The sequence below is a fragment of the Marmota monax genome, unplaced genomic scaffold, assembly GCF_021218885.2.
Source record: "Marmota monax isolate L192 unplaced genomic scaffold, Marmota_monax_Labrador192_F-V1.1 WCK01_AAM20220418_F8-fsc00198, whole genome shotgun sequence".
NCBI classification, from domain to species: domain Eukaryota; kingdom Metazoa; phylum Chordata; class Mammalia; order Rodentia; family Sciuridae; genus Marmota; species Marmota monax.
The window spans coordinates 1,580,389-1,702,284 of NW_026693558.1; the positions used below are offsets into that span (position 1 = coordinate 1,580,389).

General features: G+C 38.5%; 2 protein-coding genes across 6 annotated transcripts in view; one reads left to right on the forward strand and one right to left on the reverse strand.

Moving 5' to 3' along the window:
• Positions 1-19,075, forward strand: part of Hddc2 (HD domain containing 2) — a 22,783-nt gene extending 3,708 nt beyond the window's left edge. The window contains exons 4-6 of the mRNA XM_046458675.2: positions 4,961-5,029; positions 13,458-13,596; positions 18,705-19,075. Coding sequence (XP_046314631.1) covers positions 4,961-5,029; positions 13,458-13,596; positions 18,705-18,802 — 306 coding nt within the window. The 3' untranslated portion in view covers positions 18,803-19,075. The remainder of the gene's footprint in view (positions 1-4,960; positions 5,030-13,457; positions 13,597-18,704) is intronic.
• Positions 19,076-24,211: 5,136 nt separating this feature from the next.
• On the reverse strand, positions 24,212-120,458 carry Tpd52l1 (TPD52 like 1). Of its 5 annotated transcripts, XM_058583721.1 has the most exons (8): positions 120,262-120,458; positions 69,201-69,316; positions 59,709-59,857; positions 39,008-39,109; positions 33,861-33,875; positions 32,304-32,342; positions 29,334-29,394; positions 24,212-24,870 (listed from the first exon to the last, which is right to left on the reverse strand). In XM_058583721.1, the coding sequence occupies exons 1-8, from the start codon at positions 120,278-120,280 to the stop codon at positions 24,742-24,744; spliced, it is 630 nt and encodes a 209-aa protein (XP_058439704.1). In that variant the 5' UTR covers positions 120,281-120,458; the 3' UTR covers positions 24,212-24,741. The 5 variants fall into 5 exon arrangements, with proteins under 5 accessions (XP_058439704.1, XP_046314625.1, XP_058439706.1 ...); XM_046458669.2 differs by lacking the exon at positions 33,861-33,875 and having other exon boundaries at positions 120,262-120,456; XM_058583723.1 differs by lacking the exon at positions 29,334-29,394 and having other exon boundaries at positions 24,728-24,870; positions 120,262-120,453.
• Between the last annotated feature and the right edge of the window lie 1,438 nt (positions 120,459-121,896).

Consider the following 121,896-nt stretch of genomic DNA (forward strand, 5'->3'; position numbering starts at 1 on the left):
TCAGTGTTGATTATTGATTCTTCAAAAAAACCACTGGAAAAACCCATTGCCAGAGCATAGCTAAGTTCAATAGAGCTATTGCAGTAAAGGAGAACACCACCTAGATGGTCTCATTGGTATCTCAGGAAGGAGAGTTTAGGTGTAGATATGTTTAATTTTAGGGCCTGGGCTGGAGAATGTTAAAATGGGTCTTACAAGATAATAGGCCATTAGCTGGGATTGCAAAGGGTGTAGGACTTAATTTTTGGATCAGTGGGAGGCAGGGCCTTGGGAGAGTCAAGGACTAAGCTATTGGAGCTTACTTTCTTAGGTGGTTTACACAAGAATAGGAATCTATGCTTGTTCTACAGCTTGTTTAACACAAGGATAGGCAGTCATTAAAATGTAGACATAGATAATATGACTTTCATTAGAGCAATGGAAATAGTTGGAATTTAAGTTAATTTGTGGAAATTTTTCATGCTAGTTAAGCTCTTTGGAGAGAAAATCTAGATCACAAGTATAATTATTATTTAGCAAATTTGAATTTTGTCCTCTAATTCAGTGATTGGAAGTTTAAAAAAAAAAGTAAAGGAAAACTTATAATATAAAAAAACAGTAACATCAATAAAATATAAAATCAATGTTGGTGTGAGCCCTAAATTCAGAGCCCAGGGCGAAAGAGGAAGATATTTTGGGCCCAGGGCGAAAAAGGAAGATATTTTGGAACCAGGGCTGGAAAATTAAGGATGACTTTTAAAATGCTGAATGGATAGTTTCTAAGTCACAGATTGTTGCAAACTACTTTATGGTAGACCTTTAAATTGTCCTAAATTACTGAGCAAGGGAGCTTTTATTGAGATCTGAGATGGTTTAAGAAGACTGGTGGCTCCTTTTTTTTTTCTCCTTTGCCATACTGGAGATTGAACCTAGGGCCTTAAGCATGCTAGGCACGAGCTTAACCACTGACCTACATCACTAGCTCTCCAGTAGGCATAAATAGCTTTTTCCAGAGGTGTGGGAGACTAGTGTTCAGTAGCCATTAGGGTTTTTACCCTTCTAGAGGCAAGAAAATCCACAAAGTAGACTCCTAATTTCAGAGTTGCAACCCACCCTAAATTTTGAAAACAAAGAGAATAGTATAAGAAATGCCTTCCTGTTCCTGCCAAAATATAGGTCTACAAGATAGCCTAAACCATCATGACAGAAAGGGAAGAATCTAAGGAAATGTTTCTCTATAGGAGTCTACTGTCATGAATTGAGAATTCTAGTTGTGTTGGCAGAATTGATACAAAAAGAAAGCCATTTGCTCAAGAGTCTTGAGTTGCAGAAAGGAACTGGCACTTGAAACAGAGGGTGGTGAGTGTAATAATATCCAAGAAAAAGATGGGGGAAACTCAATTATGCAGCTTGTTTGGGTAAATCTGGATATGTAGAGGGAAATCATACTGAAGTACTAGAAGGTTCTCAAAGACCTTTGAAGTGAGGAGAAGGCATGGAGAAATATGACAAAGAAGAGGAAAAGACAAATTGTCTCTTTAAAGGTACACAAGGAATTGCTCCACCGAGGAGTAAGTCAGAACCTTCTGGAGAAGAACCCCAGCCAGTGTGAAAGATCTCTACCTACCACTGACCTAACAGAGGTCGAGTCCTGGCCTGTCTTACCCCATGGAGTACCTGAATAATCAGGGTGCTGCTGTCTTTCCAGATGCTGTCTCTTGGCCTCATAAAACCTCTTAGCCATTGCCTGCTCTTGCTGATTCATGGTGGAATAATGTCCCAGGTGGAAGGGACAGAGAAACAGCTTAAGAACAGCAAGTTCTTGGGCCAGAAACCAAGGGCTTGGAAAGCACTCATATTTCTTCATCTCTTCCTGCTTTTGGTCAAGATTTGGGAACAGAAAGGAAGATGAGAGCGGCAAACAGTTTTTTATGGAGATGGTATTTATGAATAGGATTCAGATGTCTAAGTCATGCATTAAGATAATTAAATGATGATTTCTTGGCTTGAGGTGGAACATGCATAAAGAGAACCAGGAAGCCTCATTTGCCCAGAGGCTAGCTTACCATATCCACAAGGCTTCAAACTGAAGTAGGAGGGAGGAAAAATACTAAATAAACTGGAACGCTGATTGTTATAGAGGACGTGGTATTAAGATGAAAGGGAAAGATGAGGGCATTGAAGAGAAAATCCAGGAATGGGGCCAAAAGCAATACTTATAGTCTGGCCCCTTTCCTAAATACAATAACAGAAACTTTACATTATAACCTGAACTAGTGTGTGTTGCCTGACAGGATCATTGAGATTAGGGAGATGACCTTTAAAGTGGAATTTAGCAATGGCAGGTTATATTCCTTTACAAAGTGAAAAGCTTATTAAAATGGAAGGCAGAGTCATGGTACATATATGTCTGCAAGTGTTAAAATGGCTAGAAACTTGGGAGGAAAAGGAGAAGGGTAGAACATTATTATAGGATTGAACATGCAGGATGGAAGAAATGAAAAATATAGTGAACTTTGACAGAGGGCTTGTATGTACCAGGTTCAGAGCACTTTACATATGATAATTCAGTTCTTACAACAATTCTCTTAGGAAAGGACCATTATTATACATGAGAAACCTGAAGGACAAAGAGGTTAGGGACTTGCTCAGGGTTCCATAGCTAATAAACAAGAAGCCAGATTTCACATGCAGTTTGCACCTAGCTACCACATTATTTGACCTCCCCAGTATGTGACTGACAGATGATGCTTCCCGGATACTCGTCACAAACCAGTCACAAGACATTTGCTGACAGTTCCACTCAGCTCAGAACTTCAGGCAAATTCTTGACATGTTCTGCTATTGGAGGAAGCTAGGGAAATTGTCACTAGACTGATGTCTGAACAACACAGTGAGAGTACAGAAATGAGGGTATAGGGCCCCAGACCAGGAAGCAGAAGGTGGTCATATTCACCCATGATTGCTGGACTCAAGTGAAGTTGATTTCCAAGGGTTTATTTTAGAAAGCAGTGATGATTCTGTTGCATCTGCCATTAAACCCTAGGACTATTTTGCAGTTCTAATTGTTTAATAATAAGTGATATCAATGAGCTTAGATTCAGAAAATCTACTCAGTTTCAGGAAGAGCATCAACATGCTTGTTATCTGTTTTAAAGAATGTAGTGATTTTAGATAACAGAAAGCTGATTAATCAGTCAGTATTGGAATGTGATCACTGAAAAGCCAATTCAGTCTTAGGTTACATTTATAGGAATATAGTATCTAGCATGAGGAAGGTGATAGTTTCATCTCTTCCACCTTGGTCAGTTAAGACATAAATCATGTTCACTACTGGGTGTATCACCTTAAAGGGAATAAAGTAGTCCCTTGTTAAAGCAAGATTGTAATGTTTGGATTCTAAAAGTTTAGAATAAAAGTTTAAACAAAAGGAATGGGCAAACTTTTATTCTGGAAAGTGTGGAAAAAAGCAATCTATTTATAAAGACATTTGTTTTGTGAAAATGTAAAGTACTTTCTTAAGCATTTTCCTGAGATTATAAGAAAGAAGCCAGGAAGAATGTAAGTATAAAATACACTAAATTTTATGCCACTAAGGGTAGTCTGGAGTACAGCTCTGTGATCGAACAGCATGCTGCTGTTACTTTAAGAGCTGATTGTTGACATTGGTAAACGTGATTTACTCTGTAAGCGAATGTATTTGATAAACTTTTCCCTCCCAGTAAGTAATACACACATAAATATCCATTTTTGTTTTCATTTATGACCTTTATGTTTTGCAAAAATGGTTCTTATAACCATACTATTTTCAAGGAGACTAGCTTCCTGGTTAGAAGAACTGAAGTGAGAGTAAAAGGTATGTATTGAGATAATGAAGGAATTTAAAGCCATTTGAGAGTAAGTTTACCCCCAAATGTGATATTTTAGAAGGATACTGGAAAAACTTGAGGGAAGAGACTGGAATAAGGTTAACTCTTGGGACTTTGTAAAGATTATAAATGAGTGTAGGGCCTCATGCTGCACAGGCCAGGCCAAATCCTTTTCCCAGCCCCTATTTCATTATCTTTGGGCTTTGTGTATGCACACACGTGCACACATGCATACACATACATACACACACACACACACAGTGAAAAATCATTGTTTTGTTTTTGTTTGTTTCTCTTTCAACCTCACCCAGATCCTTATAACTCTCAGGGATGGAAGGGTTTTACTATGGACCTCTGGTGGTGACAGGTACTGGAGGGACCACTACTGGGGACATAATACCCTCCACCCTTATTCTCTTACCTCAGCTTTCTTTGGGTTTTGACTAACTCTCAGACTTCTAGTGAGGGAAGTGGCTTCCCTCTATCAGCTTCTGTTAGATAAAATGTGGAGAAGGACCCAGAGTGGCCTGGTTTGAGTTATGAGGCCATCCCTTTGCTTAGTTACTTTGGCCACAGAAAGCCTGACCTAGCTCATCACTCCCCCACCCCCCATTTGACACTATGCTTGTGGATGAGTGAGGATAGCAGGAAGGATGGGGTTAAGCCTGGTGGAAGGACTACAAAGACTGTTGTTAGCTTGACATAGGAAAGTGCTTTTGACAGTGCTGCCTAAAACCCATGTGGGAGTCTCTTGAGAGGCTGAGTTCTGACTACTGAGCATGTTTGTGGAGAGAGGACAGAAGTGTTCCACTTGCAACTTGTGAGTCAGTGAACCTATGAAGGTCTATACTATGACTTCCTTCATGTTAATAACAATAATTGCCCTATGTAGTATTTTAAATTTCCAATAAAATCATATTAATAATAGAAAATAATATAATGCTACACAAAAATGTTGATACCAATATAGGTCAATTTATTCTACTGCCCGTATGGGAGTTATCTGTAATAATCTGAGCCTGTAACTCATGTATAGTTGTTAAGCAGTCACATAAATAGTTGTTAACTTAGACAAATGTGAGCATAATGAAAATAATAGTTTGATATTTCAGGAAGCTATGCAACAGATAACCCAGCTCCTACCAGAGGATCTCAGAAAGGAGCTCTATGAACTTTGGGAAGTAAGTATACAATAGGTAACTTTTTATTTATTGCAACTGAATTTATATGATTCATCGATGTTTTAGTTGGTTTAGATTGCCTTAACAAGCTGTCTCAAATGTTGGTCTGTTTTTCACCTCCAAGTGGCTACAGGAATCTCTTGGGGCTGATAGTCCGCAGTCCTCATTTCTCTCACCACCACAGTGCTTGGGATGGATTTTGACTCATAGATACTGGATTTCTTGCTGATTTGCTTATATCCACCTATCCATTTCTGGTCTCTGAAAAAAGCATGGCTTTGGGGGATAGTTCAGAAATGGGATTGAATTCACCTTACCACTTAGTTGTATGTCCTTGGGCACGTTCCTCTTATTGAGTCTGTGGCGGTCATAAAGCCTTGAAGGGTCATTAGGGCTGAGTGAAGTAAAGGTGAAAGTCCACTATGCTGCCTGGCAGTGAACGGGGACTCATTCAGCATGGGGGTTCTCTCCCTATGCTTGGTCCCTTCCCAGTGCTGCCAATAGACAAGGGAGGTGAGACTGGAAGGAAAGGACAGGGAGGATAGAAAGGGGAAGTAAGTTGTTTTATCTCATTGCTTCCTTTCCTAATGTTGCAAATCCTTTGTGAGGGAAAACAGACTCCTCTATGGTACCATTTCTCACCTCATTCTGCCTGCACTGGCATAGCTTTGCTGGAGCTCTTAGACTCACTTTTTTTTTTAATCCCCCCCCCTTTTTTTTGGTACTAGGAATTGAACACAGGGGCACTTCACTGAGCCATATTCCCAGCCCTTTTTATGTGTTTGAAACAGAGACTTATAAAGTTTCTTAGGGGCTTGCTAAGCTGCTGAGGCTGGCCTTGAATTTGTGATCCTCCTGCCTCAGCCTCCAGAGCCACAGCTAGACTCACTCTTATTCCTGTGCGCAGGTAGTCCTGCCTTCCACTCTCACTTCTCACATTTCCTTCAAAGTGCTCACCTTCAGAGCCTGGTCTTCCACCTTCTGTTTCCACATACCCAGACCCCCACCCTGCCTTGCCTTTCTCCTGAACATCAAAGCTGGGAGAGGTCCCTTTCTTACTCCCTCACATGCCGGGTTGGTTCTTCCCTTGGGAGTGAGATGGGACATGAATGGGGTTGAAACCCTCAACAGACTTTTCCTCCTAGAATGTCACGTTTTACAACATCAGATTCTGTAGTGCACTGTTATTTCTGTGGTTTGTTTCATTATGGGATGAAATGGACCTTTTAAGACAGTGGGTAGGGTGCAGAAATCAGTGCCTTCTAGTCAAAGAGTTACTTGACTTTTGTTTACATATTTCTTTTCTAGGAAGTGAGAGTCAGATAGGCCTACCTACCTGCCCATATCCACAATTATGAAATTCAAAAAGTTCAGAGAACCAGTTTTTAAAAACTTGACCTCATTTGAACTCATTTATCAGCAAAATCATCTCTGAATCAACATTAGGCTATTTGGAGTTCTAATTCATCTTCCTCCTTGTGATAGTTATATTTAGATGGAGAAATATTCATCTGTTTGGTAACCAAGTACTACTCTAGAGCCCACTAAAGGTATTCAGTAATATACATTATATGTGCCATATTATTTTTCTAAAATAAGAAAATTTGAAATCTGAAACCAATCAGGGTTTAAAATGAGAGATATGGGCTTTTAACATCTGCTTTGTTGAACAGTAATAAGAATTAAATCTGGTGAAGTATGCATGGTATCTAGCCTGGAGCCTGGTATAGGTGGTATCTGTTATAGTATAATAGGATTTATTTAGGAAAAAGTGTCTCTTGTTTCCAAGTATGTACTTTCAAGTAGTTTTTGGAACACTCTTTCTAAGATGCGGAGTAAAGAAGTAGAGTAGGTTGCATCTCATATATAAAGAGAAAATAATGGCACCTGAGTTTATGGAACTAATCAATGTATGGTCTTTTAAGGAAGAAACATTCAGAATTTGAAAACCTTTTATAATAATTTGTCCCTTTGTGACTCCTAATTATTGTGAATATAGAGGTAATGTCTATAAAATTATTTTCTTAACTGTGAGCAACTAGCTAAAATTTTTACTGCAAAATTTACTTGAATTTAAACAGTATTCTAAGTAATATACTACAACAGTTACTAAGAAAGACTCTGGAGATTAAATATAAACCATAGAATTAAAATCCTTGATAACCCCCCAATAGGTAACACTTTTGCTATCTTGTGCCATTCTTGGTTGATAAGCAAAGCTTGTTGAAGAACTTTTCTCCAGATCCACTAGGGAAGGATGCTTCCTTTCCTCTTTCCAGCTTCTTGTGGTTGCAGTCCTTGGCAGGCCTTGGCTTATAGAAGCATTGTTCCAACCCCTTCCCTTTAGTCATGTGGTGTTCGATGTTAGTGTCTGTGCCCAGAGTTGTCTCTATTGTATTAACACCCATCCTAATCCAGTATGAATACCTTATACTTCAATTACTTCTGCAGAGACTATTTCCAAATAAGTCATAGTTACAGGTCACATGTAAGGTTCAGGTGGATATGAACTTTTTAGTATAGTACAGGGACCTATAATAATTTATGTATGTTATAATTCATATCCAGTATTAGTTTATGGGCTTCAATATGAGACTTCTGGGGTTCATATACCGGCTTCATATATTAGCTTTGTGGCCCTAAGCAACTTATTTAATTTCTTCATTTATAAAATGGCAATGATAATATACCTATATTATATATTTGGGGGAATTAAAGTAATTAAATATGTGTAAAGCAATTGGAATACTGCCTGGCATATAGTAAGCTCTATTTTTCCTTGTCCATATATTCTATTTTTCTCTGCCTCTAGTACTTATATTATGATTTTGGTTTAAGAAAATATGGTCAGTCTATACCCATGAGAATTAGAATAATACTGGCTACATATTAAATACCAGTTGATTAATATTTGAAGTGTTGATCACCATAGCTATTCACTACTCTAAATACCTATCAGCCCGAGGGGCATGTCTGTTTAAAGCAATTAGACAGCCTTGATTATAATTTATCTTTCATCTCGGAAGTGTAAAGGATTTCAGTAAACCAAGAGGAAAGAGTTCTTTTTTTTTTTTTCCTGAATGTATTTCAGAAAGGTGACTACCTTACCTCCTGCATTTCACTTTAAAGAAATACCTTGTGGGCTGGATTTGTGGCTCAGTGGCAGAGCGCTTGCCTCACACATATGAGGCACTGGGATGGATCCTCAGCACCACATAAAAACAAATAAATAAAATAAAGGTATTAAAAAAAAAAAAAGAAATACCTTGTGAGCCCCTAAACATGAAGGCAGCTATTCCCCCATGCCAAGTGCCTAGCATACCCAAATGCCTTTGGATTCTTTGTTTATTTTTGAATAGAAAATGGTATTTTAAGAGCCCAGTATGAACACAATCCTGGTTGTGTAGTACACAGAGGATGCTGGAATTGGACTTTCATCCACACTTATTTGCTTTGTTCTTCTTTACACATGTGTCATCTCAGAATAGTAGTTATATACCATCATCATCATTTCTGATACTGAAAAAAAAAACAGTTTGCCTCTGCTATCTCCATTTTTCCCTTTTATAATCATTGTATTGTGTCTGTGTTTTCAGAACATCTAACCATTGCATGCTATAGCTTCTCCTTTTCATTCTTAGTTCTGTAAGTAACTATATCATTGAAGTTCAACACCAGTTTTTATTTCAGTTTCTTAACAGTTCTGATTGAGACTTATTCTCTAGTAGATTCTTCAGGAAGGGTTTACAGGAAGTATGTTCTCTAAATTCTTGCATTTTGTACTCTTTGTACATAAACTCCTTTCTAATTTCAGTTCTCATGTTTTTCTTGACATAAAACATTGCTATTAAAGTCTATTCATAATTTTATTTTCCTTATATGCCAGATGCTCTTTTTTGGGTATCTGAAGAATTTTTTTTTTTCTTTTAGGTCTTGGTAATTTTATTACAGTGTTTTTTGTTTTGTTTTGGTTTTGGTTTGGGGGATTGTTTTGGGGTGCTGGGGATTGAACTCAGGGGCACTTGACCACTGAGCCACATACTCAGCTGTATTTTATATATATATGTATATATATATATATATATATATATATATTTTTTTTTTTTTTTAAAGAGAGAGAGAATTTTATATATATATAAAAATTTATTTATATATATTTATATATATATATAATATATATATTTATATTTATTTATAAATATATTTATATTTATTTATAAATATATTTATATTTATTTATAAATATATTTATATTTATATATATATATTATATATATATATATAAATTTATTTATTTTCTAGTTTTCGGCAGACACAACATCTTTGTTTGTATGTGGTGCTGAGGATCGAACCCGGGCCGCACGCATGCCAGGCGAGCGTGCTACCACTTGAGCCACATCCCCAGCCCTGTATTTTATATTTTTTATTTAGAGACAGGGTCTCACTGAGTTGCTTAGCACCTCGCTTTTGCTGAGGCTGGTTTTGAACTCATGTTCCTCCTGCCTTAGCCTCCTGAGCCACTGGGCTTACAGGCATGTACTACTGCGCCCAGCTATTACAGTGTGTTTTTGTGTTGGTTTTTCTGGGTACATTTTTAACATATACTTTGAAATCTTTAAAAAAAATTTTTGATTGTAAGAAAACTTTTTTGAAATGTAATTTTTTTTCTTTGATTTGCTTCTGAGATTACTCTATGTCTACTCATTTGTTAGTTTTTCTTTGCCTAGCTTTAATACTTGTCAGTTTCTCTGAAATCATTTGTTTATTTTCTTCTCCTCCTCTGCCTCCTTCTTCTCCTTCTTCCTTTTGATTTTTTGTTTGAGACCAGATCTTGCTAAGTTACTCAGTCTGGCCTCAAACTTGGGATTTTTCTGCCTCAATTTTCCAAGTAGCTGAGATGATAGGTTTATGCCACCATGCTCAGCTTTTTTCCTTTTCTTTTAATTTTGTATTTTTTACTTTTCAACTTTAACTCCTTTCTAATTTCTGTTTCTCTTAAGGAACTATTTGTCATGTTAATTAGTGTTGTACTTTTTATTGATTAACTTTCATTTATAAGATTACCTTTTATCTGATTCTTTTGTTCTTTTTTATGTTTTGCATCATTTCCTCCTTTTCTTTTAGCTCCTTTTGAAATTTTTGTGGTAGAATTGATCTCTCTCTTATTTTGAATATCTGTCTGATGTAAATTGTCTGTGGAGATGTTGTTTTGTTCCTTACTTTCTTTATCTTATGATAAACAAGTAGAGGATCTAACCATTGTGCTTTCTGTTGCTTGTTTTGATGGAAAACTAGTTTTCCTGAACTTTTGGAAGGAAACTTGATTCAGAATGACTTTTTTTTTTTCAGTTTGTTAATTTTTGCTTCTTTTTAATTGATAAAAATTTTATATATTTGTGTACATATGATGTTTTGAAATATGTATGCATTGTGAATTGTAGGATGGCTAAATTTATCTAATAAATAGATACAGTACCTGTTTGAGTTTTTATGGTTAAAATAGGGAGAACCATCAAAATTATAATGGAATTGTTTGCTCCTAGTAAGGAGCTACTGTAGAAGAACATGAAGGATGGAGGAATATTATTAATCAGCTGTTTCCTAGAATTACTTACCTGTCTAATCTTCATCACCATTTTTTTGTGGTAGGAACAGATTGCCTTCTTAAATTCACAAAACTTCCTCTTCAGCTTTTTTTTTTTTAATGAAGTGTTAGAAAAAACATGTTAACTTGTTTTTAGAAATTTCTTGATCCTTTTTGTTTGTTTGTTTGTTTATTTGTTTGCTTTTTGGTACTAGGGATAGAAACCACTGAAATCCCCAGCCCTTTTTAAATTTTATTTTGAGACAAGGTCTTGCTAAGTTGCCCAGGCTGGCCTTGATCCTCTTGCCTCAGCCTCCCAAGTAGTTGAGTTACCAACACGTACCACCACACTTGGCTTAATTTTGTTTCCCTTCTTCATTTTAATCTGATTCTTTCCTTCATCTCTAGAATCCTTATCCCACTCTGTCTTGATTCTGTTCCAGAAGTTTCTTCTCACAGGGCATCTGTCCTGAAAGGGCACCCAGGAGGTCAGACTGGAGTGTGCAGTAGGTTGCACTGTGCCTGTGTTCATCCAATAGTAGAGTGGACAAGGTCTCCTCCAGTGTGACTGATCTTCTGAAAACTTGAGAATTCTAGCAAACACCTGTTGGCTATTTTGAGATTCTGTTCTCTGTCCATCAGGCATCCTCTTTTTCCTTGGTGCTTCTTCTTGACAGGTGGGAAGGGCTTCTGCAGGGCTTATAGCTGGAGATGTTTTGTCTCATTTGTGTAGAATTTGAAATGCATGGGAATGTCACCTCCTTTATTATTTATTTATTTGTTTGTTCATTTGTTTATTTTTGTAAAAAATATCCATGATATTTTGAATTTGCCGTTATTTTGCTCTGTCAATTTTTGTCTGTTTCTTCTCCTTTGCTCCCTGTTTTACCATCTACGTAGTTACTCAGGCCCCAAACTAGGAAATCATTTTCAATTTTTCTTCCCATTTCCCTTCTTATTTTATTTTATTTCATCGTTATGATTTCTTAAATTCCCCCCACTGTCCTTGTCTTCACTGCCATGGTCTTAGAACAGACAGCATCTAGGCTAGTGCTACAAAGTCTCAGAACCTGATTTTTCTGCTTCTGGTCTAGCTTTTACCCAGACCTCATTCAGAGTGAGCTTTCTAAAATCAGATAGAAGGGGACCCTTCCTGCTTGAAACCTTCTGGTGATGCCCAGGAGTTACAGGGCAAACTGTGGTGTCCACACCAGGCTTTTCAAGTGTGGGCTCTAGCCTCCATCTTCAGACTTTTCCTTCCTGTAACACTCAGTCCTGTCATTGGGAGCTACTTGCAGTCATTTCTCCAAATCCTTCACCCTTAGAGCTTTGTCTATACTCTTTTCTCTGTGCCCTGCCTCCTTTTGGGAAAATAAAATTGGAGAAGGCCCTTTACCATTGATTTTTTTTGGGGGAAATTCAACAATTTACCTTTAAAAGAAATCTGTAAGTTCACCAGAATTTGCTACAAAATATTGTATTTCCTAGTGATCTTGAGATATTTTCTAATTTTGATTTTCAATAGAAAATAAATGCTAGATTGCTTTGCTTGTAGTATTCAATTTCCTTTTGTTAAATCATAAACTTTATTTAATGTTGCTATATAACTATGAATGTGAATGAACACATAAATAAGATGTAATTATTTTTAAGAGCCTTTGAGATCAAGCAAAATGTATTGAGTTGCATATTTAAATGATTCCCCTGTATAATATTCAGCTTTATCAAATCCAAAGAGCTGCCTTTATAAAAAATAAGGTATCTAATAAAAACCAAGAAGCCTTTCCGTGATTTGTATTATGTCACTCTGCCAAGAAAGTATGACAGGCTTATTATCTGAACACATCTGGGTGGAATTACAAATGAGAAGTTTTCAGGGAAACCAGGTGGGAACACTTTGGTCTTAATAGAAGGATGATCCTGTATGGCATTCACGGGGACTTTTGTCTGTGTGGCATGTGTCCTGCTCAGAGACCTGCTAGAGCTCCTAGTTTCAGATCTGCCCTGGGGAGGGAGGGAGTAGTGGTAAGAGGAAAGGTGGGAAAGCTGCCCTCCTCCCACCACCTTCACCCCTTGCCACCAACATAGGACCCACACTGGTGTGTGCAAAAATTCATAGATCTGACTATCTCCTCAAGAGTCAGAACCCAGAGGGACTTAAGTAATCTTACACTTAGTGGGAAAAGTAAGGACAGAGATTCCCAGGTAAAGTGGTAACCAAAAGCAAAGGGTGAAGCTAGCAATTTGATTAAGAGAAAAAGGTAATCCTTATGAGGAGGGAAGTAAAAGGTTGAAAAGCACAAGATGAAGTGTCATCTTGAAGTTACAAACCTCTAAACTGCTCAGGTGTTCTTGCCAGACATGGTAGTGTATGCCTATAATCCCATCTACTTGGGAGGCAGGAAAATCACAAGTTCAAGAACAGCCTGAGCAATGTAGCAAGACCCTGTCACAAAATAAAAAGGGCTGGAGATGTAGCTCCTTGGTAGAGCACTTGCCTACCATGTGTGTGGCCCTAGGTTCAATCCCCAGTATTGGGAGGATGAGGGTAAAATAATGACCTTGAAATGAAGGCAGGATAATGAACCGGAAGAAAAGTGAGTGGATGAACAAGTGAGACTTCCAAGGCATCTGGTGGAATATGTGGAAGGAAGTGTGTGCATCCTTCTTGCATGGACTCTGGTGCTAAGCTGTGAATTAAGTGAAGTATCTCTGAAGGGTTTGCAAACAGGGGTGAAATGTAGCCAAAGTGATTTGAGCTATGACTCTCACTACTGGTTCTATAACCAGAAGTTTCCTGAAATACCTACCTAACCTTGCTGCTTTGATTTTCCATTTCCTTAGGAGTATGAGACCCAAGCTAGTGCAGAAGCCAAATTTGTGAAGCAGCTGGACCAGTGTGAAATGGTTCTTCAGGCTTTTGAATACGAGGACCTTGAAAACAAGCCTGGGAGGCTGCAAGACTTCTATGATTCCACAGCAGGTACTTAATGCTATTTTTAAATTTTTTGTACTGAGGATTGAACTCAGGGGCACTTAACCACTGAGGCACATCCCTAGCCTTTGTTGTATTTTATTTAGAGACAGTGTCTCATTGAATTTCTTAGGGCCTCACCAAGTTACTGAGGCTGGCTTAGAACTTGAGATCCTCCTGCCTCAGCCTCGCAAGTTCCTGGGATTACAGGCATGCACCACCGCACCTGGTCATAATGCTATTTTCAATAAGAATCTGTTTTAGTTTGGCTTATTCTAAGTGAAGTGACTAGCAGGGTGTTACTAAAACCCACTGTTGGGAGCATCTAAGAAGAATATAATGGAATTGATGGTAAGATGACATTGGTACTGAAAAGCATCGTTGCCTTGGAGTCTGAGCATCACATTCACATTCCACCTCTGCCCCATGCCCACTGTGTGCCTCTGGGTAGCCTCCTGACCTCTCAGAGCCTGTGGCCTCATTTGAAACAAAAGGGGATCATAATATCCTTTGTAAGTCCAAGGTTGATTTTTGAGATTCAAAGAAGATGATGTGTTTGAAAGGGCTCTTTGATCTGTATGTGCCATGTGAGATGGAGGTAGAAATCGAGATTTAAAACAGGAAAACCTCTGTAGCTGCAGTCACCTCTATCATTATAGTACTTCATAGCACAGCCCTGGAGTCAAACTGCTTGGGTTTGAATCCTAGATATGCCATTTACAAGCTGTGTGACCACCAATAAATTATTTAACCTCCCTGGGCCTTAGTTTCCTTATCTTTAAAATGGGGATAAGATATACTTTGTAGGATAAAGTAAGATTGTTTTAGGATATAGTAGGCTAGAGTAGTGCCTGGCAGTAAGTGTTAGCAATCTTCATTTTGATTCTTTACAGAGTCAGGAGCTGAGAACACTGTATTAGTGATAGCTATTTTTCTTATTGTTCCCTGGAAGAAAACTCTCTTCCCTGGGTACTCTTCAGGCTCCGCTCAACCTGCCTTTCTCCTGAGTGTCCTGCAAGGGATGACCTTTCTCTGACCTCTCAGGACCCCACATGGTCTCACCAAATAGAGAAAAGTACAAGCTCACAGTCTCTGCTCCAAATATATTTGCATTAGAATGAAGTTGATTCAGTTTTCCTTTTCTCTTTTTCCAGCTCCGCTTCCTCTGCTCTAGACAAGGCCCTCATTATTTCTTATTGGACTGTTGCTGTAGCCTCCTGACTTAACCTGCCAGCAGGCTTGCAAGTACACCCTGCATGTCTCCTGTCTTCTTTTGTAGATAGTTATTATCATGACTGTCTTTATTTATTTATTTAATGCAGTGCTGGAGCTTGAACCCAGGGCCTCATGCAGACCGGACAAATGCTCTATCACTGAGCTGCTTGACTTCTTTATTTTAAAAACTCTGTGGCTTTTCTTTTTCTAAAACATAAAATCCTGATACTTTTTGAGTGACCTAAAAAGACCTGCAGTCTAAGGCCACCCATCTCTCTGGTCTCCTTTCCTAATCCACCCTGTCACAATTAAACATTTTTTTTTTGCTCAGTCTGCACTTGATCTAGAGCTTGCCAAGGTCTCATAGTCTACACACTGAGGTCCCTCTCTGGATCTCTCTCTTTATTAGTCAGCTCTCATACTGCAGCAGAATCCCTGAGACAATCAACTTATGAAAAGGAAAGATACATTCTGGCTTACAGTTTTGAAGGTTTTAGTCAATGACCAATTATTTTGGGCTTGTGGTGACACATCATGACAGCAGCATATGGTGGACCAAAGCTGTTCACCTTGTGACTAGGACATGGTGGGGGTGGGGTGCAGAAGGAAAGGGTTTTGTTTATCAGTTCCCTTTGAGGACATGCTCTCTATTACCTGAAACCAAGCTGAGGAGCAAGCCTTTCCGTGGGCCTTTGGGGGACATTACAGATCTTAACTGTAGTGCTCCCCAACACCCTGCTTGATCACCAACTGATAGAAAGCAAGCTGTTTGATGACCAAGACCAGTTTTGGTTTAACCTGTCTTTGATATGCGAGGTGCTCGAAAATATTACCATAAATAGAGTTAATTTAAACTTAATAATTTAAGTTTATTCTATTTAACTTAGTAAGTTATTAAGTTAATAACAAACCAAATAGAATAATTTTATAAACCAAGGATCAGCAAATTGTGCTCTAAGAGCAAAATTAGGTCACTACCTATTTGTGTAAATAATGTTATATCAAAACGCAGTCATACCTCTTCTTTACATATTGTCTGTGCTGCTTTTTGTGTTATAACAGCAGAACTCAGTACTTATAACAGACTATACAGTCCACAAAGCCCAAAATATTTGCTATCTGGCTTTTTATAGGTAAGGTTTTCTGATTCATGTTGAAGGCAAGGATTGGGTTTCAAGATAGCATATCTCACCAATAATGTAACTAGAATATAGGTTATATTTATGTGATTCTTTACATTTTATATAATTATCTTCTATCATAGTATATTCACAGTGAAAAATAGAAAATGAAATATGAAGTACCAGTAGAACTAAAAATGTGTGAGTGGAAGAGTTGTCTAAATTTCATATTTTACTAAGAAAGAAACTTGAGTCCAGAAAGATGGTGAATGGCCTGTAGCTGAATTGAGATTAAGACTCACTGCACTTTTATTCTGGTTCTACTAAATAATTAGTAAATAAAAATAATATAACTGATTCAAGCAATAGTTTCTTACTTATCTTAAGTAACTCCTAAAGAAAAGTTTACAATCAAAGATGTATGTAGAATTGACTACTATTGAAGAGGAGGTCAAGGCTTTAGTGTTTGTTTTTTTTTAAATTCACTTCACAACTTTGTATTTTCTTTTTCTGTCTTTGCTTTCTGAATCCTTGCTCACTGAGGAGTAGTACAAAGGCTGTGGCTGATAGATGAATAAGAGAGGAGAGTGGGAGATGAGCCTCCAGAAGTGGCTCATGGAGGATTTATGGGCACTAGAGGACCTTGACTGTCCTGTCAGTGAGATGAGGAGCCCTGAGAGGATGTGGAGCCCAAGAATATTTTGATCTCATTTATGTGCATGTATGTTTGTGTGTTTTCTCAGAGCTGAGGATTAAACCCGGTGATAGTCTGCTCCCCTTAGCTACATCCCTAGCTTTTTTCTTTTGCTTTCTTTTTTTAAAGACACAAACTTTCAATCCTCCTGCTTCAGCCTCAAGAGTAGTTGAAATTTCAGATGTGAGCCATCATGTCAAGGCTATTTAAATTTTAAAAAGGCCACTTGGCTTGAGAGATGGAGGCAGGAGGATCTCCAAGCTTAAAGCCAGCCTTAGTAACTTAGAGAGATCCTGTCTCAAAATAAAAAATAAAAAGGATTGAAGATGTAGCTCAGTGCTTAAGCACCCCAGGGTTCAATCCCTGGTACCAAAAAAAAAAAAAAAAAAAAAAGTCACTTGTGCTGAAAGCAGGGAGAGTGTATCTGGGGACTACAGCCATATCCAAGTGAGAAGTGATGGTGGTTTGGACCCGAATGATCGGGACAGAGTAAGAAATGGTCAGACCCTGGATATGTTTTGAATATAGAGTTGACAGGATCTGTTGGATAATTGCATGTGGGGTGTTTGTGAGAGGAGTCCAAGGATTTTGACATGATCAGCTGAAAGAATGAAGTTGCCAATAGATAGAGAAAATGGAGGAAGAAAATAGGGATTCCAGAAGCTAAGGGAAGAAGGTGTTTTAAGAAGTAAAGAGTTGCTATCAGATTTGGTGACATGGAGATAATTGGTGGCCTCAATAAGAACAGGTTTGAGCCCAACTGGAGTGAGTTCAAACACCACTATGAGGATTGGAATGCAGGACTGACTGTAATCCATCCCTGACTGGGTAGAACTGATGAAAAATGGGGTTGTGAATTGGAGAGATGCATCATCCTTAGAGTTCATTCATTTATAAAACAGGATGTAAAAAGAGCACATTTATGTGCTGATGGCAGTAATCAAGGAAGGGGGTGAGGATGGCTTGGGTGGGATCTCCTGCACAGTGGGGAGGCTGGTCTTGAGAGCTGGGACAGTTCATCCTCACTAAATTATTGCTAGTGATGATTTCAAGATGTACGTGTTGGAAGAGGAGACTGAGGGAGAGACAGAGAGGACTTCCAGAGGAGAGAAAGTCATGAAAAGGAGAGAGAGGCTATTAGAAGGATAGTCTGCATGAGCACTGACATCACGAATTCTGATGGGTGACAATGAACCTCAAGTGGTAATTTTCTAGGCGTGAATAGAAGTGGCTTACAGTGATTTCTGTAGATGACTGAGGCCATGAGGGGCAGTAGGGGGAGTAGCCAGGTAGTGTGACCTTGGCACAGTGGAGCTAAGTACACTGTGGAAGCAGTAACCAGGTGCATGGAGATGGTCCTCAGCCCTATGGTAAAAGCCTTAGGAGAGAACAGGGCCAGTCAGGGGAAGCCACATCCTCAGGACCAGCCAAGAAAGGGAAGGGAGTTTTCATAGAAGAGACTGAAAACAGATTAAATAGATTTTAGTGTGGAATGAAGAGTAAACAACAGTAACCTACAGACAGAAAAAGAGAGTGGGAGAAGAGATGCTGGGTTTGAACATTCCCCCATGTTAAACACCATTGACCTATTATAGCTTGGGCTTGGTTGCTGCCCAGTGCAGAAATCTGGAGAGGGCTGAGCAGCAGAGATGACAGCACAGATAGCCAGTGCAGTATTTGTGTTCTTTTTCACATCCTGGGACAGCCTAGAACCCCTGATCATCCCACTCCTCTTTTATATATAGGTGCTGTATCCCCCTTAATTACTTGCAGTTTTGGAATGAACAGATTGGGTTTAGCTCTCCAGTAGTCTCACACCTTCCTGGAGTTTCTGATAGAGATAAGGGCTTCTGGTGAAGTATCTTGTGGCTTTGCTTAATTGATGGCTCTCTGCCTGATTATCATTCTACTTGGTGGCACCTGGGTGACAGAATAAAGTGATCCCTTGTCCCCTTCCTAGGATCCAGAGTGTCCTTCTGCTAAGAAGAATGGGTCAGATCAAAGAATGGAGCCCCCTGAGCCCTGAGGTCAAGGTGGGGAAGTAGGTGCCTTCTGTTCTCAACAGCAGTTGTCTTTTTGCTTTGCAGGAAAATTCAGTCATCCTGAGATCGTCCAGCTTGTTTCTGAACTTGAGGCAGAACGAAATGCGAACATATCTGCGGCCTCCATGGAGCCATGCTCCTGAGCTCCGTTGCTGCACTCCTATAATATATATTTCATTTTTCTGTTTCATGGTATTGTGTTTTGCCATTTTTGGTCAAGTGGTTTCCCCCGATGTGAATCTATTTATTTTCAGTTGTCTAGACTTGAGAAAAAAAAATGTGATATGATTTGAACACTGAAAGAAGCCACAGAACAGGAAGTGGTCATGATAATGCCACAGATGAAAACTGGACAAGGCAGTACCTTTTCTAAGAATTAAATATTAAATAAATAAATAAATATTTAACATCTTAAACTTTGGAATATTTATTGGAGATCTTAAGTCATCTTATTCTGACTTAATAACCTTGACCCCTGAAGGCCAGATTCACTGAAGGATAGAAAATTTAATTGTAATTTCTTTAAGAACAGAGTCTTCTGCTGATGTAGTAATAAGTATCCAGAAAAGCAAATGTGTTAGCAATGTAGTCTCTTCTCAAATGAAACACTGCTTTATCAGATGATCACTTTTTGAGCCAGACTTTTAATTTCACTATGCCCTGATCATAGACTTTTAAATCTATTAACATGATCTGCCCTTCTCTCCAGCCCTTTATCATTTGGGAATATAAATTGGAACATACAGCTTCATAGCCACTTGCCTTCCTTTTTTTATTTTTCCATCTGATATACAGATCTTGAGACCCTGGTTATAAGAACATTTATTACCAGATGAAAAATATGTAAGAGGAAGAGTATTGCTAGAATCAGAGCCTTAGGTAGGCTATATATCAGCCAAATTTCTTCCATTCATTTCCCTTTATGAGATAAGGGATCAACCCCACATGCCTTGAAGTGAGGCACAATCACTGACTGCTGTGGAAAGGAAGGCCCTTCATGCAAACCTGCCCTGTATTTGGTGTGCAGCAATGCGGCCTGTCTCTTTAATTCAAATGTCAGTTTCTATTGGAAGAAAGCCTTTGAGGCTGGCATGGTGAAATTTCTAGGCAGCGTTTCTTTGGAAACTCTTTGCAGTATCCATGGATACTCAATCTGCAGGAAGCAAGGTGCATGATCTCTTCAGAAGCAATGCACATGCACATATAGTTTCTCTGCATTGGAAGGAGAAGTACTGCAAAATCTGATTATTTTTGGAGATTATTAATACAAAAACAACTCCATCTATCAGTGTAGTGGAGTTTTATTTGTTCTGAAAACATGTACATAAAATAACCCCAGAAGAGTTCAAGTATTTATAACCAGAGGAGTTTATGGCCTAGGAGCCTTATTTTGAACGTTTTGTCTGCTCTATATTTGTCACTTAATCATTACCTCAGTTCATCTGTCTACCAAGAAATGGTTCACAATTAGTCCTAAACCTTCCTGGGGTAATTTACTTTAAAAAAAAAAAGAAATTTAACAGTGCTTGAATAAAATCTCCTTTTAATAAGAACAAAATGAAGATCAGTTAAAGAAGATAGTTATTGAGTCCAATGGTGATGTCTACAAATATTTGAACATTATTACTTTAAAGAACATTCTTTTTTTTTTTTTTTTTTAATACTTGCTACTTGCCTGGACTTGGTCTTCTGAATACCAAACCCTGTAATTATGATGCAGAGTAAATAATTATTCTTGGATTGAACTCAACAAAAAAGAATTCCTTGTTACTGTTTTTCCCTTGTGGACTGGCATTTCACCAGCTGTTACATAATTCTCAGTGTCCTTGTATTTGAAAAATGTCAATTCATCTCAAAGCCTTGTGGTAGTGATATGAGTGATGAAATACTCTTGTAAAAAAGCAACCTCTGTACTCAGCATTTTTATAATTTTATAGTCTTCATAGTTTTATAGTCTTCTTACTTAAAGATGAGTTGACTTCTTCAGGAGTCTTCTGCTGATGTAGTTACTATACTGTGGTTTGATTAGGGTATGTGTGTCTCTCAAAGAGTCATGTGCTGGAAACTTTGACTTCAGTGTTGGCAGCTTTGAGGTAGTGGGACCTTTAAGAGGTGGTGCCTAGTACAAGATAATTAGCTCATGGGGCATTGCCCTTGGAAGGGATTAATGCTGGTCTCACATAATGAGAGTAAGTTGTTATAAGAGTAAGTCTGGGGCACGCCTGTAATCCCAGCAATTTGGGAGGTTGTGGCAGGAGGACCACGAGGTCAAAGCCAGCCTCAGTAAAAGTGGGATGGCTAAGCAACTCAGTGAGACCCTGTCTACACTAAAATACATAATAGGGCTGGGGCTGGGGCTCAGTGTTTGAGTGCCCCTGAGTTCAATCCCCGGCACCCTGAATCTCTCTGGCTTCTTCTTCTGCCATGTGATCTCTCCTGCATATTCTCTTGCCATTGTGATGCCATGAGGCTCTCACTAAAGTTGAGCATATGCTGTTGAATCTTCCAAAATGGTGAGCTGTCTAAACCTGTTTCCATTATAAAGTATTCAGCTTCAGATGTTTTGCTATAGCAACAGATAATGGCCTAAGATACTTATGACTATTAGCAGAAAACATTTTACCGTTCTTAGTGATGATCAAAAGTAATCACAAGATTTTGCCAAATATTATCAAATTATATTTAAATACCAAATTTGAAGTTGGGTTCACATTTCATATAAGTAAATCACTTTTTAACTTTAATACATGTATTAACTTTCACTAATAATGAAGTAGAGATAATTAAATTAAACCAGTTTATTCTGGTGCATAGTTTTGGAAGTTCCAGTCCACGATTGGTTGGCCCATTGCTCTGGGCCTATGTTGAGGTGGCACATCATGGCAGAAGTGCATGAGGGAGTGAAACCATTCATTTTGAGCTAAGGATGTAACTCCATGGTAGAACACTTGCCTAGTATGTGTGAGGCAACAAAAAACTCACCTACCTTAGGAGATAGGGAGTGAAAAGGAAGAGGAAGAAACCCAGGTCCCCTTTGAGGGCATACCCCCAAGGCCCTAAAGGACCTCCCACTAGTCCCACCTCCTACAGTTTCCACCACCTCTTAAAAGCACCACCATGGGGACCAAGCCTTTAACAGTGGATCTTTGAAGATATTCAATATCCAAACTAAAGCATCATTCTGTCTTCTTTTAAAACACCCTCTCCCATTCCAGTTTGACACTGACAGGAGAGCAATGGATTGAAGTTCACAATATTAAGCACCATTTTATAAGAGATTTAACAACTTTCATGCTGACAGGTACTGGTGGACCAATAAGCAGGCAGAAGAGCTGCCTAGATCTCCAGCATTCTCTCCATGGTGGCCATTGTCAATGAGGTGGCATCTAGTATCCATAATAAAACATGCAGTGTGTTCTATTTTCAATGGTTCAAAGAAGGTTTCTAAGAAAATATATTATTTAGTCTAAGATGGAGATTGCTTTGTTGACATAACCTACCAATAGTCATAAATGTTATGAGTGATTTATAGGATAAAGCTGCATCACAAATTTATAAATTTTCCCATCTTTGTAAAAGTGCTAAATAGTTAAATTACATAATGGTTTGCTTTTTAAAAAAGCTAGTTTATTTTGTAATTGTAATTCACATTGGAATTTTTGGTGCCTGGAATAATTTTTTATGAAATATCCTTTCATATACATGTTTTTGACCTGAAGTAATTTTTGTTAGTGAAAGGTTATGTCCATTATATACCAATACATTTTAGCACTTGTGAAATACTTTAGCTGCTGCATGTGAATTGAGCAAGTCAACTTAATGGAGGAACTAGCAGTCAAATCAGACTATTCTGAACTTCCACAATTATGAGTAGGTGGTAAGACCAAAACAAGGCTCACTACTTAATCTTTCTAAGACTAACCAATCCTGACAACCAGTAGGCTCAGACTACCTACCTACCAATAACTGATGTGATTATTCTAATCTGTGTGATGTGGCTTAGTTACACATATCATGACATGGCCATTAAGAATACATTCTCAGAGTGAACCATAAAAAGCCTTTAGGTTGCCAGGCCCAGTGGTGCACACCTGTGATCCCAGCTACTCAGGAGGCTGAGGCAGGAGGATCACAAGTTTCAGGCCAGCCTGGCCAACTTAATAAGAACCTGTTTCAAAAAATTAAGAAAAGAATTGGGGGCATAACTCAGTGGGAGAGTGCTTGCCCAGTGTGTATGAGGCCCTGGGATTGATCCGCAGTTAAAAAAAAAAATAGAGGTGACATGAATTATTTTTTATATATATATATATATATATATATATATATATATATATACACACACACACACACACACACACACACACACACACACACACACACCAAGCTAACAAAATTAGACTTGTGGTGATTTAATAAGTAGCTAGAATGTATATATTAGAAGCTTTGAGATGTTAATACTAGTTTTCTTATTTTTCTTTTAATATTGTTTTCAGACAGAAGGGCTGGGGCAATTATATACAGTAATCTGTGAGTGAATGAAGATATTTGTATAGTACCATAGCTCTGCTTATTTCATACAATGCAATGGCTGAGTACAGCCAAAATGATGGTGATGGCAGAGAATTGAACAAATTTGAGCATTTCAGATTTCCCAGATAGCTGCAGGCTGGGCCCAGGGAGACTGTACTTGCATGAGGCAGGGGTGACTCCACAGTGCATGTTCCAGCCAGATAGAGTTGGCTTCCTGCCCCATGAGGAAGGCCTTGATTTCAACCAATAGCCTGAAAGGACAAATGAGAGAGAATGCCAGTGCCCCCACTGGCAGGGCCCTTTGTCCACATTTGTCCACTCTGGTTCAATGTCTCGGTGTACTCCCACAGCTAAGATGTTAGGCCCAGAAAGCTATGTGTTGTTGAACCAGCTTGATTTTTAGTTAGCTGTACAGACTGGATGGATTGTTGTACTCCATAAATTGGAATAGAATTTTTCAGATTGGCTTTATTGCACTATGTCATTTTTTTCTATTTCTAATTAATAATAAATACAAAAGAAAAAGAAAAAAATCAACATGCTTTCATGTGTGTATGTGCATGTATAAATGTGGCCTTTTTAAATTGTGTATTTTACAAATATGTCTTAAAGTTAAATCCCTACTACTTAATAACGAATGTATGTTCCCATTTAGAAGAAATGAGAAACATATAATATGGAAGGTAAAAGTGACAATAGAAATATGAGTGTTAATAAAAACATCAGTTTTTTCAACATATGAAAATTTGTAGACTTTACGGGGTTATAAAGCTCTGCTTCTCCCATTGTATAGCTGTCCCCTTTTTAGATATTCCTTAGTTGAGTAGCTACTACTCTATGAAGCAGAATTTTAGAATGGAAGATTATTTTAGCATCATAGAATAACTGAAGTTATAATTACTTTCATGTATCTGTCCTGTTCACCAAGTTAGAAGTTGATTTAAAATAGCATGTGTAGAATAATATATCAACTTTTTAAGCCATCGAGAGCCCTGAAGACAAAGAAAGCAAGAATTCTGTCATTGTTAAAATCAATTATTTTAATTGCTTAAATAAACATACATAATTGATGTAGGTGCGGGAGATCACAAGCAGTTTGATGAAATTTGCAGTGAGTCATCTTACTGCTGGAGACAGTCATAAAGAGCTCCACCTGTTGATCTGACCAACTGAAAGAACTGGTCACTCAGTCTTCAAGGACATGCACATTGTAAAGGAGGCCAAGCAAAAATGAAAGCAAATAACTAATAGATATACATTTGGGAAATAAACGTTGAATTTCACAAACAAGTTATAACCAATCATGTACCTGCTCCAGTTGGGACATTTTAAAAGATAGCAATCCATGATACAGAAATGTGAGGGTCAAGTGGTCTATCATCAACACACATACAGATAGAAACCATTCAACTTTCTAGAGAGGCCCTTTGAATAATAACATCAAGACCTCAAGTTTTCCCAGTGAGATTTTGGTCTTCTTATCTGGGTGTGTGCAGGCAGAGATGGGCTGGGCAGTGGCCAGCCTCTGGGTGCGACTGCAGGCTAGCTGGACCTAACACTGCAGCTCCTCCTCCTTGGCCTGCTGGGGGCCTCCTGAGGAGCTCTGGGCGCTGGCGTGGGCTGTAGAGCTGAGGACCTCCTCAAAACTGCCTCCTCCATGGTTCGTCCCACCTACTTTCGTCTGAAAAGGCAAATCGGCAAAAAATGCAGTTAGTTATTAATTATCATCTTTGCAAATGTGTTTATAAGAATGCCAAAAACTTGATTACTTTTAAATTCAGAAATACTGTCTTTCTTTGGAGATAAGTGAAAGATGTAGAGAAGTTAGTTTCCTTTAGCAGAGTGATAGAATGTATGTCATTCATACTTTGATCTTGGGATAGGATTCCAGACTTCAACTTTGCACAGTTTTAGTAATGTCCTCTAATTGTTCCATATCTAAGATTCTCATCCTTTCAAGAGTATAATCAGATCTGTAGACTTTCAGTATCTACCCCACTCACCCAGAGAACTGATTTCATCAAAATGGAATTGGATTTTAGATTAATTCTACCAATTTTACAAATGTCTGAATATCCTTATGTGACTTATACTAAGGTTTTCTATTTGAGATTTAGCAGGACAATCTGAATTTCTGAAAAATGATTCTTGACAAGAAAGAGTGGCTAAATGGAACATGATTTCTGGTCTCTGCTTAGAGATCTGGCAATGGATCAAGTCCAAAGTACTGCTAATTTCACATCTTTCTAGGCAACTGCCTTCAGAGTAGGAAAACCCCTTAGAATACAAGTTAAGATGCTTCACAAGGCTCTCTTGTATACTTGTAATTGACTAAAGAGAAACATGAAGGAATCAACTTATATTAAAAAAAAAAAACATGATTAAGTATTATGAAAGATTCTTTATTAAAAGTCCTTCAAACAAATATTTAATGGTCCAAAAACACTTGATGCAAGTTTTACTAATATTTGCATTGGTCTTTCCTTATCCATTCCCAATGTGGAAAAGGAAGATATAGTAGAGACAATGTTTTTGCTGAACTGTTATCTATACCTCACAGTCGTCAAATGATTGCTCAGAGGCACAGGCATGACACAGGAACATGTTCATGTCCCTCACCTGCCTATTTGAACAGTTGATCAGGGTTTAAAAGCAGCTCATTCATTGCAAAACAAGTATTTTTTTTTTTTCTAATTGTCACTAAAATCCCTCTCTGCCTCTTAAATTCAGCTACTAAACTGACATTTTCTATAACACTTGGGTCAGAGAAATTCTTTCTGTAAAGGGCCAGAGAGTAAATATTTTAGGCTTAGGAACCACAAGGTTTCTGTCACAGATATTCAAACCTGCTGCTGTTGAAAGTAGCCGCAGACAGCATCTGAGTCAAGGAGCATGGCGGTGTTTCAATAGGACTTTAGCTGAGGACAGTAGGATGTGAATGTCATGTAATTTAATTTTCTATGTGATAAAATACTCTTATTTTGATTTTTTTAACCATTAAAAATGTGAAACTATTTTTAGCTTATGGATGAGTCAAAAAGTAGGTGACTAGGTGAATGTGGCCCATGGGCCTTATTCGTGGGCCTCTGTACAGAGAACTGGTCCCTCCTCTCTGTTAGCACCTGGGAAAGGCATGGTGCAAGGAGAGGCTCTCAAATAAGATTTTTCATTGTACTTTCTTTCCTGAGAGAAACAAAATAAGATTAATTCAATGTGATCTATTCTATTAATAGTTCACATTATTTTTCTTTTTTTTTTTAAAAAAATCCACATTCTCTTTTGGCTTCTGTTTTGCAATAGAAATCACATACAGTATTCAATCAAGTGAATACAAATTAATGATGTTTTCTTCTGGGTTTTGCTTCTTCTACTCTTTGGTTTTCTCAGATCAAAATAGTAAAAACAAGGAGAAATGGAATGCTTTGAACGAAATCAGTCTGGCAAAGAGGCGGGTGGAATATAGGGGCTTCCTAACCCCATGGGCTTACTGATGGTCACTGCAATACTTTGGGCAAGGACTGCAATAGATGTAAGCCACAAGCCTTTGCTGGAGCTTCTCTTCATAAGGACCTTTCATCCAAAAATTTGTCACTTTGTCCCTAAATTTATAATTGTTCTTTGTACAAAATCTCATTTGAACTGCCAAGCTGGGGTTCCTAATCTCAAAATGAAATAGCTGGTTGAGAGGACACAAAGAAACAAAAAGTATAATATTTCTTGCCCTCCCTTTTTTAAGGTTTTGATTTAAGCCATGCATTCATCAAAAAGTAGGTGCACTAAAAATATGGTCTGCTTGATGCAGATGGAGAATGAGTGGCAGGGATGTAGTTGCCCATGATTCACTGGAGCACAGCTGAATATGACAAATTTGGTTCCATGGGTGTTGTTTCTGTATCTGCCTGTTTGTCTTGGATGAAATAGATAGGATGCTCCTTGACTGTATAAGTGACACCAGAAGAGATGTCATACACTAATACACTGCAAGGGTGTATGCAGGACCAAATTTTATATGCTTAGGACTGAATATAAAGAAAGAACAGCTGATTTGGTACAAATGCCACGTGGTGTGCTTCAGATTGCATGAGGAGATGCCAGGTGTGGACCTTACTTCACATAACATCTTTTCTCATAGAACGTAAGTAAGAGTTCTTAAAGCAGGACATGTGAATGGAAATACAATCTGGAGAACTGCAAAGACTTCTATTCATCCTCACTGATTCAGGAGCCATTCCCTCATCAGAAAACAGCCTCAGGATCCACAAATGAACAATAGAGACATTTTGGAGAAGATTTAGAACACAAGTGTAAACTGCAGAACATAGTTCTAGAAAGGATTATATGGATCTCTAATTTAGTCTAGAAGGGGAAAAAGGACTGAGAAATATGTAATTGTTGAGGAGGTGGGAGGTTTTACACAAAGCACGATTATCAGGTATTCTACATTTCCTAGGTGGGCAGAAGAAAAGGAATTAGGCATTGGCTTTGAGACAGGAGATGTGTGAGATGTGAGTCTTGTTAAACCCGTGGACAGTCGTACAAGCACAGAATCCACTCACAGGAGATCTCAATGCAGACCTGGTGGGCCAAGTGGGTACTGGGCATCTCTGAAGGAGGGGCAGGCACTATACCTTCTATCCCTATAAGCTGAGGACAGCGAGGCTGAGAGTGTTCATCAAACACTTATAAATCCTGTGTGAACCATGAGCTCACCAGCGCTTCCCAAAGAAAATGAAGATAGATTGTTCTTTATTCTTCTTTAGTTTCTGCTTATCTCCTTCTAAAAAAACCTAAAAAGTACAACTTGTCCTTGTCAGAACATGTCTAACAAGCAACAGGTCCATTCTCCTTGGGCTAAGGCTGAAAACTAAGTTTGAGAAACTGATACTTAGTATTTCCAAGACTTTTGTTTCTATACTAGATGTTCTTTGAAGAGAAATGTCCACCACACTACGTACCCCTCCCATTAAAAAACCGTTCCTGGTAATGGGATGACTTAATGGCTCCTGGCTAAGTGACGGTGTTGACAAGCAGAGTAATAAAACTGAGAAGTAGAAACTGTTGGTGAATGAAACTAGTGAAGGCATGGTAAATGCTGAGTAATAATTCCCTTCTTAGGCCTGTAACACCTGACTGCAGGCCTAATAAAGTAGACCTTCCACTAAGAGAAAGACCCTTCAGGTCACTAAGAGCATCTGTGACCTGTGGGAGGAGTAACTCTTACCCTCACCTGCACCCAGCAGGCAGCACCCATGAGAGTCCCACAGTGAGATCAGGAAGCAGCTCAATAATTGCAGTGCACACAACTGATTTTGATCTGGTGAAGAAGCATGCCTTTGTAGTGCTAATAATTACAAGATCTCATTAAATCACTGTTTAGATGATATTTTTTAAAGCATAATCTTAATAGTTTCCATCATTTTTTCTTGTTTTAAGTTTATGCCTTTTGAAAGCAGACTGACTTTATTTGTTCTTTTTTCCACTCTGTAGATTAACTTATCTATGCTTAAACAATAAATCTAGTTAATTTTTAAAAATACTATGTAATAGGCATATTTTCTGTTTATACCCAGGAATCAATGCATTACAATAAAATAGTGCATTGTGTGGCTCAGTTCAATTTTCTCTCCATGAAAACTGTCCTGTGCTGTGCTCAGGATATGAATTTGGTAAACTAGCCTAGATAGACGATGGCGGGTGGATGGCATTATAACACATAGTACCTGCTTTGTTTTTGCTGGTGCATGTTCAAACCAGAGGAGCTCGGGGCTGTTATGGAACCTGCTCTCACATGCTGAACTCAGAATTCAGATATCCTTGATTCTACCCACAATCCTCTTTCACATATCTACATTCAGGCAGACAGCATTCAAGATGAAATGGTAGACACAAAGCCAGTTCATTATAATGAGCAATTTCACCCTTGAGTTGTTCGTACAAACAACTCTAAGGATGAAGCAACACTAATCCATACTGATTTTATCTACAGAGTTATATGAGAAGCAAAGGGTCTGCCTTCATTCAGGTCTAACCTTCTTGCTGCCCTGAATGCTCATGGCCCTGCCTTGCCCTCAAAACTAACAGCAGCAATAACTAAGCTGTCCTGATGGAATGGACCCAATCACACGAAATCCACTTCATCTGTACCTTAAGGCTTGTGACAGTTGTCTCAACCCTCTCCTCAAATGATTTGAAAGTAGGAGAATTCCTAAAATAACAAAAAAAGAGAGGTCAGCTCCAAAGACCTAGCGTCTTAGCAACCATGCTGTTTGGTTTTCTGCTCTGATTTGTAAACATCGCCTCTGCACCAGAGCTAGCTGTCAGCTTGCCACCTACAACAACCATGTTTAAAATATGTTCCACTTCTGCTAGGTTAGGTCCAGAAACCATAACCTGACATGGGATATTTCTAAGGAAAACAGTTAGATGCTCAACTGTGGAATAAATAGTACAGTATGTGGCAATGATACAACTATAATAATTCCACAGTGCATCATAAATCATTTCCAATGAGTTAATGAAGTGACAATAGCTTAATTTTTCACTTGCTAATTAATTGCTACTATCAAAACATTCCTCTTCTTCTGTTTCTTTCTTTCTTATTTCTTTTTCTTTTCTTTCTTTTTTAAAAATTTTATTTTTTGTAAGCAAATGGAAACTCAGCCTGAAGAGTGTCATGTCTGAAGTTTCTACTTGGAATTTTAAAGTTATTTATTTCAGTAAATATGAGACAAGACAAAAATAGCTCAAGGGGGGGGGGATGTTCATAAAAGTTCTTTTCCATGCCTTAAAAAGTCATCATATTGAAAACTTCCATAACATGGTGTTTCTGAAAGTTCATGCATTCATTATTTTATGTTGAAATGTATCTACAGACTGTCTCACACCTGAGGAAAATGGTGTTAACAGCATATAATTTTCCTCCCAAAGAGGATATGCCTTTTTGTTCTCTTACCAGACAGAACTTTCACAGTTCATTGGCATTTGATTTGTAACTCATTCATTGTGTTTAATCTACATAACCATGTTTTTTGCTTTCAGTGTAGATCCTTCATTGGTGATTTCTGGTTTCTTATTTGGGATTTGGCTACATGACATTACAATTTAATGAAGCCATTACCATTAAAATTGATATCACTAAGTCCAAATAAAAAGATAGGAACTATATTTGATAAGCCACCTGTTATTCCCCAATTAAGTATAGATACAAAATAAAAGGAATGGCTTATAGAAACTTTATAAGGAAGAGTGGCTATAAAATATGGATTTTACTGAATGTTGTAAGATGAACCATGCCCCTAAAACTATCAAGAGGCAACTAATATAGAAAATATGTTTTTGAATTTGACTTTGACTTAGCTAGGGATTGCCTCCTGAAACTTTGGTGCTTCGAATGGCCAAAAATGCACCTCCATTTAGGCTGTGTACATTACTGGTGAGTTCAGAAGAGCTGGGCATGGCATCACACCTTCTATCTATGTGACTGAAACAGTCAAATTCCTATAAGTAGTCCTTTATAATATTTCTGTTTTATGATGAATATATTAATGAAATTATACTTAAGTGGCTCAAAAGTATATAGCTGTGGTGCTTCACTTCTACTACAGGTTTCATTTGGCTGAGCCTGCTCCTGTGACCCACTGTCTTCCCCACAGTGGACATATATGTTAGATGATTAGAATCCATTTTTTCTTTAAAAAGCTAATTTCAGGAAATTCATAGGGATTGCATTTGACCTATAAACCACTAGATGGATTCCTGGTTCATAGAGCAAAACCATACTATTTTTTTTCTAAGCTGCCTAAATTTAAAATTTATTCAGCAAAGGAGCTCATAGCTTTGTGTTATATTATTTCATCTGAGTGCTTCATTTGATGAACTAATAATTTTGAATATGTATTCCCTATTTACTCTCAACTATGGAAAATCAAATATTGTGGTCAAATTTCCAAATCAATCAATTAATCAAATAACCCCAGTGTAGAAGAGACTTCATGAGAAATAGTAGAACAAACATCCCTCTAATTTAATTGTTCCAGAATGCATGCCAGAGAAGAAGGATAAATTGTTTAATCAGATTTAATCACATCATGTGCAGCTATAAGCTTGTAGCACTGCAAATGACCCTGGAAAGAATTTGGTTTCTATGGTCTCAGACTATTAAAAAGTAACTGAACTTCCTCTATTGTGTATCAAAACCACAGTGTATATGCTATTAAACAAGTAAAAGGGTATAGTTCTGACTAAAGTGGGGGAAGGTCTCAGAGGCCTGCTCTCCCCACCACCAATGGTCGCCCAGACACCTCTAGGGCTCTACAGAGCACCTTGGAAAGAGCAGCAAATCTGGTTACAGCTTCTTATTTTAAATATGCCAAAAAATTGATACCAATGAAGTGACTTTGTCAAGGCTGCCACATTCATCCTTGGCAGAGTTGGTACATCATGTGTCTTCTAATTCCCAACCATACATTCCTCTAGACTATTAATTTGATTTTATCTGATTGTACCACTAAGCCATACAACCTGAACCTGGGAATGTCTTTCTCATAAGTTTTCACCCAGTGAGTATTTTTGTGACATTTATAGTTCAACAGACATCTCACCTTAATATCTACCTGAAACATCCTAGTGATATCCTTTCTAGGACTATAGACTTATACTTTTATTTTACAGTTTCTCCCAGGCTTGCATTTAGTTATGTTGAAACAACAAATGTATTTCCACCCTTGCAAGTGTGCTTGGAATGTCCTAGACCTGCACTAAGTTCTTAACACAGGTTACTTTGTTTTGGTGTCATAGCATCCATAAGAGGTGGGTCTTATTTCTTGCAATGTATGAATAAGAGAAAGGAGATTGCAATAGGTCGATAAAATAAAACAGGAAAGGCTGGATTCAAGCCAGTGTGTCTGGTCAAAGGCCCAAGCCCCTTACACCATCCTTCTATAGAATTGAGTCTTAGAGATCAGCAGAGAGAAGGATGAGGTAGACCATGATACTTCAGCAATTTCCTTTCACATAAAGGCATGTGCAGAGGGAAGCTTACAACTAGATATCAATAAAGTAACATTTCATATACATTCTGCATCAATGTTATGTAAAATATTTTACACACATTACCTCATAGCAGGCATACTTATGGAATGACGAATGGAGTAACTTCAGGACAAAAGCAGATTAAAAGAAAAAAAAAGAAGATAGCACAATATAAGTACATGAAAATCTCCCTCTTTGCAGTTCTAAAACAGCAATCTCAAATATCTGAAGTATTCCTTGCCCATCCAACCGAGATATTTGTTTTCCTTGGGCATAAGGGGCCAGAGTCAGCTTTCAAGGATATGAAGGAAGAATAGCTGGTTCATGGTCACATACTACTCTATTTACTGAACGGTCCCTATAAGAAATATGATAATATGTAGTATCCTCCTGGTCAGCCAAGTAACTCATGGGTATCTTCTACAGGTCTAACCTGGGTCTCCACTCTCTTTTCCTTCTCAGGAAGACAGTAAGGAGTGAAGGGTAGTACCCAGGAATTAGAGCCAGGCAAGCAGAAGCTAGTTGTTCCATTGCAGAGAAACTGTCCAGAGAAATGTACATGATTAAAAAAGACATTCAAGGAAGTGCATGCCAGGCTAACACAACTCACACAGTTCAACATGGAAGGACAGACTCCTACCTCCACTGTGGTTTAATTGTTAGGGACATCTGGTACAAATATAAACATTCCTGAGAATTTTAAGGGATTCATCCTCTTAATCCTGTAAGAGCTGACTCATCTCTCCCTGCTCCCTTGTTATTTTCTATTGAGTTCCACTCAGAAATCAGGCTGAGCAGAGGGAAAAAGCAAGATGAGGCCCATTTTTTCCTGGATTGATGCTTCTTCCTCATCCATTTTTCAACGTGGTCCCTGTTTTGTCTTCTCTCAAAGAGGCTAATAGGTCTTGGATAAATTTATCACCCTTCCCTGACAATATCCATTGACTTCAATAGTAAGGGCAGCACTTTATTGGAATGCAAAACAAAACAACAAAGGAATTCAGGGGATACTTAGAGTCTTACCCTAAATACTCCATACATATGTTATAGGCAAAAATATTTCCTCAGAAATTACATTTGAAGACATCACTAAAAGATATTCAACATTACCAACCTGTTTATCTCTTTTAATACAAGCAATTACTTAGGAAATTCTTTTTAAGTTTATGGTGAAATTCTAGCTAAAAGAAGGCTTAATTCAGAGGCAGGAGACTGACCATTGCAACTTCTTTACATATGGGCTTTTTCACCCACCTTTCTTACCTTCAATTTCAGAAAGTACAGAAAGTTGAAGATGGAGATATATCCGCACAGGTAACCATGACAAGAAATTCAGAGAAACACAATAATCTAGAGAAAATAATTTTCCTATGTGCAGATTCACTTTCTAGAAGTTTTATAAAAATACATTATTCTCAATTTGCACTTGCTTTTTTTTAAATTTTCTTCTTTCTAGTCTTAGAATCTTGCCGACATAGGAAGAAATATTGCAGAAGATTGCTCAGCAAGTGAAATGGTGCAAATATTAGAAATGAGATAAATACATGCTTAAATAAATTCAAATGTATTAGGTGTCCCACAATTGGTATCTTCCTGGGTATGTACACTGTCTGGAAAATAGTCTAGCAGAACAGTGCTTACCCGATGGAGTGAGACCTGCATCCAGGCAGCATGGGAGAGAAGAGCAGGAGCAGAGTTAGCACGTAGGATTTAAAGAAATGGCACTGACCCTTGTTTTCCCCTCTCAAGAGCTTAAAAACAAAGATGACATATTCCATTCACCATTTTTTGGGGGGTGGGATGGGGGAGTACCAGGGATTGAACTCAGGGGCATTCAACCACTGAGCAACATCCTCAGTTCAATTTTGTATTTTATTAGAGACAAGGTTTCACTGAATTTTTTAGCATCTCGCTGTGGCTTTGAACTTGTGATCCTCCTGTCTCAGCCTCTGGAGCTGCTGGGATTATAGGCATGTGCCACCACACCTGGCTCACCTTTTTTTTTTTTTCCTTTGAGTATACAGTTGATTCACTGTATCTGTGAGAGATTGGTTCCAAGACCCCATGTGGAAACCAAGATTTGCAATGCCAAAGCCCCTTATACAAAATGGTGTGGTATTTGCATATAACCTAGGCACATCCTCCCGTATATTTTAAATCATCTAGAGATTCTTTGAATACCTAACACAAGGTAAATGCTATGAAAATATTTGTTATACTGTATTGTTAGAGGAGTAGTGAGTGATATGAAAAAAAATCTGTATCCATTCAGTAAAGATGAATTTTTTTTCAAATATTTGCAACCTGCAGTTGATTGGATACAGAGGGGTAACCCAGGGATACAGAGGACCAACTGCATTTTTTTTTCTTTTTTTTTTTGTGGTGGCGCTGGGGATTAAACCCAGGGCCTTGTGCATGCAAGGCCCTGAGCTATGTCCCTAGCCCATCAACTGCATTTTAAAACATGTTTTAAAGATTTTTTAAAAACCTATTACAATTTGTGCTTCTTTTTTTTTTTCATGGCCATATGAGTAACATTATGTGCCTCCTCCAGACATTTCATTCTCACTGGATTATAGGTTTGAACAAATTCACTGAGAAATTCTGAAAAATATGCCAATATTATTATGAAAATGTTTCCAACACTTTCCATTTCCTCCATGGTACTTTCATAAATGTGATTTCATTTTAATTTCACAGTAAACATTTTGGTGAAGCAGATATTATAAAAGCTATTTTATATAGAGAGAAAGAAATTGGACAATTTCATGACTGGCCCAAGGTGACATCACCTAATTGTAGTCAGGTTAAAATGAAACTATTATTTAGCTCAGGAAATACAACTTATTTTTATAAAACATATAAATTCTGACACAGGGATTTTTATTTTATTTTTAAAAAGCTCATGTTGTCAGATCGATTTTTTGCAATGTTCAGGATTAAACCCAAGGCCTCGGGCACACTAGGCAAGTCCTCCACCTCCAGCCCTTTTTATTTTATTTTATGTTACTTTGTTTTATTTTGAAATGGTCTCAGCAAGATGCTCAGGCTGGCCTTGAACTTGCTATCCTCCTGCCTCAACCTAATGCATAGTTGGGGTTACAGGCTTGTACCTTCACATCCAGCTAATTTGGAATTATTCTAAAGAAAGAGTATGAGATACTGTTTTTCTCCTAAGACATCTAAATTTGGCTGATAATCTTTTTGAACAAGTTCAGAAATGTGTTCTCAGAATGCACAAAAGAATTTTATCATGTAACTACTTAAAATCTAGAATAAGATGATACTTTAAACCATAAAAGGGTTTAAATTAAAATATCCGTGCAAAGATGTTAACATTTCCCCCACTGTCATTTTATAAATTGGCACATTGATTTGAGCAAAATGTCAAAACTTTGTAATTTTTCTCATTTAAGAGTCTTTATTGAACTTAGGAAATATTAAAATTTTATATATATATATATATATATATATAATTTTAATATTTATTGTTTTTGCAGGGAATTATCTTCATTAATACACAAATGTTACACATTATAACTTGAGAGAAATAAAAATACATAGCTCTAAATTTTTCCAACTTCTCAAAATATTTCAGGACTGTATTTGAGTCTCTAAAAACATAGGCATCATTTTGTAGTATTTTTAGCCAATTTATAATGACAATGTTGTATCTTCTTTTCTTGGTATAAGGGATTAAACCCTATGGTGTTTAACCACTGAGTCATATCCTCAGCCCTTTTTATTATTTGAGACAGGGTCTTGCTAAGTTGCTTAGGGCGTCACTCAGTTGCTGAGGCTGGTTTTGAACTTGTAATCCTCCTGTCTCAGCCTCCCAGGCTACTGGGATTACAGTCATGTGCCATCTTGCCTGGTTCAGTGTTGTATTTTCTCTATGAAACAATAATTAATGAAAAGTGTGGAACTCCTAGAAAATAGGTTATGCACTGTGCTAAAACAAAGCCACATTAAAACAGGAGTCACCACAATCTGGATATGATATTGAATTAGTGTATGAACAAGATTATATCAACATACAGCATATGTGCAACACAGTCTTCATTCCTCATTATGTGCAAAAACAGTGAGGAGCTTCACAAAACACAGTGTAGACTCCCGTTAATGGATGCTTCCTAATTTCCATCATGTGGGATAACCCTGAAACTAAGCTTGTCACTTAATAAAGATTAAAACTAGTACTCATTGAGTGTAAAATATATGCCAAACTCTCTTCTGCATCTTTTATAACTAAATGTTGTTGCTACCTTGTGTGTGTGTATGTGTGTGTGTGAGTGTGTGTGATGATGGGGATCAAACCCATGGCCTCCTGTATATGAAGAATATGCTCTAGCACTGAGCTATACCCAACATTGTTACTCTTATCCCCATTTTGTAAATGAGTACACTTGAGTACAGGAAGCTAAGTTATACTGGTCCTCTTCTTCATTTGATCACCTGAAGCCAAACCACCTGAGAGCTTGTTACAAAGGCAGATTCCTAGATTCCATCAATACCCACTCAGGCACAATCTTGGAAAGGTGAGACACTCATTTTAAACAAGCTCTGGGGGTGTCTGCAAGATCCCCTAAAAATGGAGAAAAACTATTCTATTTGGCACTATTATGCAGAGGTCCAAGCATTCAAGTGAAAGATTTCAACTGTGTGTGTCTAGAAAATAAATTTTATAAATATGGAAAAATGTATTTTCTCTGGTATAACAAGTATTAGGGTCTTTCCTGTTCTAAAGGATTATGAATTCATTTAGAAAAATGTTTCAATGCCATTAAAATGACTACAAATCTTATTTGTTAAACTCTGGCAGTCACTAAAAATTCAGAAAGTTGACCTGTTCAATGCATGTTGCCTCTGAAGAATTAGAATTGCTCTTGATAGTGCAGTTTAGTAAAAATTAAGATAAAAACAATATACTCAGATTCACACATATGTCCTTACTTAACTCTATCCTCATGAATGCTTAATTGTTAAGGTGGTTCATGAATATTGGCATAATCCACCAAGATATAAATATTTGCCTCCAGGTATCAAAGCTGCAGATAAATAAGTAAAATAAGAATTGATGGCCAGGCACGGTGGTGCATGCTTGTAATCCCAGTGGTTCGGGAGGCTGAGGCAGGAGGGGCACAAGTTCAAATCGGCCTCAGCAACTTAAATCCTAAGCAACTTAGCAAGACCTCGTCTCTAAATAAAATATAAAAAGGGCTGGGGATATTGCTCAGTGGTTAAGTATCAAAAAAAAAAAAAAAAAAAAAAAAAAAGGAATCATGCTGGGTATAATGGCACACACCTGTAATCCCAGCAGCTCAGGAGGCAAGGCAGGAAGATCTCAAGTTCATGGCCAGCTTCAGCAATTTAGTGAGGCTCTAAGCAACTTAACAAAACCTTGTCTCAAAATCAAAAATTTGCTCAGTGGTTAGGCACACTTGGGTTCAATCTCTGATACCAAAAACAACAACAAAGAGTTTATTAACCCAATAAAATACACAATTTCTTAAAAGAAGAAATTAGAAATTTCCTTGAAAAAGTTTTAACAATAAAATCTTGATTTCTAAAGAGAAAAATGAAATTGATTTCTAAAGAATGATCTCCTAAGGTATATTAGCCAAATTAAAAATAAACTGAAACTGTTTTAACTAAGCAAAAATACCAGAGTAATAACTCTAGATAAGTAACTTCCTTGACTGTAATATTAAACAGAAAAATGGCCAATACTACATTTTTTTCTTCTGATACCTACAGTGAGGATGTTTTGTTCTCAGTTTAAACTACCTTCCTATTCATCCTAGTTTTATTTAACAGTAATTCTAAAAATGACTACAGTATAGAAGGTATTTCCTTAAAAGTTTTGTTACTATTATGCACTGGATGATAATATCCATTAAAAATGAAATTCAAAAGTATTAACATTCATAATTTACTGCTAAAAGGAAGAAAAATTTATTAGAAGTATAAATCAAAAGAATAAATATGAATGTATATATTTCGCACAGAAAAATAGCACATAGTTGTATGCACAAATAGTTTATCAGAGTGTATTCCGATGAGCACATACACTGTTTAAGACTTGTAAGATTCAGTATGTGCTGCATTTTTATGAAATCCCTCCTCATGATCCCCTATTTTCTTTTACTAATGGAAAAATATCTTTTGGACCAGGCCCCCTAGGCTGACCTTCAAGCAAAAATCATCCCAATAAAAAAATTTATCTTAATCATAAACATCACTTTTATGCATTAAAAGAAAGTTAAGACCAGCCAACAGACAATGCTCCTTTAACAGGGTTCCCATCTGTTATGATTTAGATCTAGAATATCTCCTCACAACTCAAGTGTTAAAAGACTTAGTCCCCATTGCAGCAATGTTCACAGGTAGGGCTTTTAGGAAATGATTGGATCATGAGGATTTAACCTTGTAAGTGGATTAATCCATTTGATGGATTAATTAATTTGAATGAACTAACTGAGAGGAGGTGAAAACTACAGGTTGATGGGGCATGGCTGGAGGAAGTGTGTCACTGGGGTGTGCCCTTGGGAGACTATATCTTGTCCCTGGTCCCTTTCCCTCTATTTCTCTTTCTGCTTCCTGGTGGCCATGCACTGATTTTTTGTACCTCCCCTCAGGCCCAAAGCAATAGAACCGGCCAACCATGGACTGAAACCTCTGAAATTGTGAGTCAAAATAAATCTTTCTTCCTGTAAGTTCTTCTTGTCAGATATTTTGGTTACAGCAATGAAAAGCTGACTAACACATCATGGTTCTTAGCCACATACCTCATGTCACCAAACTTCTTGCTGATGGCTGTTCCCACATTGCTGAAAGCTGCCGTTGCCTTCTGACCTGCATGGCTCAGGGTTTCATGTGTTTTCTTGTAGCTAGAACCAAAGGGGAACCAGGGTAAGCAATACAATTTTCCTACCATTATCTTCCCTAGACATTCACCTTTATTCTCTCTTCTTACTTTGAAAATTCCCTTTCTTAAAGAAACTTAGGAAGAAGATGATCCACACATGTCATCATTTCTTATTTGGTGATGATGGGCTGACTGCTGTTCATCAGTAGGAAAGTCAAGAAGAACATGCATATAGAAATACAGGGAGGAGTGTGCAGATTTTTCATTGTAAATGCTGGATCTACTCAGAGAGCAGAGAGTTATTTCTAAAGAAATATATTAATGCTATGAAGGAACTTGTCAGTGACAGTGCTAGCCACCAAAGGTAACATAGAAATTAGAAAGTATAGGTTTTTATGAGAAATCTAGCATATATTGTTAATTTGGGTAAAGGTAACCAGAAAAAGGTAAAATACTACTATTTATTATCTTATTTTTCTAATATTTTAAGTTAGGAATAATAAGGGCACATAATCTGATGATAATATGGTAATTTTTATCAAAATAGATCTAGGAAGACAGGAAGTACTGCAATTACTTGTTTCTAAGTCTGTTGTCCCCATGAGACTGTGACCACATGAGAGCAAGGAAGTCATTCATCTTGGTGTCCTCAATATCTGGCAGAAGTTTACAGGAGAAACTCAATTAATACTACATGAATGAATGGATGACATAAAAAAAAGGACACTTCTCTGTGGCTCCAAATAAAGAATAATAATGGCAATAGGAACAGGGAGAGATATGTCAGATAAAAGAAATAGAACAGACAGACTTGACAGGAGACCATAAGTGAGAAATATGAACCAGACAAAAGCACTGTCCCGAGGTTCCCAGCATGAATGACAGGAAGGACAGTGGAGCTATCCAAAGGGCTGAGAAATTTCTAAGAGTTCATTAATAAAGTGGGAAATAAAAGATACATAACTTGAGGAATATAGAGAAATCAGCAAAATTTCTGGATAGATTTTTTAAAAATCATTCATGGAGTGTATTTGCCATATTCTTCCAATTTATATTGCTCTGGGGCAAGTTCCCCCAAAGCCACCCAAAGCGTATATATGGCACAATTAAGAAAACTGCATCAGATGAAATCAGCTGTGAGGAACTTGCCTTTCCCTCCACTCCTTCCATCCCCTTTAAGTTATTCAGTCCCAAATATAAGACATGACTCCAGCAAATGCATTAAAACATGCCCCTTGTTCTTCCCTAGGACTGAAGTCTCTATGGTATTTTATTATTTTCTTTTTGTTATCAAGACAGAGCGAGTCTGTTATATAACAGCATACCTCATTTATTACACAATGCCTGTTTTTCAGGGTGTTTAAAAACTATGTTATCTAGATCATGAAACCAAATAATTTACTGAACAGACATTTCCTACCAAATATGGGAAGATCAAGGGAACAAGGGACAAAGAAGAATCTATTGAGTAGGAGGTAATTTGTGAGTCTGGAGAGGGCTGTGCTTGTGAGTGGAACAGGAAAGGTGGACCCCAGATGGCACTGTGTGGGTCATGCAGCAAATGAGAAGGGAGGAGATGAAAGAAATGAACAGCTTTGAGGAGGTCTGCCCCTGAAAAGGTCCAAAAATATCATCTTACTCAAATTATAATTCTATTTTTACATTTTACTGCATGATTTTAGGTTTTAATTATGGAAAAAGACATTTTGACCATGAGAAATCATGGAATTTCAGGCACTTTCCAAATAAAATATTAAAATAAAATTTGTTATTAAAGATGAGATAATTGGCATAACATTAACTGCTAAAGATCAGAAATAAAAACATCAATCATTATTATAAGATTTTAGATGCAATCTTGAAATGGAATGTGCAGAAAATTCTTCAGAAGAATCATGCTACTAAATAGGTCCCCGCAGTCCTAAACACTTGGATTAATCAGGCTCAGAAAATTTAAATGCAGAGAATTTAGACTTATTTATAAATGAAAAAACATCTGGAATTCCTATCCATTACATTTTTACAATGTTTTCACAAAGTAGTAATTGGGCTATAAAACCAGATCTATCACAGTATATTAAAAATGAAATCGATACATTTTGAAATTAAGGAAAACACAGTATGAGATGTAAATGAAGCATTTTCTTTCACTGTGGACTAGGATTCAGAATTAGGCCCAATTCAGGACTCTTTCTACTGATAGCATAATTCTGAAAAATATTAAGGAATATTTTTTTTCTAAGCAATAGTCTCTCATGTATATTGGTAAAGAAATAGAACAGCCCTTTAGATGCACACATAGGAGATCAGCATAATTTTAAAACTTCTGTTTCATTCATCCTCCCCATCTAATCCATCAGGAAACCCTGTTGGTGCATTTCAACTTTCAAAGGAAAACCAGAATCTGTTTCCTCATCACCTCCAAGGCCCTCTACCTTAGTTCAGACTATCACCATCCTTCTCATCTGAGCTCCTGTAACAGCCTCCCAAATTGGCTACCTTCTTCTACTTCATCTCTCTGTAAGTCCCTCTCAGCACAGCCACCAGAGAGCTCCATTGAAACATTAGTCAGAGCACATTGCTTGCCTGCACTGGGGCCGGGCACAGTGGCATATGCTTGTAATCCTTGCAACTCAGGAGGCTGAGGCAGGAGGATGGCAAGTTCAAGGTCAGCCTCAGCAAATTAGTGAGGCCCTAAGTAACTTAGATATGTTTCAAAATAAAAAGGGTTAGGGATATAGATCAGTGATAAAGTATCCCTGGGTTCAATTCCCAGTACCAAAGAAAGACAAAGAAACCCCTACACTGGCTCCACATCTTACTAAGAGTAAAAAGTCATCAAAGTTCACATATGCAGGCCTTTGGTAGCCTTACACAGGCAGGTCCCTTAGCTCAGTTCTCCCTCTTGCTCTTATGTCCTCACCCCATTTCCCGCCACCCTGACCTCTTTGCCTTTCCTGGAACATGCCAGGCCCTGCCCTATTTTCTTAGGACTTCTGCTCCAGCTGTTCTGCTTTGTGATGCCATCAAACTTGGCAAGAAAAAGGTTCTGTTCTATTGTAAATGCCCCACTTTGAAGAATCAAAAGACCTGCCACCTTTCTGTGTCCAATCAGGTCCACAGGGCCTGGGGACCTTAGTCAAGTGAGTGACAATGAGAAGAAACTGAGCTCTAGTGGTAAAGAGGAGATGGGGAGACGGGGTTGAAAAGGGGATTAGGGAAGGGTGAGGGAGAAAGTCTATTGGGCAGCCACCCCACATTGATTTTGGCCTGAAAAGGTGACTCAAGGAAAAAGTGAAGAAACAGTCTGCAGTAACCATGGCCTTCCCATTGTGCAGGAACTGGCTACTAGTCAGAGAATTCCTTCTCATGCTGGTCTTGCATTGCTTTAGAATCTCTTGCAATTGGACCCAATAAGCTGTTCTACATAGGTTAATATTATGTGTTTGATATGGCTCTGAATTTTGAGATAACAAGAGTCTTTTGAACACTTGTGCATGTATGTCATTCTGAATTTGATGGCTTAATTAAAAATAGCTAGAAAGAAGTTCATATTGTAAGCAATAAGTGTTAGCAACATTGTGTTCTAAACACATTTCTACAGCAAAATGGAAGGTGAGTAAACATATAAAGATCGGACTACTTTTGTGTAGTACGAGTGACATTTATGTCGCACAATGAAAAATTAATCTGTTTCTACATGAAATTTTAATGTTGCAATGCAGTCTTTAGTAGTTAAGTGGTTGTAAAGAAATTATTTTAGGACTCCTTATTTCTGAGAATTATTTAATGCCAAATCTGAAGGATACGAGAGATCTTTTTCAGATTATAGTTGATAAAGACAACGCAGAGAAGAGGGCCAGGACTACGTGGTGACAGGAGAGGGCTGGGCCCAGTCCCAATCACCCACCTTTCTCCAGAATGTCTTACTGCCTTGGAGGCAAATGACATTTGAAGGTGAGTCAGGTCAGCTTTCAGGAACTCCAGTGTCCATGGGGAGAATACTGTATTTCAAGAATTCTAAAATGCACTTTTTTTTTCCACATTTTTCCTCGTTTCCCCTAGGCTAACCATCACAATTCCTGTAAACAGTTTGTAGCCATTTTCCATGCATGCTTAGACATCAACAATGGAGAGACAGAGAGTTCAAGGAGATAAGCAATGAGAGAGAGTTTTAGGCGGGGAAGTGATTACCAAAGATAAAGTAACCAGGGACCCATGAGAATAGGCCATTGAACTCAGTATACTGAAAGGATCCAAGGAGCACCACTCACATCAACATCTAAGTGAAAAGAATCTCAGAGATAGTATATTATATCTCGGAATCTTATGTGGAGTTCTGATTGAACTTGATCTTAAAATCGAATAAGTTGGACTGGGGTTGTAGATCAGCAACAGAGAAACACTGGGTTCAATCTTCAGCACCACATAAAAATAAATAAATAAAAGAAAGATATTGTGTCCATTTACAATTAAAAATATTTCTAAAAATTGAATACATAACTTTGATTGGGCAAAGGGGAGAGAGGGAATTGGAGAGTGTATGGGGCAGGAAAGATGGTGAAATGAGATGGACATCATTATCCTAGGTACATGTATGACTGCTCAAATGGTGCGATTCTACATCACGTACAACCGGAGAAATGAAAAGTTGTTCTTTATTTGTATACAATGAATCAAAATAAATTAGGCTTTCATGTATAACTAATAGAACAATTTTTTTTTAAATTTAAAATAAATAAAAGCTGCTAACTGAAAACAAACAAACAAACAATGAGATATGGGTGGTGGAAGGTGATGGTCATCTCACCCCAATTAAAATGGGTATTATAGGAAATACAAAAAATAGCAAATTCTGGAGAGAATGTGGGGAAAAGGGAATTCTTATACATTGTTGGGAAAGTGAGTTAGCAGAGTTACTATGAAGAACCATACAGAGGTTGCTCAAAAAACTAGAAACAAATCTGTCATATGATCCATCTATCTCCCTTCTAGGTAGGCATATATGTAAAGGAAATGATATCAGCTATCAAAGAAATACCTCAATGCCCTTGCTGCACTATTTACAAAAGCTAAGACATGGAATGAACCTAGATGCCCATCAACAGATGAATAGATACAGAAAATGTAGTGTGCATCCCTAATGAAATGTGATTCAGCTATAAGAAGAAATATCTAAACATTTGCAGCAAATTTATGCTTAGTGAAATAAGTCAGACATCAGAAGATGAATACTGTATATTCTCTTTCACCTTTGGATGCTTAAAAAAGGCAATCTAAACATAGGTCAGTAATTATTAGAGGCTAGGAAGGGAGAAGTGGAGGGAGAATAGAGAGAGGCTGAATAAGGGGTATCAAAACACAGTTAGATGGAAACAATAAGTTCTAGGGTTCCATTGCACAGTAGGTGAGCATAATTCATAATAACCTGTTATATATTTTATGAAGAACTAGAAGAGAGGAGCTTGAAGACGCCAAATACAAGTAATAACAAGGAGTTAGAAATGTTAAATACCCTGATTTGATCAGTATCCATTATCTACAGATATTGAAATATCATTTTGTACCTCATAATATGTACGATTATTATGTTATTCAAAAATTTTGTTAACATCTTTAAATGGAAATGCTAATTACTCTGATTCTATCATTACACATTATATACATGTATCAAATTATTGTATTATACCCCATAATTAATACAATTAAAATAAAAATTTATAAAATTAAAACAAAATAAATAGTCATTGGATATTCAATAAATTACTTGTGAAAACAAACAAACAGACAAACAAAAAATCGAATAAGTAGCATATTATCACCATCCAGAAGAAAGGAGTCTAAATCTTGAGAAAAGATCTTTCTGTCAGGTCACTCCTCAAAGAAGTTGGCATATTTGCATTTTACTCTCTTTATTAGGCCACAGAATCTGGCACAAAGTTTGTACAGCTGACACTTAAAATTGTTTTTCAGCCCTAACATAAAGAACTGTGTTTAACAATAATCAAATAATGGATACTAACCTTCTGTTTGACTCGACTACCTTGTGTTTTAAATGGAAATAATACTTGACATCCTAGATTACTGGCGTCTCTTACTTTAAATGCAGATTACATCATTTATGACTTACCTAATAAGTAAAATGGAGAATCAGAACATGTTTTCCTTAAGCAAAAGTAAAAAAAGTTTAGGATATCCTCAGGTTGAGGTCAATGTGTGTTAGGTGGCAGAAAGCTTGGGAGTCTGTGCTTCACAAAGTCTGTTCTATGCCTCTCCTCTGTGTCCACACAGTCCTCTTTGCACGGGTCTTTCAAAACCCTTGATTGTGTTGCAATCGTGATTTTCCAGTCTCTCTCCATGACCTACCTGAACTTTCTGGGGGTTCATCTTGTTTATCCTCACTGTATCTCTAGTGCCTGAATTAACCACAGCAAGACCAACACAAATGCCAAAAGAAGGAGACAAGAGTCCAGTTCAATTCATTTCAATTCATTGCCTTCCCTTCAGTTACAGAGCCAGGAGGATTTGGTGTGAGGTTCCTAACTCTGGAGAACAATAGAGACCTTAGGTGCTCTAACGCCTACAGCGGAGGAGGGTTCTGTGGGGACCTGCACTTCCCAAGAAGGCTTGAATCTGGCCTAGGAAAGAACCATTCTTTGGCAAAGGTTTAGTATGTGGATATAGTGCCTACCACTTATTGGGTATTTCATGTGCACTAATTCATTCACCTAAGAATATTTACTGGCAGATTTCTTATTTGTTTTAAGTACAAGTAATCTTCCTGTTTTTCTAAGAAACTCAATAGGAATGTAGCCTTTACTTTTCAAACATTCAGTTTGGCTGGAATGGATAGAATTTAACAAAGACAGGTTAGTCATCTGGCTGGCACACAGGGATCTGTACTAGATTTTTCAGAGGATCTTTCTCTGCAAACAAAATAAGTAAAAGTCAAATAAAAATCTGTAATAGATTACAGAGGTACTTTGCATTAGGCAGAGGGGAGTGAAGGGAGGGGAGTGGGTTTAGGAGTAGGAAGGATAGTAGAATGAATCAGACATTATCACCCTAGGTGCATATATTATTACATGGCCAGTGTGATTCTACATCATGTACAACCAGAAGAATGAGAAGTTATAATCCATTTATGTATGATGGATCAAAATGCATTCTACTGTCATGTATAAACTAAGTAGAACACATAAAAAACAACCATTCTATTGACTTTTAATGTAGATTCAGCTTGTCATGACTCGCTAATTTGAAAGTCAGTGTTAATAATCAAAAAGAGAGAGCATGTAGTCATCTAAATGGTTTTGACTTTAAGGCATTTTTCTACATGCAACTAGAAGAAAGAATTAAAAATTAAACAGTCTTTTACATGAAGATATTTCATAGCATGAATACATTTCCTATTATGAGATTTAAAAAACAGCTTTCCTTGAATACAAAATATTTCACCAAAATATTGTACAAAAATATTTAGGATTGTTTCCTTCTAAAGGTTTCCTAAACATGTTATCAAACATAAAGTTACCACTTGTATCTAGGGAAAAAAAATCTGCTTCCTGCCTTGTACAATACGATGATGACCTGAAGGTAGGAGGAATGAACAACTAACTGTGTAGAGACTGGGTATGTACATCTTTTAAAAGTAGGTCTTTAATCTTTACTGGTGACTTTCAAACTCAACAGTGTTGCAGTGGGCTCTTCATAAAAGGAGATAATAATCATTTCTGATCATAAATGGCCTGGATGTCTTAGAAGCCCAACATCAAAAAATAAATAAGTCATAAACAAAACTCCAGTTTCTGTGCACCATGCACCTCTTAAATGCTGCACCTTAGGCTTTTACTTCTCTTTATGAAGGATGAAGCTATTAAGTTTTTCAAAAAGGTAGAATAGTTTAAATTCTGTTCTAAAACCTCCTGCCCTCTACAGACCTACCATGTGGTCTGCGGTACAACTCCGAGCGGCTTATTAGTGGGAGAATTTCATGGGTTCACAAAGCAGAACACTGAATAAATAAATGAAGCATATGGGTTTGCAGACCCACCATGAGGTTGTATTTCCTAATTCCAACTTCTTTTTATCTACTAAAGAGATTCAGTCTCTCCCCTTGCTTCACTCTAAAGCCACTTACTCTCTCATGCTCCTGCGAAGCCTAAAAACAACATAAAAAGGAAGGAGAAAACAGAGTGAGGGCGTTTGGTATATTCTTAGATTCACTCAAATCAAGGTACATTAGAAACTGACAAGAACAACACCAAACCCCACATACAGATGAGCCCTTGACCTGCTCCTGTGTCCCTGAAATCTTTCTACAAAGGGGATAATTTGAGTCGGCTGTGTTAATTATTCCTACTCATCGGGTCCTATTGCAATTTGAATCCTACTGCACAGTAAAATATGCCAGGATCTTTCATTAACATACCATAGATTTTCTTTTCATTATAAATCAAACTAAATAGGTCATGATTGCTTAATCAGTATGCAAAGTATTGCCTTTGGGAATCACACACATCCTCTGACAGCTGAAATTCTTTTTAGTACTATGAAATCTAATTCTACCCAATCTGACCCAACCACAGCTCCTCACTCCCTCATGTCCATTTTTCATCAGATGAGCTGAAGATCTTTCCTGGAACAGGTATCATGAACACTAACAGAGCCAGAATTTAATTAATTCTGGGGAAATAGATTTTATTTTCCTTCCTCCCAACCTAGGATTAAGACCTGTGGGAGACCAACTGTACACATGACTGAGTCACACTCCCCGGCTGGATGCTGAGGCGCTCAGTCACAGAAATGTGGCAGAGTTTTTCCCACCCATCTTGGGTCCGAGGATCAGTGTCTCGTGCATGGGTGTGTCTTGCTACAGCCCCATGGGTGAAGCTACGCTCACCTGTTCCTTTGTAATATAACCCCTTGCACTGTTTAGGATAGAATCTTCCATGGAAGTGCCTTGTGTGTGTCCTCTTCTCTTACTGTGCCTTTGGGTGTGGCCTACCCAGGTGTCAGTCAACCTGCTGACAATGGACATCATGAAGATAGACTCAGCCGCCTGAAACCGATCCCTTGCCTCATTTGAATAGTTTATCCTCAATAAAAAGGGTTAGCGTGCTCTCTCTCACTCTATTCCTGCGGACCCTTAAGGTCAGAGGAGCCTTCACAGAGGAGTCTGTCACCCATGAGCTTAACCACAATGCTGTGCTTCCAGGGTGGTAAACATACAATGCTCACCTCACAGTTGCATTTGGTCTCTGCATTTCTTTCACTGTCCACCTCCAAAAACACTGGGAAGTCCTGTCACACTGACCTCCAAATCCTATCCCCTCTCTGTGACTCTCTCTTATATCATCACCCACCTGAGCTACTACAGTGACCTCATAAATGACTTTCAAGTTTCCACAATCTACATTACACAAAGTAACTAGAGTAATCTTTTTAAGAGGGGAACTTGAACTGGTCACTCCTGCCTCCAACCATTCAGTAGCTCCCAAAGTCCTCAGAACAAAATCCCCACTTCTTTTTGTGGTCTGGAAGGCCCCAAGTCTGTGGCCTCACTTTCTCTCACTACATTATAAATACAAGAAATTTCTTTTGGCTCCTGAAACCATCAAAGCTAGTTTTCACCTCTGGGTCTTTGCAACAACTTTTCCTCAGCCTGAAAGCTCACCCCTCCAACATTACAAGAATGCATTTTTCTTGTTACTCAATAGTCTCAGCTTGAAGTAAACTCCCAGGACATCCCCTTCCTGGGCCTCCAGCACAGCAGCTCCCACCCATTCCTCCAAGTTACCTTCTAGCATGTCACCCTGTGTGGTTTCACTCCAACATTTCCCAGTATTTCCTCATTTTTGTTAATTTAAGTACTTGCTTCTTGCTCCTTTCCCTTTCAACACTCAATGAGAGTAGGAATCTTATCCATTTTTATTGAATTCTACTATCTTGTGGGTCTAGACTAGATCCAATAATACCATGATAGTAGATACTATTAACACTTGTTGGATAAAGGAATGATTAGGAAAACAGTGGTTTTCTATTGCCTGTAGGCAAAGAAGAATTAGCTCTATCAACAGGTGCCATAAGGTCCAGTATACAGCAAGCCCTGATCCTCCTCTCAATCTCAATAGCACAAATTAACTGGATGTTCCTTAGGATGGGGAGCCTTCTCTCCTGCCTGAGTCTTTACCAGGCTGTACCACTCCTTCTGTACTTGTTGGCCTGACTACATCCTGACTCTTCCTTCAGAGCTTTGCTTAAACATCATCTACCTATGAAAACCTTCCCTGAGATGCAGGCCAGGCTCAATCTCCTTACAATCCCTCAATATCCTATATTCCTTCACCTCACTTTTCACACTTAACATCTGACATGTAAAAACAAAACTCTGTCTTTATGATTATATGGTAAATTCTATAATCTCAGGGAATAAATATGCTCTCTCCATCCTACAAAAAGCTTCACACTAAGTGGGTGGCCTGACTACATCACCCATTTATTTTACATACAATGGAAAACACAAATCACATATTCTTCACTGTGGGAGTAGGCCAGAAGTCTTCCTTGAATTTACCTATTCTAATCATTCATCCCAGGACTCATAGGCATCTCTCCCTTCCCTGCCCATATCAGATGCAGGGTAAATTTAACATACTTGATGCTCAGATACTCCTAGCTCTCTTCAGCAAGGGAACTGCCCTGTCCTCCATTAGGATATCTTATTCTTGCAGTGATTAGGAAAGCCAAGGGGAAAGATCCTACTTCTTACACCCCAAAGGCAAGTTCATATTGGTATGATATAATATAAACTGAAATAAATGGGAAGGCAGCCAGACTCAGGAAATTAGAGGTGGTTCTGCCTCACACTGTCAGAGCCATTAATTGGTATTAACCTCCAAAGTACAAAGATGGAGGTCCAAACTACTGGCAGATAAGTTTATTTAATTTGGTGCCTAATATTTAACTGTACTTTTTTTGGAGACTATTCATCTGGTATTGCAATCCAGTGCTTTAAGCTGGTGCACATCAATGTGTGGTTTCTCATCTCCTTCTGTAATTGTCAACAACAGGTTGGGGAAGGTTGGTTAGCCTCTGAGATGAACTTATGTGCTCCAAGGTTCCATCCTGTCCTACTCTAAGATGTGCCATCATTCATCTGGATGAATCCTTGGGCACACAAGCACAAAATCCTACCGGACTGTTAGGTCATGTTATATGGGCAGAAGAATATTCTCCTTTCATATAGAAACCAAGGGCACAACATCAAGGAGACCGCACACTCCTTTCAGATGCAACTTCTCATGTGAGTACCAAAAAGTCTTAGATCTTAGAGCTTAAGAACCAGAAAGCAGGGAGAAGATGGCGGCGAGGGGAGTGCATTACCCCCGTGTGCTGCTTCACTGTGTGGGAGTATGACAAGTCAGGACGGCTAAAGGATATCTTGTTAGGAATTTCCAGCAATAGTGGGGTGCGCCGGAACCTGGAGGAAGGATTTCCATCGCACGAGGATCGCCTACGGGGACTCAAACGCGAGAGGTTTGTCGCACGGAGGGTAAAACTGCTTATTCAGCAAATCGCCCCGCGGCTAGAGTCTGCAACGCGCGCTGGGATAGAGACGCAGGGTTACAGTGCTGCAGTTTCTGCCAGCCGCGCAAGCACCGCACTCAGGGCTGAATTCTGGGTTCGAGACGGGGGAAGGAAGCGGTCCATCTCGGTTCTCCACACCGGTCAGACCACAGAGGAGGCCAGCAGCCACCATGTTGGTAAACTGACGTCACCATACCTGTTTTTGACTGACCGCAGCTCATTCAGCCATAGAACAGGTAATTTCAGGCTGCAATTCGCCTGTGGCTCGCAGACAGATTGCTAGGGTTCAGCGCCTGGGTGCTTCTTAAAATCTGATCTTATCGGAGTGAACACCGAGCGCGGGGCGGCCGAGTTCCGGCTCCCGGAACCGTCCCGGAACCGCCCTGGCTCAGGGCTGCGGAGCCTGCGGAGGCTGCTTCTTGGACCCTGCTACTATCAGAGCAAACACCAAGCACCAAGAAGCCGAATTCCGGCTCCCGGAACTGAGCCCGCGGGGACTGCTTCTTGGAGCTTACACTTATAGGAGCTTACACCGAGCACGGAGCGGCCGAGTTCCGGCTCCCGGAACTTCCCTGGACCGGGGCTAGGAGCCCGCGGAAACTGCGTCTCGGTCCGGGTCCTGCTGAGGGCCGGTCAGGACTCACCCGTTGCTTGGGTTGCCCGGCAAGGGGAACGAAATGCTGCCATTCGCATAGGATACCAACATGGCAGAGATCTGATGTCAGCAGAAAGCGGTGGAGGAGAGATCTTCATCAATACCAGCGGTGACATAAGCAGTTGGTCTCCTGGTAAGGGGGGTGAGGCTCAGTCACCCGAGTCTCCTCAATTTGTCCTCGAGCCAGAGGGAAGGAGCCGGGCCTCCGCCAGCCCCCGGAGCAGGCCCAGCGGCTCGCCAGCGTGGTGACCGCGTGACCCCAATTGGAGAGGGGGCGGAGCGGAGCCGCCACCCACACCCGCCAGGTGGGCAGACCCACGACCCAGTAGTACATGGGCGTGGTAGGAGGGGCAGGGCAGAGCCGCCCTTCGCGCTTGCAAGGTAAACAGACCTGTGACAGCCTGGCGGGTCAGGCCCAGTGGCCTGCCAGTGTGGTACACACGTCACCCCAACTCGAGTAGGGGCAGAGCAGATCCTTCTCCCACGCCCGGATCAGACCCTGCCGGTGTGGTGGTCACGTGACCCCAATTGGAGTGGGGGCGGAGCGGAACCGCCACCCATGCCCGCAGGGTGAGCAGACCAGTGATCAACCTGCAGATCAGGCCCAGGGGTCCGCAGGCGTGGTAGGAGGGGCAGGGCAGATCCGCCGCCCGCGCCTTCAAGGTAGGCAGACCTACAACAGACCGGCGGATCAGGCCCAGGAGCCTGCCGGCGTGGTACAAACACCACCCTAATTGGAGTAGTGACAGAGCAGAGTCGCCTCCCTTGCCAGGAACAGACCCAGCGTCCTGCAGGCGGGGTAGTCACGACACCCCAATTGGAATAGGGGCAGAGCAGAGCCTCCACCCGTGCCCGAAAGGTGGGCAGATCTGCGACCGACCAGCGGGACAGGCCCAGTGGCCTGTTGGTACGACAGACACGTCACCCCATTTGGAGTAGGGGCAGAGTAGAGCTGCCGCCCGCGCCTGCAGGGTAGGCAAACCTGCAACCGACCGGCGGATCAGGCCCGGTGGCCTGCCGGCGTGGTACACTCGTCACCCCAATTGGAGTAGGGGCAGAACAGAGCCACCACCAGCTCCCAGAACAGGCCCAGTGACCTGCCGGCGTGGTAGCCACGACACCCCAATTGGAATAAGGAGAGAGCAGAGCCGCCGCCCGCACCTGCAGGAAAGATACGCAAGCAGTATGAAAAGACAAGGAAAGAAAGGACCACAAGCAATGCAGGTCAACGCAACTTTAGAAGAGGTAACAGCTGCAGCAGATGGAATGTCAGATAAAGAATTCAGGATATACATGCTTCAGATGATCTGGAGTATCAAGGAAGACATTAAACAGCAAAATCAGACAATGAAAGATCACTTCGACAACGAATTACACAAACAAATCCAGGAAGCAAAGGATCAACTATACAGGGAGATAGAGGTTATAAAAAACAAGCAATCAGAAATCCTAGAAATGCAGGAAGCAATAAACCAACTTAAAAACTCAATGGAGAATACTACCAACAGAGTAGAACACTTAGAAGATAGAACATCAGACAATGAAGACAAAGTATTTCAACTGGAAAAGAACATAGACAGCTCAGCAAGACTGTTAAGAAACCATGAGCAGAACATCCAAGAAATATGGGATAACATTAAGAGACCAAACTTAAGAGTCATTGGGATACAGGAAGGTACAGAGCTCCAAACCAAAGGAATGAGCAGTCTATTCAATGAAATAATACAAGAAAACTTCCCAGACTTGAAGAATGAGACAGAATCCCAAATCCTAGAAGCCTACAGGACGCCGAATGTGCAAAATCATAAGAGATCCACACCTAGACACATTATAATGAAGATGCCCAACATACAGAATAAGGAGAGAATTTTAAAAGCTACAAGAGAAAGGAAGCAGATTACATTTAGGGGTAAGCCAATCAGGATAACAGCTGATCTTTCAACACAGACTCTGAAAGCTAGAAGATCCTGGAATAACATATTTCAAACACTGAAAGAAAATGGGTTCCAACCAAGAATTGTGTATCCAGCGAAATTAAGCTTCAGGATGGAGAATGAAATTAAAACCTTCCACGATAAACAAAAGTTTAAAGAATTCGCAGCTAGAAAACCATCTCTTCAAAACATCCTCACCAAAGCATTACAGGAAGAGGAAATGGAAAATAACAATGAAAACCAACAGTGGGAGGTAGGACAGTAAAGGGGGGGGGGAATAATCAAAGAGGAAAACAAACAATGTTTAGTAACAGAAATAAACAAATATGGCTGGAAGAACAACCCATATCTCAATAATAACCCTAAATGTTAATGGCTTAAACTCACCAATTAAGAGACACAGGCTAGTAGAATGGATCACAAAACAAGACCCAACAATATGCTGCCTACAGGAGACGCATTTGATAGGAAAAGACATACATAGGCTGAAGGTGAAAGCTTGGGAAAAATCATATCACTCATATGGACTTCGGAAACAAGCAGGCGTGTCCATACTCATATCAAATAAAATAGATTTCAAGCCAAAGTTAATCAAAAGAGATAAAGAGGGACACTACATACTGCTTAAGGGAACCATACACCAACAAGACATAACAATCATAAATATTTATGCCCCAAACAATGGTGCAGCTATGTTCGTCAAACAAACTCTTCTCAAGTTCAAGAGTCTAATAGACCACCACACCATAATCATGGGAGACTTCAAAACACCTCTCTCGCCACTGGACAGATCTTCCAAACAAAAGTTGAATAAGGAAACTATAGAACTCAATAACACTATTAATAACCTAGACCTAATTGACATATATAGAGTATACCACCCAACATCAAGCAGTTACACTTTTTTCTCAGCAGCACATGGATCCTTCTCAAAAATAGATCATATATTATGTCACAGGGCAACTCTTAGACAATATAAAGGAGTAGAGATAATACCATGCATCTTATCTGATCATAATGGAATGAAACTGAAAATCAACGATAAAAGAAGGAAGGAAAAAGCATACATCAATTGGAGAATGAACAATAGGTTACTGAATGATCAATGGGTTATAGAAGACATCAAGGAGGAAATTAAAAAATTCTTAGAGATAAATGAAAACACAGACACAACATATCGGAATCTATGGGACACATTGAAAGCAGTTCTAAGAGGAAAATTCATTGCTTGGAGTTCATTCCTTAAAAAAAGAAAAAAACAACAAATAAATGATCTCATACTTCATCTCAAAATCCTTGAAAAAGAAGAGCAAAACAACAGCAAAAGAAGTAGAAGGCAAGAAATAATTAAAATCAGAGCTGAAATTAATGAAATCGAAACAAAAGAAACAATTGAAAAAATTGACAAAACTAAAAGTTGGTTCTTTGAAAAAATAAACAAAATCGACAGACCCTTAGCGATGCTAGCGAAGAGAAGAAGAGAGAGAACTCAAATTACTAGCATACGGGATGAAAAAGGCAATATCACAACAGACACTTCAGAAATACAGAAGATAATCAAAAACTATTTTGAATCCTTATACTCCAATAAATTAGAAGATTGTGAAGGCATAGATAAATTTCTTAAGTCATATGATCTGCCCAGATTGAGTCAGGAGGATATAGAAAACCTAAACAGACCAATATCAATTGAGGAAATAGAAGAAACCATAAAAAGACTACCAACTAAGAAAAGCCCAGGTCCGGATGGGTATACAGCAGAATTTTACAAAACCTTTAAAGAAGAACTAATACCAATACTTTTCAAGCTACTTCAGGAAATAGAAAAGGAGGGAGAACTTCCAAATTCATTCTATGAGGCCAACATCACCCTGATACCTAAACCAGACAAAGACACTTCAAAGAAAGAAAACTACAGACCAATATCTCTAATGAACCTAGATGCAAAAATCCTCAATAAAATTCTGGCGAATCGGATACAAAAACATATCAAAAAAATTGTACACCATGATCAAGTAGGATTCATCCCTGGGATGCAAGGCTGGTTCAATATACGGAAATCAATAAATGTTATTCACCACATCAATAGACTTAAAAATAAGAACCATATGATCATCTCAATAGATGCGGAAAAAGCATTCGACAAAGTACAGCATCCCTTTATGTTCAAAACTCTAGAAAAACTAGGGATAACAGGAACATACCTCAATATTGTAAAAGCAATCTATGCTAAGCCTCAGGCTAGCATCATTCTGAATGGAGAAAAACTGAAGGCATTCCCTCTAAAATCTGGAACAAGACAGGGATGCCCTCTCTCTCCACTTCTGTTCAACATAGTTCTCGAAACACTGGCCAGAGCAATTAGACAGACGAAAGAAATTAAAGGCATAAAAATAGGAAAAGAAGAAATTAAATTATCACTATTTGCAGATGATATGATTCTATATCTAGCAGACCCAAAAGGCTCTACAAAGAAACTATTAGAGCTAATAAATGAATTCAGCAAAGTGGCAGGATTTAAAATCAACACGCATAAATCAAAGGCATTCCTGTATATCAGCGACAAATCCTCTGAAATGGAAATGAGGACAACCACTCCATTCAAAATATCTTCAAAAAAAATAAAATACTTGGGAATCAACCTAACAAAAGAGGTGAAAGACTTATACAATGAAAACTACAGAACCCTAAAGAGAGAAATAGAAGAAGATCTTAGAAGATGGAAAAATATACCCTGTTCATGGATAGGCAGAACTAACATCATCAAAATGGCGATATTACCAAAAGTTCTCTATAGGTTTAATGCAATGCCAATCAAAATCCCAATGGCATTTCTTGTAGAAATAGAGAAAGCAATCATGAAATTCATATGGAAAAATAAAAGACCCAGAATAGCAAAAACAATGCTAAGCAAGAAGTGTGAATCAGGCGGTATAGCGATACCAGACTTCAAACTATACTACAGAGCAATAGTAACAAAAACAGCATGGTACTGGTACCAAAACAGGCGGGTGGACCAATGGTACAGAATAGAGGACACAGAAACCAATCCACAAAACTACAACTATCTTATATTTGATAAAGGGGCTAAAAGCATGCAATGGAGGAAGGATAGCATCTTCAACAAATGGTGCTGGGAAAACTGGAAATCCATATGCAACAAAATGAAACTGAATCCCTTTCTCTCGCCATGCACAAAAGTGAATTCAAAATGGATCAAGGAGCTTGGTATCAAATCAGAGACACGCCGTCTGATAGAAGAAAAAGTTGGCTACGATCTACATTCGGTGGGGTCGGGCTCCAAATTCCTCAATAGGACACCCATAGCACAAAAGTTAATAACTAGAATCAACAAATGGGACTTACTCAAACTAAAAAGTTTTTTCTCAGCAAAAGAAACAATAAGAGAGGTAAATAGGGAGCCTACACCCTGGGAACAAATCTTTACTCCTCACACTTCAGATAGAGCCCTAATATCCAGAGTATACAAAGAACTCAAAAAATTAGACAATAAGAGAACAAACAACCCAATCAACAAATGGGCCAAGGACCTGAACAGACACTTCTCAGAGGAGGACATACAGTCAATCAACAAGTACATGAAAAAATGCTCAACATCTCTAGCTGTCAGAGAAATGCAAATCAAAACCACCCTAAGATACCATCTCACTCCAGTAAGATTGGCAGCCATTAGGAAGTCAAACAACAACAAGTGCTGGCGAGGATGTGGGGAAAAGGGTACACTTGTACATTGCTGGTGGGACTGCAGATTGGTGCAGCCAATTTGGAAAGCAGTATGGAGATTTCTTGGAAAGCTGGGAATGGAGCCACCATTTGACCCAGCTATTCCCCTTCTTGGTCTATTCCCTAAAGACCTAAAAAGAGCATGCTACAGGGACACTGCTACATCGATGTTCATAGCAGCACAGTTCACAATAGCAAGACTGTGGAACCAACCTAGATGCCCTTCAATAGACGAATGGATAAAAAAAATGTGGCATTTATACACAATGGAGTATTACTCTGCATTAAAAAATGACAAAATCATAGAATTTACAGGGAAATGGATGGCATTAGAGCAGATTATGCTAAGTGAAGCTAGCCAATCCCTAAAAAACAAATGCCAAATGTCTTCTTTCATATAAGGAAAGTAACTAAGAACAGAGTAGGGACGAAGAGCAGGAGAAGAAGATTAACATTTAACAGGGATGAGAGGTGGGAGGGAAAGGGAGAGAGAAGGGAAATTGCACGGTAATGGAAGGAGACCCTCAGGGTTATACAGTGGAGGGGGTAGAGAGAGAGGAGGGGAGGGGAGGGGAGAGGTGGGGAGGGGGGAGGGTGGATGATGGGAAAGGCAGCGGAGCACAACAGACACTAGTATGGCAATTTGTAAATCAATGGATGTGTAACTGATGTGAATCTGCAATCTGTGTATGGGGTGAAGGTGGGAGTTCATAACCCACTTGAATCAAAGTGTGGAATATGATATGTCAAGAAATTTGTAATGTTTTGAACAACCCACAATAAAAAATTAAAAAAAAAAAAAAAAGAACCAGAAAGCAAAATTAGCCCCTAGCAAAATTGAAATAATTGCTATAATGGTACCTCTTCCTACACCACGGTTTCTCTAGGCCCAGGAGAAAAGTTCTGCAAAGAGAAAAAATTGATTCCCACATAGGTATTAGGAGTGCATGATCTTCTAATGAGTGATACTAGGGAAGAACATGCATAACTCAAAAGCAAAGATCTCTTAATGGTGGAACTTGAGGCTAAAGCTAAAGCCAGGGATAGGAAGTTTCTTAGATTTCCCCTATCAGTCCCTTGTCTTAAAACACAAAAAGAAGAAAAAAATCACTTCACATATGTGAAAACATTCTTCCCATTTGGTACAAGACACCTGACAAAGCAAAATATTTTAAATCATTAGAAAACTATCACCATAAATATTTTACATAATTTATAAAGTAAGTCAATGAAAGCATGCTTGCAGAATAACCAAGATTACTGGTACTTTGCCTAATACAAGGCAAGACCACAGCAAACCCAAGAACATTCCTTTGATCTTAATCCATATTTAAATATTCCTTAGAGGATTAATGAAAAGTACATCCTAAAAGATGAGAGGCCCAAGGTTTTCTTTTCTTTCTTTCTTCCCTCCTTTTTTTCATGTGTGCCTGTGTGTGTTACTGGGGATTGAACATAGGGGTGCTCTACCACTAAGCTACATCCTTAGTCCTTTTAATTTTTTTTTATTTTGAGACAGGATCTCACTAAGTTGCCAAGAATGGCTGCAAGCTTGTGGTTCTCCTGTCTCACTTCACAAAGTTTGTGGGATTGCTGGCATGTGTTATAACACCTATCATAAGGTTTTCTTTCAAAATTAATTTCCAAAAAGTCTGTACAAAAACCGCAACCATATTTGATAGCAAATGAAAATATATAGTGAGTGTGGAAGGAGGACAGAAGAAATAAGGATAGGTAGAAAGAAGACCAACAGGGAAGGAAAAAGAAATTGTTAATAAATCTAAGAAGCTCCGTGGACACCCTCACCTTCCTTCTAAAGCCAGTTTTCCTCCAGGCCTGAAATCTTAAAATGCCCTTGAATCTTAGAGTCCTGAGAGTCTAGATGATTAATGCCTACACACCTTGCTAGGCTATACAATGTATTTTCTTTAGACTGAATAAAGCAAATGAAAAGAAATATTGCCAGAGACTTATGATATGCGTATATGCCCAACATTATTAACTAGATGACCTCAACCTTGCAATCCTGAAAGAACTAGACCATTGTGACCCGCCCTGTGCTCCATGATTAAGAAAATTAAGCTCACCAGTCTGATGTCACCCCCGTGGTCTTCTTATGTTTACTATTTTAAAGGTTTCATCTAAATGGAAGAGCCCAAGACCCCAAAGTGCACCTTGCTCTGGAGTGCATGTATCCTGCTCTATCACTTGCTTTCCTATATAAATCTGTTTGTGCCTCTTTTGATGTGTCCTGAAATCCTTTTTCAGCCTAAGTCAATAATCTGCAGGTCTGAGCTGAGATTTTCTTCTCCCTCCTTGGGGACTTCTTTGGTTGCCTATCCAATGACAAGTGTCAAGTACTCTGAGAAAAAGAAAAGTACCTGCCCACTTATAATTTTCATAAGAAACATCTCCAATGTTTAAAAACATATAGTAAAAACATTTAAACTATAAAATTCTGTAAAAGTAGTCTAAAAGGAATGAGTTTTAGTCAAAGTTTTTGTTCCTCTAAGCTTTTTATAGTTTCTTTCACATGCAACATATTTAGTGATTTTTATATCTCTTTATTTTGCTATAAGCACCAAATCAGCCTCACAGGATGAACAAAATGAGCCTTGTAAGATAAACAAAAGCCCTGGAAGATTGTGAGATAGTGGCTCTCTACATATTTAAATCAACACTGTAGAAGTGATACTCACGCAGTAGTGGTCTGCATGTCATGCCAGCTTTTGCTGAAGTTCTGCTTTAATTCATTCATCAGGTTCATGCCGAGTTTTTGTTTGATCTCAACCAGATGCCTTTCTTTCGCTGACAAAACTTGTCGTAATGTTGTAATTTCGTCTTCTAGCTACAGGTAGGAGGAAAAATGATAGAGGCAAAATATCAAACAGATGAAAGGTACATTTCCAAAGGCTATAGTGCTCCAGAGCAGCCTCTAGAGCCTAATGAACTGTCTCATGCTTGGCTGTCCCAAACACATGCTATACAGATGGGAGAGTCTCACAGCACAAACTACAAAGAGAAAATTTTAGTTGTAAGGATTATAAAAGTAATGAATATTCCATATAACAAAATTCAGATCTCACAGCCAAATACAAACACGGAAATAAATCACCTGTAACCTAGTAGGAAATAGCCGATTGTGCTTTGGTTCTTTCCTTCCATTCTCCCTCTCTTCCTTAACAATGATGCTAGGATTGAACCCAGGTCTTTGCACATACTAAACACTGACTCCACCACTGAGCTACACTACATCCTCACGGTATTTTTTTTTGTTTCTAATTTAATTCCCATTGGAACAGTGTTAGGAGGTGAGACCACTAAGGTGATTAATACCATCACATAGGAGTGGGTTAGTTATTTTGGGAGTGGGATCCTGAAAAAAGGATATTATAGTTTAGATATGAGGCGTGCTCCCAAAACTCATGTATGAGACAATACAAAAAAGTTGAGAAGTGAAACGATTGGGTGTTGGGAACCTTAACCTAATCAATGCATTAATCCATTTGAATTGATTAACTGGGTGGTAACTGCAGGCAGGTAGTGGGTAGCTGAAGAAGGTGGGTTGCTGAGGGCGTGCCTTTGGAGTTTATAGTTTTTTGCTGGTGGGTGAGAGTTATCCCTGCTTCCTGGTGGTCATGTCCTGAACTGCTTTCCTCCTCCACACTCTTCTGCCATAATGTTTTGCTCACTGCAGGCCCATGGCAATGGAACTGGCCATCTACGGACCAAAACCTCTGAAACCACGAGCACCAAATAAACTTTCCCTCCTCTAAAATTGTTCTTGTCAGGTCTTTTGGTCACAGCAATGAAAAAGCTGACTAAGACAAAGGATAAATACTGATGCTATCCTCTATCTTGTGCACTTCCACTTGGCCTTTTCCCATGTTATGACCCAGCGTGAAGGCCCTCACCATATGCCAGCACCATGCTCTTGAACTTCCTGGCCTCCAGAACTGGGAGCCACGTCAACTTCTATTGCATACAGTTTACACAGCCTGTGGTATTCTGTTATAATAGCAGAAGTAAGACTAAGACTAATCTTCCTAATGTTTTTCTAAAGTTGTACATGGATATAATTTTTTAACAAAAATTGATTTTGCACTACATACTTTATTTTATAAAACAAATTCCAGTGTTGCTAGTCAGTATTACTTACTTTTTGTCAACTTCATGTAGCTGCATTGGTGCAGGTGTGGACATGGCAGACACCGTGGTTCTACCAAGCTACTGCCTTAAGGACAGGAGGATGCATATACTGGTGTGATTTGTGTTACTTTTTCAAAGTGGTAAACATATCAATCATCATCTCATTGTTCTTTGTAATTCTTCCTTCACTCTTCTTTCCCCTCCTAGACTTTCCCTGTACACATCAGTCAACCATTGACCTTCTTTCCTCCATTAGAGTTTGGTTTGCATTTTGTAGAATTTTTATATAAATTTAGTCATACACTATATACTCATCATATTGCTTTGTTCACTTGGCATACTTATTTAAGATTTAGCCATGTTGCTGCATTATTATTCATGTTTTTCCCTCTTCATTAAAAAATAGTAATCCACAAGCAATAATACATGTTGGACCGTCTGTGGGGAGAAAAGGTCCACTCATACATTGCTGGTGGCACTGCAAATTAGTGCAACCACTCTGGAAAGGAGTATGGAGATTCCTAAGAAAACCTGGAATGTAACCACAATTTAACCCAGCTATCCTACTCCTTGGTCTTTACCTAAAGGACTTAAAATCAGCATACTATAGTGACACAGGTTCATGAATGTTTACAGCAACTCAATTCACAATAGCTAAACTGTGGATGTCCTTCAATAAATGAATAGGTAAAGAAACTGTGATATATATACACAATGGAATATTACTCAGCATTAAAAAAGAATAAAATCATGGCATTTGCAGGTACATGGATGGAGTTGGAGAATATCATGCTAAGCAAAGTAAACCAATCCCCAAAAATCCAAAGGCCAAATGTTCTCTCTGATAAGTGGATGCTGTCCATAATGGGGGTCGGGGGCACAGGAAGGATGGAGGAAACTTGACTGGGAAAAGGGGAAGGAGGGGAGGAAGGGGGCATAAAGGTAGGAAAGATGGTGGAATGAGATGGACATCATTACCCTAGGTAAATCTATGAATGCACATATGGTGCAACTGTACATCATGTACAACCAGAGAAATGAAAGGTTGTGCTCCATTTTTATACAATGAATCAAAATGCATTATGCTGTTATATATACCTAATTAGAACAAATAAATAAATTTAAAAACTAATAAAGAAAAAAAGAAAGAAAAAATAAAAGTAGTATTCCACTGAATGCATAAATGACAGTTGTTTCTTCACTTTTTGAAGTATATTTGCATTTGGCTAATACAAATAAAGCTGCTAAGAACATTCATGCACTGGGGCTCTGTATGAACATATTTTTTCTTCCTCCATGCTGCAGGAAAGCACATTTCTTCAACATTACAACATTGCTCTTGCAATTGTAATTTCTAACAAAGGAGCTGTGCAAAATACCCAGAGTGGAGAGTGTTCTTGTATCCTATAAAAATAAATTTGAATCTCCACAAGGTCTAATTTTAATTGGTTGTCATACTTAAATTGTCTGCACTATACATATAGATGTGTTATATGTATTACCCTAGTAATTGTGATTAAATTTATATTTTTGCTTTCTAAAAAGTAGAAATATTTGTGGATTTTCTTTGTCAAGCCAGGAAAGAATCATTAAGATTCCCTTAGCTTCCCACACGCATGAGGTTAATAAAAATATGCCAATTTTCTAAATTTCTCATTTAAAAATTAAAAGGGAGGAAGAGCTGTGTCTCAGGTATGTTCAAAATGTCACTCTACTTTTGAGCATGAACTACATAACTAACCCATTACATGTCTTGTAAATGTAAATGTGTTCTCTAGGGCTGGGGATGTGCTCAGTGGTCAAGTGCCCCTGAGTTCAATCCCTCATTACACCTGGACCCCAAGAAAGCACTTTAAAGGATGATGGTGGTGAATTTGATTCCCTCATTTGACAAGGAGACTTTCTAGAACTAGTTCTATTAATGCATCTCAGCTTCAGTTCAAAGAAGAGTCAACCAGAGAGCATTGTTAGAATGCAGAATCCCAGCTATGTGCCCATTTTTTTTAATGTTCTGAGATTCAAAAAGTATCCCCAGATACTCTGATGCAGATGGTGTAGAAAATCCTCATATCAAATTTGGAACAAAATGGAAAAAGGTAAATTACATTAATTGATTAAAATATTTTCTATATTCTTTCCATTTAATTTAAAAATAATTATTTCTTCATTAGAAATTTATAGCCTGTTTCTTTGGTTTCTTGATTCTCTAGAAGATCTACTTGTAGGATAAATACTTATGATCAAAATTAGATATCTAAACTTGATTATTTAAATATGAATTGCAGGGCAGGGGTTGTGGCTCAGGGGTAGAGTATCTGCCTAGCACGTGCAAGGTGCTGGGTTTGATCTTCAGCACCACATAAAAATACATAAATAAATAAAATAAAGGTATGGTGTCCAACTACAACTAAAAAATAAGTATTAAAAATATGAATTGCAGCAAAATAACAAGTGTTGATACAGATGTGGAAGAACTGGAACCTCTGAATGTTGCTGGTAAGAATGTGAAATAATTCAGCCACCATGGATCACAGTACAGTGATCCACAGTTTCTCAAAAAGGTAAGTTCAGAATTACCATTTTACCCAGAAGTTCTACTCCTCGCTGTATACCCCCAATAAACTGAGAACAGTTACTCAAGCAAATACCTGTACACCTATGTTTACAGCACAACACTAATCACAATAGCCAAGAGGTGGAAACAGTCCATAAATATATAAATAGTAGTTTATGTTACAATACTATTTATTCAACTTTAAAAAAGAAATGAAGTATTGATGCATGCTCCAACATGGAAGAACTTCAAAAACCTTAGGCTACAAGTGTCCATCAAAAATGAATGGATAAAGAAAATGTGGTATATATACACAATGGAGTTTTATTCAGCCATAAAAAATGAAATTATGTCATTTGCAGGAAAACTTATGCAACTTGAGACCATATGTTAAGCAAAATAAGCAAAACTCAGAAAGTCAAGGGTCTTATGTTTTCTCCCATATATGGAAGCTAGAACTAAAAAAGAAAAGAAAGGTGTTGGGAGGCAGGGTAGGGGGGTGGTGATCACATGAAAAGCAAAGGAAAATCAGTAGAATAGAAGGAAGGGACCAGTGGGTGGAAGAGGAGAAGGGAGAGGGGAAGTATTGGGGAGGGATATTGACGAAATTATACAGTGTGCATGTACAAATACACAACAATAAATCCCACCATTATGTACAACTATAGTGCAGCAATTAAAAAAATAGGTTTCCTGAAAGAAGCCAGACACAAACATCATATATTGTATAATTCTATTTATTTGAAATATTCAGGCACTTTAAATCCCTGTATAGATTTAGATTAGGTAAGCCCCTGGGTCTCTATATAGAGTGCAAGTGGGACATTGCCAGAGGCTAAGGAGGTGGGAATGGGAAGCAACAGCTGAATGTACATAGTTTCTTCTCAAGGTGACAAAAATGTTTGGAACCACATTGAGGTAGTTGATTATAATACATTGTGAATACACAAAATGCCACTGGATTGTTCATTTAAAAATGGTTTATCTTATGTTCTGTAAACTTGACAAAAATGAATTAACTAATCCAAATTAGCTAATAAATTAATTTCAATCTGAAATTTATGTTACGATTAAAATTTCATTTTTCTGTTTTACCAGCAATCAATGAAATGTATAACTAAAACCCAGAAGTAAAACTTTCATCAGTATGAATCACCAGTGTACTGTTTAGGAGTGATATCATTTGGTGGCTTTTACATACTGTTTCAAGACCTGCCTCTTCAGGCTCTTCCTGGCTTGAGGAGAAAGTGCCAGAAAAGAAAAATGAAAATGCACATACTATCTGGGCAGGGCATAACAATAAGGCCTATTGACCATAAACACATGTGAGCTGCTCACTAGCCCAATCCAAAAAGAGGGGAGATCTTGGGGAAAGGACACAGAGAGAAAGGCCCAGGGCTCAACGCTCTTCTTTAAGAGCCTAAGAGATAGTAGCTGAGGGCAATGTGCATTCTTAGGGACATATGTACCAAATGAAGAAGCAAAAGAGTCAAGACAGAGTTGGAGGAAGCACAAAAATAGGCTTTGCCTACTCGCTAATACCATTTGGTGTATTTCCAACTCCTATTAATATGTATTTTTTCTTGAGTCATTTTATCTAGGAGCCATTGGCAGTATTTGATTATTATATAACCACAAAATGGTCAGTACTAATGCCTACATTTCATCCTTTCCAAAAATCAAGACACATTATCAATAATTCCAATGCCAGGCACAGAACGCATCTTAGTGAAATTAAAGTGGAAGTGAGATGACAGTAACAGAATAATTCATCAAGTTTATTTTAAGAGAGAGAGAGAAATTAAAATGTTCAAAACCTCAAAACCAGCTGGAAACAAGACAACAAATATCAGAAACAAAATAGTACTTCTTGGTACATTGATAAAGTTTGTAAAAAATGCCTATTCTACTTTGAGCATTTGCAAACATAAATATTTTCATAAGCTGCACAATAATTTCAATTAACTCTATTAACTGGACTCCTTCTATGCACAAACCATCACACCAGATCAGAGATGATGGTGGCTTCACATTCACAGGACTTTCAAGAACACACATATAGCATGACCACAACAATAAATTAAAGATCAAATTCTATTAAAAGAGATTTCTTTAAAAATATTTATTTCAAAAAGATGAATTCATCCAAGGTGAAGCCTTTTTGACATGACTGGCTTATGTCATTTCTTCCACCTAAAGAAGTCTTCCTGTTGCCAGCACTTGATAAACACACAAAATGCTGGTTGTGTGAGCAACCATGGGTTGTGAGAAAGTAGAAGTCTAAGGGCATCCTCCTGGGGGATCCACAACAAAGCAGGGGAATAAGGCTGGGGGAAGTGAGATGAAAGCCTGGAGGAGGAGGGATCCACCACAGCAGGAAGGCAACAGGAGGACATGTGGGAATCAGGAAGAAGAGTGAATTAAAGTACAGACTGCAAACCTGGCACATCAGAGACCTGCTTCTGGCAAAGCAGTAAAAGGTGGGAAGTGTATGTATACACAGAGGCCTTGCTCTGGATCACAGCCACCCTTGCATGCCTGGGTCAAAGGCAGTTATCCAATAAGCTGGCCTCTGGGGAATCTTGGCACTCAGGTGGCTAACAGGCTAGTAAGATCTCCCCTTGGACAAAGAGTACTGTTCCTTTTGACCAAGTGACCTGGAAGAATGTCTGTGAAGAGTTGAGACCAAGGAGCAGAGTTGTCTCCAAGATGCCTTAATTATTCTTAAGGCTGGTGGTGAGACTCCTGAGATAGATCTGGGTGACCTTGTTATAATGAAACCAGAGCACTGAGGTAAAATCTGAATGCATCTGTGATGTGAAAGGACCAGATTTGCTCTGTGTGTGCATGTGTATGTTTGTGCACATGGATGCATGTGCACATGTACTTGTAAACGATGAGAGCAGATTTAGGAAAAGAATAAGCATAAAGCAGAGGTGCCTTGAGGTGAAGGAAGAAGAAATGGAAATGCAAAGAAAAATCACAAGGATACCTTGCTTTGCTTTTCGCTAGCCCTGGGGCCCAGAGTCGAGCCTAAGTCACTATGATGATACCTTTGGCAACATACAGTACTTCAACTGAAGAAGGCAGAAATAAGACAGGAAGCTCTTGCACTGAAGGCTAATGCATTATGGAGGATGAAAGCATGAATCCTCATAACTTGAACACAGTATCAAAGAGTCTGGTGTTATCTTCAGAAGTCAGGCTCCAAACATCTTAGAAATGAAATTTGCTGGAATCTTCTTACAGTGGCCAAATGAGACAGGAATTTATAAAAACACTACTAGTTTTTTGGTATTCAAAGACATCCATTTAAAACCAGTGCTTATTGGGCTGGGGTTGTGGCTCAGTGCTTGTCTAGCTCATGTGAGGCACTAGATTCAATCCTTAGCACCACATAAAAAATAAATAAATAAAATAAAGGTATTGTGTCCATCTACAACTAAAAAATATATTAAAAACAACCAAACCAGTATTTACTGTTTCGTTATTACAGAATAAATGCTCATTGTTGAACATTTAGAAAATATAGAATGTGGGCTGGGATTGTGACTCAGTGATAGAGCGCTCGCCTGGCATGCAGGAGGCACTGGGTTCGATCCTCAGCACCACATAAATGTAAAATAAAGATATTGTGTCCACCTGAAACAAACAAACAAAAAAAGAAAATATAGAATGCAAAAAACATAAATTCATACATGTACCTGTGTACATGTCAGTCATTGCAGAACCCAGAAGAAATCAAGGCATTTTATAGCTGCTGGTCTATAACAGAGGATGTGTTTGTACATAGGTCACAAAGCTCTCAGAAGAAGAAGTTGTTTTAGCTTAGAGTTAGTTAGCTTACACCAGTCTGCAAGAAAAAAAAAACTTCTGGGCAATGCTGTTGACATGAACAGGTCATGAACCAGAATTTGGGGCCTTAAGAAAATGTGGGGCTAGCCCATTACCCATTTAGGCCAACTTTGGTCTGTGTACTCTGGTCTGTGTGGCCAGTTGGTAGCCACAGACAGAACCAGCTAAAGACCCAAGCCATTTGATTTGAGGCACTGTGTTACTGAAATAATTTCTCCTTGTACCAGAGGAACAAGCTGCTCTTTAGATTTTAAAATAATATTACTTTAAAGTCAGGGACAGAAAGAAAAATGCCACATGATATCACTAATTTGTGGAATCAAAAAAAGCTGATCTCATCTAAGCAGAGGAGATCAGTGATTACCGGAAACTGGAAGGATAGGCAGAAGGGGAAATGGATTAGTCAACATGTATAAAATTACCGAGAAGAAATAAGTTGTGGTATCCTATTTCACAGTAAGGTGACGATAGTTAACAATATTATACTATATATTTCAAAATAAGCTTCTAGAAGAGAAGATTTTGGGTGTGTTCTTACCACAAAGCAAGGATAAATGTTTGGGGTGATGGAAATGCTAATGACTCTGATGTAATCACCACACACTGTATATCTATATGGATACATGCCGCTGCACCTCACGACTATGTGCAACTGTTATGTGTCAATTAAAAATAACATTTAAAGATATTTTTAATGAAATTATTTTAGGATGTGTCTTGTAAAAGCATCTGGAAAGTCCTTCATATTATGTTGAGCTATCATAACGTATACTATCAGAACAGAGTGGGCTAAGAGGCGATGGATATGGTAGAGCTCAAAGCTGTGTCCTGAGCCTGTGCGAAGGTCCTGGGCAGGAAGGGAAAGCTTTGCTTCCAGTGGGAAAGGGAGCCTCCTGCCTTGTGCACTGTGAACAGAATGCAGAAGGATACTGGTCTCTGTCTCTCCTGTTCTGCTGCTACATTCTATTCAAGGAGTCCTTTCTCCAGCCTCTCCACCCAGAAAGTAAAGCTCCTCAGCACCAAATCTAAGGATGAGTGGGTCCTGCAAAGGCTTGCACAAGACCTGTACTCACCATGAGACCAGCACCCTCCTCTCCACTAACCCAGATCCCATGGCAACTACACAAGATATAATTAACCTTCAATTAATATAGCTCTCCTCTCCACCCCCACTTTATTATTCTGCAAAAGAGTAAATTTAGTTGATTCCATACTTGAATTTTTCATAATTAAAATAAAAACACCATTTCACAGAAAGCTAACTGACTTAAAACAAATAGCTCTTAAAGAGGAGCTTGCATTTGTACAAAGCCTTTAAGAAATTCCATCAGGTGTGTAGGTGATGTATCCCATTGTATCATGATACTAAAAAGAACAAGAAGTACATATTTAACACTAGTTATTGCTGTTGATTAAAACAGCGCAACCGTTCATTTTACCACTGTAACCAACAGGTAACTAATAATTAGCTCTACAAAAATAACTTGGAGAAAAATCAGTCATCTTGCAATGTATTTATAACAGTTTTGTAAACAAAAGACCAAATAATTGCAATATGGGACCTGTATCAAACTAATATTAATGTTCAAGAACCAAGACAGAAATAGCAAATAAAGAAGATTACTACACATACCTGAACTAATTCTGCCTTTAACTCCTCCTTCTCCTCCTCAGAGAGCATGCTAGAGAAGTCAGCACTGGCTACTGCATCCTCATCTCTTCCTTCCAAAGGTTCCGTCTCCAACAAACCTTTAGGCAAAATCAATAAACACAATGCAATTTAAAAAATAAATTGATGCCAGCTTCTGTTTCCATAGCCTGGAGAACTAAAGACACTGGGTGACCCTCCCACTGGAAAACGAAAACTTCCAGAAAAGAAAAATTATCATCCTAAATGTGTAATGAGCTCTAAGAGCACAAAGAATGCTCAGGAGTCAGAAGTGAGAACAGAAAGCCAGAGATGTAAGCACAATAAGTTTCATCAACTTTTATCTTTGCCACACAGGTGAATTCCGGGTTTGCTTTTTACTATGTCAGGGGGCCCAAGACCCACCCAAGAAAGGGGTTTAATGGGAGACCTCTGTAGAAACCTGTGTCCCTGCAGAGTGACATCCCAAGAGGCAGGTGAACTAGAAATGAATGGCTTTCTTCTCCACAGGGGTATGCCCATCTTGAAACTCAGCATCTAATGGACAGACAAAAAAAAAAAAAAAACAAAAAAAAAAACACCCATCTGCTGAGAACTGATAATCCTGAGTGGAACTGCAGGTGAACTTATCACTTAAATCTACTCTATTGCGGGCTTCAAAACAATCTCCAGACCAGAATTTAAAATACGAAGGCTTTTCCCACTTTGGATGTGGCAAGAGTCCCAAACTGCAACAGTAGCAGCTGCCAGGAAACATTACAGACTAAGATTCTGGCAGAGGACAACCAAAGGACCAGGTTTCTTGATGCCATTATTGTGCCGTGGTCTAACTACAGGACAGCTCAACTTGTAACTTGCTATACAAGAAAAATGCCTTCTCATTTAAATATAAAGAAGTTCCCAGGAAGGCCCCTGGGCATCTGGCAGACATCCTGTGCCTGTGTTCTCTGGAGGACCCAGGAAACAGGCCCAAACATGTATAGAAGCTTCATTTACAATATGATTCCTGACAGAGCTGGCATTTACAGATCTGTGGAAAAAGGAGAGCCTTTTAATAGACTGTTCTGAAACAAAGAACTATCTATGTAGGAAGTTTAGACACCTTCACGCCATTCACTGGGTCAAAGCTCTGGACATTCTAGAAGACAATCCAGGAGTTTATACTTGTGAACCTCTGGGTAGTAGGTCATTCTTAAACAAGACACATTAAGGGTAAACCAGGGAAGAAAGGATGGATAAGATTAAAAATGTCTCTTCATCAAACACTGCAAGAAAATGAAAAGACAGCCACTGACTAGAAGGTACCTGTCATATACATAATGAACAAAAGATTTGTTCCTAAAATATACAGAATTTCTGCAAACCAATTTTAAAACCAAAAAAAAAAAAATAACCCAATAGAAAAATGGGTCAAAAGACCCAAACATATTCTTTCTGGGAAACAATCACAAATGGTTGACAAGCCTAAGAAAATCTGCACGACTTCATTGACACCCAGGGGAACAGTAGTTGAATCATTCATTTCACATTGACTGGGTTGGCAAAAAGTTTCAAGTTGATATTACTAAATGCTCATGACCACATGGAGGATCCAGATCTCACATACTACTGTAAAGAATATAAATAAATAAAAATAACTTGGAAAATAATTTAGCATTACCTATTAGAACTTAATTTTCACATACTCTACAACCCAGCAATTCAACACCTATGTATGTTTCCGGTGTTCTACAAGAGCCTCAGATACTATAAATGAACACAGAGGTCATTAATAACAACTTTCATGCAAAAGTCCATAAACAGGACATTGCAGAAGTATGCCAGGGTGCAATTACACAACACAGGCTTCACAGCCCCAGCGCAGAGTGAACAACAGCTATCCACACCATGTGGATAAAATTTTAGAGACAAGACACTGAATGAAAAACACAATTTTCAGAAGAACAATAAAGTATAATTCCACTCACATGAGATCCCAAAGCATGCAAACTAAATAAAGTATTGTTTAGCATAAAATTATGTTAAAAAAGTCAGATAAGGATAAAGAATTCAGGACTGTGGTTTTCTTCGATGAAGACTATAGGAACAGATGGAGGCTATAGGAACCCTATAGGATTAATGGCAATGCTTCATTTTTGGGACACAGAATTTCTGTGCATGTGTATGTTCTGTATTTTAGCCTTATTTTGCAAATATTCTTTTCTTTACTTACTTATTATTCCATAAAACAATTAAAATGAATTTTATATGAAATGAAAAGACAAAGGTAAAAATTACCCTACATAATCAGAACATGTCAGGTAAAGCGTAAAAACATGGCTCAAGTTTGCATGGATCTTCTGAAGCTGGTCTTACCCTGAGTCCCTCAAACCCACATCCTTTTGTCTGAATCAGCAGGGTACCACTATCACCTTGCACCACTGCTAAAACTCTAACACACATTCGTAACTGGGATCTATCACTGATCCAATGCCATCAGACCCTTTTCCTTCTACCCAGAGGCCAGTTTCAATGCTAAGAAACTTTCTTCTTCATAAGTAACATTTGTTCAGTGTAGAAGACAGTAGAATAAAATGATCCATTATTAATTAAAGTCGTCATTAATCATACTACCTAAGAAGAGTAATCACTTTGGTTCTTCCTTTCTTGTATTCCTTCCAAGTATAGATACACTGTCTTGTGTACCTGTACAGCACGACTTATTTATTCAATGGGATATTATAAATATCTTTCATGTCTAAAAGCACATATCCATGTTTATATATTTTTGATAACTGTATTTTGCTGCACTGATGATTGATGATTTATTCTGTTTCTGGGAAGCTGCAGTGAATATCTCCTAGCTAAATTATTAGTCAAAACATAGATGATTTACTATACATCGGACTATTCAGTCAAAGGGCAAGGACATTTTTAAACCTATTTTCAAATTATCCCCAGAGAGTATACATCAATAATATGCAAATACCAGAAACCTATGAAAATACAGACTTAGGAGAATATAGAGAAGACTCTTACCACAACAATGCAACTACAGACTATTGGGTGGAAATATTTAATTTATTTATCCAGTAAATATGCTTATATGTAGTCAATGTATTTTTAGCTAATGTTTTATGATACTGTCTAAACCAGGAATCAGAAGAAATTCCAAGCACAGGTACAAGAAAGGATGCAGAAGGTAAGCTCTACCCTACACTAGGGGTTAGAAGAGAGCAATGGTGATAGAAAGTACAAGGCACTGTAGTCTTCTCCCCAACTCACCCTGGCCCAGGGACTTACAAATATTGCTCAAATTTAACAGGAACCCAACTGCTCAATCTTCCTTTATTTTCATAGTCTGAGAAGACACTGGTCAGAGAACTGGTCAGAGAGCTCCAAGAGCTTAGACTTTTCAAGACCTAAAATATCTTTACTATCTCCCTATATTCTAGAAAGAAAGTCCAAATCTTATGTAATGTATAGCTGAATTGGGAAACTTCTAGTGAAGATAGGAAGAGGCAGACCCAATACCCAGCATAAATGATAAAGTGAGATATTCTGCACTGGACTCCGACCCCACTCTTCAGAGACCTCATAACTCTTTCAGAGTCTCACTGCCAGAAACCCCTCATTCAAGAAAACTGCCCCGAGACCAGGTTGCTAGCTAGTCCAGGTCCAAGTTTCCTCTCTTCTTTTTCCATTTGTGCATCTATTTCCCTGCCACATCCTATCCCAGTGGGTGTTTTCGGAGTTGAACAGTTCAGCACAAGGTGCCACATTAACACAAACAAAATGCAAACAAGACCTGGTGTGTTCAGCAGAACATGTTCCACTCCCTGGGTCAGGAAAGCAGCAATCAAGGTATGAAGTCAAAGGATAATTACAGAATTAAGGAGTAGATAAAAATAGGAGTTAAATTTAAAAAAAGGGGGGGGTGATTTACCAGTTAAACTGAATCCAAATCAGGAGAGAAAGAAAGAGAAAAAAAGGAAATGATAAAAGATACCAAGTAACAGATGATGAGAGAATCGACTATAAAATTATAAGATTACCTGTTACCATAGAAGCAGATATTAAAGATTAAAAACATACATTTTGATGAAAGCAGCTATCATTGGGAAAATCCACTCAAGAATCACTATCAGTACATTATGAGCCAAAGGTGTCAATTGTGCCCCTCTCTTTGACATAGAGCAAAGAGGGCTATAGTGGGAGTTGAGAGAGCCGGAATTCTAGTTGTAGTTTAGCACCTAACTAGCAAACTACATTTGACCTTGATTATTTTATCTGTAAAATGGATACCTATAGGATTGTTGCTAAGATTCAATGTCACTTGCTTCCTTGGTAAGAAGTTGGTACCCCTGCAGCAGGGACTGAGGTTACAGGCCCCAGCCAGAGGTCTGGATGGAGGAGAGAAGAGAATCTCCCAACAATGAGACAAAGCAAGGCTGAATCTGCCTGGAGGGTCAACTGGGCCTAAACTCAGCTAAAGGAGATAAGATCACAAGTAATGGGTATAGAAAAACCTCAGCATCAGAGAATATCACATTCCCTGTGACTAAAGAACCAGAGACAAATGTGAAGCACTGCATGGGTCACATGAGTCCTTCCTGACATACAGTCTTTCCTTCAACTGGGACAAAGGAAAAGGGGAGCTAGCTAGAAAAGGAGAAGACTGACCCAGATGGTAATCATTTATTGAAGAATTGGGAATTATTTATAGGGGCTTTTTAAAATGACTGCATTGTAATGGACTAAGCCTAATATTATTCTCTCACTGCCCCAAACCTAGGAGCTCAAATTTAAATCAGGTATGGGTTTAAAAAAAAATACTGAGCACATGTATGTATGGGCACCAAGATGTAATGTGAATGAAATCTGCAACTATGACAAGGAGTATTTTTCACTTAAGGACTGCCATTTTACTCTTTTACAAGCAAAATTATACATAAATAATATGTTTAATAATGGTAACAAAGAATCATAGGTCTGATTCTAGTGCAGAAATTGCACTACTCTATTGGCCAAAGGAGACCTCTGGAAAGCAGGTAAGTATTCAAGTATTTGTCAGGTGCTACCATAAATTTGCTATCACTATACCTAAAATTGGCCAGCAATATTCCCATCTTTGTGCCATTTGCAGAGATGAATGGCACAACAAACTTAACTAGACTCATGAGTTATCACTTTTGTTTGATACCAGACTTGCTGATGAGGAATCACACTCAATCCCAAGCTGCTGGGCCCTAACTAAGACTAGTCTTGCTCCAAAGCCTAAGTTCCTCTCTTTTTCTGTTTTACAGAGAAGAGAGATTTATTTCTTATAGTTTTTACAGAGAAGAGAGATTTATTTCTTATAGTTTTATAGCTGAGAAGTCAAAAGTCAAGGGTCCTACACTTGTGTGTCTCCTTGCTGTATCATCCCATGGAGGATGGGCAAGACAGCACTCATAAGAGAGGAAGAAAGGGGACCAAACTCATCCTTTCACCAGGAATCTACTCCTGCAGTAACTAATCTACTTCCACATTAGCAGCTTGAATCCATAGGTGAGGGAAGAGTCCTCATGATCTAACCATCTCTTAAAGTCCCACTTTTTAACATGTTAGGGATTACTTGCCAACACACAAACTTCAGGGACGTATTCAAGACACAGCAGTGCTTCCCTGTCTTACAACCATCTGAAGAATATTAAACAAAATGTTAGCAGCCATGAATCATGAGATGAGTTTTAAGTTAAAGTGCCCACTCCAATCTTGAGATCAAACCACCCACTGCCATCCACATACTCTTAATGCATCCAGTCAAATATTCCTGGAGGTTAGATGGTGGCTTCATGGCCATAATTGACTTTGTGAGCTGAAGGCATTACAAACTATGATTTTGCTTCAGTGACCATATCCTGTGTTATTGGCAAATACATAGAAATTACAGAATTACTTTCAAATAGAAACATAATCTTGTACTAAATGAGGGAATGTAATAAATCCAGCTATGTAACCAAGCAAAGGGGGGAAAAAAAAAACACCTACTTTGAAAAGAATACAAAATTATCCCAAGATTTAATAAAAGAAGGAATGCAATAAAGTAGCTTAAATGAAAATTAATCATGTCTTAAATAAGATATTTAAGACCATAATATTTATCACTTAATTATATTTTCTTCATAATGTCTGGTAAAAATAACCTCAGGAATTATTTTAACATAAAACTTTGGAATATCTCCATTTATTCCCCAAGGGAAAAACATTGAGCTAATCCCATTACTTTAGGATTTATGATTATTTTTAAGAGCACACTAAAACTAAGACAATTCTAGAAAGGTGAAAATTAAAGACATAAAACATGTTTATTTACTAGAATCCTGCTTTCTGTATATTTCCTCAACCCATCACAGAAATCTAAGTATGACTTCTCATGCACTTCTCTTAACTGAACTGCTTTTCATTCATTTTTTTTTTAAAGTAACTTGTCACATTTCCTATTGCCCTGTAACTCTGGTAGAGGCTGCAATGCCAAGAACAATACATGGGTGCTTTACCCCCTCACATCCTAAAGCCAAGTCTTGACTCCTAATGGATGAAAAGCCAAGGGATTTTAAAGTGGGTTTTGCCAGGACTGGAGACCTCCTACCTCCAGCAGTTGAAAGTAGGGCCAGATTGTTGTAGGGAAACAGTGGCATTGTGGGAAATTTGCTTACATACACAGTTGTAAAAATAAATCATAATCCCACCTCTCAGAGGACATACATTCAGTCTACATTTTTCCTATATACTGCAGTATACATATTTCCCCCTCATTTTACTTATATCTAAGAAATCCAGATACCTCTTACAATCAATAGTGTCTTAGTATTAATTGGTAGTATTTTTTTTTTCTTGATGGTATACAGAATGATGGGTATCTTAATACTTTTGGCACCTTAGAAGTTTCAAGTCACACACACACTGGTATATACTACCCAATCATACCTGAGTACCTATGGGAGATTGGCTCCAGGACCCCACACAAATAACCAAAGTCTTCAAATGCTAAAGTCCATTTTTAAAATATATTTGCACATAACCTACATATGTACTCCCATATGCTACAAAAGTCATCTACAGATCTCTTATTACTCTAATACAATGTAAATATATATAAATAACGTTATTCTGTATTGTTTAGGAAAAAATGACAAGGAAAAAATCTGTACATGTTCAGTATAGGCACAATTTATTTTTCTGAATATCTTTGATCCACAGTTGGTTGGACCCATGAATGTGAAACCTGCATAAAGAAAGAGCTAGACTGTGTGTGTCCGTATCTATGTAACTAGAAATGAGATACCATCACTTCTTTTCTTTTCCCCTCTTCCTCTGTCACAGAAAATCATCTTAGATGACTATAGTTACCCCACCCTTATCCCCAGCAGAACCCTTGTAAAATATATAAAGAACTGCTATCAGGCAGCCTCTTTGTTGCTCTTTAATGATAATTTTTGGCCTTAAGAGAAGTTAATGAGAGATTCAGATTTTCAACTGCAACCAAGTAGCATAATAATTTACTATTCTTAAGCCTTTTGGGGGGTTTCTTTCCCTGAATCATGCCAAAATATATTCTGAAACTCAGAAGAAAGGTCTGCCCCAACTCTGAAACCATACTGAAAAGGGCTTAACTGTTACTACCACTGCAGGAGCTTTCTCTCAGCAGCTGCTCAATTACTCTCTCAAGGGAAGAAGTAGAATAAATGTGATTTTTCAAAAACATGAGCTAGGCACCAAACATATTAAACATCTTATTTTTTTCTCTTCCTCCCCAGAAGCACATTAGTCAGGTGGCACCATGAACATTAAAGGGTCTGTGATTTTACCCAACTTGCAAGTGAATAAATGACCTGCTACAATTTCCCAAATGCTTGGAGAAGAACCAAGACTCTTGGCTAAAAGACTTATGGCATGAATACCATAATTAGGTTTGTTTTGGTTTAGATATGAAGTATCCCCCCAAAAGCTCATGTTGAGCAATGCAGGAGTGTTCAGAGGCGAAATGATTAGATTATGAGATCTGTGACCTAATCAGTGGATTAATCCATTTGATGGGTTAGTAATCTAAATTGATTACTGGGTGGTAACTTGTAGGCAGGTAGGGCATGGTGGGAGAAAGCATGTCACTGAGGGCATGTCCTTGGGAACTACATTTTGTCCCTGGATGCTTGCTCACTCCTTCCTGGTTGCCATGAGATGAGCAACCCTAGGTTGCACCTCTGCCATGCCCTTTTGCCATGCTATTCTCCCTCATGAAGCAAAGCAATGGTGTCAGCTGAACATAGACTGAACCTCTAAAACTGTGAGCCCAAAATAAACTTTTCCCCCTCTAAGTTATCCTTGTCAGTTATTTTTGTCACAGCAATGAATATCTGACTGACGCAAGGTTGGTTCTCCAAGCCACCAAACTCCTTAGAAAAGCCTAGGTGGATACAGTGCACACATGGATTTGCTTCCCAGGTGAAGAGCACTGAACCCAGGGAACGTGAATCTTTTTTAATAGGCAGTAAGCAAACCTGCCTGCTCTCAGACTCCTGTCAAACTCTCTGCTCAAGAGGACTGTGGCTCACTGAAAACCAAAGTCTGAAGCCTTCATAGCTGCAGCCTCCCCACTGGGAAGAGTCAGGGTAAGATTATGTCTCTCAAACTTTCTCTTATAGGACCTGCTCTATTTATATCACTGGATTCATATGTTAAGATAGGGCTGGGGATATAGCTTAGTTGGTAGAGTACTTGCCTTGCATGCACAAGGGCCTGGGCTCGATCCCCAATACCACACACACACACACACACACACACACACACACACAAATACCTTAAGATAAAAATCAAACTATCAAGTTGGCCAGATGCTGTTTCCATAATATCTGTCACATTTGTCTATGCCTTTTAATTTTCATTGCTATGACAATGATTCAGGCTTCTACCACTACATACTCAGATTGCTGAAATTTGAGTCACATTTCATCTCCTTGCTTGTAGACTTTCCCCACCAACCAATCTGCACAACACTGAAATAAATATTTTGAACACATTACTTCCATAATGTCAAAACCCAGTTCAGAAACAGTCAATAGATGAATATCCGTTGCTTCTAGCCTAAATCTGAACATTCTTATACACACAGCTGGCTGCAAGTGATAATTGCAACTATACTGATTATGATTTTTTCCACTAGTCTCTTTTCCAGCTGGGCTGCCAAATGCAGTGTTCCTCGGTCACATCCTATCCATTCCCAGTCTTTAATGTCATTCCGTCACTGCTGAAAGACTTTTCTTTCCTTCTCCTCAGTTTCTCTTCTAAAAATCCTGCCAAGTTGTCTAAAACCATAGAATAACTAGTATCATGTTGTATGCCTTAATTTGATTTAAACTGATGGCCCATCTGTCTTTGTATATATTAATCTGCACATTAGTCTCTCTATACATACTACTGCTATATACTTTATATAATCTGAACTGCATTACAAATCACATCATAACTAAGATACACAATACTCTATAAATATTATTGTCCACCTTAAAATGCAAGGAACATGTGAGTCACCACTATTAATAGTGTTGTTTTCCAAGCTTTGGTCTCATCTAATAATGTAGCTAAAACTAGAAATTATATCTATAATGCTCAGTCTGAGAATTGAATAAAGAAAAATTTTATGCTTTTTACTAAATATTTTATTTGAAGATGCTTCTGGGGTTGAGCCATTAAATTCTGGGACACTATGGTTCCTTTTTTCTTCTTGTTCTTTTTAATGTGCTGCTTAGATGACCATCTAAATAGTGCTGATTTAAACTGACTCTCATCTCTAAATAAAGATTTCTGACTAGCCAAAATCTGACTTTAGCTAAAAATGGCAGTGATACATTATTACATGATCAACAAGTATATACAATTATATTCTTCCATTTCTCATTCAACCATTTCTGACAGAAAAGGTAAATATGTCATTGATGTAAAATTCTCAAGTTAACTGTGTACTGACAGCCTGGTAACAGGCAAAGTTACCAAAATTCAATGGAACACTAAAGATAGCAGAAGTTATATGGTATCACACTGTAATCAAGTACACAGGGACTAAAGGAATAGACAACCTTCAAGAAGCTCGAACCAGTTAAGGTTTCTAGGATGCATATAAACCTAAATGATAATTTCCAAGATCTCACCAGGACTCCTACTCACCCCAAGGAATAATAATCTGAGAGCTCAAACTGGACTTGTTTAAGAAAGGCTTCCTGGTCTCATGTCCAACGCATGCCCGTGAAAGGCTCTGAAAATCATGTGTGGATTTGGATGATAGGTAGATCTGACCTGCTAACTCCATGGGTACAAAGACACTGCTGTTGTCCATGGGCGTTGCCTGCTTCAGATAATCATTTCCCTGGGCTGAGGACAGGAAATGTTACTGCATTAAGACATGGCTTTGCTCTGCTTCCTGGCTGTCATGAACTGATCAGATTTCCTCTGCCATGCCCTTTCACCACGATGTTTGTCTCACATTAGGGCCAGAGCTGTGGAGTCAGTCAACCATGGTAAGACCATGAAGCAAAATAAACTTTTACTTCTCAAAAAATAAAAATAAAAAAAGAAAGAAAAAGGCATGGTTTTACAGTCTGAGAGCCTCATATTGGCTGCAGATTTGAAACAGGTCATATTTCAATCTGTCATCTGCAGTGTTTTAGGATCCGAAATTTTATTTCACCAATTTACACTATATTCCTCTCATATTCCCAGATAAATCCTAAATCTTTACTTTCTCAGAAAAGAAACAAGTATGTGAGAAGACAATTGAACCAAGGTCTTCATGACTTGAAGACACAGCAGAGGCCATCAGCCTCTTGGATGTTAGTTTCTACTAACAAACATTTGGGGAGAATGATTTGCCAGTAAAGCAAACACCTTATGGTAAGTAGGGCACACATGAAAAGCAAATGATTATGTGACACGCATTGCAAAGAACAATGACTTCAAAATATTGCAGCACGCAATGAGCTGTATTTTACCTGCATGATTGTCTTTTTCTTCCTTTAGATCACAAGGTGTCTTTTTCTTTGTATCTCCCTGCTTTGTTCATAGGAGGTACTCAATAAATATTTGTGGAATAGTTTAATTAGCCATTGTAGCCTTATATACATATTGTTCAAATGTCTATAAATTAAACTTGCTACTCAGAATGGAGGCATCTCTCTTCTTGTAATGTTGAAGATAAAATGACCAAGATTTACAACCAATGTAATGGTTAGAAAGACTAGAGAAGTAACAACAAACACACATATGTAAATAAGCCCTACTGGTAAGTACACTCCTTTTCTGTTACTGAGTCTTGCCCTTTCAAGACTACATTGAAGTCACAGGCTAGCTTTCATTTTATCAATGTTTTGTTTGATACATCAATGATCTGTTTCTCATTCCAAGAAAAACAAATCTAAATCCCTCCTTCCTAGGAAAAGCTACAAATAAATAAGCTGAGAAATATTAAGTGAGATCAGACTTTTCATGCTTGACAGACGACCCTACAATGGCAGCCCCATTTGGTAAATCAAGACAAGTTGAACACTGGTATTTACCTGAGATTATCTGTAGTAGAATGGTGTCTCTTCATGTCACCAGGGCATAGTTGTGTTATATTTTCTAACCTTATGTTCATCCATGTTGCTTAGAATATATCAGTAAAAGAAAGCCTTACTTGACTCTGTTACAGAAATTTTTAAAGAATTTTAAAGAAACTGTTGTAGAAATAGGTCAAGGGAATGGGTATAAAAGACATCAAGTTTTCTGAAAGAAAGTCAGAAATAAAGCAGCTTGAATTTCTTACAGTTGATTTGGTTGGTGTGTTCTTCCAGGGGCTGCTTCTGAACTTGACTCTGGTGGGGCCAACTTGACTCACAACCAAAGAGGGAGCTGCCCTAACCTGGGCTTTTATTCCTGACATGGGGTCACATGGCCTTGTCTGTTGTTATTGGAATTTCAACAACAACACTAAAAACTGGAGAAAAACTAAACCAGTTTTCATTTAAAAATGTAAAATATTTACCATATTCTCCCCAGCTTCTCCAGTTGTCTACATTTCAAATAGAAGATGAAGGCATTTAGGATATTTTTGAAAGATACCACACTGATGCATACTGGATAACACTGCAAGTCAGACCAAAACAATCCAAAAATAAGGTCATTAAAAACACAGTAGCCACAAACCTATGAATAAAAAAAAAAAACCCTACATACATAGTTATGGAGAAACAAAAAGATATTTAAAGCTTCTGATGGATAGACTCCAGGAACTTCCTTCTCTAAATAAACTCCCACACTGCATGAGGAAAAATAAATAAAAACTATTGCAAGAATGGGTACTGGCCAACCAAAAATAGCTGCACCAGCTCAGCCTATAAGTCATGTTCCTTCCCTCCGCATTCCACCCTATTTCACAGCACGCACATTCAAATTCACCTGTCATGGGACTCAGAAAAGGAAGCCAAAGGTGTGTGACAAAAGATAAACCTCCAAATTAAACACTCAACCTTATATTTTGCCTTATGCAATAAGGGAGACTGTCTCATTTATATTATAATAAAACACCAGAGAAAACAATTACTCTGAATGCAAACTCATTAATAAAAATTAACATCCATTTTATTTAAAAAGAAACTCATCCTCCTTCTCCTTCTCCTACTACCAAGTTCACTTGAGAACTGGATTTTCTATTTGTGTATTTGATTCCCTGAGTCTTCCTGAGACACACAAGCTACAGCCATGGGCTCCAGGACCAGTTTCATCTCCTCAAGCTTGCACATGCCCAGCCCTGCCCAACAGGCTACATTCCAACCTGGGTCATTCCCCGGATGTTCACTAGCTTTGATAAGTGCTGGGTCATCCCCTAGGGTTAGTTCAAGAAAAATAGTAAGCTCCTTCCCTAGGCAATGGAGGACCCACCCCCAACCCTTGACTCCCACCCTATGAACAGGAAGCAGGACAAAAACCTAACTTTTTCCCAAGGCATATTTAAAGAAAGGAGTAGGTAGTAAGAAACACCTCTTCAGACAGGCCTGGGCTTTTTAGGGCTCTCTAGTCCTTACACAATACCAAGGCTATGGCAAGAGTGATATCATGGTATGACCACCAACACATCGTTCCTGGACCCAGGTCTACTGGTGCTGCAACTATTCTTGGAGACCTGCAGATCTGAAAAGCTCTAGTCAGAAGTACAGATGGTCTTTCCTTGACTTCAAGCAAATTAGGTCAATAACATTCACATTATTCTGGTTTCTCTTATCAAATCTTCACCATTTCAAATAGCTGCTACTAACAGTGGCTAGGTAAAAATCTCTTTTCCTCCTGAAATTTAGAGATAAAAATAAGACCTAAAAGAGATGAAAAGATGTGTTTCTGAATCATGGAATATTTAGCAAATATAAAATGTGCAGGAATCAAAAAATTTTGAGGCGAGCCACAGACAAGAAAATGTAACAGCCAAATGAAGTGAAAAGACACTCAACTCACATGTAATAAAAACAATGCCAATGAAAATCACAAAAAATAGAGTTTTTCTTTCATCTAAGCCATTCAGCAAAATTGAAAAAATTGAATAACAGCCTGTGTTGAAGAGGTGGTAGAGAGGCAGGTCCTCTCTACATTACATCTCTAGCTTCTGCCTTTGATTATTCTACCTGTGAAAATCAATCTACAAAATAGAAGGAATAGACCTAAGGAGAAATATATAAAATATTTACCGCAGCATTGTTGGCAAGTGGCAGAAAACTACAAACATTGAAATTGATACAGTATAACAAAACTGTAGTGCTATTTTTTAGCTATTAAAAATAATGACATGAGCTGGGTGTGGTGGTGCGTGCCTGTAATCCCAGCAGCTCTGGAGGCTGAGGCAAGAGGATCTCAAGTTTAAAGCCAGTCTCAGCAACTCAGCAAGACCTTGTCTTTAAATAAAATACAGAAAAGGGCTGGGGATGTGGCTCAGTGGTTAAGTGCCCTTGGGTTCAATACCTGGTACCAAAAAGTAAATAAATAACTACAGATAATTAAATGAACTAAACATGTATTGTCCATGAGGAATTTTCTTAGTATATTGTAAAATGCAAAACAACAATAAAAAAAAAACAAGTTGCTGCGTCACGTTTGCACACAACCCATTTGGAGGAAGAATAAAAACACCTTCTATATACAAACATGAATATCCATCTATGAGTTTTTATGAACACTGAGGAAGGTGAGAAAAGACATATGATAACTGTTAATGCAGGCTACTGTACCAGGTGAGACTGCACAGGGAAAAGGAAATTATTAACTCTGTTTTCAATTCCTCAGTATTGTTCAAATGGTTACTATAAACATGTAATGGATAAAATTTGTATCTTAAGCTAAAATTTTAATATAAATAAATAAGAAAAGATTTTACAAGTCCAAAATCTTAGTGATACACATAGGTACTCCTTCCTAGTCAATTATGATAATAAAGATAGTATCTAATCCTGGCTGTTTATATTTTAAATATCTAGAAAATGGGACTTTAGGTTCAGGAGTCCTGTGGTCTCAGAACTATAGAAAGGGAGTCTTTCCTGACATTTAAATTACTCTCAGTACCATGGAGAGTAATTTGAGGTAAATGTCAGTAAAGACTCTCTTTCTATAACAAATGCCTCTTTCCCATTCACCTCAGCCAACAATTATTACTATCCTTTTTCAGTGGAATTAGAGAACATTTGAATACACAATATCATAGATGTAGTTTGATTTTGCCTAACAATATTAACTGGGAGATTCATAAAAGAATTATAGAAGACAAGTAACAACAAAAAGGCAGAATGTTTATCATCCAAAAGTGGATTATTTATAAGCATTATGAAAGTCCGTGCATCATAAAACATCATTTTCCAGAATAATAAATGATAATTGTAAAATATACTAATTTTAAAATATACAAACCTGTAGTTTCAATTTTATATCAAATATTATATAAAATGCATATATTTCTACACATAGAAAATTCCTATAAGAAGGAAATTCACAAAAAAATCTTCAAAATGAATATTACTGGGAAGTGGATTTGTGAGCAACTTCTTTTCACTACTTCTAACTACTTTCATGTGTTAGATTTTCTATAATAAACATACATAAAGAAATAAATGCATCATTCTAGAATAGCTTCCAGGGGGCCTCTGCACCACACCTGTCGACCTTACTACAATAACATCTCAGCAGACCAGCCTCTGGGTAGGGGGTCAAGGCCAGGAGTTCCTCAGCACTGGAGCCTGCTGGTCTCCTGCACCAGGCAGCCTACAATTCAGCCTTGTCAGTTCATCATTAGGCCCTTTCTGATCCCATGTTTGCTCATGCTATTCTTTGGCAACTGTGTCCTTCCCTAACATTTTCGTGTGCCCAGTGTCACTTCATCCTAAAGCCCAGGTCAAATGGTTCCTACACTGTAAAGCTTTCCTCAGAATCAGCTGCTTCCTCAGGGATATCATACCCTTCCTCTATCACCTGTTCCATTCTAGCACTTACCACCTTGAATTTAGTGCTTATGAGGCCTTTCCTACCACCTATTCCAGAGCAGAGACATGACCTGAATCATGAGCACATTGAGCACAGCTGTGGCATATATAGGTGCTAAAAAGAATTTGATGCAAAATCAATAATACATAGTTTACTAGGACGATGTATAATATTATATCCTACAAAATCATTCAGAATCATTGGAGGCTGTTGCCCCAAATCACCAATTAAATAGAACAAACAAGAAGGATCATTAGATCAGAGAGTTCCCCTGAGGGTGTCATGGAGCTTATGGAAGAGAAGCTGTTTTAGATTTAAAATAAAAACCAAAGGCCATTTTGCCCCTGAATTCAAACAAGATAGGATTTTACACACACAAAAATAAAAGGAATAGATGGGTCTTCTCAACCGGCTTAGTGATATCACCAAAGGGGGGGGAGGGGTATATATATTATATATATAATGATTTTATTCATAACATGTAATGGATAAAATTACATGTTAGGATAAAATTACATGTTATGGATAGATATTGAAAATTTACAAATTTTATCCATTACTATATATATATATATATATATATATATATATATATACAATGATTGCTTCCTTTCACTTTCAGTGGGAGGCAAATGCACATACTACAAAATCATCAGTGAGGATTTATTTCATATAATATAGAGTGAGTGATGGAACTCGGATGAACCAATCAACCACTCAGCCAAAGTGGGTCCAGATATTGGAAGGAGGCTGAAGGGACAGTGTCTTTGGAGACCAGCTGAGCAGGACAGATAGAATCAATCACACAGTTCCCAACTTCAACTCCCTGGAAGAACCGTCCTCCTGCCTATCAGACAGGCCTTCCATTCCTCCCTCACTCAGAACCCTTCACAGCACTGGCCAGTCTCACACTCCCAGACACACTCACTCCATCGCTTTCTCTGGAGATAAATGACTACTGAGATACATTTAAAAATTAGGACAAGTTGAATTATTGAGAAAGAGCCTCTATCCTTTGTCCCTATTTTCTGAAAACATTTCCCATGTTTCAAATGTAAAATTTTTCAAAGAAAATCTACTTTTAGATCTGTTCATAGTTCATGCAATTGTCGATTTTCAACACACTTTTTTTTAACGAATGACTGAATCTATAACTATTTCTTAAAAAAAGAAGCTCAACTATTTTAAGAATTTATTAATGGAATTTGTGGCATGCAAAACAGAAGAAAGCAGGAAGAGGCCCAAGTTCTCTTTGAAAATTCTTCTCAGATGACAAACAAAACTAAAAAACGGAAGTCTGCAAAAGATGACTGAAAGAAGAGCTTAATAATCAGTTTTAAAAACACATTATTTACCAAAAAAAAAAAAAATTAACAAGAGCTACCTCAGAAGCTTAACATGGTGTAGCAACTATGGACTCTGACCACAACCTCAGGCTCTTCCCTGTGTTCCATGTAACCTACCTACCCCAGGCAGTGAGGTAGTGATCCACATACTAAGGGTCTTCATCAATATCACAGAAACACAAGGAAAGTTGTTCCTTATGAAAACATTTTTATGCCTTCAGATCATTTAAAATTTTTCATCCACATCTTATTTCCCGTATTTGGTGATATAAGTGCTTGATTGTAACACATTTTAATTGAAAAAAGTTTCTTAATGCCCAGAATTCAATACTTGACATTTTTTGGTCTCATGTATCATGAAAATCTAATTATTTAATACTTCATAAAAACCTTGCAAGACATTTTTTTAAGGTTATGTTACTGGTTTAAAACCAAATCAACAGATTCCAGCCTTTGATCCTTCAATTTATAACTCAGTTCCCCAGATGCGTAGTTACAAATACTTATCTAAATTTTCAAAAAAAATAACTCTCTTTAGAACTCAAGGAAACTGTTTCATGTTTCAATGAAAAGTTACTTTCTCATCTAAATCAGATTTTAGTTTCTCAGCAGTGTCTGGATTCTATAGGCTCTTTGTCTCCCTAGGTGACAGAAGAAATCAATAATGTCACAGTTAACAGTGTTTATCCCTAAGGAAAATCAGCTGACTTCACCCATTTTGGCTCTAAGTATTTAGCCTGGGTTTCTCAGCTTCAGCACTGCTAACATTTTTTAAATGGAGAATTATGTGGGAAGTAGGTGCTGTCCTGTGCATTGTAGGATGTTTAGCAGTACCTCTGGCTTCTGCCAACCCCATACCAGTGATATCCTTCCTCCTAGATGTGACACTCAAAAATGTCTCCAGTAATTGTCCAAGGTACTTACACTGTGCCAGGCACTTCACATAGGAGTTTTATGCATATTTTTTCCTCAGAATGCTGGGGATGGAACCCAGAGCCTCAATCATGCTAGGCAACCACTCCATCAATAAGCCATATCCCCAGCCTTATGCACATTATTTCACATAGGTAAGTTAAATATCACTGGCCCTAATTCTTAGATAAGAAAACTGATGTTCACAGAGAGAAGTGGTGGAGCTGGGCTCTTCTGCTTTTTTGTGTTCATGTGACCCATCACCTAAATGTGTCCTGGCATCCCCAGCTTTGGAAACTGATGATGTTCGTGGTCATGAGTTTATAAAAATATTTCCCCTGCTCCATGCATCCAAATAGGTGTGTTCAGGGATAGAACCAGGTGGTAATTCTACCCAGTGAGCAGAGATGGAAAATGGAGGGGATTTCGCAATTGTTCCATCTCCAGTAAACAGCTGAAAATCATTTATCCACCTGACCCTACAGGTTTCAAACACTGCACAATACAGGGCAGGACAATAGATAGAAGACTCCAATTGCCTGAAAGGGCTTAAAGGACTAGTAAGAGTCTCGCAGTAGCTGATGGTCTTGTGGGTCACCTCTGCTGTATTCAAGATGCACCAGAAACTGACTACAGACCTCTGTCTCTGAAAGAGAACAGACCTTAGACTTCTTCCTTTGTAGAGAAAAGCAGAGTTCAAGATCACACTCAGTTCAGCTCAGCCAAAAGCCCTGGTCTTGGCTTGAAGCCCAGGGCACAATCCTAGTTCCTGGTACAGTTTTGACTCTGCTTGACCTTCCCACATCCTGGCCTCAGAACTCCAGGGCTAAGAGATCACCTGCCCCAGGCACGTGACCTAAAGCTGGGGCATCTGACCCAAGTGGATTCCAGCAGTGAGCTGCTGTTCACCTCACAGCCTTCTGACATTCCCTACCTCCATCTTTCACTTCCTTTTCTTTGAAGATGCCAATGACCTTACTGCTTGGACACCTATGTGCCTTTTTAAACCCTGGAAATTGGATGGTGTCACCCCTCAGCTCTGAGGTTTACCAAGTTTCAATTCCCCTTTGATCTTATCACCACTTCCCCAGTTGGGCACACTTTGCTTGTTAAGTTCCTACCACCACTGAACCCTTTCCGCTAAATCTGAACCCTTCCCAGTAAAAGCAAACCACCACATGGTTTATACTTTTCTGGGATACATCCTAGTTGAGAGTAATCATGGGAAAGACACCCTTGTTTCCAAAGTATGGCCTAAACTTATGAACATGTAAATTATACAAACTTGCTTTAAAAAAAAATCCTTTTGACTACTCTACCTGTTTAGAGCTCTAAACGTTTCAAGTCTTTATTTGGGGCCTGATAGGTAAAAAGAGGGGAGTATCTCCTGATTTGGGGGCAAATATTTCCCTAAAATACTCTGTGATAGGAAAATAATTGAGAAATGAAAATTAGCTGTAGAAAAATAAGGAAAGTTACATTTCTTGCAAGTCTGAGCTAGTGAACTTGCTCATATTCCATATTGAACTGGATCACGTGGAGAATGTGTACATTTTAGAGATATTAGAGATTATGAAGAGAACAGACCTACCAAGATGAAAGAGTAAAGTGATTCAAAGAATTGGAAGTGATCCAAAGTAATCGCACATAGAAAGACTTTCATCTGCACAAGGGACACTTCTAGAAACTGCCATAGAGGGGGCTTGTTCAAAAAGGAGGGCTGTCAGCTCTTGCCTTAGCAAGCAAGAAGAATGATAATGAAAAGTTCAGAAAGAATAATTGTGAGTCTGTTTTAGGACATATTTTTGGACTGTATACTAGATGTAACTTTACATAGTATACAAAAGGCTGGGGAAATCTTTTCTGGAGATTCTGGAGGGAGATTCATCACATGCTTATTCTGATTTAAAACCACAGACCTGGCCACCCAGCTCTGAGAAGGAGCACTTTCCTTTCCTTCTTCTTCTCTTCCTTCCCAATTTCTTCAGAAAGTGGTGACACTTCTGATATTAAGAGGGAGGATCTGAATGCTGAGTCTGCCACTAATGGACCAAGTGACTCTGAACAAGATTCCTCCTGACTCTCACCTCTGTGACTCATGTGTCAAATAAGGGTGACAGCATGTCAGACCTATAAGTCTGTTTAGATACCATAGTGATGAGTGAGGTAGAGAGTCTAAGAATAGTCTGATATCAAATACAGAAATGTGAGGGGGGAAAGGGAAGTTCTATTGTCACAGAAATTTGTTGTATAATTTTAATGGAAAATGATAAATACCAAAGTATATGTTATGGATAAAATAAGCATCTATTTCAAATTATGAAATATCATATACTTCCTATAAGCTGCTGAAAGCATAATTCAAGAAACACTCAATGTATGACATATTTCTTAAAAACAATTTGGCAATTGTTGGTCTTGCATTGAGACAGAAGCCAGGATGATAATTATTTGTTTTCTTTATTTCTAGGACACCAAATATCAAAACTTGTTTATACATTAAAACTACAAGTAAGTCTTCGCATTAATGCAACAGTAATCAAAGTGTTGGAACTACCCTTATGTTTCTGGTGCTACTTAAGTTCATGTTTGATCTTATTTCTCTCTGTGACAGTCACAATGATTTAGGATATGGGATGAAGGGTTAAAATAAAATACAGACTCTTAAAAACAACCACAGTTTTGGAAACTATAGAAAGCTTAATTTTCCTGAGTGTTTGATGATTCATACATTTAAAGCCAAATTTAAGAGCATGATTTTAGGCCTACTAAAGTTGGATCTTTGAGGTCAACCTTGCACATCCATGTATTTTTCAGCTCTGCAGGTGACACTGATGGGTAGCCAATGTTGGAAACCTCTGATTTTAAATGACAGGATACAAAGTGAACCCAGCACTAGCTCCAGATACTGGAGAAACCATGGTCATCAGGCAGGTAGGGCCCCTGCTCTCCTGTGGCTTAAGATACATGATAAGCACGTGAGCAGCAACTCACTTGGCTGGGACAGTGCTAAAGGGGCACTGTGACAGGACAACTGGAGACAGGGTTTCTGCCCCAGTAAACGACCACCAAAAGCTTGAGAAGTTAGGGAATGTCTCTCAAATATGGGTCAGTAGTTCTGACCTTGAGAGGCCGTCATGTAAAATTCCAAAAGAAAAGAGTTTTCCAGGCAGAGGTGACAGCTACTTCAAATGCCTTGCTTAGTACATCTATTGAGGGTTTTTTATTTGTTTTTGTTTTATTTTGTACCAGGGATAGGTACCAGAAGTGCTTAACCACTGAGCCACATCTCCAGCCCTTTTTATTTTATTTTTTTTTTATTTTGAGGCAGGGTCTTGCTAAATTGCTTAGGGCCTCGCTAAATTGCTGAGACTGGCTTTGACCTTCTGATCCTCCTACCTCAGCCTCACAAGCCACTGGGATTACAGGTGTGCGCCACCATGCACAGCCTCTATTGAGTTTTTGTTTGCTTTACAGACAGGGTCTTGCTTTGCTGTTCCTGCTGGTCTCCAATTCCTGGGCTCTGATGAACCTGTGCCTCTGGGGTGGCTGGGACTACCGGAGCCTGACTTGGCTATCTGCTCAGCCCTTCCACTAACAACAACAACAACAAAATGCATACAATGTAGAGTGTTTCTTCTAGATCTTTTCCTGCTATCAGCTGCCATATCTAATTGATTGCAAACTAGAGGTTGACAAGGGACAAGAAAAGGTCACTCTTAACATTGATCCTATAATTGAAATGAAAATTTTAACTCTATAGGTGATCCCAGACCACAGCTAAGGATTAAAAAGCATGGGGTCTTATATTTGTTCCCCACCCCCAGAAAATTTCCATAGAACTCTCTGTCTGTCTGAATCATGAAATCTAAGAGAACTGATCTATAAAGTGAACTGTCACTGTTACTCTCCAGAAAATCAAAAGCCTATGGAGTTGTAAACTTTTTGAAAGTCTGAGCAAGGCCTTCATCCCCACCAACTCCCTAACCCAAGCCACAGGTTATCTAGCAGCTGCTCAATCAAAAGGTGCTGCATAATGACTACAAGTCAGCCTGCACCCTTGCTAACATTGAGGCTGGTATAGAGAAGGACAGCTATACCTTGACTCATATATTTTTAAATATATCTTAATAAATATATATTTTCATTCATATGTGCTTTACCTATTTTTTATGTGTTTACTTTTTATATATTGTTTTTTTTGTGTGTGTGTGTGTGTGTGGTGCTAAGGATTGAACCCAGAACCTTGTGCATGGGAGGCAAGCACTTTACCAACTGGACTATATACCTAGCCCTTATTTTTCATATTTAATATGCATGTTTTGCATAGGTATGCATGGGTTTTCATATACATATAATGTTGTCCTTCCCTTCTACAGCTGTGTAATGCCCCTTCAAGCTACACAAACATAGGGAGGGCTCTTAACAAAGGAAGTCACAGAAGAACTGCTGGGGACTTTCCAGCTACACTTTAAGCCCACTGGTTCTCAGTTACTTCTTCATCACAGTACTCTTGAGGGCTATCATACAACCTATCAACAACAGTGACTCTATGGAACAAGGACCTTCCATGGTGAGGACAGATATTTCCTCTACCCTACTCCACCATGGAAAGCACACCAGAATGGGGAGGGAAGGAGGAGAGATGGGAAAGGGGACTATAAATATGGCAGCTTGGAAAGAACTCACTAAGTACTTCTGCCATACCCCACTGGGGAACAGATCCTAGCTGCAACCCCAGACTCCCAGATTCAGAATCACGGTGTAATTTAAAAATATAGCCTTTAACGTTAAATGGGCCTGAATCTAGTCTCAGCAATACAGTTATTAATTGAATGACTGTGAAGGAATTGGGACGATTCAGCTGTACAAAATATTGGGTACAATGTCTAACACATAAAAATAATGACCAGATATTGGCAAAGATTACAATGAATAACCAGTTAGGCAGAGCTGAACTACACAGGCAGTGCCCTGGTAGTTGAATGTCTGCTGTCAGGACATGGAAGCTGATACCATCTTTCACACTGGTGATGGATCCAGGTTTCACTGGAGTGGCCACACCAGGGCCTGGCTTTATTACCAAGGTACTCAGCGGGTCTATGAAGACCAGGAGAGAGCAAGTGTATGTGGGGGAGTGCAGACTCAGGCCTGCCACCAAGCAGATAACACAGAGTGCCTGCTTGGTGTTTAGAACCACACCTAGTATTTCCTTTTCTCTTTGGGTTCTTAGTGGATTCAGTCCTAGCTGGGAAATTAACAGAAGGAACACAGATCAATGCTTATTTCCTTAGAAATGAAGATGGGCAACAGACAGAAACAGACCAGTTCTTAAACTGCAATGCACCAAAAAAAAAAAAAAAAAAAAAGACAAGCCTTTCTTCTTCCCCCTGAAAATGGAAAAAGTCTCTGGCAACAGCACGTCCCCTGGTGGCTGGGTGATGTCACAGCAGATTTTTCTGCACTAAAGGAGCAGTATGCATGAGTCACATTATAGCTGAGTGACCATTTCTCTTCCCCTTAATATCCTGTGTTCTAACTTGCCATCATGCTGAGATCACATAAAGGTCCCACCGTAGAAGGAAGAGTGGAATTTTCTTTTGTTTTAAAAAAAATGTATAGCTACATATTAATCCAAAAGAACTACACGTTGCTTGGATTAGCTGAATTTTAAAACACTTGGCATTAAGGGCAGGTGTCAATGTGACTGGGTGATAGTTGAATGCCTACAGCTAAATGGCTGGCATCCTGAGTGTCAGTCAGGCTCATCACCAAAACAAAAATTTCCACTTGGAGTCAAACCAACCTCCCCTCCCTCTCAATCTTTTCCTACAACAATGACCAGAGAACAAAGTTTTCTTCCCCAATAGCGTGTTACAGAAACTATTAGGAAAATGGGTGGTTATGTGATAGCTATGTCAGGGTCTTTCATTCATAATTTTGTTTAAATCTTTTATGATTCCACTTAGATTCTGTCTTGGAATAGCAAGTTCTGTATACTATTATACTACATAAATACTGGCTCTTTTTTATTTTTCCTAAATTCACTTGTTTAAAAATTAGTAATAGTTCATGACAAGGCATGCTGGTGTCCAATGAACAGAGGGTTGAAAATTCGGAAGTCCCTGAAGCCTGCAATGTGAAGTTCCCACAGCTGTTTATTTCTTCCTTTGTCCACAACACTCTTCTCAGATGATAGAGAAACATGCTCAGAGTATGTTTGGTCTTACACTCAGAATGTCTACACCTTATTTCTCTATTTTAACAAAGTACATCTGAACGCAGAAAAGCTGGCTCAGTCCTAGCTCGAGAACTAACCAAGGAAACAAAATTTCATGCTTATTTCCTCAGAAATGAAGATGAGTGCTGGGTTTGTCACTGAGTGGCAGAGCTCTTGCCTAGTACGTGTGAGGCACTGGGTTTGATCCTTAGCACTGCATTTAAAAAATAAATAACATAAAGGCATGCTGTCCATTTACAACTACAAAAAATAAATAAATAAATAAAAAGAAAAAAGAAATTAGGATGGACAGTAGACAGAACATCTGGTAAGGTGAGCTGCCAGCCAGTTGGAAACACTGCTGTTCTTGGATATCTACAATGCAATACAAGTCAGATTTGCAAGTAGGAAAGTTCCTGTAAACTTTCAGTTAAAAGAAAAAATATATATTATTTGCCAGTTTTAAACATACATTATTTCTTTACCATTTTCTCTTAAAATTAAGGATACAGGATTGAATCCATATATTGTTGGAACCTGGAAAAGTACACTTGTCCCCTTTTCACCGAGAAAAGGAAAAATTTGCCTGAGTTCAAAAAACACATCAAGCAAGAACACAATGGATGAGATGCAAGTGCCAAAGGACAATCTGTTCTTCTGCAAAACTATCCAGTAGGAAATAAGGCTAAGAATATTACGGAGAATACAGAAAATGTAATTTGAACAAAATAATGACAACAAAGCTTTTGCCAACAACAGAGTAAAACCCAAGGTCAGCAAGGAGTGATTCAGTTTAAGAGAAATATGTTAATTATAGAATGGAAGACAACTGAATTTAAAATCCTGTGAAGATTCCATAGGACATCATACAAATGACTGCGGTCAATACTGACTGCCCATTTCTCTTCCCCTTGATACACTGTGGAGTCAAGACCATTCCATACTATTCTTTTGGTAGAGAAAAAGAGAATGTATACTAAGTGCACCCCAAAAGCCCTAAAACCTGCTCACCTAACATGGACAGCTCTCAGTCCCACTGGCCTCCCACTACCCATTTGGTTGTTGCTGTGTCTCCCACACTCCACGGACCTCAGTACGGTTTTCAGAGTGAATGACCTAGGAAATAAATTAAAAGTAAACTACAGAAAATGGAGAACCAGGGACAAGAGTCAACTTCACTTGGAGCTGCTTGCAAGTTTAATGTCTTATATTTGAGCAGTCAGGAAAACCAAGAAAGGCATATTAATTCCTGCCACTCACAAAGACACAGCTGGTAGAAATAGTTCAAATTAGGACCAATATAGTTCACAGAAACTATTTCCAGTCTGGCACTTTCAATGACTTTGAGGTTAATTGTCTTCAGCTATAGAAGGAAGTAGCAAATGTTTTTGGAGCAGAAAGCTCTCTCTCTACTTCCTGTCTTTCTAACCCCTGGTACTTCAATGCTAGGACAGAAGTCTACTGAAAGAAGGGAAGTGGGAGGGTGAATGTTAAGGGGATCTATAATTTGACTTCCTACACCTCATGCCCTTTTTGATTTGTGTTCTGTCAACTTTTAAGTTATTGTTGCCATTGCTTTTACTTTTACATCCTTCTCTGCGTGGTGCACATTAAACAAATCTGAAAACAAAATGGTTCAGTTGACTTCAAACTCATGTAGTCAGGAAATAAAACCAAGTTCCTACAGTATCAGATTTGGAACTACTTCAGAGTGAAAAGGAAATAACAATGAATTTGGTGAAAGGAGACTTGTGGAAAAGTACCAAGCAGAGAGAGGCTGCCAAGTCTCATCGCCGCTCTCCCCCCATGTGACAAGGTCTCTTTGAACAACACCCATGAAATCAAAGGCATGGATGTTGATCACGAGAAAGTTACACTTGGAAAAAATAAAATTAATGGCCGATACAACAATGTTTCTTACCCAGGGAATATCACAAAATCCTTCTGAAATTAAGCATAGTGTTAAAAGATGACATAGGCAGAGCCCATCTTCCACCTGCTGTTTGAAATTTTTTTGCTCCCAATCCAGTTAACATTACTTTCCTTTGAGGTCAAAGTATGAATTGGGTTTTCAAACACTTCTACTTTAAATGCTTGTACATGGGTCACTCTTGTGCTTAAGACCCACACAAATCCTGCATCTGGAATAGATCTTTATTGACCTGAAAAAGAAGAAATTCAGCAGTTTTCCCAAGTGGGGTAATTATTAGCAAATAATATACATAACTTGTTTAGTAGAGAAAACTGTCTTTTTCTAAGTTGAGCTTATTATTTTAAAGTCTAAATGGGAAAGGTAATCCAAGAAAGCTTAGAGTAGAAGTAAAATCAGTGGAGATGGCTTCTATTTATATCACGATGACGATGACCAGCCTTCTCAGGACAGACCCAACTGATGGAGAAAAATTGTTACCGAAGGAGTCCACCACAGCAGAAAAAAAAAAAATTCACCTCCCAATTGAGCTAATTCCCTAAAAGTATTGTAATGATTTTGTTTAGGCATACTTAAAACTACCATCAGGAATCTGCAATCAGAATGTCTTTGTAACCTGGATTTATTGGTATACATGAAATGAAGCAAAACATGCCAAAATCTGACTTGACCTCAGAGTTGTAACTGTCTCACCAGCCAAGCAGAAATCCTTTGACCGTGGAATACCATGCATGCAGTTTTGATAGGAGTCCTTTGATGCAGTATTTTTTTTCAAACTGTAGGTCACTACCCCATTTAGTGGGTCATGAAATCAAGTTAGCAGACTGTGACTGGAAATTTTTTAAAAAGAAAATTATATAAAGTAGAATAAAATAGAGTAAAAATTATAAGGAGCACAAATAGTAACGGCAAGTGACCTGTCATGAAACTTTGTTTCAATGATTGTCAAGTACTTATACATACAGGCAAACTCATACACTTGCTAACAACCCAATGTGATATTTGTTGCTTGGAAACACTTTGTAGAGAATATTTAATTTTGTTGTTTAATACAGTATGTACATTTGTATCAACTATCAATATAAACTCCTCTTTTAACAAGGTAGGAGTGGGAGTAAACAGAATGAATGAGGCCATTTTTAGCCATACTGAGTACAACTCACAGTATGGGAAGTAGAATCAGCACTACATGAAGACATCAGAGACCCAGAAGGATGAAAAGGTATCTTTCCACTTGGAATGAAGTTGATGATATGGGTGTTCCAACAGAGCAGAGAAGCACTGTAAGGTTTTCATTTGAGTTATGGGTTTCTTCAGATATGATACTTATTCTGAAACCTAATATACTGTGAAGGCTTTAATGATTCCACAATATGCTTTGATTGTTAACAATTCAAATTGAATATGTGTCAAATGTTGCAGCTATACTTCATTCTTTTAAACAACTGCTATTCTATGATAAACAAATACTGCGTGTTTTCAAACATTGCCCTCCTGATGTTTTTTTTCTCCTTAGATTTTTTTTTTCTGCAAAAGAAGTGCCTATTATAATCTGTGCCACAATTATTATTTTTGTGCCTGTGTTGTTATATAAGTTAGCTTTAGTTCTGGAAAGTTTCAAGAGAATAATTCAAATTTTAAAACAGGTTGCCCAATTATTTTCCAAAAAGGCTATAACTACTCACACTTTAACTATTAACACATAAAAGTATTTTTTCTCCATCCTTGTCAGTAATTGGCTTGATTATACTTTTTATTTTTTTGTCTAAGATATATAACACAATATCTTATAGTTAGTTAAATCTGTATTTCCCTACTATAATTAAGAATATTTTCATATGCTATTGGCTAATTGTATTTGCTCTTCTGAAATGGCTCATTCAAATTATTTATGTTCTGCCTATTTTTCTATTGGTATAACAAATTATTGGACTTTGTCATATTATATTCCTATTAATTAATTAACTGCAGTATGTAATGAAATTCTTCCATCTATTGTTGGTTTGTTGAATTTCTCCTGTGCCTTTGTATTTTCCTATTCAGTTGAAAGTGTCTCCCCAATTACTACATTATGAGTGGTCATCTCATTTCTCTTTTAATATTTACATTGTTTTATTTTTATAGTTAAGATTTGGATGCACATAAAGTTAATTTTATAAGTCAGAAAGTAAAAGTCAAACTGTACTTTTTTCAAATAATTATTATTAAAGAAAACCTATTGTTTATTGAATTTACATACATCAAACTCCAGAAAATTGAAAGGTCCATTTTGGACTGGGTTCTGTGGTTGTTATTTGTGGTGTCAATGTTATGTTGTTTTGATGAAAGTCATTTTACGGTGCATATTAATAGTCCACAAGACATTACCCTCCAGTAGCATTTATCCTAACGCTTTGTCTGTTCTCTCAATTTAGTCTTCCTTTTTTTATTGGTTGTTCAAAACATTACAAAGCTCTTGACATATCATATTTCATACATTAGATTCAAGTTGGTTATGAACTCCCAATTTTACCCCAAATACAGATTGCAGAATCACATCGGTTACACATCCACATTTTTACATAATGCCCTATTAGTAACTGTTGTATTCTGCTACCTTTCCTATTCTCTACTATCCCCCCTCCCCTCCCCTCCCATCTTCTCTCTCTACCCCATCTACTGTAATTCATTTCTCTCCTTGTTTATTTTCCCATTCCCCTCTTATATGTATTCCCTGAAGACCTTAAAAGAGCGTACTACAGGGATACTGCTACATCAATGTTCATAGCAGCACAATTCACAATTGCTAGACTGTGGAACCAACCCAGATGCCCTTCAATAGATGAATGGATAAAAAAAAAAAATGTGGCATTTATACACCATGGAGTATTACGCAGCACTAAAAAATGACAAAATCATGGAATTTGCAGGGAAATGGATGGCACTAGAGCAGATTAGGCTTAGTGAATCTAGCCAATCCCTAAAAAACAAATACCAAATGTCTTCTTTGATATAATGAGAGCAACTAAGAACAGAGCAGGGAAGAAGAGCAGGAAGAAAAGATTAACATTAAACAGATACATGAGGTGGGAGGGAAAGGGAGAGAAAAGGGAAATTGCATGGTAATGGAGGAAGACCCTCATTGTTATACAAAATTTCAATTTAGTCTTCTTTAGCCTTCGGAGAGTGCTTGATTCAAATCCAAAATATGTTCACTGGAGCTTTAAACGGAACTACATCAAACACAGTTACTAATTCATCTTTGGAAGTTTTGAATTTTTAGATTAATTTTGGTAGTTTACATTTTGCTATCCCACCTCTGGTTCAGGGATCAGCAAACTAAGGCCTGCAGGTAAAATCCAGCCTGCTGTCTCTATTTTTGTTAACTGAGTTTTGTAGTATCTTAGCCAAGCCAATTTTTTTTTGTCTACTGCTCTTTTTGTGCTACAATGATGGAATAGAGGACTGGAGAGCCTGCAAGGCCTAACACATTTACTATCTGATCTTTATAGAGAAAGTTTGCAGATCCCTGGCTCTAGGTTTAAAACATAGCTTCCAAAACATTATCTGGTACTTATTCTCTAGCTTCTAAAATTTATCTTAGGTACATTTCTTTTCTTTTTTTGGGAAATGTGTTCACAGAGGATGGTGTCTTTCCAGAAGTTAACTACTGAATATATTTACCCTTTCCACCATTGCTATTTTCTATGTCATTATGCCCTGCTTCCATCTTTTTAAATTCTGTCTTATTTTAGTTTTTTTTTTAATCTAGCTGAAGTATTATTCTCCTGTCTACTGTTTTCTAATAGTTAAAATTTTTAATTTTAATTTTATTTTTGGCCCAAGTATGTTTGTTTCTTCATTTCCAAGTTGTTAAAATTTTTGGTTATATTTTAATATGCATTTCTAGTTTTGTTGGAAAATAATTAAAGAATGTGGTCTATAAAAGCTCTTTTGAATTTGTTAGGCTATTCTTTGTGCCAAATACTTCACAGATTTTACTAAATGTTTTGCGGCACCAAGAGAACCAAAGGAAGGGCATAACATTCTCTATAATAAAGTTCTAAGATAAATACTTTTTAGATCAGGTCATTAACTGGACTATCAAGATCCCTCTGTCCTTACCTAATATCTATGATCTACCCTATGAAATAGAGTAGAACTTTGAAATTTACAAGAGTAAAAGAGGGAATGACCATTCTTATTTTTACCCCAAGAGTCTTTGCACAAGGGTATATTCACATTTTAATTGCTGCACTAGGTTTTTTGTTTTGTTTTGTTTTTTTCTTATTTTACATCTACATTGTATTTTACTGTTCTTTGCTCTTTACTATTTTTCTGGTTTGTAAATTTTAGTTCATTCCCTCTTTTTTTTTCCTGTTAATTTCAAAGTTCTACTCTTATTTCCATTCTGTAAGTTGTTGCTTTCCCTTTACAAAAGTTAAATTATAAGCTTCTGAAAATAAAATGCCTAACACTAGTAGTGAAAGAAATCAAATGTGTGTTATCATCTACAAGCAAAATGCCAAATATTTCTTCCTTGCAAGGACCTTTCTGGTTTGCCCCAGCAAATATTAAGCTTGGATTCTTTCTCGTGGACACGCCTGCCTTGACTGCAAAGTCCTGGAAGCTGGCCTAGGAGGCAGGAAGCCAAACATGGCTTTGGTTTGGTCCGGTAGATGTCTTCCAAAGGGATCTGCAAGACAGCAGCCACTTCTGCTCTTTGTTCATTTGAGAGTAGTGATGGAAGTATTGGTTTTCTGAGGCTTCATGGGTTCAAAACATACAGGTATGATTTGTCCACTTTGCTAGTGCAAATAGAAGAAGGTATAGATGGGGTAATTCTGTTCTTTGCAACTGGACCATGACTTATAGGTACACCCTGTTTCTCTCCTTAGAACTGCCAGGCTCTACTGAGATGATAATCTACTACTTTTCATTTTAGATAAAGTTTTCCTTTTAATATGTTTCTAAAGCCAATGGCAGAGCTGCAGTTTGAGGACTAGGCAGGTACTGATGGCAGTGGCTGGCTGATCTTAATAGTTTTTAGATTAATCTCTTCTACTTCAAGAATCCTTACTTGGCTCTTATATTACACCTTCCCAGTCACTGCCATTATCTATTTTACATTTCATCAACATTTGAATGTCAATCAAGTTGCCAAGAATTTGGCTTTGCTCAAAAAAGACTGCTAAAACTTGATCCCTGTCTTACTGTTCTACATTAGTCACAATCCACAGACTTTATAAATGTTTCCCAATTTCATTCTCATACAATCCAGTAAAGCTTTGTTCATTGCTTTTATTAAAAATACTTCCTTTAAGCTCTTCCAGAGAAATAACTACATCATTGCTTCCACACAAGGCACTTGGATAGGCACTCTTCATCTTTCTATGCTTCTTGCAAAATCTTATATTCTAAAAACCTGGCTCCAAGCACACAAGAAGTTCTCTTGTAAAATCCTATCCCTGGCTGGCCACCCTGAAATTCTTGGGTGCTTCTGTGTTCTTCATACTCAAATGTTGTTATCCACATATTCTTTTTTTCATTCCCATTTATTATCTAAAGACAAGTTATGTTAAAAATTCCTCACAAAGCATGACTTGCCTTTTTGGTTGTCCTTACATTTTATGACACTGTGACTGGCAACAAATACTCAAAAAAAAAAAAAAATCCATGCATTCTTATCTCCACCATCTATGTGTGTGTGTGTGTGAATTCTTATGTGTATAATTGTTATGTATTTGGCACACAGTTACTTAAATTCTCTTTGCCTCTATTTTGCCACCTGTGAAAGGGAGATGCCAGCACCCACCATGTAGTTGGGGTTTGGAGATGAAGTAGAACCCTGCGTGACAATGCTCACTTAGCTATTGTCCAAGGTCCAAGGCCAGAAGTTGGAGGGTCAAGGATGTCGGAAGGCAAAGCCTAAGATTTTAACATTCTCCCTTCCTCAGCTTTCCTCAGTCATCTAAAGTAATGCCCCTTCTTCCAGTTTACTCATGATTCAAAGGCTACTTTAAGAAGCTGCACCCAGTGTCTAGAACATCATTGCACATCCAGATGGCAGGTTCCCTCACTTTCTACCTTCAACCAGCTCTCAAATACCACCCCCTCAACACTCCTCTGCTACTGTTAGAGGGGGAGCCACTCGACTCCACCTCATTCTCCCTAAAAATGCAACACCCACGATGCTTGGCTCACGACTCCAGCTCAAGAGTCGTGAGAAAAAGGCAGCTTGTCCTTGCACGTCATGAGAAGTGACAGTGCCCGGGCCTCTCTGTACTTTTGATGTTAGCACATCTGCCTTGGAAAACATACAGATTCCATTTAAATGAGTTTGTCCAATGCTCAGCCAAGTAATACTTAGAAATGTTAATTTAATAAAGTCCCAGCACTTGGCTTACATCCCTCCCCGCCCTCCTACTCACTCTTGGGCATCCATGCTTAAGTGGTTTCTAGAAAGTACAGCTGCAAACAAGTACACTAATGTCTCCTAAAACCAGGTGTCCTGAGGGAAGGCTTGCCCATAAAAATTGACCAGAGGGACGTTCAAGACAGGAGTCACCTGTGGAAGGGCAGTCCAAAGCCAAAAATTTCCTGACCAAACTGCCCTAGGATCATCCTAATGTTCCAAACACCCCTTAGGCCTTCAAATCTGTGCAGCATCCAATGTTGACTCACTCTGGGTTCTCCCAGAAAATCTTGGCCTTTGACAACCTGGTAGATAAAATCCTGTAACATATGCAATCCCAAGGTAAATTGATAACACCCGTATTTCTACAGCTACTTGTGCTGACACATTCTCCCATCTCTTCTAGTTCACCATTGCATCCCCAGAAACTGGACATTCCCTAGAAAGCTGAAGATGTTCACCAAATGTTGGTGAGTACATAAATGTCTTCATACAATAACATGTACTCCTATTTAGGTCTGTCTTCGGTACTAGAATTAAGACACCCAAATTCTTTAACTGTTCACAGTTTAATATTTAAATCCCATGATGCTGGTGAAGTCTTGGTTTGGTTTCCTCTCTGTATATTCTCTCTAGGAAACAGCACCTATGTAAGAAGGCAAAAAAGTAGGTTTTTTCTCTTGACGCTGTTGATGAATTCCCTATTTACCTTAGCTTACTTTGTTGCATCCTTGCCTAAATGTTTCTTAGTTCTTGAAGATCTGTTTTTCCGTTCTCTTGTTTATTCCTAAACCCTTCTGAGGAGGTAATTATAGTCTGACTTCTTAGTCTTCCTGAATTTTGGTCTTTGGATAGTTCCCCTGTTAATCATCTAGACGACATATTATTAGGTATACTATTGGATTACTACAAATTAATTACTACAGGATATAAGCTAATTTATTTTGGCATCATATTCATTACTGGGTTCATTGTTGTATATTCTTTTTAAAAAAATATTTATTTTTTAGTTGTAGTTAGACGCAATATCTTTATTTTATTTTTATGTGGTGCCTAGGATCTAGAACCCAGGGCCTCGCACATGCTAAGCGAGTGCTCTACCACTGAGCCACAATCCAAGTCCCCTATTGTCGTAGATGCTTTAGTCTTTCCAGATTCTAAAGAGAAACATACACCATAGGCTTGAGCCTCACTTCTAACATTACCTTAAACCATCTTCTGGTTCTGGCTTTGTAGTCTGCATAAGAGCAGCAGCCACCTCCTTCACCGCACCAGAAAGTACCCTCCATACTCACAATTAGGAGCACTGAAAAGCATTCAGTACTTACAAAAGCTACGTAATAGAAAGCCATTTGGCTGCATTCTGTGGTTCCCAGAGCAGGGAGGTGGTATGATTCTGTTCCTTTACTTGAAAGTACTCTAAGCAAGTAAACAGAAAACATTCTTGATACCTAAATGCATCATTACAAGGACCAGCAAACAAGTGTTTTACACAGATGTTAAATAGCCCCACTTCATGTTTTCATTTGTGAGTTGAATTTCCCAAAATGGGATAATTAACTCTCCTTTATAGTGTCTGATCAAGGAATAGCTGAATACCTATGTATATAGAACATGTATATTTAAAAATAATGTACCAAATTTAATTTACAAATTCTAATATATTAGTAATTTCAGGATCTTTAAATTTACAGTAAAATTTTGCTCAAAAAAAAAATAGGTACAGGTAGGAGTATAGCTCAGTGATACAGCATGTACTTCTCATAAACAATTCTCAGCACCAAAAAAAAAAAAAAGTTATAGATCCATGTGTGGATCAGGGTCACCAGTGGGTGTTAGAGTCTGTAAACAAGTCAAGATGGCACCTGGCATTTTGCCAGAGGGAGTAATTTGTGAAGTAACGCCAGCAAGCCATTAAGTGTGGAGATTCCTTATTGGTTGACTTCTGTATCTAGTTTATGTTAATTAAGATAAGCTGTGTGTAATGTATATATACCCCTCCTGTCTTACAATAAACGGCTCCCACTCCTGCTGTATCAATGTACACAAGTTGCTCGTCATCCCTCCCGGTTATTTTGCTGCAGCCGGACTACAGCAAGTAGGAATCCAGTCAATGCCTCAAGTCAAATCTCAGGTCCTTACAGAACATCAGGTTTACTCAGAAGGTGATCCATCTCTGTTGGAAAGTACTCTCAATTAACTGACAAGGTCTCTATAGAGTACCGGTCCCAGAAAGAAGTAGAATCATCTTACAGCTACCACAGCCACACATTTCACATCCCTTTTTCATCAATTTATTTATTTTTCCTAGCATTTACAAAATATCCATATACTAGATGTTTTACTAACTTGTGTTATTTACTATATGCCTCTTCCCTAGAATGTTTGCTTCATAAAGATATGAATTTTCATTTTGTATGTTGGTGTTTTTCTAGAGCCTATGGGCATTGCCTAGCACATAATTTGGATAAACACTGAATGAAGAAATTCATAAATAAAACCCAAAGAATTAGTGTTTGTGGGAAGGCAGCTAAATATTTGGTATTTTGTGTGTAAGAAAAATTTAGTCTGTTGAGAGAACATCAAGATAATAACTATAATTTTAAATCTCAAGTAATTTAAACTTGTGATTTTTAAGTGAGAATCCTACTAAATTTCTAAGTAATATTGAAACATTTAAGAGGATTTTAGATTCATTATGCCTGTATATTTAATTTTTGGATTTAAAACATTTAAGTACTTGGGAATGCTACTCAATTATAAAATAGGTACTTAAATACAAAATTGAATACTATATTAACAGAATTTGTATGTCAGTTAATCTATTTGAATATCATACTATCTAAAGTTGCTTTAAAAGTAATTAAATATTTGTTAATTTTATGAGTAGAATAAGATTTCCAGGCTGGACTTTAATATGTAAATTTTCTGAATCTGAGACTTTTTAAAATTAGTACATTATAGTTATTTGTAACAGTGCAGTTATTTTGACATAATTGTACATGCAGGGCATATAATTTGCTCCATGTCAATCCCCAGTGCTTCCTCTTTCCCCCTTTTCTCCCTCCTCTTATTTCCCTTGCTATATTCTTCTGATCTTTTTTTAAATAAATTGGTGTTTTATAGATATACACAAAGGATGAATTCATATTCATATATGCATATGACATAATTTTATCAATTTCATTACATATTTCCTCCATTTTCCCATCCCTACCTCCTCCCCATCAATTCCTTTCCTCTATTCCACTCATCTCCCCTCATTTTCATGGGGTCTGCTCCTCTTTTATTCCTTACTTTCCTCTAGCTTCTGCATAAGAGAGAATGCATTTGACCCTTGACATTCTGAGTCTGGCTTATTTCACTCAGCATGATGTTCTCCAGTTCCATCTGTTTACCAGCAAATGCCACACTTTCATTCTTCTTTATGACTGAGTAAAATTCCATTGGGTATATACACCACATTGTCTTTATCCATTCATTTGTTGATGGGCATCTAGACTGATTCTCTAACTTAGCTATTGTGAATTGAGCTGCTATAAATATTGGTGTCTTGTATCACTACAGTATGCTGATTTTAGTTCTTTTGGATAAATACTGAGGAGTGGGCTAGCTTGTTCATATGGTGGTTCTATTCCTGGTCTTTTGAGGAATCTCTATACTACTTTCCAAAGTGATTGTACTAATTTGCAGTCCCATCAATAATGTACAAGTGTACACTTTTTCCTGCATCCTCACAAACATTTATTATTATTTGTATTGATGATGCAAATTTGTATTCTTCATCTAACTTGAGTGAGATGAAATCTCAATGTAGTTCTGACTTGCATTTCCCTGATTGCCAGGGATGTGGAATATTTTTCATTTATTTGTTGGCCATTTGTGTTTCTTCTTTTGAGAAATATCTGTTCAGTTCTTTTGGATTTAAAAGATTTAAGTATTTGGGAATGCTACTCAATTAATTGAATACTATATTAACTAAATTTGTTTGTCAGTTAATCTATTTGAATATCATACTATCTAAAGTTGCTTTAAAAGTAATTAAACATTTGTTAATTTTATGAATAGAATAAGATTTCCAGGCTGGACTTTAATATGTAAATTTTCTGAATTTGAGATTTTGATTGGGTCATTTGTTGTTTTGGTGTAAAGTTTTATGAGTTCTTTATATATTCTAAATATTAGTCCCCTGTCAGAGGAGAAGCTAGTAAATATTTTCAATCATTCTGTAGGCTCTCTCTTCACATTCTTGATCATTGCTTTTCCTGTGCAAAAGCCTTTTAATTTTATGCCATCCCATTTACTGATTCTTGGTTTTATTTCTTGAGCTTTAGGATTCTTGTTAAGGAAGTCAGTTCCTGTCCAATATGTTGGAGTGCTGATCCTGTATTTTCTTCTAGCAGTTGCAAAGTTTCTGGCCTAATTTCTAGATCTTTGATCCATTTTGATTTGACTTTTGTTCAGGGTGAAACTTTAATAAAATGTTAACATTTAAATTAAAAATAAACCTCTAAATAGTCTGCTCAGCAAGACATACAGATGATTTAGGTGGCCTGTGCTGCAGAAGGCAATAGACTGCTAACAGAGAGGATCAGGAGTATTGGCTCTAATGCTGCCACTCATGTGGCACTAGCCTAGATCAGTGGCTTGGCCTCTATCCAGCGCTGTTATCCACAAATGAGGAGAGTGTATGTATGAGACCACTTATTAAGTACTTTCCAACTCTAAATTATGCTGCTCCCTGAGGACAAAACAGGTTCAAAATACTGTGGGAGTTGAAAAGAGGGATTGTTTTCAATGCAGAAATCAAGAGCTCATGGCAGAACATAAGCAAATACCTGATTATCAGAATTCACGTATCTATTTGTATTAAGACTAGATTTTGCAAAAAGGACATGTTTCTAATTAACAGCTTTCTTGGCAACTTACTGAAACACGATCTTTTACTACTGTATTAGAATAAACTAATAATAACTAGATATTCATTTTACAGACTGTATTTTTAATTCTCTGAAACAGAAAGACTATCCACACATTAAAATATTTCTGTAGGCGATTTCCTCTGCCTAAAATCCTCAAAAAGCTAAAAATACCCTCCATTGAAAGGTCAGTGAAATTTGGAGATGAATAGATTCATACTCATCAATATTTCAAATCCCAGCAGGCTATTAGTGAAGAGTTGGCAAGGTGGCACATCCAGGGAAATAACTCAGCATTTTATAAGTTTAGTTCAATAACTACTTGCAGCTTCCAGAATGTGAACATGTTTTCTCATAATTTTCTATAAACTAGCTAAGCAGAACAGGTGATACATGCAATAGAGAATGCCACCAAACTACTGTAGCTTTCATTTTTATTAAAGAGACTGATTTATCTGGTTGAAATAATTTGAACAGGTGCTGCCAATCCAAAGGTCTCAGTTGCACTGAAAATCAGCTGCCCAGGTACACCACCCCATGGAAGTCAGCTCTACTCTCCTCCCATCCCTCTTGCACCATGTTGGAACCTGCACACCAGAACAGCCAGGAAAACATGGACCCCCAAAACTCATAGAGTCTGTGCACATATCACACTGACAGTCTTTACAGTATCCTCAGTGTTTGTTTAATGGAGATTGGGAAAAATTGAATACCTATTTCTTTGTCCAACATACTTCAGCTATCCAGTGATTTCTTTTCTTTTGAGGCCTTAATCTCTAATCCCACAAAAATTCAATTGAGCAATGCAGAATTTACTAAAAATATCAGTGAAACTAGGAGTTGGTCTATACCATTAAAAGCACCATTGAAAGCATCTTGTCTTAAGTTTCTCTTTTCAGTCCCCAGGAATCTTGTCCTCTTCCCTTCTCTATTTCTTTTTATTCCTCTAAGGCTCATTCTTTGTGCATCCTTATCTCCCCTGCTTGGATATTGTCCCTTTACTTTCTCCACATCCCCCTCACTCTCCCTTTTTTAAGAGCAACTTAGTTCTATTCCAGCATCTATCTTTATGTTGACAAGTTAAATACTGTCTTCAGGGTTTCATTACTGGGGACAACATTTAGAGACCATGATAAAGGACTGAAAATTCTTACTATCACTCTAGCACTTCTTTAATTTTAGGAGTTCTTATAAGAAGTTACAATAAGCCAGGCATGGTGGCATACACCATGTTCTTATAAGAAGTTACAATAAGCCAAGCAATTGTAAGCCAAGTTACAATAGCTAAATTTCAGCATACATCATAGTGACTCCAGAGGCTAAGGCAGAAGAATTGAGAGTTCAAAGCTAGCCTCAGCAATTTAGCAAGGCCCTAGGCAACTCAGTGATACCCTGCCTCTAAATAAAATACAAGGAAGGGCTGGGGATGTGATTCAGTGGTCAAGTCCCCATGAGTTCAATCCCGGGTACAAAAAAAAAAAAAAAGATGTTACAATAAATTTTTCTTAAGAACTATTCATTTCAAATGAAAATTGAAATGTGTATTCCCCCACTACCTTTTGCCAATGTTATAATGATGCTATATCCACCCAATACCACTCATTCATTTGTTAATTCATTCGTATCTATGGAGTACTTTCCATCAACTAATCATTGTTCTGGACATTGAGGATATAGCAATAAATAGTCAATACCCTGCCCTCAAGGGGCTTAGTTTGCCCCTACAGAAGAAAAAGATAACAAATAATTATGCATAACATAAAATATCATAGTTCAATAAAGAATAAGACAGAGTAAAGGTTATTTATTAAAAGTTTTCATTTGTGCCTTAATTGATTTTTTAAACATCTAAAATGGCAAGACCTGAAATCTCCATTTGTCATTAGGAGCTTCTCAGGATACTCAGCATTTTCAAGCATGCTACCAAGCAATAGACATCACGCTATTAAAGTCCTGCCATGGGCTGTGCATACCTTCGGTAAGTCTGTGCTGTTATCCTCAATGTTTGAGCCACAAGACACCAGAAATAAGATCTGCTGAAAAGCTAAGCACCACTGGCACTTCCCCCGGTGGTTATTCAATTATTATGAGAGGGGCAATGAAATGTGAACAAAACATTTAACCTGTCCTTCCTCAGAAAGTGTTCAAACGATGAATGGTTAGTATGTCTGCTATATATATCCTTAAGCTTTTATCCTACTAAGTAAGGGACCAAAAGCAGCAACTTTTAAAAATCATTGTCTTGTTAGCTAAATTTCAGTGTGGTTTAATAGGTAAAAATGCTTCAGAAAAGAATTTTGTGTGCCAGCCAGATGTCCAAATTCTGTCAACTTATGCATGTATTTCTATCTATCTTCAACCTACTTCTCTCTCCTTAGCTCCAGAAAGCTACTTTTAACTTTGTGTCAGGTAGTGTATGAAAAGTCAAAGAATTTTCTGATGAAAGAATATGTTAAAAGTAGTCGCTCAACACTTCACTGCTATAACAAAAATAAGGTGACAAGCTCACCGGGCAAGGAGGTCGGATGTGGTTTGTGCACATCTATTTCCCTAACGCCTAGTTCAGAGTCTGGCACATGGTTTGCTCAATGCATATCACATGAGAAATCGTCTTTCTTTTTAAGTGCCATAATTGTACCCAAGTCCTGTCTTGAGTGCCTCACATGGGTCATCTCACTTAATCATCACAAAACCCCCATGTGACCCCATGTTTATTTTTGTGGATGAGCAAATTGAGACGTGGTAAGTTAAGGGCCACATAGCAGTGACTGAACTGGGAAAATGAATCCAAATCTTTGGGACAGCATCCATGCTCTTCACCTCTAGGCAAGAGCTCATTATATGACAGAACCTTTATTTTGTTTTCTTCCTCCTGATTTCCCCTCCTAGTACCATAGTCATCACAGACAGGAAAAGGAATTATGTGGGTATATAGTCATTCTTCATATGAGAAGTATAAGCATCCAGAGCAAAATTTGAGGAATTACATTAAATAGTGAAAATATCTACCTTTTGTGCAAACTTTTCATATGGGAAATGGAAGAATACACTTTAAGGAATACCTAATAAATGTGCACATGCTCATATATATGTGCATATACATTTAAAAAGCAGCTTTCCTTGAAGGAACTTGAACAGGTCTGTTAACAATGAGGTAGGCAAGATCTTGAAGGGCATGTGATTCAACCTTCTCTGGTAAGGAGTGAGTGCAAGAGGTAAGCAAGGAGAGGACCAGAGGTGAATGACAGAATCATAGGAAACCAGGTTCCTGGCCCCAGGCCAGTGTGCACACACTCAGTCTCTCTCTCTCTTTCTGCATCATGTTGCCTCCCAAAAAAGGGTTTGATCAAAAGATGAATGGCAGAGAAAAACAGAAAGCAACTATCCAAAGGAAAAATCAGATGGATGAGGAGGACAAGTAAGGCCCTCTTTAAGCACTTCCTTGGACCATATGACGATTCAAAAAGTGGAATTTTTTTTTTTTTTTTTTTTTTTTTTTAGCTCAAATGCCATTGGGCTCTTTCTTCCTCTTTGATTCCTTGTGTGAATCACACTTATACAAAATCACACAGCATCCAGGCTCCCATAAAACCTTTAGAGACCTGCTGATAGAAATTATGAGCTCCATTCAATAGCAATATTGGTAGGTAAATTCTGGCTTTGCAAGAACTGCAAAACTAGGGTTTATTTATTCTTTCTAATGGAGAAAGGCCAGGGAATAGAATCAATTTTTTCATTTACTTATCTACTTTGTTTCAATTCTTTCCTTCACATGTATTTTTACCATTCTAACAAAGGCAAAGGCCATAGGAAGAGTCTGTTGATTTTAGTGGAGCATTTACCAGGAACCAGTGGATTTAAAAAAAAATGTAGCTTACTTCATTTGTTCAATAAATACTGACTGGATTCCTATTATGTTATCAAACCCTGTTGTAGAGGATGAAGTTTCAGCAGTGACCAACACGGTAAAATATGTCAGCCTTGCAGAACTTATGTATAGTAGGTATAGGAAGAGACAATGAGCAAAATAAATAAAGGAAGACATACAGCATGTTAAAGGGGACAGTTGCTAAAATATATGCCCTCCCCCCTCCCTTTTAAGGCAAAAAAGCAGGGAAGGAAAATAATAAGTATTTCTCTGTGTGGCACAATTGTAAATAGAGAGACCAGGACACAACCATCATTAATGTGGGCAGAACCCAAGGCAAGACACAAAGGAAGTCATAAGGCCTATCCTCTCAGCACCCTTGAACCCCTCGGCTGCATTAGTTATCTAGAGCTGTATCACCAATTACTACAAAGTCAGCTGCTTACAGAGATACACATTTATTTGTTCAGTTTCTATGGGTCAGATTTTCCAGCACAACTTAGCTGGGTCTCTGCTCAGGATCTCATTAGGCTGCAATCAAGTGTCAGCCAGCAGTCTGCACTCTCGACCGAGGGACACTGGCTTCAAGGTTCATGCAGATTGTTGGCAGAATTCATTTCCCAGCAACTACAGAACTGAAGGATCCAGGTTTTGTTGCCTTGCTCCAGTCCTAGGAAGCGCCCACAGTTTCTAGAGGCTGCCCACTGTTCCTTGCCAGGTGGGTTTCTCCAACGTGGCTGATGACTTCATTATCCCCCAGAGAGAGTCTTGGCTCTAGTCTGCTGAGATGGAGTCTTATAAATGTAACATAATCGTGGAAGCTACATTTCTTCGTGTTTGCCATATTCTGTTAGAAGCAAATCAGTAGTTGCACCACCATTCCAGGGGATGGGATCATGCAAGAGCGTGAATAACACCAAAAAAACCCTAGGAATCACCTGAGAGTCTGTCTGCCACAAGCACTGACAGGGACTTTATGCACGTGCATGTGAACAACCTGTGGTCCAAACCTTCTAACATGAGTATCTACCTGAATTACCAGGGCCAATCCCCAGAATTTCTGATTTGTTAGGCCTTTGGTGGGGCCCAAAAGTTTGCATGTCTAACAAGTTTCTAAGTGAAACTGAGGATGCTGGTCTAGGAGCTGCACTTTAAGATCTGGTTTCCTAATTAGTGTGTTAAAGCTACTCTCATGACTACCCTGAAATCAGCCACCTCCCAGTCACCTCTTGGAACTAGAAACGGACATTCTGACACCTTGCTAAGCTCAGGGGAGATCTGTGTACACCTGACAACACACTGAGGGCTGTTTGGATAGGGAATTCTGGAGTCTTGGGTACCCAGGGCATGGTGTAGAAGAGGAAGCACAACCTCCCAGTGGACCTATGAATGTCTCACTGTAAACAAAGGCTCAGCCAGAAGAGGGCTAACCTGGAGCCCCCTAAAACAAAAGGCTCAGGACAGGGTTAAGAATTCTGAAGGGCCAGATTTTACCTTAATTTCAAGCCAACAAATTAGCCTGCTAGTTTCATGAAAATTGACATAAGATACTAGACGCTTAGGCCACAGACAAAAGACACTGTATTACTTTTAGAAACAGCAGTAAACAGAGCAATTGCATGCGTTCCCTGAGCCCTGATTCTAAAAGGTTGATAAGGGCCAAGGGCTCTGGGGTGATTATAGGAAAGTAACATGGAGATTAGGAAACCCTGATTTATACAGAGGCTGCTAGTAAATCTGCTCAATGTCTGCCAATGGCAAGTAAATCTGCCCTGAAGAGAAAAGTCTCTATCTTCCAAGCTCACCTACTATGGAAACAACCTCGAAAACATGGGCCAGAGAAAATGAGCCATAAATGCATTTGCTCAGAAGATGAGTTGTGCAGGATCTTGAGAGACCAGCTTCCCAGCAACTGGGTGCCAGGTACCAGGTCTAAGGGTATCAGTGACTTGCAATGTTTGGGTAAAGAGACAAAGAGGGTGAGGAAGCAAACCAGGAAGATATCTGAGAAAGAGTTTTTGAGGTACAGGTGTTAATAAATTCAAAGGAGAGAAAAGAAAGGGAACTAAGGAGGAGCACACTGGGAAGTGCGGTCACGGGACTAATGAGGAAGAAGGGGAAGCAGACCAGGTAGATCCCTTGTTTGCCACTATAAAGACTTTGCCATTTATTCTGAGTGAACTGAAGAGTGACTTGAGTTTCCTGAAGGGAGGTGTGGTGAGTTAGAGAATGACTGAGAGCATCACTCTGGCCTCTCTGTTGAGAATATTAGACTGAAGAGAGGCCAGGGCAAGGCAGAGACCAGTTCAAAAACTCCCATAGTAATCCAGGTGGGAGGTCTGGCCCGAGGCAATATCAGCAGAGATGGTGGCATGGTGTTCAACTCTAAATGTGTTTTGAAAGTAGAGCTGATATGACAGACTGGAAGTGGGGTACAGTGAAGAAAAAAGACAAAACAAGACCTGGGGGAGGGAGATAAGTTTGGAGCTTTTGCATTTGAAATGAAGATACCATAAACAGAAATGGGAATGACTTTAGGAAAGAGGGAGATGGGTGTTGGGCAGGTCCAGTTCAAGATGCTTATGAGATATTCGTGCAGACAAATCGAGTAGGCAACCTGAAGTTGAGGGGTAAGACCCAGGCTGGAAAAATAAATTTTGGAGTTGTAGCACATGGGTCAAATTCAAAATCATGCGTCACTAGAAGATGGCCAAGAGAATGAGTGTGGACAGACAAGAGAAGCAGGTCAAGGACTGCCAGCAGTTAGCACAGATGAGAAGGCTGGTGACAGAGGAGGAAAACAAAGAGAGTTCAGTGTCCTGGAAACCCAGTGAACACAGCGTTTCAAGGAGAGAGCGTGCAACTGTGCCAAGCAACGCAGACAGGTCAACCAAGATGAGGACTGAGGACTGAGACTGGGATTTGGTGTGGGGCAGGAGGCGGGGAGAACAACTAAACACTAATTTTTTTTGTCACCAAATTCAAAACCAGTACAAGACACCAGTAATGTCCCCAACTTATTTATTAGGTCCTATTACATTAAAATGAAATATTTATTTTCCCTCAGCCTGGGGGAAGGGATAAAAAGAACAGAAAAAAATCTGAGAAGGACAGAGGTCAACTGTACAGAGGTGGACAAAGGGCACCACCTGAGGGGAGACCTTTGTGCATGGGCCTCAGGGCATCATCTGAGGGGAGAGGGTACTGATCCCCTTGTACTGCTCACGCATCAATCAGAATACTGGTGCCAAGTTCTTTGTCTTCCTGAGATCAGATCTCTACACTCAGTAGTTTTTGTACTTTTCATGTGTTGTGAATTCCTGGGTAATTGCAAACAAGCATTTAATGGTGAATTCCAACACCATTAAATGAATTGGATATAAATCAATGATAAATATAAATTTATTATTGCCCTCCATTAGCCAAAGTTATAAAAAGATGCTTATGCACCATAAATTTCAGAACAGTGCTTGATATCATTGATCTTTTTGCTGAGATCTCTTGATGAAGGAAAGAAACAACTCCATAATTAAGCCAACATAGAAAAAAAAAGGTAACACCAACTCCTTTCAAACATATATCTGAATCTCTTTGCAGATGTTTTGCCTCTGTTAACTGCTACCCAAACCCTCTCCTTTTTTAAAATGTAAGAGTCGCTTTCAAATAAATAAGACTTCTTACTTGTGAGACCAGGACTTTCCTACACTATGGAAGCCAAAACAATTTCTGGAAAGGAGGAACTAGGGTCTCAAGGTTTTCTCCTGTACACAAAACAATCAGTGGAGCACAGCTCACTCACTGTATGAGGCAATCATCAGCCCTCTCACATCTTCTGCATGTGGATTTTTTTGAAAATAGCAAAATCATGTTTTGAAGAATATCTGAATGTGTGTTATTACTTCCACATATCTGTAAACTGTGAGAGTGAAAACTGCAAGTCCTAATCCTAAGAATATGCTTCCTTCTTTGAGGGCCAGTGTCATAAGAATGTGCTATGAGAAACGACGGAACATCTGAAAAATGACTAGAACCACGCAAGGTAAGCAATAGGCCAACAATAAATAGATATTTTCCTCGTCAGCAGTGCCTTTCACATGTCAGGTAATATATGAGCACAGGGTGAGTGCTGAAAGGCCTTATGACATGCCGTTCCCAAATATGCCACTTTGCCATAAGAATTATTTTAAGCTGAAGATATTTGAGTTCTAAAATTCCTTATCTGCCTAAAAACAAACTCCCAAAAGAACTCAACTGTCATATATCCTCCTCACTGGGAGCAACTCTTTCTTCTCTCCCAGACATTGTGACAAAACTATAATATTTTCCATTCATTCTCCTAAGGGTCAATTTATCTTTAAAAGTCATCTGTTCGCTTGATCTTGCCCTTTGTTCTCCACCCTTTCACCGATTAAGATGGCATATAAACTCTCAAATCTCACCACTTTTCAGGCATGCACTTCTTTCCGGTGCAAGCAAAATTTCAAAATACATCTGTATGCTTTTCCTCCTGTTGATCTAGTTTTATTCTCAGGCTCCAGACAGTTAACCAAAGAGGGTAGAGGGAAGGATTTCCTCTCCTATAGTGCTTAAGAGAGCCTTTCAATGCTGTAAAACAAACTTTGAAGGTAGCATGGATATCCTGAAACTTCCTATAGGAGCCTTGTAATATTTAAAAAAATAATAACAAAAAATGAGAACTATGTTTTCATTCTGGTCATTTCTAACTCTTAAGAAAGGGAAGCCATCTTTCCCTAAGGTCCTCCTGTAGAAACGAATCCTTTATGGAAGTCAAAATGTTAGGAAATATTTATTTAGAGGCAATGTTGTTTTTAGCTCTTATTATTGCTGCTCTCAGCTCATTCATGTGGCGGGGAGGGAGGAGTGAAATCAGTGAAAAACCATAAATATCCAACAGCTAGATACTCTCAGATTGAGAAATCTGATGAGATCCCCTCCCACTTTCCTAATCCCAAATTGTTGTTTTCTTTTGAATGAATCATTTTTGCTTCCCAGATCCTTGACAAAGTCCTCTTGCTTTTGATTGAAAAGAGAAATTTCTAATTGAAAGAAAAATATGTTTTGCAATTTCCAAGGGGTTGAAAAGGATTCCATATTTTAGATACACGTCAGGACAAATGTAATTTGGGCAAGATGCAAATAACTGTAGGGAAATTTGAATATGAAGTATAACACAGACATGCATTTTCAATATATGGTATATTATTTGACTATAGCGAAGTGCCAGATTTTTGCCTTTTGAAAACGACCCAACATGTTGGTGACAAAGGGTATTCTTGTGGACTTCGGTTTTATTTCTGGGAGCTTCATTTCCTGTTCTCCACATAAAAATGCAACATTTATAAACGATTCATACTGTGAAAAACTATTCAAAATGCATCATTCATTGAGGACCCAAAGCTTCCTTCTAATGCATTAAAATGTTCTGCTATCTTCCCTGGTATATTATTGATAACTCTTAATTTAATTCATTCATTTAAAATAAATTACATTTTATTTCATAAACATCCAGTGAACAGTAAAATTACATGGTTGAAAAATTCACTTTTTGCAGTCATCTTTTATGTGCTCTTAATTGAATGGTAACTCTGTAAATTTAAAAAGTGGCTTCAAGGTGTTATTGGTGGAATTCTAGAATAGCAGTAATGGTAAACATCTTCATATATAGACAGCAAGCCAGGCAGGTGACTGAGGCAGAGACCCTCATGTGATTGCCACTTTAGACCACAGAAATTTAACACAGAGATTGCTAGGGTAGCTTTAAGGACAAATCCTCTTGATCTCCCCACCTCCTCCAACAATTTTATTAGATACATTCTTTTTTGGCTTTTTTCAGTACTGTGGCTTTTTTCAGTACTGTGGTTTGAAGCCTTCCTGGAACAAGATAAGAGTAAATAAATGTCCCATGAGCAAAGTATAATGTAAGGTAATGCAACATTTTCATTTTAATGGAATTTGCAAACAGGAATAATCCAATATTTATTACTTTATGTCACTCATGGACTTCTGAGAATTCTCCTGAGTTGAATGCCTGAAAAGAAAAGCTTATTATTGTAGTAGGCTGAATAATGACCCCAGGAGACATCAGATTGTAATTTCTGGAATCTGTGTTAATTTATATGGAAAAGTGGTTTTTACAGATATGATTTACTTTAAGAGCTTGAGATGGAGAGATTATTCAGGATTATCCAGGAGGATCCTAAATGAAAATACAAGTGTTTCTGTACAAGACAAGCAGAAACTAGAGTACTTCTGTACGAGAACTTGCCACAGACAGGAGAAGACTAAGTACTATGGAGGCAGAGATTGGGTGATGTGGCCAGAGCAGGCTAGAAGCCACCAGAAACTTCAGAGATGCAAGGAAAAGATTCTTTTGTGGACTCTCTGGAGGGAGTCTGGCCTTGTCAACACTGTGACTTTTCCCAGTGACAGTGATTTTAGACTTCTGACCTCTAGAATTGTAAAATAAATTTCTGTTGTTTTTAGCCAGCAAGTTTGTGGTGATTTATAGCATCAGCCATAGGAAACTAATACAGCTATTATTTTTTTTTAAAGAGAGAGAGAGAGAGAGAGAGAGAGAGAATTTTTTTTTGAAAAATATTTATTCTTTAGATTTCGGCGGACACAACATCTTTCTTTGTATGTGGTGCTGAGGATCGAACCTGGGCCGCACGCATGCCAGGCGAGCACACTACCGCTTGAGCCACATCCCCAGCCCAGCTATTAATTTTAATACATAAAAGTGTTAAAGGGAAGTTTTATGTTTAGCATTAAAGATTTTGGAAAAGGCAAAAATAACAAAGCTACTATGATCTAGAGTAATAAAAAACTGAAAGGTAGTTAAAACGTATCAGGAAGTTTTTATTTTAAAAGACTATCAGGAAAATGCTATATTCCTAACCAAATTCACTTTTCCAAGATGTGTTATATACCAAAAAATCTTCATAAACTAAAAATATCCTAAATTGAAAATGCACTTAATCCACCTAACTACCAAATACCACAGCTTAGCAACACAGCTCTTTGTAGATTGTGCGCGGTTATTCCAGGTGACTGTGAGGCTGTTTAGCAGTTGTAGTTCACTGCCACCACCCGGCATCAGGAGACAGCACCACACTGCATTATTGCTATCGTGGGAAAAGATCAAAGTTCAAAATGCATATCACTTTGACTCCACCATAAGTTCAAATCTCTTAACCAAACCATTTTATGCTGGGGACTATGAAAGCAAAATTCCTCAGTTCCAGTGGAAAGTCACTGGAAATGCCCTCCTCTGTGGACTTCTCATTCCAATCCATCTCCAGCCCTTCTCGATGAATCTTTCCACTGGTAATCCTCCTTCATGTTCCCATCCTGCCAACTCCCTAGAATGTCTTGTTTTGATGGAAGTAATCTAGTCTTTCACAAAGTTAAAGAACATATTTGCAGAATTTCACTGGTGGGAAAGTTTTTAGGACCCACTATTGCATTTTCTGAATTACATTTGTACAAATAATTTCCATACCACCCTGGTGGTCTCCTCAGCAGTACAAGAAGCCATCTGGTCAGCAGATGCCTGCTGAACCTCACACATCTCTGTTCTAGATTAAGAGACGCAAAGAGAAAGAGGTAGAAAGATATATCATCCCTGCTCCAGATAATTCTAAAATAAACTATGCTGAAGGTAGAAGCTTATAATATGTTGGAAATCATAGAATTAATTTTTTCATTTAGCTCTCCCCACTCAAAAAAGTTCTATCCAATGAGGTTCTACAACCTCATTGAGTAACAGAATCACCTGGAAAGCTTTCATGTATACCCATGCCTAGGCCCCAGAGATTCTGATTTGATTGGTATGGGGTCAGCCAGGGCAAATCCAGGGGTCTTCCATATTTACAGGTGTCTGTTTCCTTGGATTCAATCAACTGTGGATGAAATATATATATATATTTTTTAAATTTTTGGAACATGTACAGACTTTTTTTCTATTGTCATTATTTCCTAAATAAGGAAGTATAACAATGATTTACATAGCATTTGCATTGTATAAGGTAATATTAGTGATGTAGAGACGATTTAAAATATTTGGGAGCACATGCCTAGGTCACACCCAAATACTATACCATTTTATATAAGAAACTACAGTATCCCTGGATTTTGGTCTCTTTGGGGGTCTTGAAACCAATCTCTCACTGATACCCTGGGACAAATGTATTTGGGTATCTCCAAGTAATTCTAATCTGCAAAATCAGGTTGGGCATCTCCAACATTTTTCTGCCTGCTGCAGTTCAGTTGTGAAGGCTTTCAAGTAGACCTCTTTAACCAATATCAAAGACTTTCAGCTTGGCCAATTTTATCAGGCTTCTGGACCTTCCCTAGGCTGATCTGCGCTCTCCCTTGTAAAATTCAGTTGTACCAAAGAACTACTAAACCAGTTTAGTCAGAGGCCCCCCCATCCTCCATACCTGATCATCCTCAATATCTGGCCAGGTCCCTCCACTATCCCCCCACATGATAACTGATCACATTGGCCAGGTTTCAGCAAGAATCCTTTTGGATGGGTTTAGCCAAAGTTCCCTTTACCTCTGATGTTCTCTCTTAGTAATCTTCCACCCACAGACTCCCACACTGCCCCTTGGCTGTACATTCCCACCTGCTCATGCCATATTTGGAATTGAGCCCAAACCCTGTCCCACAGGTCCCCACAGCATATCCATAGTCCTGAACAGTTTTCCTTAACGTGCCATCACAAATATCCTTGAATAACTTTTTCTTTAATTGGAACAAGGTTCACCCTTGGATGAATTCCCCTTTCCTATTTACATAACAGGAGAGGAATACTGAAAGCCTCAGCTTTCTGAGCAGGATCTTGGCTGATGGAATCAAAGAGAATTCCTGCTCTTCAGACCTTTGTAGTCGGCAGCAAACCTGTTGGGTGACTTAAGACACTGCCAAATCGCCCTTCTTCAAGACGCTTCTGCCCCTAGAGGGCGCGTGCATGGGGTCTTCATTTTAGATGGACTTTTATTTATGTTTAAAAAACACACACCTCCCTGCAGCCTGAAGAAAGGTGGCCAAGACTGTAGTACAGGTTGAACTCCGCAACCCGTTCCTTTGGAGGGTGGCTCCCAGGGTTGACTCCGGAGTCAATTTCCTTCCTACCTGTCCCTGGCTCCAGAGCCGCCCACTTCTACCCCTTTCCACCGTGCGTTTATTTCCATTCTTGTTCGATTCTATAGGATCTTCCCAACCCTTGTTCAAAATAATGACCCTAAAAATATAAAGCTACCCTTCGTGAAGCCACCGCTGGTTCCGCCAACCGGTGGCCCGGGTATCGAGCGGAGAGGACTGCCAAACACTGGCCTGGGGCCCAGAGCGGCTGCCGAGGAAGAGATCACTCCCTTATCGCTGGAACCCACGGCACACCTGTGTATTTGCTGAGGTCAGGGGGCTGGTACCACTCACTTCCCCCAGGAAGGCCGATCCCCAAGCAAGACCCCACCTCACCGTGCGCCCCTCTGGCCCCTCGATTTGGGAGTCGCAGCACGCGAGCCCACAGCTGGGTGGAGAGAAGCCGCGCTCTCTCCCCACTCCTGGGACAGGAATGGGAAGGGAACGCTGATCCCGGACCCCAGACAACAGGTCCTTTGGGTACCCGCCAGGTTGAGGGAGACTGGCTGCGGAAAGGGTTAGGACATTCCACTAGAGCGTTTCCTGCCTACAGACCGCTCCATTTATTGAACCCTGGCCCCTTCACAGATCCCCAGCCCCACAGCAAATACTGAGTTTGGCAAGAAAGCATATTCCGAGGGCGCGCTTAGGAGCGGAGTTCTGGAAGCGTAGGATGGCACCAAACCGTTCTGTCCGAAGGTAAAGTTAGGTGATGCAGAAAAGGCGCCTCCACGTGAGCCTCGAGAGTCGACCCTCGGGGGCGATCGGCGACCACTCACCTTGTGCCTGCGCCTCCATGGTGGCCGACTTCGAACTGAGCGCGGCAGGGACGCCGGGTGCTTCGCAAAGCAGATGCAGCGGTGCTGAGCTCGGAACACAGCTGGCCCGGTCGCTCGCGCGCTCTCCAGGCGCTTGTCTCCAGAGCTATGTGGAGGGGGTGGGGGACTGCGAGCGGCCACCACTGGCCGCTTCTGTTACCTCCGCCCCTTCCAGTCCACCCGGTCCACACCACGCTGCAGAGTGCGGAGCTCGGCGCCACCTGCCGGCCGCCCTGCACAGCTGGCGAAAGGCGCCCACTTCTGGCACTGGAAATGCTTGACTCAAACCAAGCCGGTGCAGGGCAGTATAATGGGAAAATACCCTGTGAGAAAGGAGGGGAGTGTGGGCTTTCAATAATGAACCATTACTACGAGCCGAGATACACAGATTCTTGCAAGCCTTGGGTCCAATATTTTTGACAACTGATCAATACATGACTTTGTTTTATTTCCGTTTAAAGACACTTTGCTTAATATATGTTGTTGATTGATTAACATTGACCAAACAGCCAAAAGCACTTAACTAGAACTGTAACAAAGTATATTAAGTTTATGTAATGTATATATTTTCTCTGAGAGGCTCTTCACACCCTTACTGTACTTAGGAACACTATACAGTGCTTCATACTACACATGGGTGCCATTTAAACAGCAAAATTACAAATAAATCTTCAAAATGGCCTATTTATAAGCTAGGGGAAGGGATGCTTGTTCATGGAATAAAAACTGAAACAAGAAGGCTGAGCAGTTCTTGTTTGATCTCCGGGAAAGCCTATGCATTTGGGGGGAACTTTGTCCATGATTCCAAATTCCAGTGAAGACTGCTGGGATTATGGACTTTGTTGTGACAATTTTTAGTGAGAAGGGAAATTAATGAATATGGAATCTACGGGCAATACGCATTGTATGTGTTTATTTTCTAATCCAATAGCAGCAGGTTGTCCTCATAGGTTGAGAGGCATTCATGTTTTCAGAGAAGACTAGAAAGAAACCCACAGTCCTGTTAAAGGTTGTCTGATATGTGATTAGAAATCATGGAAGAAAATAAGAATTGTTAGCTTCTGTCTCACTCCCACTGGTCTTTAGCTGTTACAGATCTTCATTCTTTTCAATATCTACACAAATTTCATCTGTGAATACAGTATAGTTTTTATTTTCACTGGGCCTGGGATAGTTTGCCATCTAGGGAGCTGCTGTTCTCATTCTCTCTTAAAGTAGAGATAAAGGCCAGTAGGATTGAGCATGTATATTGTATTTCATCTCCCATGATTCCTGCCAAAGAGTCTTGTACAAATTTATCTCTGGAAAGCAAACAACCAGAAGGTTATATTGTATCCATGTCCAAGTTAGTCTCAAAGAATAGACTAATGAACATTAAGGGGCTCTTGCATTTTTATTTGAAAGAAATTATATTCCGGGTTTCCTGACACATGTACAAACATGTCAGTACTATTTTGTATAGAATCCCAAACCCAGGATTTTTGGATAACTTGGTGATAGTGACCAGGCATGCATGAAGTAATGACTGAGTGATTAAATCACTTTTAGAGTCTATTCAGTTGTTCTGGTTTTCTTAACCCTGGAAACTAAATATCA

Excerpts from the sequence above, each read along its gene's own strand:
- Tpd52l1 (XM_058583721.1), bottom strand. Across the intron at positions 59,858-69,200 it reads TAAAGGCAGAATTAGTTCAG|CTAGAAGACGAAATTACAAC; the intron begins GTATGTGTAGTA and ends TCCTACCTGTAG. Across the intron at positions 29,395-32,303 it reads ATAAGTATGCCTGCTATGAG|GAATTCTCCTACTTTCAAAT; the intron begins GTAATGTGTGTA and ends TTGTTATTTTAG.